This window comes from Ruditapes philippinarum, unplaced genomic scaffold (assembly GCF_026571515.1).
Source record: "Ruditapes philippinarum isolate M1 unplaced genomic scaffold, ASM2657151v2 ctg1315_1_1_1_1, whole genome shotgun sequence".
NCBI lineage: Eukaryota > Metazoa > Mollusca > Bivalvia > Venerida > Veneridae > Ruditapes > Ruditapes philippinarum.
In genome coordinates, this window is record NW_026865692.1 from 1 (window position 1) to 144,179 (window position 144,179).

The 144,179-nt window shown below is 33.8% G+C and overlaps 9 protein-coding genes across 13 annotated transcripts in view; 5 read left to right on the forward strand and 4 right to left on the reverse strand.

Annotated features, from left to right (window-relative positions):
* Window positions 1-2,348: 2,348 nt before the first annotated feature.
* On the forward strand, window positions 2,349-4,510 carry LOC132730013 (uncharacterized). The gene is made up of 3 exons (XM_060715859.1): window positions 2,349-2,467; window positions 3,360-3,556; window positions 4,056-4,510. The coding sequence occupies exons 2-3, from the start codon at window positions 3,401-3,403 to the stop codon at window positions 4,335-4,337; spliced, it is 438 nt and encodes a 145-aa protein (XP_060571842.1). The 5' UTR covers window positions 2,349-2,467; window positions 3,360-3,400; the 3' UTR covers window positions 4,338-4,510.
* Window positions 4,511-9,234: 4,724 nt separating this feature from the next.
* On the forward strand, window positions 9,235-38,278 carry LOC132730011 (fibropellin-3-like). 2 transcript variants are annotated; one of them, XM_060715855.1, is made up of 12 exons: window positions 9,235-9,285; window positions 21,452-21,504; window positions 23,725-23,832; window positions 25,252-25,365; window positions 27,182-27,265; window positions 28,740-28,859; window positions 30,227-30,340; window positions 30,747-30,863; window positions 31,215-31,328; window positions 32,670-32,783; window positions 36,593-36,730; window positions 37,251-38,278. In XM_060715855.1, exons 1-12 carry the CDS (start codon window positions 9,236-9,238, stop codon window positions 37,283-37,285), a joined length of 1,161 nt encoding a protein of 386 aa, XP_060571838.1. In that variant the 5' UTR covers window position 9,235; the 3' UTR covers window positions 37,286-38,278. The 2 variants fall into 2 exon arrangements, with proteins under 2 accessions (XP_060571838.1, XP_060571839.1); XM_060715856.1 differs by lacking the exon at window positions 9,235-9,285 and adding an exon at window positions 21,807-21,896 and having other exon boundaries at window positions 21,459-21,504.
* Window positions 38,279-41,104: 2,826 nt separating this feature from the next.
* On the reverse strand, window positions 41,105-66,425 carry LOC132730004 (ankyrin repeat domain-containing protein 55-like). 4 transcript variants are annotated; one of them, XM_060715846.1, is made up of 14 exons: window positions 66,337-66,397; window positions 64,647-64,702; window positions 60,670-60,694; window positions 57,898-58,023; window positions 52,937-53,067; window positions 49,197-49,306; window positions 48,855-48,915; window positions 47,907-48,035; window positions 47,169-47,347; window positions 46,573-46,709; window positions 45,717-46,069; window positions 44,060-44,243; window positions 42,668-42,764; window positions 41,105-41,602 (listed from the first exon to the last, which is right to left on the reverse strand). In XM_060715846.1, exons 3-14 carry the CDS (start codon window positions 60,686-60,688, stop codon window positions 41,215-41,217), a joined length of 1,914 nt encoding a protein of 637 aa, XP_060571829.1. In that variant the 5' UTR covers window positions 60,689-60,694; window positions 64,647-64,702; window positions 66,337-66,397; the 3' UTR covers window positions 41,105-41,214. The 4 variants fall into 4 exon arrangements, with proteins under 4 accessions (XP_060571829.1, XP_060571827.1, XP_060571828.1 ...); XM_060715844.1 differs by lacking the exon at window positions 60,670-60,694 and having other exon boundaries at window positions 66,337-66,425; XM_060715845.1 differs by lacking the exons at window positions 60,670-60,694; window positions 66,337-66,397 and adding an exon at window positions 63,083-63,179 and having other exon boundaries at window positions 64,647-64,664.
* Window positions 66,426-66,671: 246 nt separating this feature from the next.
* LOC132730005 (C-type lectin domain family 4 member M-like) lies at window positions 66,672-71,057 on the forward strand. Its single transcript, XM_060715848.1, has 5 exons — window positions 66,672-66,822; window positions 67,394-67,482; window positions 68,648-68,741; window positions 69,930-70,131; window positions 70,973-71,057. The coding sequence occupies exons 1-5, from the start codon at window positions 66,771-66,773 to the stop codon at window positions 71,001-71,003; spliced, it is 468 nt and encodes a 155-aa protein (XP_060571831.1). The 5' UTR covers window positions 66,672-66,770; the 3' UTR covers window positions 71,004-71,057.
* Window positions 71,058-71,714: 657 nt separating this feature from the next.
* Window positions 71,715-79,769, forward strand: LOC132730001 (C-type mannose receptor 2-like). Its single transcript, XM_060715841.1, has 9 exons — window positions 71,715-71,813; window positions 72,573-72,661; window positions 73,307-73,400; window positions 73,974-74,184; window positions 74,539-74,558; window positions 75,697-75,753; window positions 78,006-78,094; window positions 78,616-78,709; window positions 79,522-79,769. The coding sequence occupies exons 1-9, from the start codon at window positions 71,762-71,764 to the stop codon at window positions 79,752-79,754; spliced, it is 939 nt and encodes a 312-aa protein (XP_060571824.1). The 5' UTR covers window positions 71,715-71,761; the 3' UTR covers window positions 79,755-79,769.
* A 4,462-nt stretch (window positions 79,770-84,231) lies between these two features.
* Window positions 84,232-87,876, forward strand: LOC132730012 (uncharacterized). Its single transcript, XM_060715858.1, has 5 exons — window positions 84,232-84,349; window positions 85,763-86,164; window positions 86,487-86,784; window positions 87,202-87,385; window positions 87,785-87,876. The coding sequence occupies exons 2-4, from the start codon at window positions 85,771-85,773 to the stop codon at window positions 87,374-87,376; spliced, it is 867 nt and encodes a 288-aa protein (XP_060571841.1). The 5' UTR covers window positions 84,232-84,349; window positions 85,763-85,770; the 3' UTR covers window positions 87,377-87,385; window positions 87,785-87,876.
* A 3,227-nt stretch (window positions 87,877-91,103) lies between these two features.
* Window positions 91,104-99,327, reverse strand: LOC132730003 (tetranectin-like protein). Its single transcript, XM_060715843.1, has 5 exons — window positions 99,271-99,327; window positions 98,321-98,397; window positions 97,606-97,693; window positions 93,405-93,649; window positions 91,104-91,193 (listed from the first exon to the last, which is right to left on the reverse strand). Exons 3-4 carry the CDS (start codon window positions 97,664-97,666, stop codon window positions 93,420-93,422), a joined length of 291 nt encoding a protein of 96 aa, XP_060571826.1. The 5' UTR covers window positions 97,667-97,693; window positions 98,321-98,397; window positions 99,271-99,327; the 3' UTR covers window positions 91,104-91,193; window positions 93,405-93,419.
* A 6,245-nt stretch (window positions 99,328-105,572) lies between these two features.
* LOC132730002 (uncharacterized) lies at window positions 105,573-117,499 on the reverse strand. The gene is made up of 5 exons (XM_060715842.1): window positions 117,402-117,499; window positions 114,106-114,706; window positions 110,570-110,728; window positions 109,799-109,877; window positions 105,573-109,231 (listed from the first exon to the last, which is right to left on the reverse strand). The coding sequence occupies exons 2-5, from the start codon at window positions 114,637-114,639 to the stop codon at window positions 106,596-106,598; spliced, it is 3,408 nt and encodes a 1,135-aa protein (XP_060571825.1). The 5' UTR covers window positions 114,640-114,706; window positions 117,402-117,499; the 3' UTR covers window positions 105,573-106,595.
* Window positions 117,500-120,576: 3,077 nt separating this feature from the next.
* LOC132730014 (telomeric repeat-binding factor 2-like) overlaps window positions 120,577-144,179 on the reverse strand; it is a 25,492-nt gene continuing 1,889 nt past the window's right edge. Inside the window, exons 2-11 of the mRNA XM_060715860.1 lie at window positions 136,756-136,858; window positions 135,782-135,911; window positions 134,834-134,932; window positions 133,329-133,463; window positions 132,597-132,670; window positions 130,774-130,894; window positions 127,896-127,971; window positions 124,717-125,008; window positions 123,063-123,172; window positions 120,577-121,222 (exon numbers count right to left, since the gene is read on the reverse strand). Of these exons, the coding sequence (XP_060571843.1) occupies window positions 120,987-121,222; window positions 123,063-123,172; window positions 124,717-125,008; window positions 127,896-127,971; window positions 130,774-130,894; window positions 132,597-132,670; window positions 133,329-133,463; window positions 134,834-134,932; window positions 135,782-135,911; window positions 136,756-136,858 (1,376 nt within the window). The 3' untranslated portion in view covers window positions 120,577-120,986. The remainder of the gene's footprint in view (window positions 121,223-123,062; window positions 123,173-124,716; window positions 125,009-127,895; window positions 127,972-130,773; window positions 130,895-132,596; window positions 132,671-133,328; window positions 133,464-134,833; window positions 134,933-135,781; window positions 135,912-136,755; window positions 136,859-144,179) is intronic.

Sequence of the window (144,179 nt, forward strand, 5' to 3'; positions counted from 1 at the left end):
CATTCATGTATTCATCTAAAAACTCCAAGAAACAAGGCATTGGTCGTACCGTTTAAAAAAACTCTAAACTTTTAAAAATGCATTTCTTGTCATACCATATGTGTACATTTCAATCACCAATTTGTTAAATTTTCTAAGTTTCATTCATTTTTCTTTTTAAAATCTGGTTAGTCAGAAAGCGCACCTAGATCATTAAGTATATTTTTGGACATTCTCATCTTGGCAACAAGGAAATATTTCCGGCTTACACTATAAATACTATATAAACTGTTTTTATACATTAAAGTTAAAATTTACACTTTTTTGATAATTCATCATAATAATATTTTGTTAACAACCGGACCATGATGAATATCATCTGCCTTGAACAAAAAAATACATAAAACCACGAAAACAAGTATCAAATCTACACTTTGACCTTGATTTATCAACGTCAAGTATGATGATACTTACCAAAAAAATTTCATCTCATTTTATCATCCAATCATTCATGTACTCATCATAACCCCCCCCCTCCCGTCCAGAAAAAAACAACAAAAAAAACAAGGCATTGGTCACTTACTTACAGTTATAAGAAAACTTGATTTTTTTTAAATACATATCTTAACATACCCTACGTGTACATTACAATCCCTGATTTTTTCTAAGTTTCTATTATTTTATTTTTGAAATCTGGCTTGTAAGTTAACCTAAATCATTAAGTATATTTTTGGACATTATCATCTGAGCAACAAAGAAATATTTATGATTTACAATATACATAATATTTAAACTGATTTTTTTATACAAATAATTTTACACATTTTTGATAATTCATCATTATTATGTTATAGCAATAACTTTTTTTCATTTGTATTAACAGTTAAAAAACAATATGGTTATAAATATCATTGATATATAATTATAAGTTTAATTTATAAATTATTTAATGACTATTCACGTGACATGGCTCCGATATTTTAAGGCATAAAGACCCTTTGGCCTGCTGTTATAGGGATGTTGTCGGTTTTGGTTTTTGGCATTTTGGCATTTTGTTTCAAATCTTTCAAAACTTCCCTCTCAACATTGCACATTTGATATTAAGACTTAAAATAGGCATATCAGTAAAATAAATACATCTACAGTTTATTTTACACATTCTCCTTATACTTGCATATACAAATAAAAACAATTTTGGATCACAAAGCATACTGCACTTGTTGTTGTTGTTTTACTACCATTTTAACTCCTCGGGAATATAAATCATCGTAACAAGTAATCGAGATATCAGAGACGCTTTGTCAAAATTATAAACGTATGTCAGGATACAATTCTTAGTGTGTTGATATTATTAAACATTTACCAATTTAATAGTTCTAAAGGCATTTTATGCTTTAATGGTATCATAGTTTGGGGACCTTTCTGTTGAAAATGTGTCAGAGTTAAATCGTTTACATTTATATGCCCATGCGTTAACTGGAATGCAGGTATTAGTTACCCCCACACCAGAGCATGCCCATTGAATGGCTCATTTTTTGTTTGGGTTTTACTTGTAGTGATGACAGAGAAAGGGAAAATGATAGAAATATCATATTCAGGTGTTCGTTCATTGGGGTTTCATATTGTGACAATAGGGAACGTGGTTTTATGTTTGACTATGATACAAAAGAGAATATAGCACGACCTTGCAAACTGATCATAATCTGCACTGTTTGTTATTGTCACTCAGGACATATTTTGAAAACAATATAAATGGTATTGTCTAGATTGAAAAATACAGTCGTGTCCATTTTAGAAATTAAGCGGGGTAATGTTTAAAACTTTTATTCATTATTGTAATAATTAATGTCATTTACCTGCTTCAAAGCAGCTGTCAAATGTGTTTAGAAGCATTTTCGTACAAAATCGTTATTGTTCAAAATACGTAGACTGTTATCATTTCTTTCTTATCTTGATCTGGTATGGGGACATTTGCCTTTCGTCGTCATGGTTAATTGTAAGTAAAATAATGATTAGTTTCAATATTTAATACTTGTAAGGAAAGTGTCTAATGTTAATTTTTTTAGCAATACAAGTGGACATCTAACAGCCTTAAAGGTGTAGAACGCCCAAAGGAAAAGTCTCCCTAGAGTTCCCGATGCTTTCACAAATATAATAGTCTAGGGCAGTATCGTGTGGCAAAACAGAATTGTATGGTACTTGTACCCAACATGATTTTTTAAATTTCTTTATAGTTTCTACAGGAGAACAATGTGTCCGATCAATTTTCATTTAATTATTGAATGTGTCATTGCAAATAAAATGTTTGTAGTGAATTTGATGCATATTTTACTGATAATATATGTAACTGTTACGTACTACTTTATGACAATTTCAACAGGGGCAAACTTTGTAGTGTATAGAGATGGGAAAAACAGCCAAAATTGTCATATAGTGCATGGCGTTAGCAAAGATAGAATAAGGGTTTGGATCGACTCACAGAATTGGGGTAAGAATTATTGTGTGATAGACCGGTTAATTTATTGAACAATGTTTTATATTGCACAGTATGTGGGTTGAAAAATGTATATTTTATCAATGTTTTTATACATGTCGGGTATATTTACGATTCAGAATCAAATCTTGAACACCATTGTTCTCATTATTTTATTGATATTTATCGTTCAGCTTAAATCTAATTATGCAAACATATTAATCATAATACAATTGCGTATACAATCGTAACACAGAACAAATACTTTCACTTTGTCAAGACTTCAATAAGAACACATAATCTTAAATAAATGTAAAAAAACCTTGCTAATTCTGACAGGCACTTCACAATATCATTCCAATGGGTAACTTGATAAAATTTGTGCAAGTTTTGTTGCTTTCTGTTTTTTATCCCGACTCTAACACATTGTTCATATCTCGGAAGTTGATCCATCTAAATTTTCTTAGATACCTTATTACCAATTTCTTCGCAAGTGATCGAGTTTTTATCCCGAATGATTTCTAAATCAACGATGAGAGACAAATGACCATAAGAGTTGATGTCCGAGGGATCGAACCATGCAGCAGCCCCTTGTTTGCTCATCCGATAATCTATGACTTGAGCTAAGCGAACGGACGAGGCTGGACTGAATCGCAGTGAAAGAATACTACGACATTAGCGATGAAATATGTATGTACAGGTACGAATGGCGGTTCTGTACAAGGATTTGCCAGTGAAACTGCTTATTGTTTTGCATGTTACAAAAAATTAAGCTGAAAAACAATAAGGAAATGAAAAATCATTTCATTCTTAACGGTCTCGCATTCAAGTTAAACTGTCACTTACAACATACAAATTCGTTAAATGCTCCTAACTAGTTTGTTGTTTGTTTGATTTTGCTTGAAAGCGTACATATATGCGGGAATCGATGGCTACTCTATTGACTTCATGGCTAATGAAGGATATTTAGAAATGTACGCCTGGAAATCTCTAACAATGAATGAGCAAGAATATTCACAAACCTCACTTGGTCCAAACATTCCTAGCGAGACATTAGAGGTTCCTTACAGAAACATTGTTCAAAATCCACTTACACGTGCATGGGTAAATATTGTTACTTATTAATTGAACAAAATATTATTCACTTTTAAAAATTGCTATTGTTTGGCAAAATTGAAAGAGAGTTCTTAAACAATCTGGGACAAAAACGTTTAATTCTTTGAAATGCTTAAACTGTGATTACTTTTGCAGACGGGGTGATCTAAATACTTTGCTAATTTGATGGATACCCTAATTTTGTCATCATCATTCTTTTAATTATTTTATTTTATTTTATTTTGGTTTTCCAATATAATCAAACCCAAAAGGAATTGTGCATGTTTTGCTTTAGCACAACTTTAGTTATATTTGTCAAAATCGTTTAAAAATCCAACCATGCGATGCATGCATGTTTGTCTATTATTTAACAATGTGTATATCTTGGTATTTTTTGCCTCAATTCTACATATCGGCTCAATAGTTACTTTTTGAGTGACTTTCCCGTTAACTGTGATATAAACAGACATTGCGATCCGATAAACGTACCTCGAATTAAACGTTTCAGGCGCGAAGTAACACGGGACCAAACGCTGGTTTCCTGTTCCAAGGAAGCGGTGCAATGGCCTTCGGAAGGACTGTTACCGACAGCGTTTGTAGCTATGGGGGACTTGTGTATGCCTACAATTTTGTAAACATGCGTTTCTGGAGACCTACAAATGCAACAAATGGAGGGCTGATATGCGTGTCAAATTTCTTTGGTAAAGGAACAAATTCTCAGCGGTCAGTCAATGCAGAAATCATAATGCGTTCCTGGGGAGTTAAATCTGAAAGTAAGTGGATTGTTTAACGGTTTATGTTTTGTTATTTTTGATGATACATATAAGATATGATACTGTCACATTACACGACGTTACGCCAAACTTGAATCTTTATAAAATGTCAAAATGGTTGAAATTATTTAATGAAAATTTCTTTTATACTTAAACGTCTTATTATAATATGTTCAGTTCGTCTATTTGATGCCTCTCTTTTCAGTATAGTAATAACAATCCTTTTATTTTATATACTTGTACACATTTTGAAATTCTCAAAAATACATACAACATAAAGAAAACGGAATGACGTTGATGACGTAAAGCCATTACAATTTGGTTAAATATGTTACATTGTATTTGAACAAATACGATAAGATACATAATAAAAGAATCATTGTAAAGGTATATAAAAAGGATTTTGATTCAGACGTTATTCAGCACCAGACTCACAAACGACGAGGAAAGTGTTCCAGGGTGCGTGAGCGCCTAGCACAGATTGGCGACTTGAAAGACAGACTCTTTGCTCGGCACCATCAGCCTTTTCCAGGGTTATCTCTTTTTCCTCTCTCATTGCCTGTCGTACATTGACTTACTTTTTTCTCAACTTCTATATCTTTGGCCAATACTTCGTTGAAACTACATGGTGGAAAATATGACGCCTTAAAATTAACCTTTAAAGGCATGACTAGTGACATGTCCGAAGACTGTACGCGACAGCGAAAACTTCTTTTCTCTTTAGACGAAAATACCCTCATTAAACATAGAAAAAGAGACATATTTTGATCTATGCCTTACGATCATATAGCTTTTACTAGGGACGGAATTCTTGCGTAGCAGTCAAGAAAAAATCAAACATCGAAAATCTTTTATAATAGACTAACCATGTAAAAACTGCAAAACATAACTATTAAAGTTTCATTTTAGTATCGTATATGAATGTGCATAACGTATCCCTTATCAAAAATAAAATATATAAATGAATAAAGATAAATACATTAATTATTATTATTACCATTATTCTAATTATTGTTATTTTAAATAATGAGGATGTACTTCTTTTTGTATATGGATTATTATAGGAGAACACGAAGATGTTCGAAGGTAGACGACCATTTGATAAATGAAATACCTTATATGAACAATTCATTATTTTTCTAAGCGAATTTTAAACATTAATATTTCAAAGTTGTTTTTTATTACTTTTTGAAATTGCTTCATATAATTTCTATTAAATAGAAATACCGGTATTATTACCAACAGATTACCCTACCATATCATAAATTAAAATCAGATGTCGATTGATGATGTAGAACACTCAAAAACTGTAACTTCAAATATATGTAATTTGCAAAACAGTAACATGTAAAGGTGCAAATTCAATCATAAGACATTTCACGTAATTATTTTACTTTTGATTAACAGTTATGACAAAACAGAAATTACAGTAAATAACAAAATCAAAATCCATATATTACCTATATTTGATGCACTTATCATTCTTTTATGTCCAAATGGTGTTTTCTGTCGACTGTTTTTCATGCAGCTAATTGTCATCACACAAAAATTAAGTGTCAGTCTATAAAAAACCAAAACCCAATGATTATTGAAAAAAGTTATAAATTTACTTTGACAGTATAATTATGTATTGATAGATCCCTACTTTGACCTTTTACACGTAGATCTATTTGAATAACAATAGATTAAATCTCAAATATTGACAGGTGTTCCTTTGTTAACAAATGCGTTGTGGTGAAATACCTATTGTTATTTAGTCTATTAATCTGATAAATCGAATTAGAGAGATTAAGGTCATGTAGGGATCTTGGCTTAAAATGACAACACAAATAAAACAAAAAGTTTGACAGAATTTCATACAATTTATATATCAATTGAATCCCAAAGTACGAGTTAAATGAGGGCGAATCAGACTACATTAATTAACTGGTTTAGAACTGAGATAATTGAATATCATGAAAATATAATTATATTCCTAATGTAACTAATAATTTTTCAGTTATTATACTATGCATGCAGTAAGTTTAATACTAATCTACCTTCAAAAATATCACTTACTTTTCACTATGCGAGTTGTCTTCTATGATGTGTATAATGTCCTTTGTCTTTGTTTGAATTTGAAAACAAATTGTTGTTGTAGCCTCGTTTTGAAATTCATCAAGTTTCCATTATTTTTTTTCAATTTATTTAATTGAAATACTAATATTGTTCCTTTTTATGGTCTAGTATAACAACAGTTTTTTTTTTTAAAAAATGCAATGGATGTGAAAAAAAAAAATAACAAAATTCGAATGATTATATTGACCTGCAATTAGAGCCACCTATCGGGTTTATAAATCAGAACAAAGGGAAGTAACTCAATCAAGACTACTATGTTGGATTACACTGAAATCCGACGTCGTATCGACGTAATTCCAACACGTTGATACGACGTCGCAAATACAACGTTGTTTCAACGTTGTATTTAGGATTTTGACGTCGTGACATAAATCCAACTTAGATCCAACGTTGAAACAACGTCAGGTGTTTGCTGTACATAGAGAGACTGGTTATCTGTAACTTTGTGGATAATTCGACATTACGTATTTTTTTTACACAATACAATCAATGAACTGCTTTAAAGAGTGTGAAGATCATAATTATTTGACTTCTCTTTTTTTGTTGTTTTCATTTTAAAAATCTACAAAAAATGACGGAAAATAGATGTGCACAATTGCAAAATTTAGGCACGTTGATACTTTTTAAAGTTTTTTTCTCAATAAATTTTTTTGCAGTTGTTGAGTTCATTTTAATTTCTAACTAATTAAAAAGAAAAATATTACATAAAAAATGTATGCAATATTGATTAGATTCCATTTGCGCAGATCTAGGGGCCAGTATCAACTTTGAATAGACAAACGTTGTTTGGATAGCCATTAAAAAGTACAGCATAACAGCATATATACGAGATGAAAACTGAATTGGGACAAACATAGTGTATAACATTCCATGTGGATCTTGAAAAAATGTAAAATCTTAATTTTACAGAAAACATATGAGCCGCGTCACGACAAAACCAACGTAATGCGTTTGCGACCAGCAGGTCCAGACCAGCCTGCGCATCCGCGCAGTCTGATCAGGATACATGCTGTTCGCTTACAAACCCTATACTAAGTAGAGAAACTGATAGCGAACAACATGGATCCTGGTCAGACTGCGCGGATGCGCAGGCTGGTCTGGATCCATGCTGGTCGCAAACCAATTATTTTGGTTTTGTCGTGACGCGGCTCATATTTAAAAAAGAACAATGAAAAAGAAGGGTTTTAACTCCAATTGGGAAAATGACAGTTATAAAAACAATACTTATCGCACAACTAAACCATTTATTCATGATATTGCCTAATCCTTTGGATAAATATGTACAACGAATTATTGATACATCATATGCCTTTTTTTGGATTTGAACTTCAAAAATTTGTAAAAATGTGTAAGTTAAGACGTGAGCTTAAGAGTGGTAAACATATTATTTGAGCCGTGTCACGACAAAACCAACATAATGGGTTTGCGACCAGCATGGATCCAGACTGGTATAACCCTTTAACTTTGAAGAGAGAACAATGCCCAACAATTCCAATACACATTAAAGGAAAGGTTAGAAACCAAAAAGGCTCAAACTTCATGATTCACTTATGTCAACTCCAGCAAGCCAGCTAACCTTGATTCGTATGACTTTTCAAAACATGAGCTATATACTCAGTTTCAAGTGTCGTCAATTACACTGATAGAACCGAAGTCGGATGAGTGGTATAATGCATTCAAAATTGACAGATTAATAAAATCAAATATACTCACAATTATTTAAGAGTGAATCCAAAATGTTTAGTACATTGTGATGTAGATATGTCCCTTTAATAAAGACCTCATGAAAACAAACTCGCTTAAACAGGCAATTTTCAGTCCAAACTCTCAACAATGAATTAATTAACGGTACCTTGTCATAAATTAACTCTACAGCTGAGGCCTTTGGGGCTGAAAAATAACTTGTCAAAAATAACTAAAGTTGAGGCTCCTGAAGCTGAAAAGATACCTTGTCACAAATTAACTCTAAAGTTTACGCACTTGAGGCTTACAAATAAATTGTCACATATTAAGTCTTAAATTGAGGCATGTCAGACTGAAAAAAAAAACTTGTAACAAATCATCTCTAAAGTTGGGACACTTGAGGCAGAAAAACAACATTTTACAAAGTAGAGTGTCAGAGCTCGAAACTCGACTCCAGGTAAACGGGTCTCCATAAGATGGATCTGACCAGTTGTCTTGCCATTCTTACGGGTAAGTTTTATACCAGGAAAGAAGTGGCGGATCAACAGATAAGATCGTGCTTGCTGTCGATGCGGCAGTTGGGGCTGAGATAGCCTTTGGCGCCAAACTGTTACATGTACACGGATTAAAACCAATCAAATACTCGTATATGTCTACATTCATAATACAATGGTACATTATTGTAATTTTTAGGCCTAAGCTTCTTATAAAAGAAAGCTAAAGGACTCTGAAAAGTTTAAAGTTGTGTTCCTCAATTAAAACCCTCCGCGTACATTCACCAGACTCATAAGTTAGTCAAAGAGGACCTTGGATAGCAATTGACGTATCATCATCAAAAGCAGTGAGAAGAAATCACTATTATAAATGAGTAGGAAGAAAATATACTATTCCATGAAATAAATAAAAATACAATTTACATTGTCAGAATGCAGTTTGACATACCATTGCAAATGTTGACTGGAAGGCATGTAAAATTTACAGCAATGTTAGAAATTTGGCAGTGATTATCTTCCATAATTTTCCAGTCCGCGATTTTTTTATAGTGCTTATTTTTATATTCATGGTGATAACCATTTTATGAAAAATAGAATACAAAAGTGTCGGAATCCCAAAGATGTCTAAAAATAGTTCAATGCAATCAAAGTGGGCTTCCATACTTGAAAGGTAAGATTTTGAAATTAGCTTAAGTTTTTTTTTTTCATTTATTGATCATGTTTAGAGGACAGAGTTTAAATGTTTGAAGAGTTTTGATTGGTTTTCTATTTCAATCTGCTCCTACATTTCTTGAAAGAAATGAAAGGAATTTCAACATTTTTTTTAAAAATGAATTCCATTAAATGCTCTTTTTGCATAATGTCATGCATGATATACATGATATTGATTTACAGTCATATTTACAGAAATATTTCCCTTTGTGTAGTTTTCGCAAATATGAAATATTGGGGGGAAAGTTAGGTTTTGAGACATAAAACATTTGCATTCTTAAGTCATTCCTAACCAACCACAAAAAATATTCCGAGACTATACAATTGAGCCGCGTCACGACAAAACCAACATAATGGGTTTGCAACCAGCATGGATCCAGACCAGCCTGCGCATCCGCGCAGTCTGATCAGGATCCATGCTGTTCGCTTACCAACCCTATTACAAGTAGAGAAACTGATAGCGAACAGCATGAATCCTGATCAGACTGCGCGGATGCGCAGGCTTGTCTGGATCCATGCTGGTCGCAAAGCCATTATGTTGGTTTTGTCGTGACACGGCTCAATTTATAGGTTCATAACTGCCATTTTCCTCTATCAATTAATGGCACAAATGCCTCAGAAGAGAATGAATCTTTTCTTTTTCTTTAAAAGGCATTTTTTTAACGTTATATAACGGTTTCAATCATGTTAGATGTTGTTATCTGAAAAATTATCGGATTTGTAATTATATGGATAAAGTGCAAAGTGTAAACAAAGTAGTTTTTGACTCCATACACAAAGAAAATACAAAAAAAATCAAAGCATGATTCGATTTTGGCGTGGAAACTACAAATTACACGCAATAAGCTTCTGAGAAAAAAAGGCATTTCATGTCAGATTAATTGATATGGTTCATACAATTTGCAATATTGCTGCTTTACAAGAATGGAATAATTGATGAATTGCGATACAAAACAAGATAATCTTTTCTTATTTCTATTTCTTAGAAAGAGCAATTTTTAATGTTTATATATAACGGTTTCAGAGCATGTTAGATGCTCGTTATCTGAAGAAACTATCGTTCACATAATGTAAACAAAATAGTATTTTGACTTCCATACACAAAACTTAATACAAAAAAGCATGTTTGGCAATTACAAATTGAGTCATTAAGTAGTTATTTTTTAATACTATCCCGTTAAAAAAAACTCTGTGTAAAGATTCAAAACTAAATTAAAACCACAAAGGTATGTCTCAGCATTAATCGATTTACAGAATACAGATTTAAAGTTAGAATATGCTTATTATATTACAATGTTCATATGAAACTTTGTGCCATTCTTTTTTCATTAATATAACTGAATAGGTTAATTAAACCCCGGTTTACATTGAATACAAAGATCTTAAAAAGTATTTTTTTAAACTTAGTCGATTTAACTACTATACGTGTATTCGAAAATAAAATCAATTACACTGAACATGTTCTATTTTTAGATTGGAATTTCCGATCTATTTAAAAGACGTGTATGAGCTAAGCAAAATATTTTACAGTTGAAGAAAGCATAATTATATAAAATCACATCAGTTATATACAAGTTAAATGTTGATGCTGCACATCAAAGACGCCGCCAAATGATGTGAACAGTCAATCAGCATTGAAAATCGTTCTCTATTACAGTTGAATATCCGAAGAACAAATCATTTTTTTTTCTCCATGTTTTTTGGTATGTGCTCGTTGTTTAATAATAAAGTTGCATATTTTTGTGAAAAAGTAGAACCTAATGCATATATAAATTCACAAAATAATGCCAGGTCTGAAATTCTTAAATTTTGTCTGTTGCGACAAAGATTGAAGCGTCTGGTCCAATCAAAATAAATTGGATAACAAATAAAATTGAAATGATTGGTATACTTAAAATATATTCAAGACAATATGTGCCGAGAGTATACCCATTTAAATATTGGTACGAATTACATAATTTTCAAATGATTTTGAGGACAAACTGTTCTGCAGTGATCTCCCCTTTAAGGCCGTAGCGTAACCGGTTTGTTGTACTTTCTTAACGGCCTCTGTGATAGTTGGCGTGGTTTAGGCTTTGTAACTTGTAATTTAATGATTCGACAAGTGATATTGATCAAAGTTGTCCTGGTTCCCTTCTACCACATCAACGGAGACTTAATGCTAGCATATGTAGCATAATATCAAGTTTAATTTGACAATTTAAGGCGGATGAAAACTTCAACAGAGGCGAAGCAAATGAAGTAAGTGACACTGCCTCAGTTGTCACCTCTCTTAACGGTTAAGTTTTAGAAAGATCGACTATAGACTGGCTCATTGGCACGTTATTTATTATGTAGATAAAATTAGATAATGATAAAAAGAATATGATATTCAAACATGGCACTATCACTTCAGTTAGACGTCTATTCTAATCCCTTAAAGCTCTGTGACATGTTGTACATCATAAAAGCTATTTTTATTAGAAAATTAAAAAACAGTGTGATTTTGTTAAAAAAAATTAAAAAGATACACAAATCAAGTCTAAAATTTTCCCCATTGCTGTATGGACAAATGCATATCTACTAACACGCCGCTTGCAAGCAGCGTCTAAGGATAATACAAAGAAATCAAATCAAATTGAATTAAATACATTTATTTAGATGTGTGAAGTTGGCGGCCTGGCGGCCTGGCGGCGTGAAGTTGGCGGCCTGGCGGCCTAGCGTCGTGAAGTTGGCGGCCCAGCGGCCTGGCGGCCTAGCGGCGTGAAGTTGGCGGCCCAGCGGCCTGGCGGCCTAGCGGCGTGAAGTTGGCGGCCCAGCGGCCTGGCGGCCAAAAATTTTAATGTTGTAAAAATGTTTTTTTAACAATAAAACGGCATTTAATGAAGTTTTAAAGATAATTATTGTTATTTAAACGATATATCTAAAGAAAAAATCACTTTCAGAGATTTTTTTAATTTTGTCATTTTTGTGAAGTTGGCGGCCCAGCGGCCTGGCGGCCTAGCAGCCAAAAAATTTTAATGTTGTAAAAATGTTTTTTTTAACAATAAAACGGCATTTAATGAAGTTTTAAAGATAATTATTGTTATTTAAACGATATATCTAAAGAAAAAATCACTTTCAGAGATTTTTTTAAGTTTGTCATTTTTGTGAAGTTGGCGGCCCAGCGGCCTGGCGGCCTAGCAGCCAAAAATTTTAATGTTGTAAAAATGTTTTTTTAACAATAAAACGGCATTTAATGAAGTTTTAAAGATAATTATTGTTATTTAAACGATATATCTAAAGAAAAAATCACTTTCAGAGATTTTTTTTAAGTTTGTCATTTTTGTGAAGTTGGCGGCCCAGCGGCCTGGCGGCCTAGCAGCCAAAAATTTTAATGTTGTAAAAATGTTTTTTTAACAATAAAACGGCATTTAATGAAGTTTTAAAGATAATTATTGTTATTTAAACGATATATCTAAAGAAAAAATCACTTTCAGAGATTTTTTTAAGTTTGTCATTTTTGTGAAGTTGGCGGCCCAGCGGCCTGGCGACCTAGCAGCCAAAAATTTTAATGTTGTAAAAATGTTTTTTTAACAATAAAACGGCATTTAATGAAGTTTTAAAGATAATTATTGTTATTTAAACGATATATCTAAAGATAAAATCACTTTCAGAGATTTTTTTAAGTTTGTCATTTTTGTGAAGTTGGCGGCCCAGCGGCCTGGCGACCTAGCAGCCAAAAATTTTAATGTTGTAAAAATGTTTTTTTAACAATAAAACGGCATTTAATGAAGTTTTAAAGATAATTATTGTTATTTAAACGATATATCTAAAGATAAAATCACTTTCAGAGATTTTTTTAAGTTTGTCATTTTTGTGAAGTTGGCGGCCCAGCTGACTGGCGGCCTAGCAGCCAAAAATTTTAATGTTGTAAAAATGTTTTTTTAACAATAAAACGGCATTTAATGAAGTTTTAAAGATAATTATTGTTATTTAAACGATATATCTAAAGAAAAAATGAATGGAACCAAAGTAGCAATATATAAGTTGGTTATACAAATTATTCAATATATGGAACCAAAGTAGCAATGTATGAAACCAGGTGTCCTTCTATGAAACCAAATTATCAATATATTAAATCATTTTTACAATATATGAAACCATTTTATCAATGTATGGAACCAAAGTAGCAATATATGAGTTGGTTATTACAATATATGATTCTAATAATTCAATATGTGGAACCAAAGTAACAACGTATGGAACAAGGTGTTCTTATATGAAACCAAATTATCAATATATTTATTCATTTTTACAATATATGAAACCATTTTATCAATGTATGGAACCAAAGTATCAATATATGAGTTGGTTATTACAATATATGATACAAATTATTCAATATATGGAACCAAAGTAACAATATATGGAACGAGGTGTCCTTATATGAAACCGAATTATCAATATATTAATTCATTTTTACAATATATGAAACCATTTTATCAATGTATGGAGCCGAAGTATCAATATATAAGTTGATTGTCACATTATATGATACCAGATATTCAATATGCCCTTATATGAAACCGAATTATCATTATATTAAGTCATTTTTACAACATATGGAACCATTTTATTAATGTATCGAACCAAAGTAGCAGCTAGTATATAAGTTGATGTTACATTCTATGATAGCAATTGTCATTATATGGAACCAAAATAGCCTATTTTCAAGTCAACAAGTCAAAGACCGAGGTCACTGGGTTCTGTTATTACAATGCATAAACTTTTTCATGAAATCAATTATTATTTGACAAGTTTTTTTTTAACTTTGTCAGTAGATTAACCTTGATGTGTCCTTCTGGCACTGCCTATTTTTGATCAAAGGTAAAGGTCGAGATGAACTTATTTTTTAAATATGTTTTTGTTAATGGTCAGTACGACTCAATAGCTTAAATTATGACATACAACTCCTACATATATAACGATAAGTTTTGCCTGCCCAGCCCATTTTAAGTGAATGTGACGTTAATTTCAAATATTTCCTTATAGTATGCAGTCAGTATGCAGTCAGTGAAGCACGATGTTCTTTAAACAAGGACTGTAATACCGGTGCAAGGATAGAATACAGCCTGTAAAAAAGTCCCGTCAGTATAATGACATTTTGGTTCAATATATTGCTACTTTGGTATCATATATTGAAGAACTGGTATCATATAATGTGAAAATCAACTTTTATATTGCTACTTCGGTTACATATATTGATAAACTGGTTTCATATATTGTAAAATTGATTTAATATATTGATAATTCGGTTTCATATAATAGCATCTGGTTCCATACATGACTTACTTGGATCCATATATTGAAGATCTGGTATCATATAAAATTACTACTTAAATGGTAAACGATATAATGTTGAAATATTCATAAAAGATGTACAGTATTTGTATGATACATGTATTACTAGTAATATCGACTTATAACAAATAAACCGGTTATTATATGAAACTACCGAATTCCCTCATTGATGCCTCAATGTTGTTGTTTTTTTGGACACGGGTTGATATGCACTTGTGTACAGTTAGACATCATCATAAATGTAACAATATAATGAAGTTAAGTATGTTATATATTGATCCATATATTCAAGTTATAAAATATTTCGTAATCGTAGTGCGTTTAAAATTGTTTGATTTTTAAAATGCTAAATTTAATTAATTAATTAATCACTTGACATGTAGCAGTTTGCTTTAAAACGAGGGGAACAAGAAACAAATAACAAAAAAAAAAATAGAAAAAGAAATTGGGAAGAACAAAATATTTTCAAACGATCATACAAAAGACAAACAAAAGAAAAAAAAAAAAAAAAAAAAAAAATAACATCATCACTATGTCATGTATGAGCGTCGGTTTCGAACCTGTGAGTGCATTTCATAAGAAGTTACAGTGACCCTGATTTACCAATTTAACCACTACGATGGTACACATTTTTATTAGAAATTATACTATAATAGTCGTTGACACTTTCAATCTCCGATAATATGCAGACTTACCCTTTAATTGACTTTCCCAAGTACCGTTAGAACCAAATTATCATCTCGGGATAATAGGTAAAACAGCTTTTTTGAAGAAGAGAATATAATACAAGATAAGAAGTACCATTTAAAACAACTTTATGGCAAATTTGGTAAAGTTGTTGGTATACGATACGACTTAAAATTTTACCACGAGTTCGAGCCTAAGAAATTGTCTAACATTTTTCTTTCCTTATTTTATCAATTTTATGATATATGCAAATGAATTGGGATATCAAGGTAGTTTTGTTACAATATCTAATAATTTTAATACACAGATTATAATATTTTTTATCTTGTGTACATTGAAAACAAAAGAAAAAGTGAAATGAGAAGTAAATAAAAAAAATAACAACAACACAATAAAAATATTCTTCATACAGAAATAATTTTTGCGAATCGAACATGCCTTGCATTGATATTCAAATAGAAATTTAACTAACAGTCTTACCTACTGCGTTAAGTTGACAGTTGGCAAATTAGTAGTTTTTTTATTTATATAGTTGAAAGATGATAAATACAATATGATATCTGTTTTACACCGTTATAGTAGACTTGACCATTATGTTACTAAATAATTATAATTAAAAAATGTTGTTTGAAAATTTTCGTAATATTTGCTGGAAATCACTGACCAGCGAATTGCGTAGCTCATCTACACAAACGTTATCACAGATATATATCTGACTTATATTAAATTTGCCATATTTTCAGACTATTTGTTGCCATAGCAACCAGAATTTTCAACATAGGAAGAAAAGAAAAAGACGTGCATAATCTCCATACTGCCATCTATCCATATATCAAGTTTCATAAAAATATTTTCAGTACTTTTTGCGTTATCGCGGGATCCAGTTTTGTGGACGGTACAACCGGTTTCAAACATATTAGAACAGAAAAGGCCCTATATCGGAAATGATATATGGGGTTTATTTAAGAAATAAAAAATGGCCTTTCGGGGAAAATGCAAGCTTACGGACTGGTTGGTCTGGCCCGAAGCGCAGCTGAGGTCCATATACCTTCCGAAGTCTGACCAACTAGTCCCTAAACTTGCATTTTCCACGAAAAGGCCATGTTTTATTTGTTCTATTATACCGAATCTAAATCCTTTCATCCCCTTGTTTTGTGCTGTCATTTTTACTATTATTTGCTTTCAAATAATAATTTTACTTGTTCAGTGTGTGAAATATCTCAAACCCTAAACGGATTTTGTGTATGCTCTTCTTTTAATATTCCGATTACCGATGATTTAGGAGTTGTGATTCCATTTTTGTTAATGAAATTCAATATTAATTTAATGTTACTAGGCAAAATAACCCGGACTTTAAGAATTTCACAAACAGTATAAATAAAATTTATAACTAAATTAAAAAAAAATCATGACTTTTGATCAACATGTAGTACATTTATGTCTCTGATAAAGAGACAAATCGCCTATCCATTTTGACAGTTATCGTCTGTTTGTGTCGTCGTGAAATTCGCACGTCGTGAAAGCTACGTTTAACCTGCGGTCTGGAGACCGCAGGGTATTGATACGCGTTTAACTTTTGAGGCATGGAGGAGCACGTGACCTGTTTTCGGTACATGGAGGAGCACGGGATATGTAAACCTTACATGATTGGTTAATTGAACTTTCGAAAACCTGGCTGAATACCGTTTGCCGGTTCGTGACGGATTTACCTCTGGGGAATTAGGCAGAATTACATCTAATTAGAACAAAATAACTGTTACGTGATATTTGTAATTTTTGTTTAAATATTTTACCGTTTAAGGTTGAAAAACTTGAATGATGTGTTTGAAAATTATCAATGTTTCTTTAATATAAACAATTTATTGTCTGTAAAATTTGAGATACATACTAATTGAAATATTCGATCGTAGTGGCATATGCCATAATAAATAGGGATATTTTCTGCGTAAACTTGTGTGTTTACTTATTTTTTTGTTCGGAATTATTCATAAAATGGTAGGCCTATTGAATCATTTTCTTAAAAAGAAATAATTGTTTTAATTTATGTTCGACCTTCTCCGGTCATCAACGGTCACCAGTTTCCAATGACCTTCTTCTATATTGATCGACTATATGTTGTCCCCCAAACAATGTTGAAAATAGTTAAATGAAATATCTTATATCATTTAAAATGTTCCCCGCAGGAAACCATTTTACTTGTAAGAATTATGGACCGCCCCCGGTCTGTATGCGGTTTTTGGACCGGATGACGTCATATTGAATATAGAAGACCGTATGCAAATGAGGTATAATATAATTTATTATCTCTCAATAATAGACTCCAAAGAAAATAGAGACTGCAAGTGTCAACTATATATATTTGCTTTGGAATATTGCTCTTGAGGGATCTCCACGATGTCCCATTACAGCCATCACGACACACATATAACGCGAAACAGCGTTAAAACATATTTATGATGGTTAAAAGTCGAAAAAATAAAGAAGAAAAAAATAGAAAAAAAAACAACAAAAACAAATGAAACCACGATGTTGAAAACTCGGCATAATATCGTATCATCGTCATCGTACTTTCGACCTCTCGCCATTTTAGTTCCGTTGTTTCGTGACCTGGTAGCCTTTGTTCATTTAGTGTTTAGTTTCTTGCTCAAGAAATAACGGCTTGCCCCTGTCTTGGTTTGTGCCCACACGGTGAGCGATACATAGTTGACTATTTCGACGCGCTAACCACTCGCCATAACAATACTTTATTTATTATATACATGCATAATTTAGTATTATAACATAATGATATGGTTATAAAGATATTTATTTCGTGTACAAGTTATGTTTTTATTTTTATTTTCAAAAGATTTTAAAGAATAATATGACCGTTATAAAATAAGTTTCTATTCCAAATATTGGCACCATTGTAACAAAATGTATTTTTTTACCATAATTTATGCGATGTTGAGGTATAACAATTATGCGATGCAGATGGAAAATGGGAGCAAAACCTTACAAAGCAAAGGTACTGTATATTTATTCTGGGAATATCCGTATATACAACACCATAAGAATGAAGTGTTAAAGTACAGCAATAGCAAAACGTTATATTGACAAACATGTGATTCAGGATAATAATGTAAACAACTACATACTTTTACAAGCAACATACAACATATACAAATGTTAAAACAAATCAATGTTTAAAAATTACAAGTTAACGTTTTGAACTAACAAAAAATAGCGTTAAAATGACAACATGGAAACATTCAATACATTTTTTACCCGAATAACTTGTGCTAGCAATCAGAATCCCAACCATTCAACTTTTCAGTTTCATCCAATAACAAGGAGGTAATCATTTAGTGTATGACCATAGCCCCATCTGTAATCATGAGTTATTGTTAATAAATGTGTAAGCAAAAGTTATTTTGTAAAGTCAGTAAAGGATGACTTATACTCATGGATTGAACGGGGATAATAAATTGGATGGGACCAGAAAAAATGTTTTAAAACTTCATAAAGGACAATTCAAATTTGTTACAGAAATTGTACACCATATATTAGCCTGCGATCCAGTCTGCCATTCTTATGTCCTGTTCGGCTGATCGATATTATCAAAAACACGAACAAGTATGAAATAACGCGTATGTGTTTTATTGTTAAAAAATCATTTCTACAACATTAAAATTTTTGGCCGCCAGGCCGCTGGGCCGCCAACTTCACAAAAATGACAAAATAAAAAAGTTCTCTGAAAGTGATTTTTCTTAAGATATATCGTTTAAATAACAATAATTATCTTTAAAACTTCATTAAATGCCGTTTTATTGTAAAAAAAACATTTTTACAACATTAAAATTTTTGGCTGCTAGGCCGCCAGGCCGCTGGGCCGCCAACTTCACAAAAATGACAAAATTAAAAAAATCTCTGAAAGTGATTTTTTCTTTAGATATATCGTTTAAATAACAATAATTATCTTTAAAACTTCATTAAATGCCGTTTTATTGTAAAAAAAACATTTTTACAACATTAAAATTTTTGGCTGCTAGGCCGCCAGGCCGCTGGGCCGCCAACTTCACAAAAATGACAAACTTAAAAAAATCTCTGAAAGTGATTTTTTCTTTAGATATATCGTTTAAATAACAATAATTATCTTTAAAACTTCATTAAATGCCGTTTTATTGTTAAAAAAACATTTTTACAACATTAAAATTTTTGGCTGCTAGGCCGCCAGGCCGCTGGGCCGCCAACTTCACAAAAATGACAAACTTAAAAAAATCTCTGAAAGTGATTTTTTCTTTAGATATATCGTTTAAATAACAATAATTATCTTTAAAACTTCATTAAATGCCGTTTTATTGTTAAAAAAACATTTTTACAACATTAAAATTTTTGGCTGCTAGGCCGCCAGGCCGCTGGGCCGCCAACTTCACAAAAATGACAAACTTAAAAAAATCTCTGAAAGTGATTTTTTCTTTAGATATATCGTTTAAATAACAATAATTATCTTTAAAACTTCATTAAATGCCGTTTTATTGTTAAAAAAAACATTTTAACAATATTAAAATTTTTGGCTGCTAGGCCGCCAGGCCGCTGGGCCGCCAACTTCACAAAAATGACAAACTTAAAAAAATCTCTGAAAGTGATTTTTTCTTTAGATATATCGTTTAAATAACAATAATTATCTTTAAAACTTCATTAAATGCCGTTTTATTGTTAAAAAAACATTTTTACAACATTAAAATTTTTGGCTGCTAGGCCGCCAGGCCGCTGGGCCGCCAACTTCACAAAAATGACAAACTTAAAAAAATCTCTGAAAGTGATTTTTTCTTTAGATATATCGTTTAAATAACAATAATTATCTTTAAAACTTCATTAAATGCCGTTTTATTGTTAAAAAAACATTTTTACAACATTACAATTTTTGGCCGCTAGGCCGCCAGGCCGCTGGGCCGCCAACTTCACAAAAATGACAAAATTAAAAAAATCTCTGAAAGTGATTTTTTCTTTAGATATATCGTTTAAATAACAATAATTATCTTTAAAACTTCATTAAATGCCGTTTTATTGTTAAAAAAACATTTCTAGAACATTAAAATTTTTGGCCGCCAGGCCGCTGGGCCGCCAACTTCACGCCGCTAGGCCGCCAGGCCGCTGGGCCGCCAACTTCACGCCGCTAGGCCGCCAGGCCGCCAACTTCACGCCGCCAGGCCGCCAGGCCGCCAACTTCACACATCTCATTTATTTCCCCAATGTAAAAGTTTGAAGACCCCTTATGCCCCAGAAACGCTTTAATTTTTCTTTTCTCAAAGGCTTTTTATTTCGGTTTTTATTCATTTTATTATTTTATTTATTTATTTATTTATTTATTTATTTATTTATTTATTTATTTATTGATTGATTGATTGATTGATTGATTTATTTATTTATTTATTTATTTATTTATTTATTTATTTATTTATTTATTTATTTATTTATTTATTTATTTATTAGGTTTGGTGTTCTGTTACAGTTTTCAAAATGTTACTCGTCGGCAAGTTATGAACCGTCATTCGCATCTGATGCATTTTGGCAATCTATACAGTTATAATGATTTAGTTATTTGTGTGGAAGTCAAAATCAACATTTCGCTACTTTTTTTGACAAATAATTACATATTCAGCGCTATTTATTTAGGAAAATAAACATCTAAAATGTTCATAGATCATTATTTCTATGTAAAAACCTCCAAGTTTTCTCTTTCTAAATCACGAAATATGAGCCGCGTCATGTCAAAACCAACATAGCGCGTTTGCGACAAGCATGGATCCAGACCGGCCTGCGCATCCGCGCAGTCTGATCAGGATCCATGCTGTTCGCTTACAAACCCTATTACAAGTAGAGAAACTGATATAGAACAGCATGGAACCTTTATCAGACTACGCGGATGCGCAGGCCGGTCTGGATCCATGCTTGTCGCAAACCCATTTAATGACTTTTAAACCTGATATACATGGTATATGACTTTGAAATATATCACTTCTCCGAAAAATCTAAATAAGTAGGTATAAACAGAAATTTCTACGATATTCAAATTTAAAGTTAATTATCAAATTTAATAACTACTGTAGTACCAATAATGTATGCACTTTCAGAATGTTGAGTATACCGATGCTTTTACTGCTGTTTGTCAATACTATCCGAGCAGGTAAAAATAATCTTCTTTTACTTAAAAACCATTAGATCTGTGTTTATTTCTTACTTAGTCATTCCACTCAAAGTATGTCTTTAAAAAGAAGCGAGTAAAACATATATGTATATTTTATATTTGGAAATCTTTTTTGTCAAGATTTTGAATCGCTAGAGAATAATATCCATGTTTTATGACACGTTGATTGTGGACCCCAACGTCGTTAACTTCAGATTTAAATAAATATTCTCCTTAACCGTTGGGTCATTGCTGTTAAAACTTAGTAGGGTAATTTCTGGCATTTTCAAAATTCTTTATAGAATTCAATTCTATGCTGAACTCAGGTTGCCATGCCAACAGAAGAAAATAACATAAAAACATCCTCTACTTTAAAAGCACATAGAAATTTGGTAAGTTTGTTCAAATATTGTCCGATAGCCCGGGTAATTATGCGTTTTAGCTACATTGTATACAATCGTATTTTAAGAAATTTGAGAAAAGAAAATAAGCATATGTGCAATTGGAAATGGGTCTGATAATCTGATCGTGGTGATATTTGGAAATGGCCTGAACTTTGACATTAGTTTACCTAGATTTTAAATCAGTTACCTTATTTTGTAAAAAGAACTACAATGTATACTACAAAAATAAATTCGTAATGGCAGAATTGAACTTTGGCCAATACTTTTACCCATTGACCTATTTATTTGTACTGGGAGCTACGGCATGGAATTATGAACTACAACCACAGCTTCAGAGTTTTGATATCAATTTAGCTAGTTTTTGACCTAGTGACCTACATTTTTGTATATACTCGTGTATAGCTACAGCCATGAAATTCGGACTATATACAGATTTGAATTTGAATATCAGTTAACCCTTTTTTGTACCCAGTAGCTCACCTGAGCATTAATGTCTTGTATTTATATAGATAATGTTTCTGAGGTGAGTGTGATAGTGTGCTTTTTGGCTTTATAAAGGCATGTTCCATCTTGATATATGGTCGATGTCTTTCCATACTTATGTTTCAAAATGTCAAGGCATGTCTTAGTAACGACTATACCGTTAACGGAATGCTGACTGTATTGTTTTAATACCCAGCGTATGCTGAAGTTTATATCTCTTTCTGTGACTGTAAGCAAAAATCACGAAAAGTAACTCCTAAAAATTTTAAGAACCTGATATATACAACAAATTTTCAACAGAAAACACAGCAATTATATTTTGGGAGGATGTGGTTATTCCTAGGTAAAGCTAAATAAATTAGAACTTAATTAAAATTGAAGATAAATGCCCAATGGAGTACCCTCGAGAGGTATAATTCGATCCGAAACGTAACATAATATGACAGATATTATCAATATTGTGTGCCCCCCACTTAAGTGGGTTTCGCATGTAGATTTATCCAGTATTTCTAAAGTTATTGCCCTTGAATTAGTAAAAATTTGTAATTTTCAAGTTGGGTCGTGCGTAGGTCAAAAAGTATTTGACCTAGAGTCATGAAACTTTATAGAAATGAATTTTGGTCAGCATGTGTAGTTTTGCACCTGGTGTTTGATTGTGGATTTATTCAGTATTTGTAGAGTTATTGCCCTTGACTTAGTAAAAACCGTTCCATTATGTTGTGTTATGTGTTCCTTGGGTGCTACAGTTAGAATCAACCAACTTAACAGGGATAATGATCAACATCACTGTGCACCTGGGCTTTTGCATGTGAATTTTTTCAGTTTTGTTTGAGGTATTGTCCATGCCTTCATGCATCGCTCAAAAAGTATTTGACCTGTAGGCCTGAAAGTTTACAAGAATGTTAGACAGCAGTGTACTAATGCACCATGAGGTTCGCTTCTGGATTTATTCAGTGTTTAAAAGTTCTTGCCCTTGACTTAGTAAAAGATTTTTAGTTTTTAACATGTAACACGTGCCGTCCAAAAATATTTGACATATAGTCATAAGATTGACGAAACAGTGGAGTCATGGGGCACTCGTGTCCTATGGCCATATTTGAGCCGCGTCACGACAAAACCAACATAATGGGTTTGCGACCAGCATGGATCAGGATCCATGCTGTTCGCTTTCAGTTTCTTTACTTGTTATAGGGTCTGTAAGCGAACAGTATGGATCCTGATCAGACTGCGCGGGTGCGCAGGCTGGTCTGGATCCATGCTGGTCGCAAACACATTATGTTGGTATTGTCGTGACGCGGCCCATTTCTAGTTTAACTTTATCTTAATATTCCAGAAAACTGTTCGGATATTATTTGCCATAATGCTGCAATGTGTTTTGACAAAACTGACGACTTCAAGTGTGAATGCCGACCGGGACATTCGGGTAAAAAATGTGATGCGGGTAAGATATTTTATTTTTTTTATCCTATTCATTTGTCAAAATCATTTATTGGTCAGTCCGTCCCCATTGTGATATCTTTTCTTTTTAAATATGTTGCTAATTCAGGTCAACTTGGCTTCAACTTGACAACAAAAACATACCCATTTTCATAATGACTATGTTTAATCCAGTTGCCATTTAATTCCATCCTGTCAAATAAACGTGTCAATAGCATTCTCAGGAAATGCTAATCAAAATGAAGGGGATGTGCCCCCTTCTGTGGTTTGGGGTTTAAAGGGCGGCAGTCCCCCTTATCGCCAAGAAAATTTTGGACATGTGACATACTAAAAATGGCCTCAAGTCGATTGCAAGGTAACGTGTAATCAACACTGAAAAGCCTTTTATTTATCTCAATCCATTGAGAAGTTGCAGCACTTTGAAATCAGTTTTGATGAAGAAAAAAAACCAATGCAAAATAGTGATTTTTGGTAATTTAGAGACGTTCCATCGTTGATAATGTTACATGAAATATAAGATTGAGCATGCTTTTACAGATGCTATAGTCCAGTCAACATTTGTTCCATGTTTCATCAGTATTGAATAGTAAATCAAAGCACAGAAGGCGCTGAATTTGTTTGGGTCTCAGAATGTCAGAAAGGTGAAGGTTGTGAGATTAAAAACCAATTTGTTTTTGTTTAGTGCCACCAATGCTTTCCAGTGTTTTAACTGTAGTAAATTGGCTATAAGACTAAATGCAACACTGATAGTCAATACAATGTTTATTTGACTTAAAACTGGAAAAAATGAGGTGCCTCAACTCGGATTTGAACTGCAGACCTCTCGATTCATAAGCGAGCGTGCTAACCCCTCGGCCACGGTGAAATTATATTTTAAAAGCCTGAAGAAAACCGTATTATTCTAAATTAGGGTTTGCAACTCTTATTATTTCGACGCTAAACCTGTTGTTTAATACAGATGTAAAGAATCATGGAGCTTACTATAAGCATGAATATCTTTAAAGAATGAAACAATACTAGAAACCTTCGACCATTCGGGAACTACTTTGCTTGGAAATTAATGCGCCTGTCATTTGACAATCTTTATGCATTGATTTCCCCTGAATTTTTCGGCGTTAGTGTACATATAAAGTGGACTACTTTAGGCATTTGCAATTAACAGCATTAGGCTCTGAAATTTCGCTACCATTATTTGTTTGGTCTGACGACCCAAACAAATAAAAACGACGCACAAATAACATAATTCGGCTACGAGTTACTAATAAGTGGTTGATGAAACACATTGGTACAAAACAAATGATTCTATGTCGGTTTTAAATAAAATATTCTTTAACAAAATTGAATGATAGACTAAGTACCTAGAAACAAATGTAATCTAGACTTGACTTTTCTCTTTTTTAGTTATGTTTATTTCGTCTTTTAGAAATAGATGAGTGCTCGACAAACCCGTGTGAAAATGGAGGAACTTGTATAGACGAGTATAACGCCTTCCATTGCAATTGTACTGAAGGGTTTGTTGGCCGTAGGTGCCAAATACGTGAGTTCAATCATTTCAATTCAAAGACTGTTTTTTAATTGTGTGTTGTTTCAATGTCTAATGGAACATCGCCACTTAAAGATCCTGTAACACAAAATTTTTAAGGTTTTATATCATAAATATAATGGTCAAATTAAGATTTATCAATATTGTAAGATCTAAAGAGCATTATTTATAAAGATATTACCGAATTTAACATTTCATGTTAATAAAGGGAGGTTATAAGAAATGTATTTTCTATAAAGTCTAAGTCAGATTTGTCTGTAAGAAATGAATGCATATATTTTAATGATTACTTATAATATTGACAAATATTTGCAGTACATATTTTACATATTCTTCGGTTTTTTGAAAATTGTTTTATAAGCATATTTATATACATATAAAAATTTCACTTATGTGTGGTAACAGCTAGCCCGGATGGCTCATTCGGTTAGAGTGCGAGACTTGTAATCTCGACATTGTGGGTTCGATTCCCGGGCTGGCCAACTAAAATTACTAATCAGTCTTTCGGATGATACTTTAAATCGAGGTCCTGTGTATGTGTGCTTTAACACTTGGCACGCTAAAGAACCAGGAGAAGCTTCTCGAATTGGGGCATCTTTCTGTACCTGTAATTGCACTATCCTCAAAAATCTAAAATGACTAATACTCTTCTGGAGGACTCGCCCATATGGACAACCGGTGGCGAGTATAAATAAACGCAAAGACACACACACGGTTACAACCTCAATCACAACATACAGGAATTTTAATGCCAAGCTTGACTTAAAGCTGGCCTAAATGTCGCAATAACGCTAAATGTCGCAATTGCTATAGCGCTAAATATTGCATAAAAGATCATGACCGTTAACGTCGCAACGATATACGATCCATGTAATTGGTCAACACTATAGTCAAAGAATTATGACCACTTTCAATGATGCGCTATACGAAATCATACAGTAAAACATCATTGGATACGCTACTGGCAAATGTGTAAAAAGCACGTTCTGTTCTAAATCATTGACGACAATTATTATAGTAAAAACCAATTTTATATAGTTCCCAAACGTTGAAAAATGTTTGTCTACATCCCGTTCTGTTGCAAATGTTAGATTCTACATTTCCTATAAATAGCAAATCTTCAGTCCAGAAATTATATCAAACAAGGCCATGAACTTCTTGGCATGTAATGATACATGTACACAGTGACGTTGCGCAGCACTTTGCTGTTCCTTATTTTCATTACTCTGCCTTCAGCTGAAATGTTTCTATTTTGTATATAAAATGTTCAATGTGGCTAACTTACAGAATTTCGTTTTAGTGGTACAGAGTACAAAATAACAAAAACTAAGCAAATTTGACAACAACGAAGAAAAACTGACCAAAAGAATATTTTCACGAGCGGAAAGTGAAAATTTGAGGTTATATCACTTCGAGATTAGATATATTCCATATCTTCAAAAAAAAACCAAAAAAAACAACAAAAAAAATAAAACGCACGAGATACTAGTAACTCGTGGCCACGACATAGTATCTCTTTCCCACGAGATAAATAAAAACACGCACATGTCACCTTTGTACCACCGTACCTGTATTAAAAAAATATGTTTTTTATGTTTATTTAAGAGCGACTGGAACATAATCGAAATTGTTGGTACAGCGTTAAAATACTGCTTAGTTAAGCAGTATTATATTTTGTACGTGAACATTTTTTTGTTTGCGAACACTATTCATGTGAACATCATTTATGTATCAATAAATCGACAATGCCATTTAAATTCATTGCATATAGCTTATCCTTCACTTTAAATGTAATTCTCTCTTTACAAAGCCGTCAAAAGTTTACCGCCGGTGCATGTTGAAGGATGTCCACCGGATGACGAATCTTGCGAAACGGACAGCACTCCAATTATTCGTAGGTTTGACTTCTTTGTAAAAACCAAACGTTATAAACAAAATTTGAGCTGCGTCACGGCAAAACCAACATAGTGGGTTTGCGACCAGCATGGATCCAGACCAGCCTGCGCATCCGCGCAGTCTGATCAGGATTCATGCTGCTCGCTTAGAAACCCTATAACAAGTAGAGAAACTGATAGCGAACAGCATTGACCCATTATGTTGGTTTTGTCATGACGCGGCTCAAATCTTTAATATGTACAAAAAACGACGTTTTATTACAAGAATGGGATTTTATGGCCCATAATGCACAAGGAATGCCTCAAAAACTATTTATTATTGGTGCCCTGTCATAGTTTCCAAATATTTATAAATTGGCCAATAACCTGAACAATATTTTGGCCTTGCTGATTTTATTGCAATTTGCGGTTATACTGATTTGAGCCGTGTCATGACAAAACCAACATAATGGGTTTGCGACCAGCATGGATCCAGACCAGCCTGCGCATCCGCGCAGTCTGATCAGGATCCATGCTGTTCGCTATCAGTTTCTCTACTTGTTATAGGGTTTGCAAGCGAACAGCATGGATCCTGATCAGACTGCGCGGATGCGCAGGCTGGTCTGGATCCATGCTGGTCGCAAACCCATTATGTTGGTTTTGTCATGACGCGGCTCATTTAGTATTTCCTTAACTCATGTTTGGCCTTTGTTAAAAAGGAAACCAATACTCATTTCTGAGGCATCGTGTGCTTTTAAGTAATTGTTATTTTCAACACTTTTTTAAACTTCAGATTATTTGTTTGTCACAGAAAAGAACATAATTATCAAAGTATCTACAAACAATCATAATCTACATCCAAATAAATTATTTGCTGCTGCATCAATACGATCTTCTCTTTTTAAAGCAGCACGCCTCCAGATCTATGCTGATTTTCATGTAAAAAATTTGAAAATTAATTTTAAAGTATAAAATTGTGAAGTAAACCAAAAGTAAGCAATTTACACATACAACCCACGTTAATTGCCAAAAAAGTGGGTCAAAATATTCAAAAAATGCCCTGACTGCGTTAGTAACGCAGTAGAAAAATAGATACAAATACTGAAAAATCTGCCATTTAACCTGGGACGAATCTTTCTGTCCCAGATTAAACGAACATAACATGTAATTATTACATGAAGCTTGAATCGTTTTATTTTCCTAAAATCTTAGTACATTTTTCTCATCTTTGATTTTATTGAAGTATTTTGTCTCAGCTGAAGTCATGCAGCTTTAAGCGAAATGAAATAAATATTTGCGCATTTTTAAGATATAAATGTACTATGTTTCGTATGCATATTTCTTTTTGAATAATTTCTTTTCGATCGATTGATTGATTGACTGATTGATTTTTTTTATTGACAATATCTTAAAAGGTTTAAGCGTGTCTTAGTGAAGGGAATACCGTTCATCTCTATTGTATGATATTATCATTGATTAAATTTCATTTTCAAGATTATGACATATGTGAAATCAACGTACCTTGTCATAATGGAGCGATATGCAGAAGCTGGGATAATGATCGTTATTCCTGCGATTGTCTTTCGGGTTTCACAGGCAGTAATTGCGAAACTGGTAAAATATTAATTTTTTTTTATCTATTTCCTCCTTGTCATTCTATGCCATTATATATTATGTTTTATGACATACTCTAGCGCTACTGACGTCACAGTGGTCTGTAACATTCCAACGCACTTCGGGTCGAACGCGCTGAGTATACTTTTGGCCGTCAACCTTTCGTCGTTATCCACTATAATATAAAATTACTTTAAAATGCAGTAATTCTTTACAGAAATTATACTTTGGTCACTTTCTATAAAGGTCTTATAATTGGTTCCAGTCCGATGGTTTAGTAGGTCATGGGCTAAAAATAGATAGGTCATGTGCTAAAAATAGATTTTTCTTAAGCATTTTTTAGAAATTGACGATGTTAATGGCTTTATTACACTAGAAAACGTATGTTTCATGATTTTTTTTTTCGCCAAATGCCTCATTTTTATGCTCCCCGAAAAAATTCGGGGGAAACATATAGTCGCCAGAGTGTCCGTCCGTCCGTCCGTCCGTCAGTCCGCTCTCACGTGGCTAGAGGGATATTAAGTAACTGTTCTTTTTCTTTGATGCCATTTATTCCGTTTTGCTTTTATATGGCTATTTTCTTTTGTGTGGCTTAAAAGAACAATACAGAGAACAATAGAGTAGCCACATTATTACTGGCCAGTTAGAACGTTCGTCCGTCAGTCCGTCCGTACGTTCCAAATTCGTGTCCGGCCCATAACTTCGTTATTTGAAGTCGGATTTTACAACTATTTCACAGAAGCCACCACCGCAGGCCTTATCTTAAAACATGTGTTTTATTATAAGTCAATCCATTCATCATATCCTGTTACACTCAAAAAAGAAGAAGAGAAGTTAAATAATTTGACCTTCAAGATCAATGTCATTGATGAGTGAAGGTCTAAGTCTGTCAAGTTTACGTGAAGGTCTATCCTAAAAGAGTGTTGTGTTCCAGTTTGAAGATAAACCAATTAAAAAATAACAAACTTGCAGCCACTAATACATGTAGCAAAGATATTAAGAAATCAAGCGTAATTTAGACATTTGACCTTTACGTTTAAGATCATTTATGAATCAAGGTCAAGTTAAGTCTAGTCTCCTCCCGATGGTTGTTGTGGCTAAGTATAAACACAATACACCAAGAACTTAAATAGTTATGATCAAGATTAAAGATTGCGGACGGCAACGGGAACGGGAACGCTGACATGACTGTAACAATACCTTTATTTTTTTTTCTTTGAAAAGAAACTGAGCTTAAATCAGACAATTACTCACCGTCTAATTAAGATACCATCGATGTACATGTATATAATTGTCGTACTGTCGCCATCGCATTTAGTCGATTATACAATGTATTTATATTTTTCTAATGTTTGCATGCAACCCAGACATCGATGAATGTATGTCATCTCCGTGTCAAAATGGCGGCGCCTGCATTGACGAAGTGGATGCATTCTACTGTAAATGTGATAGCGCTTACCCCGGAGATTATTGTGAAATTGGTAAAGGAATGTTAAACGTATAGAAGTTGTATTAAATTATGTTTATCTGAATAAATTATTTTTTGTATAATTTATTTAAAATAAACAAAAACAGAATGGATCCTTTTTATAGTCGTACTTATGCATTACGGATAGACGGCAAAAATAGTCCACTCTGTTTTAACGGGCCAAAGTAACATTGGAAGTGAATTTAATAAAGATTAGCTTAAAAGGAAAAGACTAGAAAGTATGTTACCATATTTATCATTAAGTGCAATTAAAATCATTCGTGCATGTGCACTACACATTTTTAAGGATTACTCCATGAAGGATTGCGGATACAAATTGTTGCATTAACATAACGAAATGACAGCATGCTGCTCTGACGTAAACTATTTGCTAATTTCTTTTTTTAATTGTTTTATAGACTTATACAATAGTTGTGCGGCGTCACCATGTCAAGGCAACGGAACATGTACGCAAGAAGAGAACGGTTATAATTGCACTTGTCCGCCGGGAATCGTCGGATTAAATTGCGAAGCCGGTAAAACAGATAATTCCTGAAGATATTAGATTATTCTTAAAGGTCACCTTTTGGTTGAAAATAATATTTACGGACATGAATGGTGACATGTCCGGGGTCCGTTCTCTGAAAAGGCGGAAGGCCCCTCAATAAGCCTAGTATACATACATACATACATTTAGTACCTTTTAAATGAATGTAATTTACAAAATAAATAAATAAATAAATAAAAATAAATGAATAAATAAATAAATAAAAAAAATAAAAATAAATAGATAAATATCATGAAACGCTCTCATTGAAGAAAATGTAAAATCAACCATTAAAATAACTTCAATTCAGGTCCATTCATGATTATTTTTCAATTCTAAGAACTTGACGAATGCGCATCAGATCCGTGCAAGAATGCTGGTACTTGCGAAGACAGACTAGACGGATACAACTGCACATGTCAAGTTGGTTACACTGGAAAAGATTGCGAAATAGGCAAGTACTTTCATCTATTCATGGGTTCGTTTGCTCGTTTGAACCGGGATTGGGAATTTTGTTATTTCCTTGAAATTATATAGATACATTTATTACACACCCATGTTCGCTTTTGGGACTCCGTATACGGTATTGCACGGCCGTGCATATAATTGACGCGATGGCATTTGCGTTATATAAGCACATCGTTAAAACGCGTTAAATGTTAGCCTTAGACTGTATGAAGATTGTAGTTCATTACTGAATTGTATCATAGTTTGGAGACCTTTTCAGGGTTAAATCGTATACATATACATGCACAGTACGTTAACTGGAGTGCGGGTATTAGTTACCCGCACTCCAGAGCATGCCCATTGATTGGCTCATTTTTGCTGGGGTTTACATATTGTGACGGCAGAGAAAGGGAAAGCGACAGAAATGTCATATTCAGATGTTCGTTCATTGGTTCATTTCTGTGATTTTGTTGCGGATAAAAGTCGCATTAGTGCGCTAATCGACATAATTGTTTTCTGTCTAAATTTCTATGGGGAGACAAAGAAAAAAACGGATATAGAATTCAAGAACACATATACTGTGCTATTTCATAAAATTTGAGCCCTGTTTTCGATGAACAGACAATTGTTTTTAAAATGTGTTCAGTACGATACACCATCTACGCCCTGGTGGTAGAGGGGAAATAGTTAGTTTTCACTCCGGATCACGACAGTAAGCCAAACTGAATTTACCAGAGCACAGTTCAGCCACCACATGTTTCCTGGGCAGGTTGTCAAGCAGTTTACCAGTACTATAGTTGCCTTCACTTTCGCAAGGAACTGATACTTCTGTGCATACAAGAGCAGAGGGACAATGTAATACTTTACATAGTATAAATAGTATAACGAAATACGATGAGCGATCTAAAGTAAAGAGCGTACTCTTCAATGTCTAATAGACACTAGTGCGAGTGCACTCGAAACTTCATTGCTTAATAAGCAAACAAAACAGGAAAAAGAATTCCTGAAGGTATTAGATTATTCTTAAAGGTCACCTTTTGGTTGAAAATAACATTTACGGACATGAATGGTGACATGTCCGGGGTCCGTTCTCTGAAAAGGCGGAAGGACCCTCAATAAGCCTATATAGTATACATACATACATACATTTAGTACCTTTTAAATGAATGTAATATACAAAATAAATAAATAAATAGATAAATAAATAAATAAAAATAAATGAATAAATAAATAAAAATAAAAATAAATAGATAAATATCATGAAACGCTCTCATTGAAGAAAATGTAAAATCAACCATTAAAATAACTTCAATTCAGGTCCATTCATGATTTATTTTTCAATTCTAAGAACTTGACGAATGCGCATCAGATCCGTGCAAGAATGCTGGTACTTGCGAAGACAGACTAGACGGATACAACTGCACATGTCAAGTTGGTTACACTGGAAAAGATTGCGAAATAGGCAAGTACTTTCATCTATTCATGGGTTCGTTTGCTCGTTTGAACCGGGATTGGGAATTTTGTTATTTCCTTGAAATTATATAGATACATTTATTACACACCCATGTTCGCTTTTGGGACTCCGTATACGGTATTGCACGGCCGTGCATATAATTGACGCGATGTCATTTGCGTTATATAAGCACATCGTTAAAACGCGTTAAATGTTAGCCTTAGACTGTATGAAGACTGTAGTTCATTACTGAATTGTATCATAGTTTGGAGACCTTTTCAGGGTTAAATCGTATACATATACATGCACAGTGCGTTAACTGGAGTGCGGGTATTAGTTACCCGCACTCCAGAGCATGCCCATTGATTGGCTCATTTTTGCTGGGGTTTACATATTGTGACGGCAGAGAAAGGGAAAGCGACAGAAATGTCATATTCAGATGTTCGTTCATTGGTTCATTTCTGTGATTTTGTTGCGGATAAAAGTCGCATTAGTGCGCTAATCGACATAATTGTTTTCTGTCTAAATTTCTATGGGGAGACAAAGAAAAAAAACGGATATAGAATTCAAGAACACATATACTGTGCTATTTCATAAAATTTGAGCCCTGTTTCGATGAACAGACAATTGTTTTTAAAATGTGTTCAATACGATACACCATCTACGCCCTGGTGGTAGAGGGGAAATAGTTAGTTTTCACTCCGGATCACGACAGTAAGCCAAACTGAATTTACCAGAGCACAGTTCAGCCACCACATGTTTCCTGGGCAGGTTGTCAAGCAGTTTACCAGTACTATAGTTGCCTTCACTTTCGCAAGGAACTGATACTTCTGTGCATACAAGAGCAGAGGGACAATGTAATACTTTACATAGTATAAATAGTATAACGAAATACGATGAGCGATCTAAAGTAAAGAGCGTACTCTTCAATGACTAATAGACACTAGTGCGAGTGCACTCGAAACTTCATTGCTTAATAAGCAAACAAAACAGGAAAAAGAATTCCTGAAGATATTAGATTATTCTTAAAGGTCACCTTTTGGTTGAAAATTATATTTACGGACATGAATGGTGACATGTCCGGGGTCCGTTCTCTGAAAAGGCGGAAGGCCCCTCAATAAGCCTAGTATACATACATGTACATACATTTAGTACCTTTTAAATGAATGTAATTTACAAAATAAATAAATAAATAAAAAAAAAATAAAAATAAATGAATAAATAAATAAATAAAAAAAAAAAAAAATAAATAGATAAATATCATTTAACGCTCTCATTGAAGAAAATGTAAAATCAACCATTAAAATAACTTCAATTCAGGTCCATTCATGATTATTTTTCAATTCTAAGAACTTGACGAATGCGCATCAGATCCGTGCAAGAATGCTGGTACTTGCGAAGACAGACTAGACGGATACAACTGCACATGTCAAGTTGGTTACGCTGGAAAAGATTGCGAAATAGGCAAGTACTTTCATCTATTAATGGGTTCGTTTGCTCGTTTGAACCGGGATTGGGAATTTTGTTATTTCCTTGAAATTATATAGATACATTTATTACACACCCATGTTCGCTTTTGGGACTCCGTATACGGTATTGCACGGCCGTGCATATAATTGACGCGATGTCATTTGCGTTATATAAGCACATCGTTAAAACGCGTTAAATGTTAGCCTTAGACGACTGTATGAAGACTGTAGTTCATTACTGAATTGTATCATAGTTTGGAGACCTTTTCATGGTTAAATCGTATACATATACATGCACAGTGCGTTAACTGGAGTGCGGGTATTAGTTACCCGCACTCCAGAGCATGCCCATTGATTGGCTCATTTTTGCTGGGGTTTACATATTGTGACGGCAGAGAAAGGGAAAGCGACAGAAATGTCATATTCAGATGTTCGTTCATTGGTTCATTTCTGTGATTTTGTTGCGGATAAAAGTCGCATTAGTGCGCTAATCGACGTAATTGTTTTCTGTCTAAATTTCTAAGGGGAGACAAAGAAAAAAAACGGATATAGAATTCAAGAACACATATACTGTGCTATTTCATAAAATTTGAGCCCTGTTTCGATGAACAGACAATTGTTTTTAAAATGTGTTCAATACGATACACCATCTACGCCCTGGTGGTAGAGGGGAAATAGTTAGTTAGTTTTCACTCCGGATCACGACAGTAAGCCAAATTGAATTTACCAGAGCACAGTTCAGCCACCACCATGTTTCCTGGGCAGGTTGTCAAGCAGTTTACCAGTACTATAGTTGCCTTCACTTTCGCAAGGAACTGATACTTCTGTGCATACAAGAGCAGAGGGACAATGTAATACTTTACATAGTATAAATAGTATAACGAAATACGATGAGCGATCTAAAGTAAAGAGCGTACTCTTCAATGACTAATAGACACTAGTGCGAGTGCACTCGAAACTTCATTGCTTAATAAGCAAACAAAACAGGAAAAAGAATTCCTGAAGATATTAGATTATTCTTAAAGGTCACCTTTTGGTTGAAAATTATATTTACGGACATGAATGGTGACATGTCCGGGGTCCGTTCTCTGAAAAGGCGGAAGGCCCCTCAATAAGCCTAGTATACATACATGTACATACATTTAGTACCTTTTAAATGAATGTAATTTACAAATAAATAAATAAATAAAAAAAAATAAAAATAAATGAATAAATAAATAAATAAAAAAAAAAAAAAAATAAATAGATAAATATCATTTAACGCTCTCATTGAAGAAAATGTAAAATCAACCATTAAAAATAACTTCAATTCAGGTCCATTCATGATTATTTTTTCAATTCTAAGAACTTGACGAATGCGCATCAGATCCGTGCAAGAATGCTGGTACTTGCGAAGACAGACTAGACGGATACAACTGCACATGTCAAGTTGGTTACGCTGGAAAAGATTGCGAAATAGGCAAGTACTTTCATCTATTAATGGGTTCGTTTGCTCGTTTGAACCGGGGATTGGGAATTTTGTTATTTCCTTGAAATTATATAGATACATTTATTACACACCCCATGTTTCGCTTTTGGGACTCCGTATACGGGTATTGCACGCCGTGCATATAATTGACGCGATGTCATTTGCGTATATAAGCACATCGTTAAAACGCGTTAAATGTTAGCCTTAGACTGTATGAAGACTGGTAGTTCATTACTGAATAATGTATCATAGTTTGGAGACCTTTTCAGGTTTAAATCGTATACATATACATGCACAGTGCGTTAACTGGAGTTGCGGGTATTAGTTACCCGCACTCCAGAGCATGCCCATTGATTGGCTCATTTTTGCTGGGGTTTACATATTGTGACGGCAGAGAAAGGGAAAGCGACAGAAATGTCATATTCAGATGTTCGTTCATTGGTTCATTTTTGCCGGGGTTTCATATTGTGACAACAGGGAACGTGCTTTTATGTTTGACTATGATACAAAAGAGAAAGAACACCAAAACATTACTGAATTAATTGAACTCGTGGAATAAAATAATGTGCTTGTCAGAGGTTCAAATAATATAATTTCATTCAACTCGTTCAATAAATTTAGTATTTTAGTAAACTTACACTCATTAAATCATCTCTATGTATATGAATAAACTATAAAACAACTATAGAAGGATAATAACCCAATATTTGATAAAAAAAAAACTGTTAAAATTTGTCATGCTTCAGTCGGAGAAAAATAAATTTTACAAGTCCAGTGTAAGGAACATGGTGATGAATCATTTTCTTAGTTGGATACATAAAAAGGGTATTAAATGAAACTTAATTTCAGCGAAGACGTATTTCTTTTTTTTGAAATTTCAGACCATTGGCCAAAGTTCTTCATATTCATTGCATTTGTAGTAGGCCTATTAATCGTTATATGTGGGCTGCTTTGTAAACGTCGTCGAATGTACATCATGCGTAAACTGTGCAAAATAAAGGAGAGAGGGACAAAGAGAGGTTTGTAAAAAAAATTTTTAAACTCAATTTTTCCGAGGGATAAAAGTTGGGAATGTTTTCAAAAGTGTTACAGCTGTACACGTTACAAATTAATACACATTGGTTTTTAGCACTGCAATCGCCAGTAGACCTCGGCTAGAAACGAAAGGTTGCGGAAACTACCGAATTTTCACGAAATTTTGATAGATGCCGTGATTTAAGTCCAGTTTGTCAATATATGATTGTAAAAAACATATTTCCAAATGATAAGTTGACGGTTATTGAAATCCATATATTGACTTATCGAATCTTATCTTGTATTGTTGTGAAGCCGTCATTACGCATAAATTGTTGGTCCCAATGTATAATATTATTTAACCCCACACATTACATTTTGTTTTAATTCTACGAATTTACCCAAATACAAGTATGTCTTACTAAAAAAAATAAACGGCAGTTATAGTATTTCCATGGCCAAATATATATTCAGCAATCAGAGAACATTTAGGATAATTTCTTTTAACATTTTCTATTCTTACAGATCTGCCGTTGTATTTGAAGATGAAGTTCGGTTAGATGACTTTTTTGACAGTGTTTTAGTCTCAGCCTGGGGGATTTGAAGATGATTCAATCAGCTGGCAAGTCGGGGATCAAACATTCACTGTACAGCAATTGCTTAAGTTAGAATGGTATCAACTCAACACTTACATTCCATTAAAGTTTTAAACATTTCAATATAAGTACAGACATATGCACGTACATTTACAATTGAAATGTAATTGCACATACATGTGATAAAGAAATTATTGCCATGTCAAGAATCCATACTGTTCAACAAGTGAAAAATATGCAAATACATGTACTCTAGAATCGGTTTCGTCACTTTAAGATTTCATCAAAGAAAAGAAATCGTTAATTTTCGTTTAATTTACAAGAAAATAATTAGATCGGATATTATCAAATTTTGATTAAAATAACAATAATAATAACAATAAAAATAACAATAAATAGCAGACTGCTTAAAACGCCGTAGCGTATTCTTTCATTTAGTGGTACATTTTCATGTCTACCCATTTTGTTAGTTAGTCAACTTTTGACAAAAAGACCAAAGCCTTTCAAGAGCAACAATAAAAGCCTTTTAGAATATCATATTGAAAATAACGCTATTAAATGCACCTTCAGCGTTTGCACCCTCGTGATGTTCGAATAGAAATTATTATTGGATCCAATTAATTTAGCCTCATTTTCATTTCTAGAAACTAAAAGCTTTATATCAAGTCAATATCACAATCCACGTTGCCATGTTTTCATTTTAATGTCTAAAAATTGTTATCAAATGCATACTATACACCATCTAACCTAGCTTTTTTTGATAGTTCAATTAGGTTTTTGTAGCTGTGTACATAAACGATTAATTGTACTCAACAATGTATAGTAAAATACTTTTCAGTTGATCATTTATGACATTTATGATGATTGACGAGACGCGTGTTTTACGTCATCTTGTCATTGTTACAGAAAACAATCTTTCAACAGTCGATGAAACGCTTTTAAAATATAATTCTAACACTCACGTGATTTTGCCACTATAGACAAAGCAAAGAAGGAAAAAAACTGGTGTTAAACTGCCAATAAACACCGGTTAGGGGACTAACTTGTATATGCGCTGTTATGTTTTCACCCTCGATTGGTATACTTTTACAAAGCATTTTAAAGCAACAATAAAAAAGCATTTTTATTTATATTTTCAGTTCGTGTTAATGTTTTCTTTTCATACAATACCGAAATAATATCTCACATACACTAACGCCACATATTAGATCCATATCAGTTAATAAATATTTTGACAAAACGGCGCCAATCCGTAAGCAGCGTAATGACGTCATCCTAAGTAAACAACTCATTCATAAACAAGCTAACGTTACTTCATACATACAAGAATGATAAATGGGGCACTGATGTAAACACAATACGACGTAAGTTTTTATTGTTGAAAAACTTTGATAAAATAACGTGTTTTTCTATATTATTTCTTTGTTTGATTATTTCTATATCTTCGCAACAGTAGGGTGCGAAAAATCGAACAGCGTTATATATACGAAAATCGCACCGGAAGTTATTTCCGCTTGAAAAATAACTTTTTTGTGATTTTTATTATTTTATCGTGTTAGAATCGATATAACATCGGTCTGAGAGGTGTATATCGGCTATTTAACACCGGTTTTGTCGTTTTGATGCGACAAAATTAACCACTCAGGCCTACGGCCTTCGTGGTCAATTCCTACGCATCAAAACTCCAAACCGGTGTTAAATAGCCGATATACTCCTCTCAGGCCGATGTTATTTCTTAAATATATGTGTCCGCAACATATTGTGCAATCCTAACATAGCTAAAGCCAGAAATACATGTGTTAAAAGTGATTTCACAATAGTTTCAGTAGTTGCTAAATAAACTTGACCTACTTACATGACTTAGTCAAAAGACTTCAACGCTCTTTTGCTATCTTTCTGATCAAAGAAAACAAAGCATTTGTTTGTTTCTGTTAACTATTAACCCATTCGAACCAAAAGTGATTGGTTTTTGCCACATTTGTGCAGTCTGATCTGGCTTTATACTGGTGGTTGTTCGTTGTTTTGTTTATGATATTGAAATCCCTAAAATTTTGAATGGAGTGTTCTAAATTTAAAGCAAGACAAATCCAATACACATATCATATCACATCATATCACATCATATCTCAAATATGTGATTTTGTTCTGTGTAAATGATAATTATTGTTTATTTTCTTTTTTTTATGTAAATGACTAAAACATTAAGTGAATGTCGATGTTTTTTCACCAATTTTATGTTACAAAAAGTAAAACATATCTTGTGTATACTGGATAGATTTCTTGAATACTATGCTTGTGGCTGGTAATATCCGGTAACTCGGTAATTGTGCGAAAACTTATCGAATCTTTTAGATGTGTGAAGTTGACGGCCCAGCTGCCTAGCAGCGTGAAGTTGGCGGCCTGGCGGCACAGCGGCCAACTCCACACATCTGAATCTTTTGAGTCTTAACAGGGTCGTAAATTTGATTTCTTTCAATGTTAATACATATATATTTATTTGTTGTTTTATTTTTGCGTGTCTGTTTTGTACGCCGATTATTAAAAAATGTTTGGTGCACCTTATTGTCTTTCCTTTTATTACTAACCATGCAGTGATTGTTCCGCAAATGACCGACTGCTAGCCCATATGCTTTTTGAGTCGGCGGTGAGAGACAAACCCTGTTGGTCTCGATGTCCTAGATCAATTGCCACGGAGAAATGTCGCCAACCGTGGAAACACCATTTGAGTGATTTCGTTGCGCATTGGAAATTGTATTAGTTCGATGGTTCTCCATTACGTAATATAAGTCAAAAAGCGCTTGACAAAGAATTATGACTTTCAGATTTCCTCATGGCATGGTCGTTTTTGCACCGGCGATTTGTTCTTTCCCTATATAAAGTGTACTATTATCGTAAAAAACACCATTTTCTGGCGCCAACTGTGGAAACACCATTAAGGTGATTTCGTCGCAAATTATTTGGAAGTTTTATTTTACAGCAATACAAGGCACACAGCTCTAGCCCAAGGAAAATTGATTTGAGATTTCCGCGTGGCATACTAGTAACCGTTTTTTTTTACCAGAAACTTTTTCTTTAACCATATAAAATGTACTCACCGAAGCTAGTGACAAAGCTTTTTATCTTATAACAAAAATATCTAGGCCAGCTTGCTCATCCGTAGCCTGATCTGTGCAGACTCTATCGTGGGTTTGTTTGATTGTATTATTATAATACTGAAATCCCTGACTCTGACAATGAAGTACGAACAAGACATTTACCGAATTCTGAATAGTGTGGGTATGGTGCACATTCTTCAAGTCAACTGGCACCCCTTGATATACATTTATAATACAATTCTTCTTGTACTTCAACGAACTTAGATGGTGATTACCCGAGTTCAACGGTAATTGCCGAAATTTCACGGTAGTTGCCGGAGTAAACAATTATTTATAAGACATAAAAAAAGAGCCTTATCACACATAATTCTGTGGAAAAAGGCAAGAAGCTGGCGTCTACTGTCTTAAATTAAGTTGTTTTTACAAAAGAAATAACGACAGCAAGTCGTGTGACCTGCAAATGAGATATCTTGCAATGGTTATGTTGTGACCGAACGATAATAATCCGTGTGTAATCATACCGGTCAAACAGGAAATTAATTTACTATCCGCCGGAAATAGAAAAACTGTGTATCCTTCCGAATATTTAAATTTGAATGAAATGGTACAGAATGTCTTGCTGAAAATAGCGTGCCCATATTCAAATTTACATAAATACACTCATTTGCATACAGACATCAACTATATCTAGAAAATAGTAATTTATTAAAAGGCACTAATACGATAAAATAACGATAAACTTTGTCAAAATTCATGGAAAAATTCTGAATTAAAGCACATTTTGTGATGATTTGTCAATCAACATCTTGATAAATAACTTAGTTCATTCATTTCTAGACCTGCTAATGCTTTTATAACTTCTTGTTCTGTTTGCCTGTCTTTGTTGGCACTATTACATGTATTATCTACCAGCGTTCCATTGTCCCTAGTGTCGTCTGCTGTCAAGTTTGGCGCGTTTTTCTCCTTGCCTCTATCCTGCGGTCTATAAATGTTAGTTTCGTGTTCAAGCGGCGTTGCTGTAATTACTTCCGGTTCACGCTGCCCCCTCTCTTTCCGATTTTTCTTATGTTTCTTTTTCTTCACGGAAGGGCCTGGGTCCGAATCTATGAGTCCGCCATGTTTGCTGTCCATGTCTAATTCTGCCGATTCGGCGTGAATATTTGGTAAGACTGTCTTGCCGTTTATACTATCAAAAATAAACAAGAACATAGTTGATTAGATAGAGGATATTTGTTTGTTTTGCATGTAAGATTGAAATATAATTTCACTAAGTGAACACCTGATGCAATATTTTCACGAGTGGCGTAGCCACGAGTGAAAATATAATAGCTGGTGTTCACGAATGAAATATATTTCAATCTTATATGTAAAACAAATAAATTTTCTTTTTATTTCATGCGTTTTAAGTGATTTTAAGTAATTTTTACTGATTTTGCCGCGTATCGTCGCGCATTCTCCTTTGTGACGTCATCACATCATGACGTCACATCAACAATTTTGAAATAAAGTTCTGTTAATTTTTTCTAATTTTGTTAGATTTTTAACATAATGTATGGTGACATCGGCTTTCTTTTCCTAAAGAAGCAAAATTTACAAATGATGGCATTTATTTCTGCCTGTTATTCCATTCAGTTATGATTTTCTTTTCATCCGCATTCAGATATAGTCCGGCTACAGTGAAAATTATATTTTATAAATTTCACTAGTGGTTTATCAGAATATAAACATCTGATATATTACAATAAAACACTGGAAAGCATGAAATAATACTTTAAATCTTTAAGTTAATTATATATCTAAAATGATATAAAGAAACAATATTCAGATATTTAAAAATACATAAATTATTTTTATAATCAGACGTCGGTGTAACGATCTAAGGATCGTCTGTTGAGAGGGCTCAAATCTCGCCATGGGCAAGCGGTTGTTTCCTTGGGCAAAAAACTTTCACTCATTGCTCAATACTGGTTAGTTTGAGAATGTGTTTATAAGCTTTTAGCTTACTATACAATCGAGCTAAAATATATTCTGAAAAAAGATAAGAAATCAGACATTGTCATTATATGCATGATCTACCTCGGGCAAAATATTAGAGTCAAGGCTAGAACTAACTAGATATTTCTTCCTGTTGGACATCTTCAAAGGTAGATTTTTTTTTCTTGTTTCATCTGAAGAAAAATATTTATTCTGCTCGTTTAATGTAAAGTAAAAGACACAATCATTGTGTGTATAAAATTCCTATCACACTTACTTGAATTTTATTTGTGTTGTTGGGGTTGATGTAGGGACTCTGTCCTGATCCATCTGTAACGTCGATACTGGTTCTGGCACTGGAAGTTCGAACCTTTCTGAAATAACAACATGGCATTGAAATTGAAATTTCCGATTCACAGAATTTTGTTAACCGATTTCTCTGTTTTGAACTGTCTACATCTTAAAGAGCATTTCAGTACTTGTTTTCACGCTAATGAAATATATGTACGTGAATATAAGGTAATAGTCTTGGATTGAGAAGAATAATTACAACTTACTTAGAGGTCAACATAGAATATTATGCAAAGAGAAAATGCCCGGATGATGATATAATAAATCTCTAAATACTGTTGACGATAAGATAATAACTGCTCGTCAATCTAAGTATTTCAAATCTAAATCTTATAATGATGTCACTTGTTATAAACAATGGAAACTGTATAAAATTTCACATTAAAACTGCAAGCCTTCAGACTCTTCATTATTTCTTTTGACAGTTTTCAAATTTGGTTACTCATTTTGGAGAATGCCCATTTGAAACAAGATGAAATATCAAACAAATAACTCTGTAAATTAGGCAAAATCCATTGCACAAATTGCTTTATAAAGAAATAAGACTAAGTTCATTACAACATTTGGTTCGAAAAGGCGGATAGGTCCAAAATACAAAGGTCAGTATAGAAGGCAAAGACCATTACATAAATTGTTCTATAAAGGAAGATATGTCCATTAAAAAATGTTTCGTACAGGAAGATATATCCATAAAAATGTTTCGTACAGGAAAATGTGTCCATTAAACAATATGTTCTGTTATTGAAGATAAGACGATTAATCAAAAGGAAGATAAGACCATTAAACAAATTGCTCCGTAATGGAAGATAAGACCATTATACAAATTGCTCCCTAATGGAAGATAAGACCATTAAACAAATTACTCCGTAATGGAAGATAAGACCATTAAACAAATTGCTCCGTAATGGAAGATAAGACCATTTAACAAATAGCTCCGTAATGGAAGATAAGACCATTAAACAAATTGCTCCGTAATGGAAGATAAGACCATTAAACAAATGGAAGATAAGTCAATAAAACAATTCGGTGTGTAAAGGAAGATAAGTCAATTAAACAAATTGGTCCGTAAAGAAAGATAAGTCCGATAAAAAAAATTGGTCCGTAATGGAGAATAAGTCCATTAAACAGATTGGTCTGTAAGTCCAGTACACAAATTGGCCCATAAAGAAAGATCAGCTCACTTAAACAAATTGGTCCATGAAGAGGCTATAAGTCCATTATACAAATCGCTCCGTTAAAGGGGATCAGTCCATTAAACACTAAAATGGATGATAATTCCATTATACAAATTGTTTATAAAGCTTAAATGGTATCGTACCTTTCACCATTCTATCAAGACGTAATGGACTGAGTTCTCTTTGTTTCCGTATTCGTGGAGATTCCATTACTCCTGGTGAATTTGCTATTCGAGGCGAAATTGAAGGAGGACGAAGACCACCTAAGGGAGACAAATGTGTTGCCCGAGCATCAGTATTACCTGAAAGGTAGCTAGAGTTGTCGGTCTGAAATAAATCGAAAATGTAAATATAACTTTTGTTGAAGGAGATTGGTATTGTGTATTTCTCAGACTTTTTATTTGTCAAACACAAATAAAACGCTTTTAGTATTTATGTGTATATCAAACACACTTTTAGCTTTGGGCAGTGCATGTGGGCAGCATTTACCAGTCTATAATTATCTGTTTGCATAAATATTATAAAATATATTATTATATGATATAAATATAGCTGCAAAATCATTGCTCCGAACAGAAGTCAACAGAACTATTTATAACATCATATTATTGTCCAACAATATTGACCTTGCACTTCATTAATTTTCTGAAAGGTCATATGAATAAAGATTGACTATTACCTATCGAATATATCGATATTTTTGCTAACTTCACTCGTCAGTGAGGTGTGGTGTATTGGTATTGATGTCGGACTACTGATCTGAAGGTCTCTGGTTCGATACCAACACCACGTTATAATTTTTTTTAAATTTAATTGCAAGAATTAATTTGAAATCGTTTTACTACACCTGGTTTACGAATACCTTTAAAGGGTGTTTTATGCACAATTACGTCTTTTATTTCATTACAGTATCTTTCAACGGTTCTTTTTGTGACATTATGCAATCGTATATGCTTAAGCGCATACATGCTATAAAGGCAGTTATAAAAAATTCTACGTAGATAGTACACACAATAAAAAGATTTCCAATAGTTTAAAGAGAATGGCAATTTCAAAATTAAAATAAAAAATAAATCGCTGAAATAGGATTCGAACCTACCAGTTTACGTGTACATTCTACAAGTGAAAACTCTTTACCAACTGCGCAAAGAGGGCATTTTACTTTACACCATGTTAAAATTCATATCGATTTACAAGTAGATCGTAACGTTTACGGAATATACCGACTACAGGGTCAAATGCAAGAGTGCCAAGTCAATGTTGTTGGACAATAACTGGGTGAAGATCATATTCACTGGCTAATTGGATTTCCCCAATCTAAAAATAGATTATGACTCATATTCAATGACCATACATCGTAAATTGTAAATTACGGGAGCGCATTAAAAATAATTGTTCAATTTTTGTGCGTGTGTTTTTATCTCTGCCTATTCATAAGAATTATTGACTAGTGAGCCATTGAATATGATGTGATATTCACCGGCAGCATATCATATTGACCTCGGCTATCGTCACGGTCAATATGTCATCTGCCGGTGAATATCACATCATATTCAAAGGCTCACTATTCAATAATTGTATAATATTAATGAATAAACATACAAAATACCAAACCTAACATTTGTTGACATATAATGAAAACAATTTTTTTTTTCATGGAAAAGTCTTCTGTCTCAGCTCTAAGAACGTAGTGAAGGTAACGACGGAATGAGATTTTGAATGGTTCATGAAAAAACAGCAACATTTAATACTGAATACTTCATAAAAAATCTTATTATTTCAACACTTAATTCTACGAACCCAAGTAGATAAAGTTTTGATTGTCGCAGGTGTAGAGGCGCCAGCGTCTCTTTTAGCGTTATTCAATCTCTTAGCACCGCCCTCTCTTGGTGTGGTCACGCCCCTCGGACTAGTACTCGCAGAAAGACCGCCTTTCGTGTCATTGTTCTTATTTATCATAGATTCATTCTTAACACCAAACACTTGTGGAAGCTTGGTATCCTTGGATACCGTCTCTTTTCTGTTGTCTGCGTCTTTCTTTCTTGAAAACAGTCCTTTAAAGAATCCGCCTGCACTTTGTTTCTGATCGTTTTGTTTTCGTTTGTTTCCGCTTGGTTTGATGCCAAGTCTGTCTCGTAGCAAAACAATACACTCTAAAAAGAAAAAAGAATTCTAATTTAGGACTGGGGTTAAAGAATTAAAAAACGATTATGAGTAATACAGTATTTACTTGTCTATACGACGTGTTCCTGTTATGATGAAATTACACTCTGCGGTCTAAAGACATGGTTCTGGTAGTTAATTTTACATAGACACGACCATCTTCGGACATGGAAGCATGATTGATCTGTTAACCGTAATAATGTTAACTGACTTATTTGAAAACCAGTCTATACGTTGGTCATTCATTACGTTCTTATAGGCCAGCATAAAGAATTCCGCAGTAGGCAAGGATATAATACCAGTTACAAAAGAACTCGTTAATAACAATGTTTTATTTGCTTATCATAAGATGAATATTTATGAGAGATGTCACTCATTCGATACTTTGGGTCAGTTAATTTCAACACTTAAACAAGAACAGGATTGTAAAATTACTGGATTGTTAATTCTGGATAATCACCTAATCAGTACATGGATGAGGCTTATACCTTACCTCTATGGCCGGCATTAGTCGCATACTCTAATGGTGTCACACCGTCCACGTCGACTGGGTTAGGGGTAACACCCATGTTCAACAGTGCTCGGACACAGCTGGTGTGACCAGTGGCAGCCGCCCAGTGTAATGGAGTTCTGTAATATTCATATATATAGTAAATATAATGCATTATTAAATGCAATAATGTGATTTTACAAATGTCAAAACCATTTATTTACTTAAACTATGTATATAACGTTTATTCGGTTAGTTAACGTCGAGACACCGAGAAGGTCTAAGTCTAAAATTTCATAACATCTTCGTCAAGAAAATATCAAATTTCCTATTTAGAAGACACACTATTAACTTAATGTAGACTTCAGTAACACTTGTTTTACACGACACCATGTGATGTTACAACAAATTGAAACAATTAACAGACACGAATGGTTCTAGAATTGTACATAATTGTAAAGTGAAAATAATGCTGCTTTTATAGCATTCAACATATTCTAAGTAAAAACATATCGGAGAAAAATCTTGAAAAAAAGCAGTGAAGTTCAAAAATAAGTTTATAATTGTAAGCTGCCCTGCTGATAAAGAGGACATATAACCTGTCGTCTTTGTCCCAAGCTTCACAAGTCGACGGTGATATCCGTGCAAGGTCTTGTAGAATCGCCGTATATCCGGCAGCCGCCGCTAGGTGGAGCGCTGTTTTCCCGCAGTTATCTATCGTATTCGCAAGATCTATGTTGTGGTCGGTTAATATCGGACAGCATGACGCACTTCCGTTCTAAATGGATGAAAATATAGATAATAAACTTGGTGATTTATTTATTGTTGTATAGAGAGAAAAATTATAGAAATAAGGTCGCCAGGAAAAGGTCATTTGTAAACCATACACCATGGTTTGTTTTATGATTAAAATATACGTTTATACATTCAGCAAAACCACAAATACGTACTGTACAGTATATAACATTCGTCTATACTGAATGTTTCTCTGAAATATAGGAGAGTGCATACCCTACAACATCAAACGTCACACAGTGATAACCTCCCTTGGTAGACTGATAAGGGGAGATCACTGCGTAGGATATTTTGAGTTCATGTTTAACTATCTGATGTCTTCAATCGGTATGTCCTCGTATTTTATTCATAATAACTTCGTCCTTATCCGAAGTTTGACGGAAAGGGCCGAGAAAATGCGATTGCTGATGTCTTACACAAAGAATCCATAATCACAAGGTTGAAAAGTGTGTACACAAACGTTTAGACCACTGTTACGTGCGACTATTCCATTCATTTTATTTATCATTCATTCAATGATAAGTTTGTACCGCCATGATTACCTGTGCTGCCCAGTGTAACGGTGTCTTTCCGTCAATGTCTACCTGTGTTGGAAGGCCACCTCGTTGTAACAGTTGTTTCACGTGCTCCGGTCGATTATGAAAAGCTGCCCAATGCAACGCCGTCATTCGCTTAATGCAATTATTAAACTATTTTAGTTAAACAGCATAAACAAATTTATTAATGAGAATCGTCATCAAATGAAACAATCTCCTCACTAAAAAACATCCAAAGGATATAAAACATGATCAAACAAAATGATATCACATTAACTTTGAGATATGAATATTCATCAAAATATGCAAAAAAATGTGCATTCGAATGTATTTGAAAACTAAACAATGCATAATTTTTTTCTAAGGTAAAAAAGCTATTTTTATGACCATTGAATGTACTTGTTTTTCACTTGCGCATATCAACCTTAGATTTATGACGTGCATGTATAATTTTATATATGATATATATCAGATCAAAATTTGACATACAACAGAACCAAATTAATTAACAAGTACATCTACTACAAGCTAACATACAACCTCGTATCACATCACGATAGTAAAAATGTTGACTTAATTTAGTCATTTACCATATTTACTTTCAAGAAACCTCTCTGTGTTTTTAAAAGATAAAATGAGCCTTGTCACGACAAAACCAACATGGTGCGTTTGCGACCAGCATGGATCCAGACCCGCCTGCGCATCCGCGCAGTCTGATCAGGATCCATGCTGTTCGCTATCAGTTTCTCTACTTGTAATAGAATTGGTAAGCGAACAGCATGGATCCTGATCAGACTGCGCGGATGCGCAGGCTGGTCTGGATCCATGCTGGTCGCAAACGCACTATGTTGGTTTTGTCATGACGCGGCTCAAATGTTTACTATAGGTCGTCTTTAATGAGATATATCGGCGTTATCTGAGGTTTGCTCTCTCTATAATTAAAGAAAAGCTTACCTCATTATCCCCGATGTTTATTTCTGCCTCAGACAGTCTTTTCATCAACGCCAGTAATGATCTAGTAAATCAACAACAACAACAAATTAGAGAAAAATTGAAGTAAAAGAAGAAAAACTACTACGGTGCTTTATTTATACATATGAGCCGCGTCACGACAACACCAACATAGTGCGTTTGCGACCAGGATGGATCCAGACCAGCCTGCGCATCCGCGCCTCGACCATATATATATATAAAACACCCAGGATAAACTTATTTGAAAAATACTCATAAAAATCTCTCAAAGACCTACGATTTGTCTAACATAAGTTTTCGATCAGGCACGTGTCTATTACTCACCTGTTATCTGTGTCATAGGTAGCCGCATGTAGTGGTGTTCGACCTGACTTGTCCACAATATCTTGCCTCGCACCTTTCCTAAGAAGATACACTACTCCATCGCTCCAGCCCTTCAATATAACATGCCTCAACATTTAAATCGCCGATCATTTCATTATTAATGACATAGTTCGGATAAGAATACTGTAAAATTTTACAACTGTGAAATGCAAATTATGAAAGTTATGTTACAGGAGCGATGATGTGTCTCCCATAACCTGGGAAATTTGACCCGTTTTTTGGGGTATTTATCTCATAAGATACAACATTATTTCATGCTTTCCAGTGTTTTATTGTAATATATTAGATGATTATTTTCTGATAAACCACTAGTGAAATTTATAAAATATAATTTTCACTGTAGCCGGACTATATCTGAATGCGGATGAACAGAAAATCATAACTAAATGGAATAACAGGCAGAAATAAATGCCGTCATACGTAAATTTCGCTTCTTAAGAATAAGAAAGTCAATGTCATCATACATCATGTTAGAAATTTAACAAAATTTGAGAAATTTAACGGAACTAGATTTCAAAACTGATGATGTGACGTCATGATATAATGACGTCACATAGGAGAATGCGCGACGTTACGCGGCAAAATCAGTAAAAAAATAACTTAAAATCACTTAAAAAGCATAAAATAAAAAGAAAATTTATTTGTTTTACATATAAGATTGAAATATATTCCATTCGTGAACACCAGCTATTATATTTTCACTCGTGGCTACGCCACTCGTGAAAATATTGCATCTGATGTTCACTCAGTGAAATTATATTTCAATCTTACATGCAAAACAAACAAATATCCTCTATGTAAATAAACCCAGGACACAGACTCAAAACTGAATAACGATACATAAGTGAATCATCCATGTTCAAACCTGAAACATGGCCAACTTGACCCTCAGGTATTGGAAAACTAGAACTTTTGTAACGACAGAACGTTATATAGAGGAACCAATTGATTACAGATCAATAACTAACAAACATATTAATAATAATATGAATAATTAAGAAAAAACGTTATTTTTTGTTGCACATTTAAAAATAATATTTTCATATATCAGTAACGGTTACCATAATGATATTCGACTTATATGCATTTTAATCGATTTCATCAAATCCCAATGTTTTCTAGAATATCAAGTGGAAGTACACGTAAATCAAGCTCAAAACTCTTATGGTATTACATAATATTGTAATGTGAGCTCATATACAATTCCTGCTTCTTTATTATTTGAACATTTAAACGTGTTTAAAATACCGTTCTGTCCTTTGTGACAGTTAGTAATGTCTTTGTTGAGAAATACAAGGTACGTTGACTGAATGTAAATTTATACTTCCGGGTAGCGAAAACAAATGACAATGTCGGAAATTCAGTCAATAACATATTCCCTAGACTTAACTTTTATTGTGGCAACTAATTAGCATATGCACTTACTGTTAACCAACTTGTTTGTTCGCAAATCCCATATTTATTCAAGTTGCAGGCTAATTCTATTTAGAAACAATGATTCGAACTGTGACGTCATGGTGTTCGTAAAATTACAGTGTTGTGAGAAACATTCAGAGACCCTAAATACTGTATTGTTTGTAATTAAAATTATAAAATGACTTAAAAGTAACGTATAAGATTGACGTATTATTACATATGAGTAACTTTTCATGCCTAAATCAATTCCAACGAGAGATGTTTAAGTTGTATGGCGGATGCACACTTTTCTTCGTGGAAACCCGGGAAGCTTTTTGATTGGACGAGAATGGCAGCGTTCACCAATTGGACGTTCTGATTGGCTGGGACTACCGATTTACCACTATTCGGCCTTCAACCAAAAGTATTATGGCGCGGGGCATTTAAAATAGGAACGCGCGCATAGCCCAACAGCTTTTCTTTAATAAATTCGGCCAAGAACATCTAAATCATTCACCTTTATAAATTTAACGGAAATCTTTAACGGAAACTTTCGGAACTTGATCATTACATTGTATACATCTTGAATAGTATTCCACGGGACAGGAGCAGATTAGGAGGAACTGACCAGCAGTAATGTAAATACATTTTGGTTTATGCCAGGAATCATTCGAACATAATAGACTAGCAATAAGACTCTACTTGAATTTTCATAACATAAATTTAATAACGCATAAATTTGTTCATATAAATTAAAGAGTTAATTTATTTATACATCGTTTATTATACATAGAATCTAATACTAATAAATATCGTTGTTTAAATTCTATATTGTCGTCTGTTTCGAATTTGGCCCATTCCGTCAAATCCACTCACAGGTTTTGTTTAGGAACAGCTCAGCCATCCTCTGCATATAGATCTATATATATTTTTCCTAAATACATCCTGACAGCGCCTACCCGTTACAATATGAATGAAGAATTTTTAAAATTGTAGAAAGCATGTCTGACACAATTGTGTAAATAAGGGGAGGTAATTAGAAATAAATTATTGATAAATGATTTGCCGAAAAAAATCTCAGATATAGAGGATATTGAATGAGTGTAAGTTTCATACTGAATTTATTGCACGAGTTGAATAAAATTATATTATGCGAGCCTCTGGCGAGCATAATATTATCTTATTCAACGAGTGCAATAAATTCAGTACTAAACTTACACGAATTTAATATTCTATTTATCACATACCCAAAATAAAGACCGTTTAAAGTGAAATAAGAGTCATTTTTCATTGACGCGCCTATAGTTAGCGCGTCTTTACACTATGTTTTTATAACGCTAATGACGTCACGTCAAAATATATGCACGGCCGTGCAATACCGTATTTACGGAGTCGCAAAATCGGCACGGGTGTGTGATAAATAGAGGATATTGAATGAGTGTAAGTTCAATACTGAATTTATTGCACGAGTTGAATAAAATTATATTATGCGAGCCTCTGGCGAGCATAATATTATTTTATTCAACGAGTGCAATAAATTCAGTAATGAACTTACACGAATTTAATATTCTATTTATCACATACCAAAAATAAAGACCGTTTAAAGTGAAATAAGAATCATTTTCCGTTGACGCGCCACAGTAGAACGCTAACATAAAGCTCGTCTTTACACTATGTTTGCATAACGCTAATGACGTCACGTCAAAATATATGCACGGCCGTGCAATACCGTACTTACGGAGTCGCAAAATCGGCACGGGTGTGTGATAATTAGTATTAATTTAATGAATTTGTAAGAAAAGTGTCAGATAACAGAATCAATAAGTAACTTATTACAAATTATTTCTTTTTCAATTTTTCTCCCTACCAATTAATCCAGTAGTACCAATTAAATTCAATTCAATATTTATTTAGGTTTTTAGTAAATATACAGATAATAAAGAGCTACTCTTTTCTAACTTTTTTTTCCATTTTGACATGAAACAAGAACATTATACACGTTTTCTTACAAATGTGAGTAGGTAGAAACAGGGTTTGTTTACATACAGTTGAGTTGACAAGTTTCTTTAACATCCATGAAATTTATAAAGTAAGAGGAACAGAGAGAGAGAGTGCAGGATTTATTTATAAAAATAACAAACTATCCACCACTTTTCTCCCATCTTATGCCAACACACATTTTTTTTTTATTTTGACAATGTTTTTGCAAAATAAATGTTTCTACAGTCTTAAGACTTTTTAGTTTATTTCCGTTGTATTTAAATGTTACGTAGGTACGTTCTTACCTGATACGCAGCTATTGCGAGGCACGTGCGTCCTTGGGCGTCCTGTACATTAACGTCTGCTCCCATTTTAACGAGACGCTTTAACGTTTGCACATGTTTGCCTAGGACGGCGTGAGCTAACGGCGTATAACCTGCAATATGATAAACATTAAAGGCACATTAAGCGCTAAAATGAATACAAGTTTTCTTGTTAAGGTTAAAGGCCCATTATGCCTCAGAAATAGAGGATATTGAATGAGTGTAAGTTCAATACTCAATAATTTATTGCACGAGTTGAATAAAATTATATTATGCGAGCCTCTGGCGAGCATAATATTATTTTATTCAACGAGTGCAATAAATTCAGTAGTGAAATTACACGAATTTAATATTCTATTTATCACATACCCAAAATAAAGACCGTTTAAAGTGAAATAAGAGTCATTTTTCATTGACGCGCCTTTAGTATGACGCTAATATTTAGCGCGTCTTTACACTATGTTTGTATAACGCTAATGACGTCACGTCAAAATATATGCACGGCCGTGCAATACCATATTTACGGAGTCGCAAAATCGGCACGGGTGTGTGATAAAGGCCTTTATTTTTATTCGAATCCTCAAAAACTTTTTATTTTAATTGTATTTCTACGAATATGATTTCAGAAAATCTACTGATTTTTCAGTTGCATAAATCATTTTTTTCATCTCAAGATTTTTGGCAATTTGCCAAGTTGTACTGTGATTTAGCATTTTAGGATGGATGGAAGTCAAAAATACTACTTTGTTTACATTTTGCTTATCATAAATAAGTTCACATCAATAGCTTCTTTGTCATGTTACAAGCATCTTACGTTCTCTAAACGATTTTTGTTTTAATTTTCTAAAGCAGTAAGAATGTATTTGTTTCTGAAGTATAATGTGCCTTTAAGAAATGTTTTAGGACTTCTGACAATAAATTTAGAGCGTTTTATCTCTTGTATAAAAATAGCAAAATGTGAACAAATCCGTGATTTGACTTCAATAAAAATACTTAACAAGAGGGCCATGATGGCCCTAAGGTCGCTCACCTGTATATAGCCCCCCCCCCCACCCACCCAAACGTTGCAGGGCCAATTTTAACCCAAGGGCTTTTATTTGCACAAACTTGGTAGACATCCATTAGAACATGTTTCATGCTAAATATCTTAGCTCTAGCTCTTTGCATTCTTTAAAAGAAATTTTTTTCAGTTTTTACTATATGCATATAGGGAAAATCAATGACCCCCTGGGGCGGGGCCAATTTTGACCCCAGGGCTTTTATTTGAACAAACTTGGTAGACACTCACTAGAAGATGTTTCATGCTTAATATCTAAACTCTAGTTATTTGTGTTTTTTCAAAGAAGATTTTTTAAGTTTTTGCTATACACAAATAAGGAAAATCAATGACCCCCGGGGCGGGGCCAATTTAGACCACAGGGCTTTTATTTGAACAAACTTGGTAGACACCCATTAGAACATGTTTCATGCTAAAGATCTTAGCTCTAGCTCTTTGAGTTCTTTAAAAGAAGATTTTTTAAGTTTTTGCTATACACATATAAGGAAAATCAATGACCCCCGGGGCGGTGCCAATTTTGACCCCAGGGCTTTTATTTGAACAAACTTGGTAGACACCTATTAGAACATGTTTGATGCTAAATATCTTAGCCATAGCTCTTTGAGTTCTTTAAAAGAAGATTTTTTAAGTTTTTACTATATGCATATAGGGAAAATCAATGAACCCCCGGGGCGGGGCCAATTTTGACCCCATGGCTTTTATTTGAACAAACTTGGTAGACACTTATTAGAACATGTTTCATGCTAAATATCTTAGCTCTAACTCTTTGGGTTCTTTACTAGAAGATTTTTTAAGTTTTTACTATATGCATATAGGGAAAATCAATGACCCCTGGGGCGGGGCCAATTTTGACCCCAGGGCTTTTATTTGAACAAACTTGGTAGACACCCATTAGAACATGTTTGATGCTCAATATCTTAGCTCTAGCTCTTTGAGTTCTTTAAAAGAAGACATTTTTAAGTTTTTACTATATGCATATAGGGAAAATCAATGACCCCCCGGGGCCGGGCCAATTTTGACCCCAGGGCTTTTATTTGAACAAACTTAGTAGACACCTATTAGAACATGTTTCATGCTAAATATCTTAGCTCTAGCTCTTTGGGTTCTTAAAAAGAAGATTTTTTAAGTTTTTACTATATACATATAAGGAAAATCAATGACCCCCTGGGGCGGGGCCAATTTTGACCCTAGGGCTTTTATTTGAACAACTTTGTAGACACTCACTAGAAGATGTTTCATGCCAAATATCTAAGCTCTAGCTCTTATGGTTTTTTAAAAAAAGATATTTAAAGTTTTTTCTTTCGGTTGCCATGGCAACCAGAGTTCTGCATGGAATTAAATTCTTTGAACAATTTTTAAAGGTGACCACCAAAGGAACATTCCTGTGAAGTTTGGATGAAATTGGCTTAGTGGTTTATGAGGAGATGTCATTTAAAGTAAAAGTTTACGGACGGACGGACGGACGACGGACGGACGCCGGACGAAAAGCGATCACAAAAGCTCAACCTGTCACTTTGTGACAGGTGAGCTAAAAACTCTCAAAGCTAAAGCTGGTAATTCGGTTATACAGTTGGAACACTACATACAAAACGCTTTGAAGAAATGAAAAAACAGCATTTTGGAGTATAGATGTATGCATAATAATGATGTTAATTTCCGTTTTGAAAACATTTTAAAGTTTCTAAATTACTAGTAAAAATTACAGTTCTTACAGTTACAAAATAATTAAAGACCCTAGAATAGAGAATGATGTTTGAAATTCAATACTGGAAACAAGGAAATATTTCGTGACGTAACCATTTAAGTGGCACGCACTGTGTTTTCAAGAAAGATTTTTAGTCGGGGAATCGACGGAGGTGACTTTCACTGTTCATTTTATTCCCTATTATACGTGTCAGCTATGAAATACTTGGCTAGTAGATCTATAATTCAAATCTGTACTTTCATTCAACTAGAGCTATCACTGAAGATGATTAATATCCCCACCAGCAACTTTGACCTTTTGAAAAATAAATAGTCTGAAGAAAAATTTGAACTCAACCTATAGTAATTGAGGCATCAACTGTGTACAAAGAATTATTCCAATTACTTGTAATCCCAACAAGATTCTTCATATAAACTTGCTATACAACAATTAACGATGACCTTGACCTTGATCGGGGGGGGGGGGGGGGTCCAAATGCAAGTACCAACCGGGGTCTCCACATAAGCTTGCTATACACTAAGTTTGATTACAATATCTTATACCTAACTTTAGTTATTGTACAGACCATTTTTTCTATTTTTAGTAACGGTGACATTGACCTTGACCACAGGGGTTCCAAATGCAATACTAACCGGGGTCTCCACGTAAGGTTGCTATATACCAAGTTTGATTACAATACCTCATTCCAAACTCTTGTTATTGTCCGGAAACCATGAAGTGGGCCGACCGACGGACGGACAGACCGACCGACTGACAAGCTGACTCCTATATACCCCCCCCAACTATAATAACTCCTGCACAGGTCACTATGTATCGCGCCCGCCACCCGTGAAACCCCGTGATATACCGGTAACTCGAAAAGATAAGCTGGTTACGCCCTTATACTACTGAAATGGTGAAATAAATTTGACCAGTCTTAAATCTGAAACAGTTCATTAAAAATAAATGGATTTCAACATGAAAATATAAAAATGCTACTTCCGTTTTTAAGGAAATATCGTAATGTAAAAGAAGAAAAAAAATATTTGTCTATTTTGTGATAATGATTTCTGAAAGCGTCTAGACGTACTGCTCCAGTGTAAAAAGGTTTTTAGGGCTACCAACATTAGAGAGCATGGTCAGACTCAAACTCCTCACAGTGATTACTTCCCTTAGAAGAATTGTAATCACTGCCTTCAAAGACGTCACATGATGAAAGTCACATGACGTAACGTCGAAATTCAAATGTGAATATCGACCGTTACATAGAAAATCTAACGTCATTTTTCTCTTTCTGTTTTATTTTTAACTTTTAGTGCCTACGTTCGATATAGTTTATCAAAAAAATATCAAAGGTATACAAAATAACGAAAAATAAATTCGAAAGCTAAAAAAATAAAATATCAAAATATTGTCTCGTAGAAAATATTCTCATAATTTTTAAAATTATTTCTAAATATTCATATTATTTATTTATTTATTCATAAACATTGTTAAATAAATGAGAAACAACTTATCTAATAGATAAAAGCAGTAAATAAAACAATTTTTGAAAAAATATTGTATATCAGAAATTCTGATATATCGGGACCTTGGTGGCAGAGATCAAACTCCTCACACTGATTACCTCCCTTGGCAGAATTGTAATCACTGCATTCACAGACGTCACATGATGATGAAAGTCACATGACGTAACGTCGAAATTCAAATGTAAACATCGACCGTTACATAGAAAATCTTACATCATTTTTCTCTTTCTGTTTTATTTTTACCTTTTTGTACCTACGTCCGTTATATTTTATCAAAAAATTATCAAAAGTATACAAAATAATGAAAAATAAATTAAAAAGCTAAAAAAGATAGATATCCAAATATTGATATTTCAATGTTTGTGATGGCAGAGATCTCTGTACTGATAAGGGGAGATCACTGCGTAGGAGATTGGGCAGAGATCTACGCCGAAAAATTAAGGGGAGATCACTGTGTGGAGATTGGGTCAGACTGCATGGGAGTTAAGGCTAGCCGGGATACGGACAAAAGGCCCCAGCCCGGACAAAAGTCCCCCACCATGTCATTTTAAATGGAGGTGGGGGCTTTTGTCAGAGGAGGGCTTTTGTGCAACACCTAGGCTGGCCTGGCTCTATACTGGTGGTAAAAACCTAATCACTTCCGGTTCCCAGAAGGTTAATAACGTATAGTTACCATCTCTATCTTTCTGCTGGATCACACCAGGATCCTGTTTTATTGCACGTATTACTGACTGTGTATCGCCGCTTGCAGCCGCCCTATGTGCCAACGTGTGCTCATCGTCTCCGTCCGTCTCCAAACCTGAAAATACACCAAAATGTATATATAATCAGTTCATTAAAAACAAACGCTTTTTTAAGCTTTCGATGTTTAGTCTTCTTTATAAAATAACAAATGACATATGACGCAACGTCCGTTTAACTATACGCTAAACAGAACGTGACGTTAACGCGGGAATAAAAAAACTTTGTCAAATAAATACAGACTCTTTCATGAATATAAATACAGCAATATACAATAAATTACACATATAATATGGATCTGCACATGTGATACAAAAATTCTCATAATTAATAATAATAAGAAAACCTTGAAATGAGAAAAAACATACTACATGTATATCTATACCGGCTCAATAATGGCAAATTATATATTGTACAAAACTTTTGCATTCATACTATTAGGAGATAATGTGTTAAGCTTATGAATCGAGTATGATTCTTTTTTTTTTCTTTTTTTTTACCAAAAAGTAAGCAAATATCAATGTAACAACTTAAGCCTTTAAATACATCAATATCTTTCATTTAAAAACAGATATGTAGGATTGGTCAGTTATGTAGAGAAGGGGTGAAGAAACAGTTCTTTGAATATCATTATAACATGATTAATAGTAAAGAAAATTATTCTTTTCATTCTTTCAGCATTTAACTCACACTCCCCACTCCCCATTCAGCCCCACCCCTGCGAAACGATTTTTTGGTAAACCTTTTTTTTCATTCATCTGATAAAAAGGCACAGAAATTGATCTGATGTTTTGATATTTTCACACTTTATACAAATAATATAACTAGCATTATTTTATTCCTGATGAATGTAAACTACACTGAACTCCACTAAGTAACTATCAATGTAATACGAACACTTGCGATTGTTGTTAAATTGTCATGTGTTAAAGGAACTAATTTAATATTTGAGCCGCATTACGACAAAACCAACATAATGGGTTTGCGACCAGCATGGATCCAGACCAGCCTGCGCATCCGCGCAGTCTGATCAGGATCCATGCTGTTCGCTTACCAACTCTATTACAAGTGCAGAAACTGACAGCGAACAGCATTGATCTTGATCAGACTGCGCGGATGCGCAGGCTGGTCTGGATCCATGTTGATCGCAAACGCACTATGTTGGTTTTGTCATGGCACGGCTCATTTCATTATTGGAGATTATTGGACATATACCTGTTGTTTGACCAACGTTCCAGTTCATTAACGTTGAGTTTACAAATGCTATATAGCTTCTGATGCTTCTATATCGGAATATTCTTATAATTGTAACACGTGCTAAAATATATCCACGCCGGGAGATATTTACCCTTTAGTAAACATGTACTAAATTCTTGTATAAGTGAACCAAAACAGTTCATTTGTACATATAGAGAGTCTGTCTATTTGTGTTTTTTTTTCATTCTAAGATATCCTGCCCTGCCTATACCCTGCATAGCCATACCCTACCGTGCCATGCTTAGTATAGCCCAGCTCAGCCCTGCCCTTCCCTTCCGTTACCCGTCATGTCCTAGCACCATATATGCCTTGCGTTTGCCCTGCTTAGTAAAACCAAGCTTAGCCCCGCCCTGTCCTTCCATTTAGTTACCCGCCATGCCCTACCCAGACACGTGCCGTACATTTACCCTGTCAAGTATAGCCAAAATTTAACCAGCCCCGCCCTGCTAAGCCAGGCCTTGTGTCCCCATGTTGGCGTCCGATATACGTGTATAAACCATACACAAGTTATGATATCATAAAACACAGACTATACGGTATTTTAATAAAGCATGTCTTGTATTTCAACCGAGTATCGCATTTTCAACGCACGTCGATTTGATAATTAGTTTGTCTATAGCTTTTGAATACAGAACAATACATTAAACAAATAAACCTGTATGCAAATGTATATGCGGATTAAATATGCAACTTGGGACATATCGGATTCCACCTATATCTCAGATCATAGATATTCTCAACGTGTTAATGTTTGAACACTTAAAACGTGTGTTCAAAATATGAAATACTCTTTTACACGAAATGAATTAATTTAGCGGAAAAAGGGAAATGGACACCGAAAACTGAAATAATAGTACATGTAACATGACATTGATTTCTTTTAAATTTAAATGATTTTTAGAGTTGTTTGAAATATTATATTTAAAAAAGTTTTATATCTACACCCCAGTCCAGATTGTCAGTCTAATGAAATTGTGTCTACAATATAAACATATTAATGAGAATAATTGTTTTGAGCCCAAGTATTGCCAATTAATTAACATTCTAATTTTACTTATCATGAATTTTTTAAAAGCGTTAAATGTTATTTTCGAACTTCTCCAATAAATATCATAGAATCCTCTTAGATATGCATCCATCAACAACTTTAGTTAAATAAGACAAGTTAGAACGTAATGTTTTCTTGACGTTGGCGATGGATATATACTTACATACCTGGGTAACATTATTTATAAGTGACACACTTTGAAAATGTACATAAAATACGAAGAAATAATAAGATAAATATATCAATTAGAAAAAAAGACAAAATCAATCAATCAATCAATTAATCAATCAATCAATCAATCAATCAATGAATGAAGGAAGGAGGGAAGGAAGGAAGGAAGGAAGGAAGGAAGGAAGGAATAACTGAATAAATAAATACAATGTATATACCCCCACAAACCTTTATTAGAATTCTTCATTTATTCCTTCAATAAAATCCATACTGATTATTATTAATATTTCAGTCCTGTATGTGTGCCAATTAGACACGAACAAAACCTCTTTCATGTCACGCTTGCAAACACAGAATGTGATCATTATACATTTTTCTTTTTCTTATCCTTCTGGTTGACCAACTTTATCTTTAATTGCCTAATAGTTTTTCTTTCAATTAGAAATATATAGTCAAGTATCAGTGTAACCCATATTGGAAATGTATATATATATAAGTAAACAAAGTTTTTTTGTGGCGAGGTGTTCTTAAACCCCGGGTTAAAGTACCCATATCGAATATCAAAAGTCTAGCAATTATGACTAATTAAAACTAACAAATTGTCGTGTATATATTTTACAGCACTCTATCTTTATATTATAAACCATGCACTATGGTGTCCTGTCAGGTACTATGAGATTATTATACATTGTTTAGTACAACAGAATTCTATTGGACAAGTACACAGCTGCTGTCAAAACTATATTGGACGAGACGAAAGCCGAGTCTTCATTTGAAAGGTTTTCCAGTTGTGTACAAGTCCAAGAAAAAAAACAAAAACAGTTTTTTTCTCAATCTATATTTTATGGCCTTTTTATTTCACACCATTTTTGACTTTTGAAAGAACTTTGATAATGATTTGATAAGGATGTTAGGATTCTCAGAATGAGAACGAGGCTAGATGGAGTATGATAAACATTTGATAAAGATTTTTGGGACTGTGAAAATGAAAAAGAGGTTTATAAGGTACGATATGGATTTGGTATGAGCTTTTTGGACTCTCTTGAAATGAAAACGAGGGTACATGTTTATGGGGAACGATAAGCTTTTGATATGCGCTTTTTGGACTCTGGAAAAAAGTGAAATAAATTTTGCAAAGTACGATGGCGTAAATATTAAAATTACATGAAAAAGATACAAAAATTATGTTACATTCGACGATGTCCAAGACACGACACCGTAACTGTATTGTGAAGAACCCTATTTAACTTATACCCCCCTTCCACACCTTTAACTATTTATTTTATAAAAATCAATTTCCAAATGTTAATACCATTAAACTGTAAAAATAATATGAATACCAATTTTTATACGATAAATTGATTTATGAGAACATAAAAGTTTAATGTTTATTAAAGTTTTCACAAATTAACTCTGTCATTCGTGACTGTATGATTATGCTGGTTACATGTTTTCAATACATACATGTATATATTAATATTCTGTGTCCGAATATTTATCACAAATACCACTCCACACAAATACTACAGCCTACAAATATGCCTGTCCATATAGAATAGTACTTAGTTTTCTATTGTAAACGATTTCAATAAAAAATCATCAAAAATAGATTTTTTTGGAATTATCCCACTTTTACCATTAAATTATAAATAAAATAATCTATTAAAACGTGTTTATACGTTGACTTGTATATGCTAGTAGCACATATCAAAGGGACGGAATACGTGTTTTTGTAGACAGGGTTGGAAAAAACAACAAAATTACACCAGCAGATATTAAAGACACCCGAGGAATATCATATCACTCTTCAAAGGAAACTCCTGTATTTTTTTTCAAGCATGGTCTTTAAATACCGGTAGACCTTCCGAAACTAGCATGATAGTTTCCACGCATGAAATAACTCTACCATCTGAACAGGGTTTTGATCTCTCTAACAACTAATTATTTATGAGAGTGATACTGTTAATATGTTTGCCCAATAACCGTACAATAATGGAATACAGAAGTGTGAAACTATTAATAATTGAATCAAAACATATCAGTTTCATATAACATACAAAACAAAACAAAACAACAACAATTCAATACTTAAGTTAGAACTTTAAAAAATACGTGGCATTCAAGAAGCGAATTGGATCATCAATTTATTACATGCTTTTCGGTGGTTTATAGAAATATATCAGTGAAATAAAACTGGTAATTTCACTGTTTGAAACAGTGAAATTACCACTTTGGTAATTTCACTGTTTTGAATTTAAGCCCCTAACGTTGTTTCAGTGAAATACCAGCGTGCACAGTACAGGGTACCAACTTAATGACGTGACGTCGTAAATGACGTCACGTTGTATTATTATTTGGCGCGCTTTTCATTCAGTATTAGGTTTAATGTCTTTTTAAAACGTTTCTTTGCATATAATAAAAAGAAAATTTGTTTAGTTTAGTGTAAGATCGAAATATATTTCACCTTGTGAACAACAAAAGTTCATATTTCACTCGTGACTGCGCCACTCGTGAAATACATGTATACCTTTTGGTGCTCACTCGGTGAAATATATTCCGATCTTACACTGAACTAAACAAATATCCTCTATGTATATTAAATATATAAATATTTTGAATGTCAATATTTAGTTCAACATACCCATATCACGGCAAAGGAAATCCGATCCAAAATCCATTTCCTTTATCTGAGACACATATGTTTATTTTCCGTCGTTGCCATGGGGATAGGAATTAGGCTTTAAACCCCAAGCAAAAGAAAACAAATATTTTAATTTTTCATCGCCACTTCAGTTCCCAAAACATTCTTCAGAAAAAAATAAAACGTCAACGTACACTTAACTACAACACGTGACGTAATTATATAATATTTTTGTTAAGAAATAATATGACAAAATTTACATCCAGAATCAAAACAAACAGTCGAGTAAATATTCCACTTTTCCTTAAAAGAGAGTTATTTCTCAATATCTATTTATAATATCACGGCTGATAATCAAGTTGCCCAGTTTCCCATTATCTCATGTTGTCGTCTGCTCACAGAGAAAATCAATAAAACAATACGACAAACATGTCATGTTACAGAGTCATGTTTACAGTAAATGAAAGATAGCACCTGTAGAAATCGGTTGATAATAAATGCTATAGGTGAGTATATACATGTACATATATTGGGTAAATAAATGTCGGTGCTGAGCCGGTATAAACCGGATATTAAGCAACAAGTCTTTTAGTTATGTCAATGACTCAGCATTTAATAATAATTCAATTAATAATTCAATTCCTCTCATAGAAATACAAATGTTTATGGAAATTACCGATGAATTCTTATAAAATTATGGTTTAGTGGCCTTTAAATCATTAATAGCGTTATTAATAGTTTCTTTCATGAACATAATTGCTACCAGCAGAAAATAAAATGGAATTATTGAGAAACTCGTTCTGTTTTGATTTTAATACGCAAAAGCCTTACACATAATTATCTTAATTAAAGACTTTCATCTTAAAAAGCTCACATGCTAAATGATAAGTATTTGATATAATACCAGACCGCCAGCACAAGTAACAACAATAGTTGTACCTAGACGTAACTTTAAATTTGAGCCGCGTCACAACAAAACCAACGTAATGCGTTTCCGTTTGCGACCAGCACGGATCCAGACCAGCCCGCGCATCCGCGCAGTCTGATTCGGATCCATACTGTTCGCTAACAAACCCTATTACAATTAGAGAAACTGATAGCGAACAGCATGGATCCTGATCAGACTGCGCGGATGCGCGGGCTGGTCTGAATCCATGCTGGTCGCAAACCCATTATGTTGGTTTTGTCGTGACACGGCCCATTTAATGTTTTAATGACGCGGCTCATATTTATATTCAATTAATGTAGGACAGGACTTCACATTTTCGGCTCATTCCCTCTCTCAGTGTTTCCAAAATGATCATTTATAGTGCAAACGACCCCAAAATGAAAAGCTTTGTAACGCTTTTCGATCAAAACCGGCTAAGAATTGTACCAAAAATTGATTTCCATTTTAATTCTAAGTATATTTCTATTGTTATCTTTTGATTTTTTTCCCATTTTAAGTGCTTCACTTGACATTTATGTTTTCAGGCATTTGGACCTCTGTGGAGTTCCTTTAATATGTTGAACATTATAACAGTTCTAATCATATAGGCCTAGAATATCGCGTTTATATAGATACCTGAAACAGTTGCACGTTGTTTTCCTCCTCTGGAATGAAGGCACTTCTGCATGTATCTGGAAAGAGGTACAAGGTCTCTGTCAGAACTTTCAGAAAAAAACAAAAAAGAGTAAAAAAAAAACCCAAAAAAACCCAACAAACAAACAATAGCAACGACACAAACAAATAAAAAACTGAGGAAGAAAAACATACAAAAGAATGAAAAAGAGCAAAATCTAGAAATGTGTTCATAGAACAATTCATAGCCCCCCCCATTCCAATGTTTTGTCACAAAAATATGTATTCTTACTGCAAATTATAGTCTACGGACGACAGCGTGACACCAGGACAACGTGACACCAGAACAACGTGAGATCATAACAGCTGGACACCAGGACAACGAGACTCCAGAACAACTTGACATCGACACAGTGTGACACCAGAACAACGTGAGATCATAACAGCTGGACACCAGGACAACGAGACTCCAGAACAGCTTGATATCATAACAGCTGACACCAGAACAGCTTGATACCAGGACAAAGTGACACCAGAACAACGTGAGATCATAACAGCTGGACACCAGGACAACGTGACCCCAGAACAGCTTGACACCAGGATAAAGTGACACCAGGACAACGTGACCCAAGAACAGCTTGACACCAGGACAAAGTGACACCAGAACAACGTGAGATCATAACAGCTTGACACCAGGACAACGTGACTCAAGCACAACGTCTATAAGTATCAAAAATAGGGCAATGTACAAGATACATGTGGTGGCCGGTTGTTTTGATTTCGTCGCATGTGCAGTATGCAACCGAACAGCTACCTCGCTTGATATAATCCAAAGTCACAAGGGTTTTGAAGTCAACGACTTTCATTTCTAAAGAAGGAAAATGTTTGTTTCTTTTATGAAAGAATATAAGACTGACTGTTTTGTTTACATTAAACATAAAGTCTATCAACCATGATGTTGGTCATATATGAATGTTTTGTAAGTCAACGTTAAGTGAAGATGTTTTAGTGTTTGGTGTATCAACAAGTAGATACAAACCATCAACAAAGAGACGTTTATTTGAACTATGACATTTATATAATCAAGGAAAGCAAAGGACTTGTGTTCTGGGGTCACGTTGTCCTGGTGTCAATCACATAAAGGGTTACGAATAACGACTGGTTGTTGTCCTCTTTAAAGATATGCGTGGAACCACAGCAATAATGTTCCATTTATACCAATAGATTATACCAGACACGTTCGGATGTCTTCGAGATGTCACTAAAGACTTTTAAAATGTTAAAACGTGCTGTCAAATCAATAAAGATGTTGTATATTGGCAGTATAACTGTAGTTTTACGGGTTTTTTTATTGATAGTATATGTAAAGGAATTCGGATAACAACTAGACTTTCCCAGTATGCGCTTCTATATATCTTTTATTTTCACACATCAGCATAAAACAAAGCGATTCTCTGAAACAAATGATAAAGTAATTAACTAATACATTCATTTCTATTATGAACTTAACAAATAAATAATAGAATAGGATAATCAAATAATTATTTCTTAATAAACAGAAGTACAGTTAAAATCCATAAAATAAATAATCGTATAAACATTGATTAAAATTAATAAATACTTCATTAGAAAATTATTTTTATCCGTAAACAAATAAATAAATAAATCAAAATAATTTAAGCAGCTATCTTACCGACTATAATGTCTTTAAAAATACAGTTCCAGCTTTCACGTTTAACGCCGCTACATGTAACTGATTCATGACAAACAATTACGTCAAAATGACGCGCTAAACTGTTCAGCGCGTAACGTTAAATAAATTGGCGCCAAACAACGTTTATCGTAAAAATATATTTTAATTAGAATCGGTAATAAACGATTCTAACAGTATAATTGTAAGTATATTTTGCACTGCAATGTCGAACGTACTAGAGATGTATGTTATCGCTTCGTTCTAGCAATGGCAACTTTTCGGGCCTTTTCGTAAGTCTTCGGATTATAGATAATAGCGAGTGTCGTTCTAGAGGCTATTTTTAGATATATTGTCAGTAACTGTTGTCATTAAGATAAGAAAAGCATTAAAATATCAGGTTTAAGAAATAAATTGAAAATCAAGATACTATTAACATGACGATATTATTAGCTATTGTGGCTTTGGTTTTACATAGAGCAGTGCCAGGTATTTTTACGCTTCCACTTCATCTATTTTAAATGTAGTAAGTGAGAATAATTTCACTCTGTATAAGTCATAACGAATAATTACTGAACTAAAATATCTTCGAAACACGAAATAACAATATAAACGAGCATGTATATGCATATATACTTCATTTATAACTGCAGCAAAGGTAGTTTAAGGTTTATGGGATTTCAATGTCAAACTTCACCAAATGAGCCATCGACAGAAAAGAGTCATGCCAGACGGCTGGTCTGGGTAACTTCCGGTTTTAGAAGGTTATGGGTTTCGACAAAGTGACTGAAATTTGTCCGGTCTTATTACTTATAGGTATGGCATACAAGAAGAGACATAGAAATGGGTTATAAGACATTAAAAGTAGAAGATTTATTTTAAAACTTATTTCTTCAGTTTTAAAAAAATCTGAAAGAGAGGGATGATCCAGCGGGTATAATGAAAACAACAATATCATATGAGAGATAATGTAAAATTGCAACATTTAATATGTCCCCTAGCGCCGAATTAATCGGTATTCAATCTCAACTAACATGCCGGAGTCATTTACTATTTTCAGTCTATGGAGAGTGCCCCAATGGGTTTATTAGACATGATGATATGTGCTATCACTTTAGTCATGACACGGAGACGTGGATCGACGCCCTGGTAACTTTTTATTTACAGATTTGTTAATACTACGGTGTCCCGTTAGGACCATCGCGACACACGAACAACATGAAACAACGAAAAACACCAAAATACGATGGTGATAGGTCAAAATAAATAAACGACTGTGATGGATAGTCGGAGATACGATGATAAAATATCGATATAATTTCGTGTTTTTACCATCGTACTTTCGACCTTTCACCATCGTGGTTTCGTTGTTTCGTTATTTCGACTTTTCACTATCGTACTTTCGACTTTCCATCATCATGGTTTCGACATTTAACCGACAAGTTTTATTCAATTTTTCACAGAAATAACAACATGAAAGTACACCTATAATGAGTAATGCGTATATATGCACAATCACTCATTTCATATTTTCTAATCTGTCCAATGATTCAGCTAATATTTAAGCAATCATTTAATTCAACGGTGATAGGAGTATTTTTGCCAGTTTTATTACGTAAGGTCTTACAGACAGTTCTTTGTTTTATGCTTACACATGCATGTATGATAGACTTGATTAAAATATATCTTGATGAGGAACTCAAAACATATATTTGGCACCTGAAATGTAAGTAATGAGCTTCCAGCGTTTGCACCAGTGATCTGCCGATATAAGTCATTCTTTTATCCAATCACACCCGTTAAGCATCGATTTCTTATTTTGAGTCCATAAAATCTATATTGTATTCCATCAAGCCTAGTATTTTTCCGAGTCTCAAAAAGTCATATCAAATTCATATTGTACTCTAAATAAAATTTCCTGTCTTCAATAGTTATTCTTGTTTAATGCAAAACACCTTTGAGTGTAAGTGTTTAATACAAAATACGTTTGAGTGTGAATGTTTAATGCAAAACACCTTTGAGTGTGAGTGTTTAATGCAAAACACTTTTGAATGTGAGTGCTTAATGCAAAACACCTTTGAATGTGAGTGCTTCATATGAAATACCTTTTATTCTTAGTGTTTTATACAAAGAACCGTTGTTTTTCAGTGTTTTCTTCAACTGGAGATATGAAATAAAGAGGTCTTTATATAATGTTGAGTACAATACTAATTAAAGCGACTCGTCCAATAAAGGTTCCACAGCTGTGTAATGTTGTGTAATGAACTTAAAATGTAGGTCGTAGTGTTGTTATTATGATGTTTTCTTGGAACAGGTGACATGTGACAAGTTATTTGGAGCACAGTTAGTGGAAATAGAGACTGCCAAGGAGAATAATTATCTCGTCAATGAGTCATCTGTACTCAAAGGTGAGTCATTATAACATTGTCTGCATACGTTCATCATTCCTCTAATTATAACAGAAATAGTATTCTCTTGAAAGCTGCTTTGAGTTAAGCAGTTCAATCTACATTTGGTACAAAGTAGTTCAATCTAAATTCGGTACAGATGCTGGTAAAGTTCAATATGAATATGGTACAATAAAGTTCAATAAAGATATGGTGGAACCCTTTTGTATCTTAATATAGGTCAAAAGACAAATATATATAAGTATTCCAAGCGTCAAAAAATATAGAGGATATTTGTTTAGTTCAGTGTAAGATCGGAATATATTTCACCGAGTGAGCACCAAAATGTATATTTCACGAGTGGCGCAGCCACGAGTGAAATATGAACTTTTGGTGTTCACAAGGTGAAATATATTTCGATCTTACACTAAACTAAACAAATTTTCTTTTTATTATATGCAAAGAAACGTTTTAAAAAGACATTAAACCTAATACTGAATGATAAGCGCGCCAAATAATAATACAACGTGACGTCATTTACGACGTCACGTCATTAAGTTGGTACCCAGTACTGTGCACGCTGGTATTTCACTGAAACAACGTAAGGGGCTTAAATTCAAAACAGTGAAATTATCAAAGTGGTAATTTCACTGTTTCAAACAGTGAAATTACCAGTTTTAATTCACTGATATATTTCTTTAAACCACCGAAAAGCATGTAATAAATAGAGGATATTTGTTTAGTTCAGTGTAAGATCGGAATATATTTCACCGAGTGAGCACCAAAAGGTATATTTCACGAGTGGCGCAGCCACGAGTGAAATATGAACTTTTGATGTTCACAAGGTGAAATATATTTCGATCTTACACTAAACTAAACAAATTTTCTTTTTATTACATGCAAAGAAACGTTTTAAAAAGACATTAAACCTAATACTGAATGAAAAGCGCGCCAAATAATAATACAACGTGACGTCATTTACGACGTCACGTCATTAAGTTGGTACCCAGTACTGTGCACGCTGGTATTTCACTGAAACAACGTAAGGGGCTTAAATTCAAAACAGTGAAATTATCAAAGTGGTAATTTCACTGTTTCAAACAGTGAAATTACCAATTTTATATCACTGATATATTTCTATAAACCACCGAAAAGCATGTAATAAAAAGCAATATCTATACTTCAATCCTGTCTTGATTTGTCATTTAGCCGAGTTTTGGATTGGCGGAAATGACATTCAAGTTGAAGGGGAGTGGAAATGGGCGACTTCCGGTGATGACGTCACATTTACTGCTTGGGGTGGCCCGCCTAGCAACAGCCATGGTAACGAGAACTGTATAGAGATAAACACGTTAGTCTGGAATGACGATCAATGTGGGAAACAACAACGCTATATTTGTGAAAAGCCCCTGTAAGTTTTTTCGAGCATAAAAGCATTATTCACAATCCTCAAAACATAAATTGTCATAAAATAGGTACAAAGTGGCTTCTGGCGTTTTTAATACATTTAGATCTATATTTCTAAATGCTATTTTTAAACTTATATTTTGCACATCCGAGTGATCCGCCCGCATACTGGTTCTCGTTTCCATTTAAAATAGTGGAACACATACGGAAGTACGTGGGAACTGTTCATAGGATACAATAAACAATTATCAGCATTTTCAAAGAAATATTGGATGTTGCCGATATCAACTTATATCAGATCATGTTGAATACAGATCTGGTCATGGGTTTTGTCATGATGATGATGATGATGATGATTTTGATGATGTTGTTGATGATGGTGGTGATGATGATGATGATTCCAGGTGTCAGCCCTGCAGAAAATCGATTTATTTGGATTCTATTCTATTAAATTAAGCCAATCAAACTTTTTAGTCAGTCATTTGAACGGGAAATAATTGAGAATCAAGTCACGTGGTATTAAATGCTCTATCAGGCGGTGTAAGTCTTTATATTAAAATGATAATTTGTATGTCGCTGCCCTAGGACGCCAATCATTATGGTTGTCATGGTATTTCTCTGTATGTTTTCTCTCGTATTGTCTTTAAATCAACAGAATGCACGGGAGATGTGCGGTACCTGTCTGGGCTTTCCAAATACATTGTACCCGTTCTTTAAAAAATTAGGTGCAAAATGCTTAATGTTAAGCTATGAACATTTGAAATAGCTGATTTTAATTCGTGACAATATAATTAGATTCTAGTAACATAGTTTTCAATGTATTTATTCATTTCCTTTATTTTTAGTAACAATGAGCAAATAGTGGGACGAAAATGAAATGTGACTTTTTGCCATGGGTTTATAAAAACAGAAATAAAATGTTAGATATTATATACATGAGTTTTGTTTAGAATTTCTTTCTTTTACTCTAAATAGAAAAACTTGCACATCTAAAATATAGCACATTAAAATATTGAGTATAGTATAGCTATCTTGAAACACCAAAATACCACCCACCCACCCCCCTCCCCGAAAATAAGAAGAAAATAGATAAAAATATAAAAATAAAATACATTTATGATGAAATTTTGAAGCACTTCGCACCTTTCTTTGCCGCAATTTCGTTGTTGTAGTCGATTATTTATTTCATTTGGTGATTAGATGATTGCAATTTAATGCTGGATTCAATACTGTATAAAGTAACTGATCTGACATATAGAAGAAGTCAGGCTTGTTTGGCACCAAGCCCGCGATTCCGTCTAAAAGGTTTATGGAACTATATAAATGCTCATTCTTTGAGTTAACGGCAAAATATTTATATATATTTATTTAATGTTGCTTTAATGTGTTTAGCGCAACTTGCGATATTTGTTCCGTTGGTTTTGTCATTAAAGCGAAGCAAAATGGAACTTTAGTTCATCGATTGTTATATTACGGTCATATAAATATTTAATAAGTTACATAATTATAATTATGAATTATTTGTCACTTGACCAAGTCCTAATAAATATCGGAGAATCTATTTATAGATAAGTCGTCTTAGAGATAAGAGGCCATGTTATGAAGTAACATTCAATCTTATAGGTATTACAAACATGTCGAGGTTATTAATTCTGATTGTTTTTGTATTAAATTGTGAAGTTACAGGTAAATCTTTAACATTCATTTTCAAATGTAACTAAATATTTACAGATTAAAAACATATACTAGTATGTTTTGTTGGATGTACGTGTTAAAGTATTTTGTCATTGGCCTTTTTTAAATTTAAAGTCAAATTTCAGATTAAACAGTTATTCTCAGTATAACATTAGCGACAAAAGTCTCACTTTGAACTTAGTCACACGTTCGAGAAAAATAGGCACTTTTCGCCAGTTTCCGTGTTTCATACATACAACGATTCAAGGTAGGTCCTCTTCAAAGTCATTTTGCGAATAACTTGGCTGAACGTTCCTATGAAACAAGATAAGTTGTATATGTAAAACATTTTATTCTCATAGACAAATCACATCTACTCAATTAAGAGGTATGTTTAGGGTTCATTTCATATATTGAATATAAGTATATGGGAAAATCAGTAGCGTTCTCAGACCTTCTAGAGAGACATAAACGTGTGGACAGACAATACGGTGTCTCTGTTTTGAACTGAAGCACACGGCCTGATAAGTATTGTATGTAACTGTAACACATACATGTAAGAAAAAAATGACTTTTCTTCACAACCTAATATATATAATATATAATTACTAAATATATATAATATGAAATTGTACGCAGTTTGTTTCGAGAGCATTCGTAACATCTCGGCTATTATCAATAATGGTATCCAAAGACGGACGGAAAGGTCCGAAAAGTAGCGATCGTAACGAGAGGTACTTATTCGTGTTTTTTGTTGTTGTTTTTTTTCAGTATGTGGGGAATGCACTGATGGGTTTATCAGGCACGGGGACTCGTGCTATCACTTCAGTCGTGACACAGAAACCTGGTTTGATGCCCTGGTAACTTTTTACCTTGTCCCTTCACGTTTGATCATAAGTAACCTTCTTTTAAATTTTGTCCTATAATTTCGTTTGACGATTCGCGTTTTTAACGATTAAATGTTCTATGTATTACTTAAATTTTGATGTTTCTGATAGTTTTGGTTTATACAGAATTTATTTTAGTTCGATTGTGTAGGAAGCCAATAGCTTATAGACACACTTTCGAATCCGTTTACTAACCAGGACTGAGCAATGAGTGTAAAGTTTGCTCAATGAAACAACGACTTGCCCCTGACGGGGTTTGAACCCATTCGACTAGCGATTAGTTACTAGGCCGACGCGTTAACCACTCGGCCATGCCGCCACTGATAGTTTTGTTCTTGTAGCGCTCCTCACATAATCATATCGGATCATATTCTAGTGGCTCGTTTAAAGCCCGGCCAACTTCGGTGAACCTCGTCAGTTTCCTTGTATTACGATGTTGAAACCTATGTATATATTGACACGGCTTTCGATTCCGTTAATTTGATATTAAGTTAAAAAAAACACACATCAAAAGTGCCATGCCGATATTTTCCCGACCCGATATGTATCGCATTAAGTTTAAACATAGCATTACCATGCCTAAAATATAATGAATATGAACACCGTTATTTATTTAAGATTTCCTGTGAAAAGATTTACGGTGGCCATCTTGCCGAAATAGCTGACGCGAAGGAGAACATGTTTCTACTCAAAGAGGTTGCAGCCCTTGGAGGTATTTATCCATTTCAGTTTTCTTGTTAAAAATATATCAAACAATATATATCTCAGGGGCCGTGGCCAAGTGGTTAAGGTCGTTGACTGCAAACCACTTGCCCCTAACCGCTGTTGGAATGAATCCCGCCAGGGACTTTGGATCTTTTTATGCGGGTAAGAAATCCAGCTAGCTTACGGAACGTCGTTGGTTCTACTCAGGTGCCCATTCTTGCCTGACATAATACACGGAAGGGCACCTAAGATCTTTCTTCACCAGTAAAACTGGATAGTCGCCATGTGACCTATACTGTATTGATGCGGACGTATTGAATAGAAGAAGAAAGAAGATTCTCCGTTTGAGTTTTGGTCTAACCTCTGAGTGCTGGTTCTATTTCATTCGATTTACTAATTTTTTTTGCACTATATTTAATTTACCATTTGTAGGCATCAGAAAAAAATTGGGATAGTTCATCCGACTTCATTTGTAACGTTGGAGCATACGTTATTACGTCATTTCTAAAAAGAAAGTCAGGGGAATCATTTGGAGCTGTTATCATTTTGGAATAATTTTAAGATTGATTATTTCTTCTAGACCGTTATTGGATAGGCGGTAGTGATCTTCAGGTAGATGGCGAGTGGAAATGGTATACGTCAAATAGTGACATCACGTATAGCACGTGGTATCCTGGAAACCCTAGTGGTGGCACGGAGGACTGCTTGGAAATTGTGCATGGCCCTCACGGAACATCGTGGAATGATCTGACGTGTCATACATTCATAAAATATATATGTGAAAAACCAGTGTGAGTAGGAAAACTTTAAAAAATAGCGCATGTCAATCATACATGTACTGCACTTCATGATGTCAATGAAACAGAGTGTATTAGTACCCTGACAATGTTTACTTATGTATTACATTTATTCATATTTATCTAGATTAAGTCATGTTATTACATTCTTATATATTACCATTCTTTATAGACTAACACAATTATACATTATACACAAACTATACACTACCCATTAAACACTTAAACTTTGAATGAACTATTCCAATCTCAAAGCCAGGCAGGCCCATTGCATAGGTTAAGCAGGTTAATTTCTTCCGCATAGTATCTGTTGTAGTAAACATTTATCAGCGTTTTTACTATTTTCAGAAACGATGAACAGATCGTAGGCTAGTTATGAATAAATTCAGTTGTTTATCAAAACATGTGGTGAATCTAAATAAAATTGTAAACTAAATATGCTCTCTGTTGTTCATATTAAAATCTACATAAATTTAAATATATATTTCTTTTTTTGCTGATTCAACTATTTTAAGATTATTTCTTTTGTCAAATAATTTAGTTTAAACTAATTTTATACTGAATTGTGTTAATTTGGAGATGAAAACAAGCCGGCTTTGTTTATTTTTGATGTATTGTGTCAGAGTAAACACGTGATGTTTTAAGACTTTTGTATCTTTGTTTTGTTTTGGGTTTTACGTCACATCGACAACGTATAGGTCATATCGCGACGTTCCAGCTTTACTACATGGTGGAGGAAGACATCAGGTGCCCTTCCGTGCATTATTTCAGGCACGAACGGGTACCTGAGTAGAACCACCGACGTTCCGTAAGCTAGCTGGATAGCTTCCTCACATGAAAGAATCCAAAGTCCCTGTCAGGATTCGAACCCACAGAGGTGAGGGGCAAGTGGTTTGAAGTCAACGACCTTAACCACTCGGCCATGATTTTTGTATCTGTTAATAAGAACATATTGTCTGGGGTAAGAGTGCAAGCCTATTGGTCTCTATATAGACTTTAAAGAGAGAAGACGTTAAGCTAAGGTAAAATAAAAAATAAGACCTCTTGACTTGGTATAAAACAACGCTCATCTATAGGAATTTCCCTAACAACGGAAGTAACATTTCGCGCAAGCGTAATCTATGAAATGGAGACAGCAAAGTCAATGCAAATAATCAGGGGTTGGTTCCGATGGATGGGGGTTACAATTAATGAAAATTAATATTTATGTACGACTTAATCATGAATTAAAAAAAACACCACACAAACTTATATACATAGTTCATCTCCAAACCCACTAATACGGGCAATACTCTATACGAGTGCTGTAACATTGATTAGTACTAATTTGTTCACCTTTATTAACAAATTACGTCATTCAATTGTGACTTGTTGGAGTGAAAAAAAAATAAGGACCTATAGAACAGACATACATGTATATACACTGACATCTAGTGGTGTTCAACCTTAAACACATCTGATAAGAGATTGTACCATAATTGGAACATATTTATTTTAGTACATAAGTTATGCCTGTGTTACCGGTGTTTATGGCTCTTCTTGCCCTGTGCTGCCACACACCAGGTACTGTCACATACATTTATATCAATTATCAGAAATAGAAACTATATCTCTACTTATATAAAACAATTTTACTACAAATATGTGTTCTGAAATATTGTCGATAACTTTTTGAACTAAATCATATTTCAAAATTCAGCTTAAGAGCACTAATACATGACCTGTCTGATAATAGCTATATGGACATTTATATAAGTATGTTATATATGAATAATTTGTAAAAAATGCGGTCAGTGCCACTCAACTATTATTCATAGTACAAGCTCAATTGGAAATATTTTCGTCAAAGGACGACAACCTGTGGTTAACAAACATTATTTAGGAGAGGTTATTATCATTATACGAGAAAGTTTGTTTGTGATGTTGTATTGTATGTTGTAAAGCTTGTTTAAAACCGACTTTTCTTTACTATATTCACAATAATATCTCAATTTAACATATACAGTAAACTCCGCTTATAACGAACTCATTGGGACATTCAAAATATGTTCCTTATATCCGGAGTTCCTTGTAAGCATATAGCGAATTAGTTCTTTGTATCAAAGTTCGTATAGGGAACAGATTTACATATAACGAACTGATTGTTTACCGTCGTCTGCCATTTGGGAGAGCATTTGATTAAGAAAAAAATAGTCTCTTTTTTTTCATTTTAGACACAATACCCATGAGCGTACTTTTTGCATATTGAAAATTGTTTGCTATTTCAGTTTTAGTTCTACTCCCTTTCTCATAGAATATCATATTTTGTTTCTAAACTCAGTGCTTTTCGATTTCTTTCCATGATTAAGAGTAAACAAGATTTTCGATTTTTCCTTCCTTTTATATTGAAGATCTTCTATTATATTTTAAGGGTGACTTTTACTAATGAAAGATGTAAATTTCTTTTCATTTCAATCAAGCGTACTTTGTAGTTTTCAATGGATTATGCTTGCAAAGGTGCTTGATTATGTTGAAAACCGGCTATAAATTATCATAAGCAAAACTATTAAAGAAAGAAAATAATAGAATAAATGGAATAACCATTTTACCTTGGTGACAAAAACTTATGCTATAAATATCCTAAATAGAAAACTATTACGGACTGCTATACAAATTAATTTTTATAAATATATTGAAGTACAGTACATTCGACCGAATCTTAACCCCTGTCAATGAAAACAAAAGTTAATATTTACAGATAGCCAAAATTTTGGAGTTCGTTATAAAAGAGTAATTTTCGGTACATTTAACTAAATTTGGACTAAGAAATGAGTTCCTTATAAGCGATAATTACTTATAACCGTGTTCGCTATAACCGTATATTTTTATATTAAAGGAATAGGAATGGATGGATTGATGTCTGTCTTATATAAATATTCATCATTTAAAAAGAGGTACCATGACAGTTTTTCTGTTGAAATCAATCCTATAAGTGAGAAATTCGTGTTTAAAGACACTATTTTTTACTTGAGAAATAAGTTCATTGGCGCCGCCATTTTGGCGTTCTATCATTCTCGCGAGACAGACGAGACCGAGATTGTGACGTGTTACACCCACTTCCGGTATAGGTGTACCCGCTGGTACAACTGAAATATATCTTGATGAAGAACTTATTAATCTTATTGCGTACATTATATATTATTTATGAAAACATCATATGAAACTGAATTGCTTTAATTAATTGAAGACGCCGCGACATTAATTATCATTTGTCCGATTTTCAAGCTTGCTGATGATCCCACCACATGATTTAAGCAATGACTGCTAAATTTTCAAAAATAAACCATCAATTTAATTTGGGTACTGTGAGAAACTTCTTCAAATTGACGATATATCCTTTTATTTTGTACTTAATTTTCGCTAGACAAGCTGTCCGAATAGGGTACATCGCCTGTCATGTATCTTTTTTTTTTCAGCGTAAAATATCAACTAAATCCAATATGCAGCGATCTGCTGAGGACGGGGAAAATTCGGGCTAAAATAAATTGTTCCTTATAACAGGAAGTTCGCTATATCCGTGTTCGCTATAAGTGAAGTTTACTGTACCCGTGTCGCTTTTGCAACTCTGTAAAATGGTAGGGCACGGCGATGTATATATATATTTTTTGACGAGATGTAATGTGATAAATAGAATATTATGGTTGTGTAAGAATATTATAGTCGTGTAGGTTCATTACTAAATTTATAACACTCTTTAAAATGAAATAATATCATGCTCGCCAATATATTCAGTATTGAATCTACACTCATTTAATATTCTCGTTATTTTATTTTAGTACTAGGTCAATGTGGTGATGGGTTCATCAAACATGGTGATTCATGTTACCACTTCAGTCATGATACAGAAACATGGCTAGATGCCGAGGTAATCTTATTTTCTTCATCTGTTGTTACTGAATACTATCTGAAGAGAAGTTTTAGATTTTAGTTCGTACCAGAAAGATGCAAATACACCAGAAGATATCCGGTCGTTGCTGAGATACGAACCTTCCGCTTACAAGTAAAAATAACAACGCTCTTGACCACTGAGCTTCCCTTACGCAGTCGTAAGAGGTTGTTGTGATATATACTTATGAAAGTAGGTGGGCACACAACCGTAACAACTTTTATGTACTGTCTGCCAGCCAGGATAGTTGATCATGTTTGACAAGTTATATTAAATTCTAGCCTGTGAGGATACTGCAAACTTAGAAGACTATCAAATACAGTCACCCTAGTGAGCAGAAGCCGACCTTGTGAAATAATAACTTAACCGAATAAAATTACATGACATGATTTGTTAATAAAGATGGCCGCTTAAACACTTAAATTATTGAATATTTAAACTAATTGACTTTTTATGGTGTCGTTGACAGTATCTTTTCATGCTAAGTCACGTGTTTTCAGATTTCCTGTGAAAAACTCTACAGTGCTAATCTTGCCGAAATAACAGACGCCAGTGAAAACAATTTTATCATAAATGAAGTTAACTCCCTTGGTTGTAAGTTCAATTATCATTATAGATTAGACTTCTTTTCTTTTATTCACATCGACAAGTCTTTTTTTCGTTCATTTAAAGATTAAAAGAAAGTTTACTTTCTGGTAAATGAGTTAAAGAATGACATAAATTTTTCAAGCGCTTTATTTTCAGCTAAGAGAACTTTGCCTTTTATATATATTTTATGTTGTTTGTTTAATTTCTTTTAATAACTTTTAAGTTATTGTTAATGACCAATCTCTTACGCAGCGATCTCCCCTAACCAGTAAAGATATCTCTGCCATCACAAACGTTTAAATATCAATATTTTGATATTTTATAATTTTTAGCTTTTTAATTTATTTTTCATTATTTTGTATACTTTTGATAATTTTTTGATAAAATATAACGGACGTAGGTACAAAAAGTTTAAAATAATTAAATAAAACATAACGTGAAAAATGACGTTAGATTTTCTATGTAACGGTCGATATTTACATTTACGTCATGTGACTTTCCAATCTCCACGCTGTGATCTCCCCTTAATTCTTCGGCATAGATAGTTAGTGTACTTATAAAGGGAAGTAACCGCTGCGTGGAGTTTGGTGACTTTCATCATCATGTGACGTCTGTGAAGGCAGTGATTACAATCTGCCAAGGGAAGTAATCACTGTGAGGAGTTTGGTTAATGACGTCTGCCAACAACTGATACACAGTATATACCATTGGATCTCATTTGTAACTTATTGAACTTATATAATCATCTTTGTTTCGTTAAGTATTGCACAAAAAAAAAGAAAAAAAAAAGGAAAAAATGTAACTGTTTGTTTTAACAGTTCCTTACTGGGTTGGTGGAAATGACCTTCAAGTCGAAGGTGAATGGAAATGGTTTACGTCCAATGAAAAGGTCACATACAGCACGTGGCACCCTGGTAACCCAAGCAATAGCGGTGGTAATGAAAATTGCATGGAGATTCTTGACGGCGATGGTTCTGGGCCAAAAAAACCTCTGTGGAATGACAAGGTTTGCCATGCTTTCCAGAGATACATTTGTCAGAAGACAGCGTAAGTTTTTTGTTTTTGTGACTTAAAACCCAAGGTTAGACAACAACAAAATATTTGGTCAATGGTCAGAATTACATAGAAAAATGGTATGAAAGAAAGGTTTCATTATATATATTGGCTAAATATTCGTTTAAAAAGCGTAAAGCTAAATTTCGATCTTTGAACTTTTCCCGATTTCTTTATCGTGACTAGAAAAAGTGCCTAATACGATAAAATTAAGTTTGTATATTGATGGAAAGTGAGCGGAATTTGCGAGCACTAATCGCTGTATATCATGTGTCTACCTATGAGCCTATGAAAGAGATTCATTGGTTTCTCCTTTTACCTTTTTTCCCGGTGTAGAGGTGGTTTGGGATAGGGGAAGAAGACATTTATTGATGAATTGTGGGATTTGAAATTTGTTTGTATATCATCCAAGTAACACATTGTACAGTTGGAAAAAACCGGCACATTTCGAATCTTCCCTCGTTTTACAACGACTAAAAATCTTTAAATTTTATTTAATTTATTAAAGGGAAAAAAATAATACTATCCAAATAATATGTTAGCATAAAAAATGACAGAAGTATGTTTTATTCAAACAAACTTTAATTCGGAAAATTATATTCGATGCTAGTTTGCAAAAAAATGTATGAACATGTACAGTAAATATTAAAATTTGATTTATTTTTTATTTTCTGTTTCAGTTCGGTGAACGAAATTGTTGGATAAATGAAATATATGTTCACTTTTTATGTACAAATGTTGTTTAACATACATTATTTAAAATAAAATGATTATTGTGACGTTAACGTGGTAATAAATGTTTAAACTATAAACTTAAAGTATAAATAAAAAAAATACAGAATGAATATTTATTATATAAATGATTAAAGAAAACAATAACTAGGACGACAGTTTTATGATAAAGAAGGGGATTCCAAAATTTTTACATTACCCCTGGGCCACCATTAACAGTCAGTGCGACATCTGTCAACCACTCGTTAAAATATGACGTCACCGTCATAAGGTTATTTTTACAAAAATATACGAGATAGACTAAGCTAGACAAAACAGTGATTGTCCGCTATATGTATTATATCAAATTTTATAGAATTTATTCTGAACTAAACAGCAATAAATTTTATAAAATTTGATAAAGACCGATAACTTGCTAACAGTTTGTCGCGTACGCATATCGGCAATGTTTTTATGATTGACAATTCTATATAAAAGATGTCTATTGCCTATGCCATATCTGTATGTTCATTTCAAATATGTCTATTGCCTATGCCATAACTGTATGTTCATTTCAAATATCACGCCTGGTAAATGATAGAGCTACCTTTTTTCGGAGGTATACGGTAAATCGCTCTATCGCTACTTCCGAGCTAGTTCATGTCGCTAAAACCAAGTGTCAAGTGTTTGCATTTTTTATATATTTTGTAAACTTTACACCATGCAAATATCAAAATTCGGAGAATGCTATGCCATGTAGATTTGATTAAAGTTTCTAGAAAACATAAAGCTGTTATAATTGTGTTTGAAATGTAGTTGCAGCGGCATTTCCATGCAGTTAGCGAATTCAACGTTGAAATGGACTGTTTTATCATGAAACAGATTATTTTTCCTCCAATTTTCATCTAAACTGAGATTTAGATAAAAAACAAATACGTTTCAAGTAGATATAAGGTCTAGAAATGAAGTAAAATTGAAATCAGATCAAAACAATAGTTAATAAAGAAAATATAGGATATTTGTTCTGCGAGACAGTTTTGTCGTGAAGGAGGTAGTCTGTCGTCAAGGAGATTTTTGTTTGTTTGTTTCATTTTACGCCTTTTCCCAACAGTATTTCAGTCATATAGGCGGGTAGTTTCCTAACCATCGTTCCTGGAGAGTTACACCAGTACTAGACAACTTTCCTCCGCGCTAAACTACCAAAGCATCTCCCGGGGATCGAACCCACGCCAGAGAGGTAACTGGATTAGAAGTCATCGACTCTAACCGCTTGACCACGGAGGCGGTAGCTATATAGTTACGTACAATGCGTACGAGACAAACTATAAGCAATTTGTTGGTCTTTTATCAAATTTTATAAAACTAATTGCTTCCATAAATAAAATATTTACAGGCTCTTTAAATACAAATACAGACGAATTTTAGCACAGACAGTTTCCACAGCCTCCGTTGATCTATAAAACAAATGAGCCGCGTCACGACAAAACCAACGTAATGCGTTTGCGACCAGCATGGATCCTGACCAGCCTGCGCATCCGCGCAGTCTGATCAGGATCCATGCTGTTCGCTTACAAACCCTATTACAAGTATACGGAGAAATTGATAGCGAACAGCATGGATCCTGATCAGACTGCAAGGATGCGCAGGCTGGTCTGGATCCATGCTGGTCGCAAACGCATTGCGTTGGTTTTGTCGTGACGTGGCTCATATTTACTCTGACGTTGACAACTTATTCAGAACCTGTCTGTTTTAGTCTGTTTACAGACATTACTGTGTGTCAACAAATGACTGCTGATGATGGTTTTAGCTAATACACAATCAACAAGAACACAAAATAATGGGTGAACATATTCCCTTACAATCGTTTGTTTTGTTTATCTATATACAGTATAGACATTCATTATAATCAAAGTTTCACTATCATATATTTTACTAATTTTTATTGAGACTCATCAATAAACACATAATACTCGATCATACAAATAATAAAACATGAAATACTAACATGGCCATTATGTTAGAATTATAATTATATGATAATTTTCATAAATACAATATATATTAAACTGTGCATTTAAGCATATATTCATGATAAGAAACAAAATACATTTGTTAATAATTGTCAATAAAATCAATTCTTATAGTAAAGCGAGTTGCTTTAAAAAAAGAGATGTAATAAGTATTGATATTTTTTAAGATATTTTTAACGCGCGTTTCACAGGGCCATGGTGTAATTCATATTACAATGGTAATACTCGTATAAACTGCGTCTGTTAAATTATGGACTGATTTTTATTTTCATAAAAAAAATCGTGCACTATCATATTCAAGTACATGTATTATAAACAAACTTTTAACATGTAATATGGCCTCCTATAAACGGTCAGTTGTTATATAACCCGTGTTTACAACTGATCATTGACCATACTGTCGGTAAATATAACCTGTATAATTAATATAACAATATATTGGGATACAGAACCGAATAGAACTGTTTTTATTTGTACATAGTATATCATCAAATCGTTATAATTTTGAATTGAGAACGTATGCACAAAAAACTTAATTTTGGAGGCCATTTTAAATGCTAACTTGTGCACTATTTAAATAGTTATTAATTATACAGAGTGTTGATGCAGTAATTGTAATAGCACCTTATTGGGACAGGCGATATCTGAGCTTTTCTCGCAAAATTTGTGTCAAATAACAGCAAAAATATTAACTTAATAATTATACTACTTTGGATAAGGCAAAACTTGTAAAATACAGTACAAATCATCTGAAAATACAGCTTTTTACTGGTTGATAAAGCGAATGCAATGTCGTCTGAAATAACCGATTTGTTTTACCTTATTCCATAAATGCCATAATGACATAAAATCGTTTGGAAAATTGAAAAATGATCAAGAGCTAAGAGTTTTCTCATATCCGGCGCATTAACCCTCAGAAATGAAAAATAATCTGTCTTTCCGTAGAAATGGGCAAAGCAAGTGTTTTATCATGTCCTAGCAATGGACTTAGAACATGTAAAATGTTTATCACCTTAAGATAAAAACAATGAATGTGAAATATGTTTTTGGATATGTTAACAATGTGGTATTTTGAGTTTCATGCAAAATATCAAATTACTATATAACTGTACAAACTGCCAAAATACAAAAGAAGCAAAATGCGGTTGGGATTTAATTTGTATCTCCATAGTAACTATAATGGGGCACCAGAAATGAAAAGAAAATCGGGTTTTAGAAGAAGATAAAATATGTTATGTCGAAGAAAAATATAACAAACAAGCCACACGATAAAACGTAACGTAACGTAACAAAACGTCAGCTCTTCGCATTGTGACGTTTTTTAACGTTATCTCAGTCCCTGTGGTCAAGTATACAGGCAGATTTAAACAGAAGGTTAACAAAATATCCGCCATAAATCTTTATAATATTAATGATAATGATTTATTGTTTACTTTTCCATGTTATAAAGTATATCAGTCTAAACGTTTTATTATACCCAAGCTATTGTCAGTAAAGATGTTCATTACATATAGCTTTACCCGTTGTATGACAGATTTACTTTCATTTAACCGAAGTTTTATTGCTGTAAGTGCATGTATACTCATTAAACAGTAAAGTAATTACAGAAAATGTAACATCCTGACGGGTTGTCATATTGCGTAATGCTCGCATGTTTTTACTAGTAAAATAATTACCCGTGAGTCCAGCCTGTCAGACATAATGCACGTTGAACTAGACACAATACATAGAAACATATAGACATAACTGACAGATCATCTAATTAAATTATTGCGCAATAATCAGCTGATTGTGTATATATAGTCAAAGAAAATAAACAACAAACACCACTGTAGTCACTGGACACCACCAGGTAAGGTTTTGTTATATCCTTATATCACAGTTGTCTTATTTATTCTAGTATATTCCGCGTCTTACTACTTTACATATGACTTTTGTTGTTGTTTTGTTGTTGTTGTTTTACTTAAAGATTTTATCATTCAGCTAGATTGCTAACATTTTTTATTAACTGCTGAGATTGAATGTCGACTGTTTATTTACATAATAATACTAATAATACAAACATATTTATATCATTTTACTTTGTACATCTTAAAAATAATAAAAATAATTGGGGTTAAATATGTTAATGTAAGATATGTAAATACCAACTATATAATTTGTTCACCGTGATTTTTTAATGAAAATAATTACTAAATATCTTAAATGATCTGTTTATACAACTTCTTTTCTTCGACTTTTTTAATGCAAATATCTAGGATTCGTTTGTTTATTCTAAGTGTATATATCTACTTCAAGATTTTTCAAACATAATACCAACTTTTTTAGTTGACTGTGATTATTTAATATAAATTCCTAAGTAAATTGTTTACATTTACAATTTTTTTATCATTTTTAAAATTTTTAGCAAAAAAAAAAAGAAAATATTTGTATCTCGTATTCGAATAACAAAATCATTTGTATTTTTGTAACACTGTTTATTTGAAATGGCGCACATAATTTATATGAGCACTAGCTTATTTAATATGTATATAAAGATACGTTTTCCTAAAGTTTTCTTTATTTTCCGACCAAAAAGACAAACTTAAATGTATGTAATGAAAAAGTAGAATAACTTTTTTGTTTTAAAAGACATATAAAAACAGCCACGCGTTAAAATTATATATAAGACTAGTAGCCCTTTACGTTATTTCGAGATTTTCCTGCATTTTGAACAAGTATACTTACATACAATTCTCGTATATACATACCTTACTTTACATCTGTCGCTCTTCTTTTTTGAGGGGATGGGATGGGGGAAGAGGGGGTGGTGGTGTCATTTTAAAAATATCTTGATCTATAACTCTATAACCTGTATTTGTTTGGCTTTCCCGGGGATCACGCAAGGCGGCCTCCTCGCATCTCGAGTCAAATACAAGTTTCATATCAAAATATTCTTATAAATCAGTGCTAGCGAAACGAAAACAACGGTAACAGCAAGCTAAATGCTAAATACAAACCATGTATAGAAATAAATGTGTAAATGTAACATGAAACATGTTGTGTTGATTCTTTAAAGACTGATATGAAATAAAGATTTTAAAATATAGTAAAAGACATGAAGTTCAATAGTTAAAGGACATGTAGGGAAAAAAACTTGTAACCTATGTAAAGAATATCTACTCTATAATTGAATAAAACACGGTATTTTCCTTTTGTCCGTTTTTAGGTATAACCTTGTCGTTTCGTTTGTGTATATATACTTTTCATTTTCCCCCCATTTCAGACAACAACATGATCAAACACTTAGCCCTATTGTTGGTCGGCGCCCTCGCCGTCAACGCATCCTATTACAGCCGTAAGAGCAAAGGATATCCGATTAAAAAAGGATTCGGTGGCGGTTACGGCAGTATAGGTGGCGGTTACGGCGGGAGTATCGGAGGTAGTGGATACGGAGGCGGTCATGGTGGTGGATATGGGAAGAAATATGGTGGTGGATACAGTGGTGGAATGATTAGTGGAGGAATCGGTGGATACAGTCGAGGCTACGGAGGTGGATACGGAAAAGGATACGGAGGAATTAGTAGCGGATACGGTGGTGGATCTGGATATGGTGGAATTGGAGGAAGTTACGGCGGTGGACACGGAAAGTTCGGCGGTGGAATTCGAATTGGAGGAGGTTTTGGAGGTTATTATCAAACTAATATTTTCTTTAGCTTTCGTCTTACACAAAAAGAAAACTTGAAGTTGCCAGCTTTCAAAGAATAAGGGGTAACCTGATATTATGCGTGTTCACGTTTTGAAAATGAATGCTTATTTTTATCAAAAGAGTGAAACAAAAAATTTGGACATGAAACCAAAACTTTAAAAAGTGAAAACTGGAGTCTCGATTTGATTTAGAATATTCATGAGAGGTATCTCTTTCACGCCCCACCGGCTAGCATTGTTAGATAAATATGTATTGCTATTAATATCTAACATTATCAAAACATGTTACATATGTTTTTCAGGATATCAGAGGGGTGGTATTGGAACAGGATATGGCAGTGGATACGGAGGTGGAGCTATCGGAGGTGGTATCGTCGGTGGTATCGGCGGTGGTATCGTCGGTGGTATCGGCGGTGGTATCGTCGGTGGTTACTACGGGGATGATGATGATGATTTTTATGGCAGATACACCATTGGCTATGGAGGTTCCGGTTCAGGTGTGTACGGGGGATACGGTAGAAGAACCGGTGGCTACAGAAAATATCCAAGCATCGGCAAGAAATATGGTGGTTATGGCGGAATCAGCGCTGGAATCGGAGGGTAGGCCTAAATTGATTTTCTTTTTGTCATGCTAAAGTCAATAGCACTAATTATCATTATTATTTTTATTTCTAATTACCTGTGGTACTGAACAAGTTTCCTCTTTTAATTAAAAAAACAATTCGAGGCACAATTTTTGGTAAAATATTGCTCAAGATACGGTGCATGGTGTGCGTCGCGTGATCAGACTAAGAAATACCGCATTTATTATTTTACTGCAAATCTGATTTGTTGCAGACCTTTGTGCTGTCAAAAATCCAGTAACAGGTTTATAATACATGGGTTATTTGATGGAAAAAAACAAGAACAGATTATATATACATTCCTGTTGAAATTAGCCGAGGATTCGAAATAGAATACACACTGATATATAAAGTCTCATCAACATATTCTCATATCAAACATACAAAATTTCAGTTCTGGATATGGTAAAGGGTACGGCGGTGGAGCCGGCGTTTACGGCGGTGGAGCCGGCGTTTACGGCGGTGGAGCCGGCGGGTACGGTCAAAGTGGATTTGTATCAAGTGGAGTCGGTGGCTACAGTCAGGGTTATGGATTTGGAGGTGGAAAGAAATTTGGCGGAGGATATTAATTTCAACTTGTAAGATCTTTTTCTTTTCAAGCATGTTTATACAAAGAGAGGTAACAATAAAGATAACAAATTTCTGTATGTTAGACTTTTAGACACGAATGAATACTACTAGCATACTATCACTGTATCAATATAAATAGAAAATCACATGTCTCTTAATATCACTTGCCGGCCATGACTAGGAGTTTAAATCCCAAAGTGCCCTGTTTTTCATGCAAGATAAATTTGGCTATGCACAACTTCATTTAAGGTACCAGGCACAAAGTCTCTGATTATAAAATTACATATAATCCACGATCTACACCATTCTAATCAGAAATGAAAAAAAATCTCAACATTACACTGACATTTATATGAGTTCAAGGTAATCTGAATTTATAAATAGATGTTCCATATCTTTAATTTCAGAAAGACCGATCTGTCTACCAGGCGTTTGCTGTGTGGTGTTGTTATATTTTCCATAATTCCGTTATTTTAATAAAAAAATGTTTTTATCAAAATATCACTTTTTGTTGTATTTATCTCCATAGATACTGTTGTTTTGTATGTAATTTTTAATATGCGTTTGTTAGTAAAATGAGCAATAACTGGAACTAACGCATTCTTATGGAAGACATGATACATTGATGTATCTAAAAGAAATACCAAGGTTGTAAAGAAAAACTTAAGTAAGTGCTACTGTAATGCTTTCTCGCCATCGGCCAATATCGTAGCTAATCGGGTATTTCCGGAACTTTATCTTTTCAAAGTCTTGGGTATTAAATTATTTACAATCACTCATCTTTTATCGCTATGTACTAACTTCCGATTTTAAACGGTTGAAAATTAATGAATACTGAATATTGTGAAAAATAACGTTCCGGAAATGACCAATTGTTTACGATATTGGTCGATGTTAGAAATTATTTCGCGGAAAAGCATTACAGTAAAACTACCTTAAAATTGTTTATTATATATAAGACTGTTTCATTAAGTTCCAAAAGTGAGCTGCAAGACTAATTCTAGACAAAGATTATGACACTCCATCTGCTGAACTTTTTTCTGAACTCCGCTGGATGACCTTTTCACAGAGGGTTGTTTTTCAAAAAGCTATTATGATGTTTAAAATAATGAATAATCAGGCGCCTTCCTATTTATTGAATAATTTCATTTTATCGTCAGATGTTCATACTCGAATTTTGCGTTCATCATCTGATTTTCAACTTTATACCCCTAGACCAAATTCTGAACAATTTCGTAAGTCTTTTGTTTATTCTGGATCTTGTATTTGGAACGGCCTTCCTGATTATATTAAGTCTGCTACATCTGTTAACCATTTTAAAACCTTATACTTGAGGTTTTATCACGCATTGATGTATACAAATTGATAATCTCCTGTATGTATTTACATTTAGTATTTTAATAGTTTGAATATGTTAAATTATATTGTTCCTTGTTGAGGGCCTCATGGAAGATTGATATGTTTATCCAAATGAGTTCTCTCGTTAAATAAAGTCTTTATTATTATTATTATTATTATTATTATTATTATTATTATTTCATTATATATAAATCTCCATGATTAAAGCAAGCATTTCTACTTGTACGTCACGTAAATCATACAGCATGTCAATAAAATGACATTTTATAATATGAGCCGCGTCATGACAAAACCAACATAATGGGTTTTCGACCAGCATGGATACAGACCAGCCTGCCCATCCGCGCAGTCTGATCAGGATCCATGCTGTTCGCTATCAGTTTCTCTACTTGTAATAGACTTGGTAAGCGAACAGCATGGATCCTGATCATACTGCGCGGATGCACAGGCTGGTCTGGATCCATGCTGGTGGCAGACTCATTACGTTGGTTTTGTCTCGACGCGGCTCATATTATAAAATGTCATAACTCTTTCAAGAGGACAATTTCTTCACATATAGATATACAATGCACTTCTTCTATACATCGACTAAGCTCTGACAACGAGTTTCATACCTAAGCTTCAGGTGGTTTTAAGAGAAATAGGACTTTATCAATCGCAACTTTTCGGCCCTTTCCGTAAGTCTCCGTTATTATAGATAATAGTCGAGGATGTTCCGATTGGACTATATTATCACTAATGGCCCTTCTGAGAGCAGCAATATCAGCATCAAATAATGACGTCAGGGAAAACCAGCCCCGCACATGACAAAAATGTACTCATTATTGGAATTACAAAAACAGTCGAAAGAAAGCGTATATGCGACGTCTGTCGATTTCTTCTGCATAATATAAGGATCTGCTGAACTACCAAAAATAACTATGGTAATAATACTAAGTATCATATGTGATAAGTCGCCATGTTATAATTATAATATGGACGTTGTCGGTGTGAGATACAGAATCTACAAAATTAATAGCAGACAATGTTTGAGCCGCGTCACGACAAAACCAACATAGTGCGTTAGCGACCAGCATGGATCAAGACCAGCCTGCGCATCCGCGCAGTCTGATCAGGATCCATGCTGTTCGCTATCAGTTTCTCTACTTGTAATAGGGTTTGTAAGCGAACAACATGGATCCTGATCAGACTGCGCAGGCTGGTCTGGATCCATGCTGGTCGCAAACCCACTATGTTGGTTTTGTCGTGACCCAGCTCACTTAATCGTTCAATAATAAAAATATTAGTATTCATCATATTAATGTTAATACTAAACCACTTAGAACTCTTTCAACACTTTTTTCAAGAAGTATTTTATATGAATATTTAAATGATTTCCATTGTTTTTATCAATATTTGAAATGTCTAGGTTCTATAAATAGTATGCCTATTTTAGGCCAATTCACTTACACTGATTGAGTAGTAGTGGCTAAGATAGTTTTCCAGAAAATGTCCTTGCAGTCTGAAAGACTATTTTTGATGATTGCTGTGGATCGTAGTATTTGCATAATGAAATGTATTGCTTATACTTCTATCAAATTCCAATTCACAGCAAGCCAATTACAAAATATGAGCCGCGTCATGACAAAACCAACATAATGGGTTTGCGACCAGCATGGATCCAGACCAGCCTGCGCATCCGCGCAGTCTGATCAGGGATCCATGCTGTTCGCTATCAGTTTCTCTACTTGTAATAGGGTTTGTAAGCGAACAGCATGGATCCTGATCAGACTGCGCGGATGCGCAGGCTGGTCTGGATCCATGCTGGTTGCAAACCCATTATGTTGGTTTTGACATGACGCGGCTCATATCTAGAATTGATGTTTATTCATTGATTGTTAGATTGCGGACTCGTATGGACAAATAAATGGTAGAGTAGATAGATATACCTGTGTTGCTATCATTTATATTATTTATATTGCCCAATTCAACATAATGAAATTACAGTTCCGGGGGGGGGGGTCACCGTTTATGCGTAAATAGGTCAAGGTCATTTAGCAATGGTGGCTGATTTGTACGGGGTGCCGGACGAAAATACGACAAAGTTAACGTTTCTGATATACTTTAAGTCAACATTTTGTTGTACTTTCGCGTCGCGGGGCGCAAATGCGAAAACACGAAAATACGACACTCGCCACTTATATATTTTCGTGTTTTGGTCGGCGTCCCCGCGGAGCCGAAGTATGTCAAGGCATAAATCAGCCACCGTATCATTGTGTTCTAATAAACTCAGCTCACATACATCTATAAATTATACATGTATAGATTTAAATCTGACTCTATCTTTTTGGAGAAATAAGACGCAAGTAACACACAATTTTGATTCGATATTTTTTTATTACCTATAATTGTTATAATTTCTTTCATTTGATGTAATATGTTTCATTTTCTTTGGCCATACGCCATCGCTCTATCGCACTGAAAAATAAAAATACAACATTGTGTATGTATAAGTGTGTGTTCTTCAAGGGATGATTTCAAATAAATTAACTAAATTTATAAATGTACCATCTAAACGTGATATAAGTTTAACCGTTCTTAATTTATAAAGTTATTGCTTCAAGATTGTAAAATGAACATTCATATTCATAATATTATTAGAATCAAAGTTCAGAAGTGACTGATGGAACGATTTAAATATTTAAATAAGAGACATTAATATGAATACAACCTTGCAGGTTAAGTTCGTCTTTTTCTATACAGAAAAATGATGATTTTGAGAAATCATATATAAAAAATATGCGTTTAGATAATCATGAAGCTAAATTATCATTTAACTAAAGATTTTAATACTTCATAGAACCTTTTTTTCTTCGTGTAAAATGTGTAAATACTAAATTGGTTTTGCTATATTACGATCAGCATAAGTTAAGCTTAGCATAAATTTAGATCAGCATAAGTTAAGCTTAGCATAAATTAAGATCAGCATAAGTTAAGTTCGACATAAATAAAAATCAGCATTATGTAAGTTTAACATAAATTAAGATCAGCATAAGTTTATCTTATCATTTATTAAGATCAGCATAATGTTAGCTTATCATTAATTAAGATCAGCATAATGTTAGCTTATCATTAATTAAGATCAGCATAAGTTAAGCTTAGCACGAATTAAGATCAGCATAAGTTAAGTTCAGCATTAGCTACGTTTAGATCTGGAACATGTCTAGCTAGTGTCGTTTTATTGAAGATTATCAAATCAATTTTTGACGACATAGTTTTGTAAAGTACCAGTATGTAAAGCTGAGTGACATGTTCACCGACACAAACTGAAACGTTGTAGATGTTCCGATCACAAAATACATGTATAACTTTTATATTACATTAATGTTTGGAAACGGGCATAAAAACATACCTATATAAACTTTAATATGACATTAATTTTTTTGGAAACGGGCATGAAAACATACCTTAAAATTTTCCACTATATAAACTTTTATATGACATTAATTTTTGGAAACGGGCATAAAAACATACCTTTAAATTTTCCACTATATAAACTTTAATATGACATTATTTTTTTGGAAACGGGCATAAAAACATACCTTTCAATTTTCCACTATATAAACTTTTATATGACATTATTTTTTTGGAAACGGGCATAAGAACATACCTTTAAATTTTCCACTATATAAATTTTTATATGACATTACTTTTTTGGAAAAGGGCATAAAAACATACCTTTAAATTTTTCACTATATAAACTTTTATATGACATTAATGTTTGGAAACGGGCATAAAAACATACCTTTAAATTTTCCACTATATAAACTTTAATATGACATTAATTTTTTGGAAAAGGGCACAAGAACATACCTTTAAATTTTGCACTATATAAACTTTTATATGACATTAATTTTTAGGAAAAGGGCATAAGAACATACCTTTAAATTTTCAACTATATAAACTTTTATATGACATTATTTTTTTGGGAAAAGGGCATAAAAACATACCTTTAAATTTTCCACTATATAAACTTTTATATGACATTTATATGTTGGAAAAGGGCATAAAAACATACCTTTCAATTTTCCACTATATAAACTTTTATATGACAATAATTTTTTGGAAAAGGGCATAAAAACATACCTTTAAATTTTCCACTATATAAACTTTTATATGACATTAATTTTTTGGAAAAGGGCGTAAAACATACCTTTCAATTTTCCACTATATAAACTTTTATATGACATTAATTTTTTGGAAAAGGGCGTAAAACATACCTTTCAATTTTCGACTATATAAACTTTTATATGACATTAATTTTTTGGAAAAGGGCATAAAAACATACCTTTCAATTTTCCACTATATAAACTTTAATATGACATTAATTTGTTGGAAAAGGGCATAAAAACATACCTTTCAATTTTCCACTATATTAACTTTTATATGGCATTATTTTTTTTGGAAAAGGGCATAAAAACATACCTTTCAATTTTCCACTATATAAACTTTTATATGACATTAATTTTTTGGAAAAGGGCATAAAAACATTCCATTAAATTTTCCACTATATAAACTTTTATATGACATTAAATTTTTGGAAAAGGGCATAAAAACATTCCATTAAATTTTCCACTATATAAACTTTTATATGACATTAACTTTTTGGAAAAGGGCATAAAAACATACCTTTCAATTTTCCACTTAGGTGCTTTCGTCACCACAGTCACAAATGAAGTTATTCGAACTTGTGCAACTGACGTCTTCCATCTTCCAGGTACTAACACTCTGCATTCTAATACAGTTGTTGGAAGTACTTCCGGTCGGTTTACCACTCTGCCAATCTAAGTCAGTGAAAAGTTCCCCAGTGGGCGCTTCAATAAACTGACCCTCCTCCAGTGTATCCATGACACCAAAAGCTACATTACTTTGCACTGTAAATAGAGGAAAATTTGTTTTAAAAAGGTCTCGCAAACTTTTGATCTTGTTTAGTGATCGTGACCACTGTTTTTATTACCTGCAAAAATGTGACAGGAGTTACAAAATTTTACTCGTTAACAGGTGAAACAATAATGATGGTAAAAAGTATTTCATTTCCTTTTTCTTATTTATACATGTATATAAGCCGCGTCAGGACAAAACCAACATAATGGGTTTGCGACCAGCATGGATCCAGACCAGCCTGCGCATCTGCGCAGTCTGATCAGGATCCATGCTGTTCGCTTACCAACTCTATTACAAGTAGAAAAAAACTGATAGCAAACAGCATGGGTCCTGATCAGACTGCGCGGATGCGCATGCTGGTCTGAATCCATGTTGGTCACAAACGCACTATGTTGATTTTGTCATGACGCGACTCATATCTATTATTGCTTTCGATCGGTCTGCAAGCATCAGAAGTCATTATCAAAAACAGTACCCGTGAAAAGAGGTAATGCTTCACCTGGCCTTTATTTTGACGTCAAGTATTTTTTTTTATAAATCTCCTATGTTATCAGTACAATCTGCCAAGGGAGGTAATCACTTTGAGGAGTTTGATGTTATTAGAACAATCTGCCAAGGGAGGTAATCATTGTGAGTAGAACAAAGACGCGTTGTGTAAAAGTGGTTCATTTTACTCTGTTAACAGCACAGGCACGAGTATCGGACCTGGGAAGAAAAAATATGACCAGATTGATAAAAAAAAACCGTGCTCATCTTAAAAGTGTAAAAAAAATGTAAATAATGACCCCCTTTAAAAATATACTGTAAGTTATGAGAAGGCCGGAAACTCCAGATTCGAGCCTACGGGCAAGGGATTCATTTCTCGGGCCGTTGTGAAAACAATTGGCCAGACAATTAAAAAAAACTATTATCACTATTTCACGTTTATATTAAGCTTCAGAATGAGACCAACCCAAAGTCTCTAGCCCTTCCCGTTCATGAAATATCTATCAGGAAACGAGCGACTTCGTGCTGAAAATCCTTGGTAGACTGAATTTCGGCACAACAATTCGGTACGTAAACATAGACTAATACATGTATGTCAGCTGACTACGGATCAAAATTACTTGAATTTACTAAATAATATTACTAAATACATTAAGATGAACAACTCACAGCCGTCAGCAGCATCTAATACACGCGAGATTCGAGTTTCAAACATTTACACGGTCTTTCAATCGCTTTCTACGCCATTAGGCATCTTGTGTGAAACGTTGCGGTTTTCGTTGCTATTGGCCAATCAGAAGACTCGTTACAAAATATCGAACAGCTGATTGACAATGGCGTAGAAAGTAATCTAAAGACCGTGGAAAGGTTTGAAATTCGAATTTTGCGTGCATCAGATGCTACTGACGGTTGTGAGTGGTCCAACTTTATGTATTTAGTAATATTATTTAGTAAATTCAAGTGATTTTGACCCATACTCAGCTGACATACATGTATTAGTCTATGTTTACGTATCGAATTGCTGTGCCGCAATTCTGTCTACCACGGATTTTAAGCACGAAGTCGCTCGTTTCCTAGATATTTCATGAACGGCTAGAAGCTTGATGTTGGTCTCATTTTGAAGCTTAATATAAACGTGAAATAGTGATAAAACTTTTTTTTAATTGTCTGGACAATTGTTTTCACAACGGCCCGGGAAATGAATCCCTTGCACTTACGAACTTTCGCTTTACGTATATGCAGTATTTCGATAGAGTGGAAGTCAGTGCGCGAACATGCGCTTTGCCATATCTCGTTCAGTTACCGCTCACGTTTTAAACTCGGTTGCTATGAAGCGACACTAAGTGTACATGGCTTTTTCAACTAAAATATCAGACAGACACATTAAAACAATACACATAAACTACACATTGCATTTGAAATTGATAATCAAACAAATATCTCAATATTCTTACCGATTTAATGTATTGTTTACATGTGATGACAGCAACGCTGTGTGTTAGATTACTTTCGGTTCAGAAAATTCATTTGTTTACCATCAAAACTGATATGTTTACCATAGGAACCATATATAGATAGAAAGCAAATTAAACAAAGGTAAAGAAAAAATTGTCCGTTTCTGAACAAAAAATCGAATAAATAAATACAAAGTCTTTTTAACATGTCCCTTCTTTGAGTTCATTTGAAAGGGGAATAATTTGGTGGAATTAGACAGGGAAACAGGGAGTTATCTTACATGGCTAGGGAATATGGCCGACTGAAATCATGCAAGCAAGTTTGTAAGTGCCTTGCTCGTAGGCTCGAGTTTCCGGCCTTCTCTTAACTTCTAGTATATTTTTAAAGGGGGTCATTATTTAGATTTTTTTGTTTTTGTTTTTTTGACACTTTTAAGATGAACACGTTTTTTTTTTTATCAATCTGGTCATATTTTTTCTTCCCAGGTCCGATACTCGTGCCTGTGGTTAACAGTTCTTACTTTGTGAATGTTATAAATAGTGTATTATATTCGTGTAGGTTCATTACTTTATGTATTGAACTCGTTGAATAAAATAACATTATGCTTCATAAAGGCTGGCATGACATTATTTTACTAATCTAATTCAATAAATTCAGTACTGAACATAATGGGGGACAGTAGTGGATTATCTTCCCTTGATAAAAACCGAGGTTAACCAAAATGTAAATAGGTCAAAATATTTGGAATCCTTTGCTTTTATCGTTGAGTTTTATATAAGACAGGTTGACATATCTTAATCAATTATTTACATATGCATCAACAAATATGTAAACCTTAAGGAAAAATGTTTCATTTATGTCAGATTCTACATCTTATCGCAATATCTAATCTGAATATTACAAATGATCATAATTAGCCCTAATTAATTTAGTTTGCTGCAAAGAAATAGGCGATAAAGTCCGAGAGTCCAATCTATTTATAGGGAGTACTCAGGGGAGGTTATTCACTACTGTCCCTCATTATACTTATTTAATATTATTGATAATAAGAATATTGTCACTGTCAAAGTTAAAGAAAGGTACAACTTTAGCTTAAACCTTTTCATGTGTTTTGGTCAGAAGTTTTACCGTTATATATTGCAGTGCAGGTGTTCGGTAGGTAACAATTAACTTAGCTGTTTCCATTTCATAATTTTTTAATGAAGTAGCAATAGATGTCTTGACTTTTTCGACAGATACATTACTTTTATGATGACGATTTTTGCAGACTTCACAATTTATTTAACAAATTACAGGGCAGTCTGAATTTGTTACATACAATTACATATTGTAACAAATACGACGTACATTAATAATTGTTGGATTTTAGAAAAATAGATCCAAATAAAACAATAATAAATATGGACTTATAATAACGAATTGAAAATAGACTTAATTGAGCAACAAAATATAAAATGATATTCTGACTCTATCATATTTTTATAACATAGGTGACACAATCTTGTACATTTGTATCTCTTTCTACATTACTAAATCTTTCTGGTTATGACTCTACACACTGTGAACATAATCGTAAACTGGTTAATCGTTACCTTTACTTCTCATTTGATACAAATATTTTCCAAATTAAAAATCAGTTTTACAAAGAACTGATATCATTACTCTATACCTCTACAATAAGAACTGATCTACGTAATGTTAGGCTAGATTTTTTTTCTCTAAAAAATTCGGAAAACCGAGATGAATAGAATTTAAACAGAATTTATTTCACTAGCATTAACATTGTTCAAGATATTATTGGGCCAGTGCTATATACTAATCTTTCATGAATTTAAAGTTGAATAACTCTATCCTTATCAATTAAAAATAATCCATAAATACATTTCTACATTATTTTCATCAAATCACAGTCGTAAGAAAACAAAACACGCTATCGATGTTATAAAACAAATCCTGTTATGTAATTGGTAATATTTTAATGGAGGGGGTGAATATTATTACATACCGCCAGTCTGAGATGCGAAACCTTGAATTTGTGTTTTTAAGGCCGCACTAGGCACAGCCATCTTGCAGCCGAGCGCAATGCAATAATTCTGAAATAAAAAAAAAACGCACACTGTCATCTAATGCATTAACACCTTAAAATATATCAAATACATTATTTTTATTTATTTTTGCAATTTTCGTGTACAATTTAAAATAGGCCTATTTCCCGAAAAGCTTTGAAGATATATTTGTTGTAAATCATAGTTTCAAGAAAGTGTAGACATTTTATGCAAATTTTGCCAATTTAATGGAGAAACAAGTATTGCGTAATTAAAGCGTGACTTCATTTTAATTAATGACAATGATATTGAGGATTTGAGTGCAACATGTACTCCCTATGTAAGTACAACTTAAGAAAAACAACAACTACGTAACTTTGCGGCTAATTCGGCTCAAACATCCGGAGAAGAATTACCCATAATAAAGTTATCTTCTAACCGACACCTAATATACATGTATGTCAACCTAATATACATGTATGTCACTCGCTCTTTGCGCCTGCGTGAACAACAGATATATCTCACTTGACAATAATAAGTAAAATGGTAAAAATAAAAAATATCACCTCCCGGAAAGTACATCGCCTCACTCGTCCCTCAACCTCCATCCCCACCCCTCAAATAAATGCTGATGAAAACAGAAGAGACATTATATATCTGGATAATAATACTTACGTATGCATGCGTAAATTTCACTGTACTTTTTCCTGCAACGAAACACCGACCAGAAAATGCTGTGGAACCACTTGGGCCTAAAATGTCAATAAATATGTTTCAAAAAGAATGTTACGGGAACTGTTTGTGTTTTTTTACCGACCTAGAACATGAATATTTATAAATCGAGACATAACATCACCGTAAAAAATATGACGCAAACTAATTTGAAGCAGCATCACTCCAGACTCCAGAGTCATTCTAATTTTCATGACAAGTTTTAAAATGTATTTATTAAAATGTCAGATATTGTCGAGTGAACAAAGAAAGTAATTAACACATTAAAGCACGGACTAAAAAAATCTACGAAAATTACCAAAAAAAGCTTAAATATGCAAAAATAGCCCACACTGCGTAAGTAACAGTAGAAAAATCAACAGTTAACTGATGGGACAAGGGAATGTGGTTTTGACTACTAATTTAATGGATCTTGACCATTTATTGAAGAAAAATTTGGCTATTGATTGAAGGGGATTTTGACCATTGATTAGGAAACTTTTAACCTTTGGTTAAGGACATTTGTGCTACTGATTTAGGGGATTTTGACCATTAATTCGGGGAGATTTTGACCATTGATTTAGGGGATTTTGACCATTGATTAAGGAGATTTTAGCCATTGATCGTGGAGATTTGACCATTGAATGAGAGGATTTTTACCATTTATTATGGAGAGTTTTACTATTTATTGATAAGATTTTGACTACTTATCGAGGACAATTTTACCATTGATAAAGGGGATGTTGACAATTAACTGAGGGCCCTTTGACCAAATGAATTAGGAGATTTTGATTATTTTATTAAGGCTTAGAACAATATGCGACTGTTCCACTAATTTTATTCTTTTTTTTTTGGGACAAAATCTTGCATACAAACACGAACAATAGTAATAAAAACAGTCAAAGTCAACTTACAAGATGAAAATATCTCTCTGGTACAAAGCAGTACGACAAACACGGAACTTATAATACCTGAAAATAAATAAATAAATAAATAGATAAATAAATAAATAAATAAATAAATAAATATAAAAAAATAAATAAATAAATAAATAAATAAATAAAAATAAATAAATAAATAAAAATAAAAATAAATAAATATTAATCATTTCGTTATCACTCGGTTTGCACATATCATTTCGTTATCACTTGGTTCGCACTTAATAAACCCATTTTTTCAGAGTGTGAAGCAACATCTTAAGAAATAATTTTGTATACAATTTTGTGTTATATTAATAACTTTCATATCAACATTGTTTTATATGTTTTCCGTCATTTATTATTAAATGGCCATTTCCCAAGTTTGTGTTACATTGATAACTATCATTTCAACATTGTACGACCATTTTAATTTCAAAAGTGTAGGTGTTATTCTTGAAAATCAAATAGAGAAAATCTCATTAGGCAAAATTACAACAAATTGAAAATTGAGCCGCGCCATAACGAAACCAACATAATCCGTTTGAGACCAGCATTGAACCAGACCAACCCGCGCATCCGCGCAGTCTGGTCAGGATCCCTGCTGTTCGCTATCAGTTTCTCTACTTGTTATAGAGTTCGTTAGAGAACAGCATGGATCCTGATCAGACAGCGCGGATGCGTAGGCTGGTCTGGATCCATGCTGGTCGCAAATGCACTATGCTGGTTTTGTCATGACGCAGCTCATTAATGTTGACATTAATAATTTTATAGATTTGTTAACAGTGGTATTATTTTTGTATTTATTAATGATTGATTTGTTTGTTTGTTTATTTATTTATTTATTTATTTATTTATTCATTCATACTTTTATCCATCATTCAGTCGTCCGTTCGTTCTTTCCTTCCTTCCTTCCTTCATTAATTCATACATACATACATTCATTCATTCATTAAATTCATTTCTTGTATGTAAGCATAGAAATTTTCGGAACAAAATATATTGTTGCTATTTTAAGAACGGTTTCGACAATTTAGTTATGATTTTGTGTATGTGCCATTTGCTCTAAAATAAATTTATAGACGATTTTCAAGTTTTCTTCTCAATACGTAGGAATAATTTTCATCAAGTGGTATGAAAATTTATATTTCAAGAGTGGCGGTAGCCACAAGTGAATTATGATAATTTTCATACACTTAATTTAAAATTTATATGTAAAACAAGGCCGCACGGAACCCTGTATAAAGCCACGTACTGCTCTATTATTGGTTATATTGTAGCTCTCTTTGTTTAGGTCTGAAAGTCGAAAAGTTGTTATGAGCGATGAGTACAATGGGCGAACATGTACTAAAATGTGTTGTTTTCAGTAAAAGAAACGCATTTTGAGTTAAATAGCAATGATATCTTGTGCACAAGTGCAAGTTTGCATTTCCATCTTTTGTAAAGTTGCATAACGAATTAGTGCACCTTTAAAAAAAACGAGTACAATGGTCAAACCAAAAATGTGTACAAATGCCCCAAAGATTTTATTGCCTGTCCTATTTCGTCATTTTTTTCATTTAATTATGCCTGTTTCTCGCTTCCGTCTTTGAAATCATACAAATATAATACTTGAAAGTAGGAAGAATTCTTAAATTAAATGAATTCAGTTTTCTTGCTATACATTCTCATCTTAATTGTATTCTGCTTTGATATCACAATTATTTTGGAAATAAAGTCAGCCGTTCTTATTTCTTTGTAGTTCAGACGCAGAAAAAGGTGTTCCTTTAAATGAAAAATATGTTTACGTATATCTATTGAATTTATACATGTATTGTATATTTTAAATTTTAATATTGCGCTTATATTATCGTTAAATACGTCATTACACCATATTAAGTAATTCAATATATTTACATGAATCGAAAATTCTTATGTGTTTATTTGCCGGCATTACTGTCAATTATTAATTTTACATATATCAAAATATGAAAAAAAGTCTGCCAAAAGTATTGAGCCTAGTCAGACCGCGTGGATGTGCACGCTGGTTTGGTTTTATACTGGTGACATAGTCTGATCACTTCCGGTTCCGACAGGGTAAAAACTTAATTATTCATAAACAAATATGGTGACATAATTTATTTTCAAAAAAAAAAAAAAAAAAAAAAAAAAAAATAGAAGATTCGTCGTAAAGACTGCACGTACTTTAGAAAAAGAAATGAATACACAATTATATACGAATAAATGCATACCTTTTATGTAAAAGATTATGATAAAATTATTTGCTTTTAAAATTAACAGAAAAAAACCTTACCTTTCATAGTTAAATTTTCCTTCTATTATAAAAATATCTCTGAAATATTGTTGATTTTCATGTATATAGTAAAACACACTAGCTTCGACTGACCAGTTGTCATTTTTTTTACAATAAAAAATAATTGAATCAACCCGAGGCTATGCTTTTCAATTAGATACACTAATTAAATGTTAAATGATAAAATCAAAAGTCTATATTATTCGTGTTCATCTTACAACGCTTAGATTTTATCATCAGAATGACATAAACAACAATGAAGTTCGTCAATAAATGATTTTAAAAGATCGTTGCAATAATTTGTTTATGTTTATCAATTAATTAACATACAAACACGTTCTTAAACTAGCGAAGCTGATTCAATTCAATTCAAATAGTTTATTTTCGTCATCATCACAACAAATCCTTACAATTAAAATGAATAAAACTGATAAAAGTACAGAATAACATAAAACGTATAAGCAAAGTAAATGTATTTCAAAACAGATGAACATTTGAAAACGTAGCAATTTATAAACTGCACACAATTCTCTATGTTTTGCAATATACATGTATATAATGGTGCGTGTAAAATAGAGAAAAATCGAAATCCCTAAAGAACTCCAAAACAAAAAATTGAAAATGTTGCTATCATAAAAATTATGAATAGTTAACATATAGAAAAAAGAGTTACTTCGGGTAATTTCGAAACTTTTTTTAAAAATTTGTTCATAAAAGTTTAGGTGTCGATGTGACAAGGCCATATTTTAACGTATTTTAATGTGAAATATATTTTTTTATTATTTTTGTTACATGGTTATATAAACAAGGTATGCAGCATATGAGTACGAAACTTGTGGGTATGTCCATTCTCGGTGTCAAATTCCACCGGGTGGTAATACCGTCGGATTTTCGCATGGAATCAATTCAATATATATTTTTCTATCAAAACTGACTATGAACAGATCTTTATTTACATGTAAATAACCACTGCAAAGTCCGAAAGTAAGAATCCAACCAGGTCCGAAAGATGAGACCGTCATGACATGTACATTGTAGCCTGATATGTATGCTTTTTAAATGCATCAACAAAGAGATCAGATGAGTCACAGGAACTTGAAATTCTATCACTATTAACGATAATATGCAAAATATACCCCCTATACGAGGGTTGTCCCAAAAGTCCGTGACAAATTTTATAGCCGGTTCATTTTTAACGCCAATAGAAAATAATTCACACATATAACAGTTAAGTTTATTATTTAACATTACAACAAATCATTTACAAAAAATTTACTCTAGTTCCTTAGAAATTTTCAGTATTAACGACATTGGTTCGAGTTACCGGCGCACGTCAAATAATTTACATTTTGTTATGAATAGGCTGAAATTAATTACGTATATTTCAAATATCTGATAATGTGTCTGCACAATGTCACGTTGACTTAATTAGCTGCTATGTTAAAATAATCTCTGAAAATTTTAGTTAAATAACTTAAGAAACGAAAAAGATAGGAATAAATGAAAATATCTCATATAAAATAGGAAAGTTAAAATGGCGCGGTTCGAAGAATTTGCGGCGCAGGAAACAGGTCACTCAGGTTTCATGACTATTTCGAGATGACACATGTTACGATTTTCATCAAATATACCAAATAAGACAGTTTAGCAACATATCCTGAGCACTTGTGTACAAAAGGCATGAACGGAACCAGAGTTTTGCGCTACAAAAAGCGAAAATAAGGAAAACACGGATAGGAAGACCGATCTTCGCCGCCTATTTCCTATAGCTAAAAACAGGTGTAACGAGACCGGAAGTTCGCGTATAGCAAAAATTAATGTATGCCATCCAAACATTCAACAGACATTAACAACCACATGATCTAAGTCAGAAAGTCAGAAATTGGTACCATTATTGCTTTGAAAGCCATTGAGAGTATTTGAGAAAGGCGCCTTATATAGATTTAACACGGTCTTTGACGTTGGACGTGCGCCGCAATTCAGTTAATTGCCATGGTGTTTATGGCATATTTTTGTTGTATGTTGATATTTTTCTATGAAAATTTGTGAAAATGTTTAAATTATATGGGTTTATAACATATTAAAATATCAAATTCGTACCTGTTTTATTTAGCTTTTAAACAATCTTGTCACAGAATATTGGGACAACCCTCGTATACTATAAAAAAATAGTATATAGGGGGTATATTTGGATATTATAATTAATATTGGTTATTTGATAGAATTTCAAGTTCCTGTGGATGAGTCGAAAATACATGCAATTAAACAACTGGATTTTACAAACTTTTTAATGGTCTTATGCTCCACGAGTGGCACTAAGTCCTATGTGCTTGTATTTAAAGAAATATTCCACATGTAGAGGTAATTCCTACCGGAAGTGTTCCGCGGCTTCCGTTTTACATTCATAGACATAGAGTGAAACGGGGAGCCACGCACATGTTGCGGGAGAACACTTCCGATTTAGGAATTACCTTCTATTGTTGCTTAAGATACAGGCACCCAACGATATTACCATCCGGTGGAAAATTTTGACACCGAGAACGAACATATCCACAATTTTCGTACTCGAGATGAAGTACTCGTCTTTTTCTGATCTTTCGTATTCAAGTATTGTATACAGATTATACAAGTTCTAGTAAGAACCATTGACCAATGTACATGTATATCTGTAACACAAGAAGTAAGGCTAACTACATATATTTCATTTTGAAAGATACTATATATATTTGCGTCGTGATTCTTGGAAAATCTTGAAACATTTAGTACTCTCGTGATCATCTGCTGTAAAACATTTAAACGTTATCAACGCATGTATTAAAATGATAAATATCTTTGCAAATTATAGATAAGAATTTAGAATATGGCAAGACCAGAGTATTATTGAGTATCATTATCGTGGACATTTATGCCTGAATCATCTTATTCCAACGCTACATTGTTTCTTCAGTTTGCCTGATAACAACAAGTACGCTTATGTTGACACAATTTAACAATTTAAAAACTATAAGTCAGTAAATATATTAAAGACACTTCCAGTTTACCTGTATCGAAACATCTGAAAGGCCTGTTGTAAACATTATCTTCTCTTGAACTTTGCCGTCCATTATGTCAAAGAGAACATTTGTCTCGTTTGGGTTACATACTTATACTTTCATTTTTTCTCCATAGATTGTGTGTTATCTGGATCGGATTCAATAACGGAAGTTAAATACATCCGGTAAAATCTAAACACATCCGAATAAAACAAGAATTTGTAACAGAGTTACCAACGTCCCCCGCCTCGGGAAGTTTTATACGAAGCATAAAATTGTACTAGTTCAAAAGATTGAGGTATGGATCTCAGGACATTCAGTCCAACTAGATCTGCAAATGCAACAATAAATTTGTACACAAAATCAAAATGAAACACGAAATTTAAAAATCTATCATGTTAACCTTTAACCTCTAAGTGTGACCTTTACCTTGGAGGGTGTTGTGCATGACATAACGTCTTATCATTGAGACTATTTGTGCCAAGTATTTTCAAAATCCCTTGAACTATGAAAAAGTTATAGATTGGACACAAAGTATACCCTATAACAGACTATGTAAATCTTTGACCTTTAAGTGTGACCTTGACCTTGGAGGTAGGGACATTGATGTTACGCATGACATATCATCTAATCATTGTGACTTTTTGTGCCAAGTATTTTCAAAATCCCTTAATCTATGAAGAAGTAATGGACAATACACAAAATATACCAAATAACAGACTGTGTTTAGCTTTGACCTTTATGTGTGACCTTGACCTTGGAGGTAGGGGTACAGGTGTTGTACTTGACATATCGTCTTATTATTGTGACTATTTGTGCCAAGTTATTTCAAAATCCTTTCATAAATGACAAAGTTATGGACCGGACACGAAAGTGTGACGGACGGACGGACAGAGCCTATTTCTATATCCCCCTTTTTTCTTCGAAAAGGCGGGGGACAATAACGATCGTGATCGTTCCCCGCTTAAAACAAAACTATGGAACGCCTCAGCTGTCATTACTACATAATTTCAATCAGTGACCACCTTAATTATTTTTTGTTTCACAGGTCTTCCATTATGAACCAATTCAACTTAATTACCATAAAAATGGTGATTTTCATGCTACCCAGTGAGAGACAACTCGGCAAAATCTGCCATTAAAGAGAAAAATTGTGTAAAATGTTACAAATTTTTATTCATCTTCTTCACTGAACACAACAAAATTAATCTCGTTCAAACTTTATGCCACGAATAACATGAGATATTGCCAAGATAACATTTAGGTCTGTAACCTTATAACACAACCCTAATATACATGTATGACATCATATTTCGTGTAACAGACTTACGACATTACATTAAATCATATATTACATTTTTGACAAATACTTCATCGAATTTTGCGGAAAAGACGTTGAATATTACATTTTATCTCGTTCATTATATTTATGGCAAAACATCCTAAATTTCACATTTACAACATTGAACATTTTGTGGACAAGACGCCGACTTTACTTTTTATTAGTGCATTACATTCACGGCAAATACTACCTAAATTACATTTACTATAGTACCTCAAACATGACACAAAATATGTCCGATATTACATTTCACTCGTACCTTACATTTCACTTGTTCGTTACATTTAACTTCATTCCATTTCACTTGTTCGTTACATTTAACTTAATTCCATTTCACGTGTTCGTTACATTTAACTTCATTCCATTTTAAATGTTAATTACATTTAACTTCGATACATTTCACTTGTTCATTACATTCAACTCGTTCATTGCATTTAACTTCGTTACATTTCACTTGTTTGTTTCATTTAACTTTATTACATTTAACTCGTTCATTGCATTTAACTTCGTTACATTTCACGTGTTTGTTTCATTTAACTTTATTACATTTCACTTGTTCATTTCATTTAACTTCATTACTTTTAAATTCATTACATTTAACTCGTTCATTACATTTAAGACAAAACGTCCTGAATTTCACATTTACAATAAAGTGTCACTTCTGAAGTATTGTTCGAAATGCAAATGCATCATCATGACCTGAACATCTCAGGTTTGAAATAACTGTAAACTTTCCCGTAGAGAGCTCTATCATTTGTCTAAGGTCTTCAAAGCTGACACTTCCATCACCGGTTCCTTGCTTAACATCACACGATGCGATCTCCATAGTTACACAATGTTTGTATGTTCCTAGCTCGTCGATCAGTTTCTTCAGTGCCCGACTTTCCAGCGAAATTTCAATAAGTCGTATATGTTTAACAGTGCGCCGTGTTGTTAAAGTCAACTCTTTGTCTCGAAGGTCCATTCCTTTTAATTGTAGGTGACAGAGATTGTATAAACGAGGCAATGTGTCTAGAATCTGATCAACTGTATCTTTCGAGTTAATAAACTCGACTACAAAGGTGTGTAGATTTGCCGCTGAGGTGATATAACTTGTTAAGAAAGAAGACAAAATAGGTTCATTATGGTCTGCCCAGAATTCCTCTAAAGCTGACGAGTTGACCTTCACCCCTGAAGCAAACATGTCCCCAAGCCCGATGATCTTGAGGTTCTTGTGCCCTGAAAGATCAAACACGAACTGCCCGGACATACAGTCATCATCAACGTGGTCAGCGCATTTGACACGCGCAATTTTAATCTGAGTCATCTCTTTATTCTGTTCCAACCAGTTGAAAAGCTTTGTAATTAGGTCGTGCTTCAAAGTAATACAAAACATGTCAATACATCTAATATTCCTCAATGATTGTAACATATTCAAACTTGTTTCAGAAATTTCAATGTACTTTTCATCATTATTCATTCCTCCATGAATAAGTAAACATTTCAGGGTTTTCAGAGATGCCGCTAGAAGGACCTCAACATCTTCTTTACTCGGATGACCCCACAGTTCTAGTTTTTGTAGCGAATTCATATCACGCATTTCAAGGTATTCCACTAATTCATGTACTTTTGCTTGTGCTAGCTTTCCTCCGAATTTTACAGACTTAACATTTTTGGTTTCTGTCAGGTCACATAATGCATTGACATATTTATTTTCCACATCGTTATCGAAATTCAGCAAAACATCTTCCAGCTGATAATGAGGCTCAAAGCCATTGTCACGACATTCATTCACGCAGGCAACCATCATATTCTGAAAGTTTTCTTTCAATTCACATATCTCCCAGTAGTCAACAAACGAGTACGTGTTGTTCCGTAGCCTCTCCGTCAGGGCGTCGTTTGAAAGTGTGGCAACTATACTGTTCAAAACTTTACTGCTCACAGTAGGGTTAAGTCCACAGAGGAATACAAGGAAATTTGAATTGGGTAACACAGAATTCAAATCTGGGCATCCTTTAACCACGACGTCAGCCGCATCATCTTGCTCCGTATGTGCTAGGTGTACAGCAGCGAAAAACTCGTGAAACGTTTTATGAATAAAGAACACACGAGTGTCACGAGCTGTGAGGCTTCTTTGACCTTTGACTTGCGTCAGGATCCCTGCTTTCAACCAAAACTCTAAGCACTCCGCCGACATTGCTTTCTTTGTCAGCTTTTCAGAAAAAACAAACTTATTTTCGATATCTTGGTTGAAGAGCGTAATGAAAGCTAAGTGAGATATGTCTTCTATAAAAGGTGCATATCTACAGCAATACTCGTTGTCTTTGAAACATTCCGGCAGTTGTTTTATCGTGTTTCGTGACGCTGGTATCGGCTGCTTGGTCAGAAATTTCTGCAGCAAAAGTTCTACTATGTTACAATATAAACCACATCGGGAATCACCCATAGGTTTCTCGTCCAACCATAGGCACATCAAGTACAACAGCAACATTGGACTATTCTCAAAGCCAGTGATGTTTCTTTTATTCACCGCCTCGTCAAAACCTTTCAGCTGTAACTCAGATTCACTTTCAGCTTCTTCACCAAAACTGGCTTTCAATAAATTAGACATCAGCTTTTGTTTACCAGCAAAGTCGATCCCTTTCATTTCTAGTTGCTGGTCTATTTTGCTTTGCCGTATCCTTGCAACAGTGAATTTCCAAGGCCGAGTTGTAGTGAAAAATGCGCAGTTTTGTCTTGGTTTTCTAAATGGAATATGTTCCTTTGGGTGTGACCATTCATCGAGGCCATCCAACACAATGAGGCAATTCTCTTGTGTTAACACTTTCTCTATAAATTCTCTTCTGTAGCTAGAAGCACGTGCAAGGTTTCTAATAATCTGTTGTTGTACAATATCATCAACGTCAAGAAGTACAGGGTCCGCTTCTTTCAGGGAAATGTAAAACACAAAATCAAACTCTTTCATAATGTCCTCCTCGTCCTGAGTAAAGTGACATTCCTTTTGCTCCGTTTCGTTTGCTTGGCACCATATTAAAGCCAGACGTTTTCCAAACACGGTTTTCCCAAGGCCAGCGTCCGCACACAGGTAAATCTCGCGATAACGTTCATTTTGTCCATAAAATATGTCCTTAGCTGACGGTAAAGAAGAAGCGCCTTGGTCAGAATTTCCTTTTTTGTCACCAGATTTCGCGATGGTTACTGTGGGTGGAACATAGAATTCTAGCAATGGACTGTCAATCTCCTCAAGCACTGGAGAGATAGATGTTGTGCCGTGTTGATCTTTGATATACTGGATGATGTCATGTTTTAGATCTTAAAATAGATTACAATGCAAATTTAAACTCAGCATCTCGTTAGTCTGTCAATCAATAAATATTGGATTTCATGAGGTTAAAACTGTGGTTACTGTTAACAAATAATCTTTTTAAAATTAAGTGTTTTTAATGACAGCACTTGATGGTGTTTGATGATGTATATTTCTCTTTTATCAAAGGCAATAGATATGGTCTTTACAAATACACTTCTTCCGATAAAATTATGCGCATATTCTCAATTACAGTGTTCAAAATTACCAACAGCCGGCAACCAAACTTTTGTTTGTTTGTTTGTTTCATTTTACGCCTTTTCCCAACAGTATTTCAGTCATATAGGCGGGTAGTTTCCTAACCGTCGTTCCTGGAGAGTTACACCAGTACTAGACTACCTTCCTCCGTGCTAAACTACCAAAGCATCTCCCGGGGATCGAACCCACGCCAGAGAGGTAACTGGATTAGAAGTCATCGACTCTAACCCCTCCACCACGGAGGCGGTTGCCAACCAAACTAAGACTCTTTCTTGTGTATTTGACTTATGTATTTTGTATAATTTTAAATATCTCACCTTTCACTAAAGCATTATATTGATTTTGCAGACACTGGTTGACATCTCCCTCTGTGATAGTGATGGAATCATCCTTCAACTATAAAAGAATTACGTCTATGTTTAACAAATATTAGTAGAACTGTCGATCTTTCTAGGATCCAACAATCGCATCTTCTCGGTTATTTCCGTCAATTTTCCGCATACCGCATACCAGAGATTTTTGATCGACATAAACAGAACCAATCGGAACATCGGCTATTATTCCTTTAAAGCTGCACGCCTCCAAATGAGCAAATATCAAGTGCGAGATATTTCAATTCATTATTTTCATAATTCATGTTTTTTTCTATGAGTGAGTTTCAATGAAAACCATACTTTTATTCAAATAATATGGCGGCTTTAATGGCCATAAAATACCTAAGATTCTTATATCATTTTGGAAACGTGTCATTTCCTTAGTAGAACTGTCGATCTTTCTAGGATCAAACAATCGCAATTTCTCGGTTATTTCCGTCAATTTTCAGATAAGAATTATTATTAGTAATAGCCGAGATGTTCCGATTGGTGATCCAACTGACTTGGAGCGGTTCGAACAAACAGCGGCGAGGGTCAAAAGATTCAGTCAATGACCGTTACCGCTCTGCCAAGGAGTCATACTGTTTTGTATAGATACATATGTATGTAACTTACTGTGATTATTTTCTGGAAAAATTGCGTTAAAAATTGCGACGGCAAATGCCGATTAATTTTATGTTTTTTTTTTTCCAGAAGTAAGGAAATGCCACTAACCATGTCTAATTTCAATCGAGCGTCCAACGACTGAGAACTGTTTTTGAAATCTTGGCTGCATTGTAGAAGTTGTTGTAGTGCGCAGACGACATCTTCTAGTTGCTGGTCGGTTAGAGATAGCTCGCCATTATGTCTCACACTATTTACAGTACTTCGTGCCTGTAACATACATGTACAAATATTTTTTTTCAAGTAAATTTTGAGAAATTTTATTTTGAAAATCATAAATAGACGTTTGTTATAGGTGATACATTGAGAAATGGGTAGGCTGACTTTGGCTGTGTGTTTAACTTGTTGGGATGTAAAACACAAAATTGAAACGAGACAACATACAATCTGACGCCATTTTGATTTAAAATTCTTATTCTTAGATTAGAATTACTGATATAACAGTTTTCAAAATGAAATAATTTACAATCCCCTATCATTATCAACTAAACATAGCTATCTATAATACTAAATTGGTGATGAGATTTGATTGTTTGATTCACGCATACCGGAACTAGCATACGGATTTGACATATGAGTCGCGTCACGACAAAACCAACATAGTGCGTTTGCGACCAGCATGGATCCAGACCAGCCTGCGCATCCGCGCAGTCTGATCAGGATCCATGCTGTGCGCTTACAAACCCTATAACAAGTGAAACTGATAGCGAACAGCATGGATCCTGATCTCGTGTTTTCGCCCCGCGACCTCGCCAAGCGAAAAGTCGAGAATTAACAAGTTTAAATGGCGGGGTCGCGGATCGAAAACACGCTAATTAGCATAAATGAAACTTTTGCCTATATAATACAATATATTTACAATTTAATATTTAACAAATAAAACTTCGCCCCGCGAGGGCGCGGAGCGATAATTTAGAAATAAAACGGAGGGGGCGCGGGGCGAAATTTAATGAAATAAAACTTCGCCCCGCGCCCCCGCTAATTAGCGTGTTTCGTCCCGCGATCCCGCCAAGCGAAAAGTCGAGAATTACCAAATTAAAATGGCGGGGGCGCGGGGTGAAAACACGAATGGCACAAATCAGCCACCATAGCACAGTGGGTAACATAGTTAATTTAAACTTCTCATCCGAATGCGTGACGTGATAACCTTAAACTTATTTTCCCACCCGGAACGGTTGCGTTAAGAAATTTTATTTCTATGCTTACTCATTCATGCTAAGATAATAACTATCTAACATCATATATGCAGAATATAACTTCAATACGACGGTATGTCCTGTTTTGACAATGCATTCATGCATACTTAACATGAATTACTTAACATGAATTCAAATGATAAGTGCCTTTCAGAAGTTTGGGCAAGTAATATGATTTTATGCCACTTGCCCCTCACCTCTGTTAGTTCAAATCCCGCCGAGGACTTTAGAGTCTTTCATGTGCGGAAGCTATCCATATAGCTTACGGAACATCAGAAGTTCTACACAGGTGCCCGCTCGTGCCTGAAATAATGCACGGAGGGGCACCTAAGGTCTTCCTTCATCAGTAAAGCTGGAAAGTCGCCATGTGACCGCTGCTGTGTTAAACCAAACAAAAAAGTTGATTTCATATGCAATTTACCATTAAAAGATTAGGTTCATATTTCCCTAAATAATCAGCTCATGCAATTATTTGGGATCTGTGTGAAAACAGTAACTTGTGTAATAACAGTTATCTGTGTAATAATAGTAATAATGTGTAATAACAGTAATATGTGCAATGACAGTAATTTGTGTAATAACAGTAATCTTTGTAATAACAGTAATCTGTGTAATAACAGTAATTTGTGTAATAACAGTAATATGTGTAATTTGTGTAATAACAGTCATATGTGCACTTACATTAATTTGTGTAATAACAGCAATCTGTGTAATAACAGTTATCTGTGGAATAACAGTTATCTGTGTAATATTTATAACAGTAATAATGTGTAATAACAGTTATCTGTGTAAAAACAGTAATATGTGTAATAACAGTTATCTGTGTAATAACAGTCATCTGTGTAATAACAGTTATCTGTGTAATATTTATAACCGTAATAATGTGTAATAACAGTTATCTCTGTAATTACAGTTATATGTGTAATAACAGTAATTTGTGTTATAACAATAATCTGTGTAATAACACTTACAGTAATCTGAGTAATAACAGTAATTTGTTGAATAACAGTTATCTGTGTAATAACAGTAATCTGTGTAATAACAGTAATATGTGCAATTACAGTAATTTGTTTAATAACAGTAATCTGTATAATAACAGTAATCTGTGTAATAACAGTAATCTGTGTAATAACAGTAATCTGAGTAATAACAGTAATTTGTGCAATTACAGTAATCTGTGTGCTGATAGTAATCTGTGTTATAACAGAAATCTGAGTAATAACAGTAATTTGTGCAAAAATAGTTATAATGAGTAATAACAGTAATAAAGTGTAATAAAAGTAATCTGTGTAATAACATAATTACAGTTATTATGTGGAAAGTAAGTATGCGACCAAAGTTTGTGTGATACCACACCATGTTTTCATGAAATTTTGCACAGACATTATAAAGCTATGTTTCAAATCTTATGACATTGAACCGTCATGAAGCGATGCAATTTTTGCACGTCATCTATATAAGACAAAGATACATGTATGACTCAAACAACTTAATGTATAGTAAATCAAGAGATGTATGGTGAAAATGGTATTTATCCAAAACATATATGGTTCGAAATCATGTAACTTTCAGCAAATTTTATTATGGATACTGTATGTCAACACAATGAGATAAATGTTTGATTCCAGTATCATGAAAATGGCTGACAAGCAGTTCAAGAGATATTTGACGAACAGGAAATTCATCCAAAAATAATCTCTCCGAAAACGTGCAACTTTAGGGCAATTTAAATTCCAGTGTCTCTAAGAAAAAAAAAAAAAAAAAAAAAAAAAAAAAAAAAGTAATTTTATTATGTTTTGCACTGATGAAGGCATATAGCCGAAACGTTTGCAATTAAATTAAATTACTAAATGTTCGTGTTTGTGTGGCGTGTCTGATTATTTTAGTGTCTCTAAGAGAAGATCAGTTTACGTATTTTTATCTATTTGACTCCAGTACATGTGTAATGACACTAACGCGCACGTGATACACACTGCAAACATGGCCTTTATTCAAAAACATGTATTATAAATACACTATACAAATCGTACTAACTTTCAGGCAGTATCTCAGTTTGTTTTTTTTTAAACTAGAACTCTGCTAGTCGGATGTGTCGCCTTGTGAACAATAAAGTTTAAGAGAAATGGCCAGGACAAAAATGGAATATGAAAATTAACAAAGGGCAATAACTCAAAAATTAAGAAATGCAGAGTACCGGTTCTTGTGCACTGCACTTCGGGTCATTACAAGAAGCATGCATACCAAGTTTGAAGTCAATCCGACTTATAATGACTGACTTATGCTCCGGACAAGCTTAGGGGAACGCTGACAACGACGCCGACGACAAAAGTAACCCCTAAATGTCGCCTTTTTCAAGGCGACACAAAATTGTGACCATAATGAATTACTTACATTTTCACAGACGCAGATGTCTACGTCTCTCTTAAAATCCAAATGATTCATCAATATGTTGACGACGCCATTAAAATCGGTGTCATCAAACGATTTCTTGTCAAGATAACCGTCAGGTGGCATAAAGCATTTAGCATATTCCCAGTACGAGTTACACCAATATTCTGCATGTGTATTCTTCCATGACGGTTTTCTATATACATGACTGTCGCATATTTTCTGTCTGATCTGATCACAGATTCCGCTTCGACATGGGCGTGGCTGGTATTGTTTATGGAATGGACAAGTCTTAGAGACGTAATTACAGGACAATCTCGAGCACGGGACAACGCTCAATGTAACACAGCCGAAACAGTATATATTATTGCGCTTTTGTTCTTCTGACCGAACCTCATCTAAAACTGTACGGTGAATGGTTTCCAGCTTATTGCAGACGACATCTTGCATTCCCGCTTTAGTGACAGATATCGCGAGGCTAGCTTTGATCCAGTTACAGAATCCCTTATCACCAAGTTTAGATTTATAGTCAGACATGATCGATCATTTAAAGTCGGCTTCATCAGTCAAATTTGAGTTATTTCCCCTTTTTTCTTCTCAAACTCTAGAAAATAAGATAACATAAAATTAAGATAGCTGGAACATTTTGTTAATGCAACTTATCCTTTAAAATTGAAATTGAATTTCATAACTTATCAACACAGTATATAGAAGAATATCGAAAATCTCCAAAAGAGTTGCAACAGTATATATTCTTATTCATTCTCTACTACTTTGCAAATTAATCCTAGAGCACTTCAAGACCTTAATTACATTTGTTATTTCCAGAAACTTCCTTGCTCACATAGTCATTGTTTCTATATACGATGGAAGAAAATAAGCAAAACTATCCAACCATGCGGTACAAAAAAAATAACTGATTATCTCCGACATCGTTCGTTTGTTTGTACGTTAACAAACCTGCCATTGAAAACCTTAGACAAAGTCTCAATGACACTGTATCATATTAAAACAATGACTCTTTACCAATAAACAATGACTTTCACCAATAAAACAATGAGTTTTCCCAATAAACACTGATTTAACCCCCCAAAAAACACACGAAAATCTACTTTAGAGTAAATTTATACACTGACAACTCTTTTTAAAGCATACGGAAATGGGAGTGCATGTATTACATGAGTCAGTGTTATAAATGACGATTACATGCATGAGATCATTACATAAAAAAACTTTTATCACGAGGAAATGAAATGGGTGAGTAAATAAAATCCTTTAAATAAGCACTATGATAAATTATGTAAATTCATTTTTTCTTCTTTTTTTCATGTCATGGGCACGTAAAGATTATATCTTAATATTATATAATTTTCATCCTAAAAAATGTAATGCAACCGTTTTCAAATGTGTATTTGTATGTACATGTATTTATGTTTCCCGCTATTGGAGAACTTGTGAATTTTGTAATAAATTATCTGAAATATCATCTATTTAAGTGGTTGTCCCTTAAAAACAACCTTCCGTCAAAGAATAATACCGCCGTCCAATTAAAACCGACTGTCAGTCACAGAATCCCGCAGCCCAATTAAAACCGACAGTCCGCCAGCGTCGTGCGTTTGATTCCCTTACTTAACTGAAACACTATGAAATCATTTGGTTCATAAACCTTATATGAAATTTCTATTGATATAAAATTACTATAATTGTCTGATTTACTTACAAACAACGTGGTTGTATGAATAAAATAGAACTTACTACAGCACACTTCGAAACAAGGAAATATTTTCATTAATGAATTCAAATGTCAAATTGAAAAATGTATACATGTGTAAGTAAAATGGTACTCGAGGATTTGACAAATCGGGTTTTTGCTACAGTTAAATTGAGACAGAGGTCATGATTGTCTTTACTATAACAGCATGGTATCAACCAGATATGATCAGTACCACACTGCTATGTTTTGCTTTACTATCACCGTTAAACAAAATTCAATTATATTTATTTTAAAAAAAATCCAAAGAAACAAAACATTTAAAACATTTTTAGCAGACATACGCGAATGACTTGTGAGAATCAAAGTCAAAAGTATGTATTTTTGATCTGAAATATCAGGCTGTAAGAAACTTTACAAACAAATAAATTAAAGCTACTATGATTCTGTTTGTTATATGTATTAATGTAAAGAACGAAGAACGAAGAAATCTGTACTGTATGTTAAAATAGTAAACTAAGTGTAAAGTAGACGTAGATACTATATGTATAAACATAGAAGAATTTCTTGTGCTCACAATTTATATAGAAAACACCCAGGAGAAATGAGCTTTCATTAAGTTTATTTTTGGCAACTTATAAGTACTTCTTCGTGGTCTACTTTTATGAAATAGTTCTCCTTCCTTCCGGTACGTGCGCGTTCGTTGATAGACACAGGACATCAGCAGTTCTAAGATAATAATCAGCAGAAGATTATTAGAACTTCGAACAGTGAAAGAGAAAAACCGAAACATTGTATCTTAAAATTGCCAAAATTGAAGCCAAGGGGTGACCCTACCACTAACCGCAGATCAACAGCCTCAGGTTCCATAATGTGCAAGATGAAAAATGGCCATTAATTACACCGACTCGAGATTATAAATTAACGGTCCTGGGAGACTTGTGTAACAATTTAGAAGGATTTGTATCCCATCTTAGCACAATAACAGTGTCCGCATTTCTTAAGTTAGCAGACATAAAACAAGAACAACAGGTATGTTTGAAAAACAGGGTGTTACAATGAAACAATCGCAAAAAGGTAAAATTTATTAATTGAAAGAGTATTATAAATTACACTATTAACTATTCATTAATTTCTATTCTACCTTAACATATCCACATTATATAAGCAGCTGTGTCATTCATGCAAACCGAGATTTATATATTTATGTTATTGTATCCACTGGGACAGAAAGATACATTTATGGTCCCAGATATCTAGAAATCTGCTATTTTGTGTATATCTAGCTTTGGGACGACGAAATATTTCGACTAACAACAAATCTAGCTCCGTGTCATCACGGACTTTAATTACTTCCCCAGCCTTTTAAATGCTAATAGCATTTTTAACTACTGCATCTTACTGCGGTACTAACTTTTTGAACTCCCCTTGAGCAAGCTGCTTTAACGGTACTGCTGCGGATCGATAACGCATGCCATTTAAATAACATAGCTGTCTTTGTATGAATACTAATTTAAACAAAAGAAACGTATTTAAGCAGACGAATGCAAAAGAAAGTAAACGTTAAAGATATGTAAACAAAGCTAACCTGCATAGTTTGTGTTCCTCGCTATAAATCTTTACATGTAGTGATTATGTACATCACAATCTCAACATTTCGGTCTTTTCCCGTCTAACTTCGGTAATAATCGGAAAGCGGAAAAGGGGATATTGGGGCGGATCAAGTTTGTTCAGGCGAGGGGTGGCAAAACAAGCGTAGTTTCTCTTTTTTCACCTTGGTCATATAAAAAAATCAGAACTATTTTATATTTGAATTTTTAAACGTGGCACATTTTAATATGGAGAAGGTTTAAAACCATCATTCATCTAAGCTTAGGATTTTTTACCAGTCTTCATAAATTTGCAATGCTTATAATACAATGTAATAGATGATAAATTTTCTGATATTTAAAGAAAGTATACATTGATGTTAATAAAATATGTTAATCTTATTTCATGAAGACATGAAAAAAGAAATGTTAGTTCTTTTTTCATTAATATTGTAAATGTGTCTGTGTATATAAATCTTTAAATATCTTATAATTCAACTATTGAATGGCAATGTACAAATATTTTACAGATTATGTATTATTACGTTTTGTTTGTTTGTTTGTGACATCCATTGTGTACATTGATAGGCTATGATAAAGATAGGCTATGATAAAATTCAGATATTATAATTACTGCACAAATCCTTCAACTGCTTTGAAAAACGCTAAAGAACGAGATATAACACAAATGATGCCAGTTCATGCTGACTGTTGATAAACTGAATCTTATAAAATCCTAATTTGACAAGGCTGGTGGAGTCATCAAAATAAGCTCTGTTGAAGAAATATCTCATGCAAAAGCCTACTGATTTGAGACGGTTTAGCAAAAAGTTTTATTGTCTGCTCTCAGACAAAAAGATCATAACCAGACATACAGATCACAGACAGACATACAAACCGCAGACAGACACAGATTTCTGACAGACATACAAATTACAGATAGACATACAGATCGTTACCAGACATACAAATTTCAGACATACATACATATCACAGGCAGACATACATACAAATCACAGACAGACATACAGATCACAGAAGACATACACATTACAGACAGACATATAGACCACAGACAGACACAGATAGCTGACAGACATACAAATTACAGACAGACATACAGATCACAGAAGACATACACATTACAGACAGACATATAGACCACAGACAGACACAGATAGCTGACAGACATACAAATTACAGACAGACATACAGATAGACAGACATACAGATCACAGACAGACATGCAGAGCACAATCAGACATACAAATCGCAATCAGACAAACAGATCACAGACAGACATACAGACTGCAGGATGACATAAATATTGCAGGCACATAATTATAAACAGATCTTAAAAAAAATCTATATTTTATCTACTAGATAAACAACAACAACAACATGTTTATTTAACCCTTCTTTTTGGGATCTAACTTTATTTCAATAATTATATAGTAATAATAAACAAACATGAATCATCAATATAATATGTCAGTAAGCAAGATAATAAACATGGAATTCAATTTAGAAAGAAGCATGTACCTGTCTTACAATATTTCAAATAAAGACAGACACACACTTCAATATTACCATTTTACTCCACTGAGGTGTAAGGACTTGAAATTTGTTATCATTTTTTTTTTGTAACATAATTATGATGTAGGTTTGGATCAGTAATTAGTATGTACTACTTCCAATCACTCCAATATGACCGATTTTGTTGTTACACATTATTACTTTCAAGAGTTTCGATGCTTTTGACTTAATACAAGGGAAACATCACAAACCATTTCTTAACAATTAAATTTTTAATCTTTTGTATGTTTTTTTTTCATCTTAAAATGTATAAAGCTATATATCTGATACAAAAATTAGTGATTGAATCTTAAAAAATGCATACTTCCAAAATGTTTGTATGAAATGAATTTAGTAATTTATTGCCTTAAAGTTAAGGGCGCATGCACAAAATCACTGCTAAACGGATAAAACCCTACTTAGTAGCAAAATAATATTTTGTATGGGAACATTTTATTCTGAGGTCCTGAATGTCATAGATATACATGTACATTAACCTGAGTTCCTTAAAGGAAATCCACTGAGGACAAGAATGTCATAAAATATACATTCAAGGAGCTCCAGCTAGATAATCTGAGGCACATGAAATAGGAAAATATGCAAAAGATAAGGGTATACTTACAATATTATTTAAAAATCTATTTTTGTGCATTTTTAGCATGTTTGATCTGAAGTTTTATACACAAGTTACAAGTTAAGACTTCTTAATTTTCCAAAAAAGTATTTACAGTCCCTTGATGCCAAAAAGACTCAGTGGATCTCCTTAAATGTATATTTATGACATTCATGACCAATGTGGAGCTCCTTTAATGTATATCTATGACATTCAGGACCTCAGTTTAATGTATATTTATGACATTTATATTGTCATATTTCCACTTGATATCTAATAGCACCTATATAATTGCATTTCCCACTAACTACAGACATGTGAAATTTTAGTGCTACTTTAAAAAATGACTCGGATTGTTTCAAACATAAAGAAACTCCTGTTTAAGTGAGTGAATGAATTGCCACACATCTGTCTCTCAACAGAAAATAAACAACAAAAATTCGCCCAAAAATACAATGTTTGGTGATTAACGTCTAGTCATGTTCTTCCATGTCCTAAATTTCCCAATATTGCATCAACCCAATAATCTCACAACCAAATTATTTACCTTAACTAATAGTTTCTATGTAATATATATACAGTTTAGGAGTACTGTTACTATTAACATTGTTATAAATAAAAAAAAAGATAACAAGAGCACCACATGCAGTGTTATCGCCCGTAGTTAAAAAAAACAACATAACTCCAAAAATATTGTCATCTTTTGAATAATGGGCCATATAAAAGTTTTTTGAGTGACGTTGACCACAACTTCAAAGACCACACAGCAATCATAATATCTGAACAGACAAGCTAATAAAACATGTTACAAAAACATTTGAGCCGCGTCATGACAAAGCCAACATAGTGCGTTTGTGACCAGCATGGATCCATACCAGCCTGCGCATCTGCGCAGTCTGATCAGGATCCATGCTGTTTGCTATCAGTTTCTCTACTTGAAATAGAGTTGGTAAGCCAACAGCATGGATCCTGATCAGACTGCGCAGGCTGGTCTGGATCCATGCTGGTCGCAAACCCATTATGTTGGTTTTGTTGTGACGCGGCTCATTTGCTTGATAATTATACACCGAAATCCTGGCCCATAAAACACCCGTACCTTCCACATCAAAAATAGATCACTTTGAACACAATATAGAATAATCTGAGCAAATTCTTTCCAATATGGCATATTGCCTTCTGTTCATCAAAGCACACTACTGCGAGTATAATTCCCTCCAATATGGGACTTTGCCCACATTATAATTTGAGTAAAACTCCCTCAAAAGTGGTACGCTGTCCACACTAAAACATAATAATCTGAGCAAAAATCCCTCGAATATGGCACATTAATACCAATGTTATAAAACACCACAAAAAATTGAACAATTACAGAACTGGTTTGAAGAAGTCAACCTATTCATTTCTTTTTCTGCCTTTTCTTCTGTATTCTTTCAACATCTCCTGACTTTATCATATTTCTCCATTTGTCCTTCAGCATCACCCCTGTCCTTGTCGTATTTAAATATTCTTTTATCTGTGCCCATCTACCGACCCCCATAGTGTTTACGGCATCGTAAAACTCGTACATTTCTTCATCGGTCCATTTTCTCTTCTTGGTGCCTCCATACATAGATGACAGGTCAGATACAACCGCTGCAGATATATGTAACAAACATATAATACATATATTAAAACTTAGCTTCACATGGTTATACCCAGATGCCTATTTTATTTATGATTGAAAAACACTTAGAAACTTTATCCACTGGTAAAAAGTAATTAGCAAAGTACTGTTATAAAAAAATACAAATAATGTTAATTCTAAGCTTAAATTTCAGACTTTTAAACATAGACATTCAAATCAGTGTGAATTACCTCATATGAAACAATTATATCATGTTTTAGGAAATACTTTTTTTGCTCTTCTTTTTGCATAAAGTGAAGCAAAAACTTATACATGTCAATAAAACATTTGGTAAAGACAAGGGGGGATAATGCGAGCTTTTATAAATTAATAAGGACTGTATTTAATGGCATAAAAGCATATCACTCATATGACAGGCTGAAAATAAATTTATCTGCAACTTTAATTCCTAGATGAATCAGTTTCAACTTTCTATAAACTTTTGTAGTATGCTTAAAAGTCTAGATGTATGTTTAAGTCTTCGAAATAATTGCATGGAAACCCGACTTATAGGTGAGTAAATGCATGGAAACCCAACTTATAGGTGAGTAAATACATGGAAACCCACTTATAGGTGAGTAAATACATGGAAACCAGACTTATAGGTGAGTAAATACATGGAAACCCAACTTATAGGTGAGTAAATACATGGAAACCCACTTATAGGTGAGTAAATACATGGAAACCCACTTATAGGTGAGTAAATACATGGAAACCAGACTTATAGGTGAGTAAATACATGGAAACCCAACTTATAGGTGAGTAAATACATGGAAACCAGACTTATAGGTGAGTAAATACATGGAAACCAGACTTATAGGTGAGTAAATACATGGAAACCCGACTTATAGGTGAGTAAATACATGGAAACCCGACTTATAGGTGAGTAAATACATGGAAACCCAACTTATAGGTGAGTAAATACATGGAAACCCAACTTATAGGTGAGTAAATACATGGAAACCCGACTTATAGGTGAGTAAATACATGGAAACCCGACTTATAGGTGAGTAAATACATGGAAACCCGACTTATAGGTGAGTAAATACATGGAAACCCACTTATAGGTGAGTAAATACATGGAAACCAGACTTATATGTGAGTAAATACATGGAAACCAGACTTATAGGTGAGTAAATACATGGAAACCTGACTTATAGGTGAGTAAATACATGGAAACCAGACTTATAGGTGAGTAATTACATGGAAACCCAACTTATAGGTGAGTAAATACATGGAAACCAGACTTATAGGTGAGTAAATACATGGAAACCAGACTTATAGGTGAGTAAATACATGGAAACCAGACTTATAGGTGAGTAAATACATGGAAACCCGACTTATAGGTGAGTAAATACATGGAAACCCAACTTATAGGTGAGTAAATACATGGAAACCCGACTTATAGGTGAGTAAATACATGGAAACCCAACTTATAGGTGAGTAAATACATGGAAACCAGACTTATAGGTGAGTAAATACATGGAAACCCAACTTATAGGTGAGTAAATACATGGAAACCCGACTTATAGGTGAGTAAATACATGGAAACCCAACTTATAGGTGAGTAAATACATGGAAACCCGACTTATAGGTGAGTAAATACATGGAAACCCAACTTATAGGTGAGTAAATACATGGAAACCCGACTTATAGGTGAGTAAATACATGGAAACCCAACTTATAGGTGAGTAAATACATGGAAACCCAACTTAAAGGTGAGTCAATACATGGAAACCCGACTTATAGGTGAGTAAATACATGGAAAACTGACTTATAGGTAAGTAAAGATGTTATATAAAATCTTACAACGATTGTCATCTGCCACATTTTTTCTTGAAGAGGATATAACCGGTTCGTGTCTGTCAGCACGACCTTTATTTTTCCTGTATTGAAAGTCTGGACTTTCTTCTCCAGATCTACAATAAAATATAGCCAATAATTTATTATATTATAATTAAACAAATTAAGCTGACCATTTTCATACTGGTTAGGCTCAGGCGAAATTAATAAGGTCCATTATGCCTCAGAAATGCTATCAATTTTATTTATCAAAAACTTCTGATTTTTGGTATCTTAGTACAGTATCCAAAAAATAGGTTGTGATAAGTAGTTGCTGAGAAAACTATTTCGAAAATTTCCTACCATTAATGTAGAAAATTAAACTAAGTCGGTAAACAGGAAGTGGATAAGCGACAGACCTGAAATTGAGCCTGTGGAACACGGCCAAAAATTAATCATTTGTTAGACGATGAACTATTTCTTGCTTCTTTCTCTGTTTGCAATTGGTATAATTATAGTGAATTATTATTTTGTATATAAGTCAAAATACTACTGTTTAAATTTTGTTGCCTTTATGACACATTACTGCATGTTCAGTGCTACATTCTTAAGTTGTTAAACATCTAATTTTTTTTAGTTTAGTTTAGCTCTAAATCCATTATTAAAACATGTTTCACATTGCTAAATTTTTAAAAAAATATGGATTTCTAAGACATAATGTGCCTTAAAGTAGAGAGATTTTCCATTGATAAAGTAACCACTACTTTGTTATAAGCATTAAGGGATACTGAGGCAAATTAATGACAAATACTAAAATGATCGTATGTACTCAAAATATGTTAAAATGACATTTTGTAAACAAATTCTCATTTTGAGGACATTTACAGAATAATGAATGAAAAATTCAAAACGAAGAAATGAAAATTTTGCCTGAATCTCCCTTTAATGCGCAACATCAACGCACAGGATCATTGTTTATAAGTTATATCTGTGAAAAATATTACTAAATTAAGTATTCCCTCAGTCGACTGACTCTACCCATTGATTCACATCATAATGTGCACTGTTAACTATTCAGTTCATATTTTGTAATTTTCTCCAAAAATGATTACTGAGCCGCGCCATGACAAAACCAACATAATGTGTTTGCGACCAGCATGGATCAAGACCAGCCTGCCCATCACTCAGTCTGATCAGGATCCATGCTGTTCGCTATCAGTTTCTCTACTTGTAATAGGGTTTGTAAGCGAACAGCATGGATCCTGATCAGACTGCGTGGATGTGCAGGCTGGTCTGGATCCATGCTGGTCGCACACGCACTATGTTGGTTTTGTCATGGCGCGGCTCAAATGTTTTTTGTCCATATTGAATGATGGACTTATCCATTTATGAAGCAGGGTATCAAACTCACATAACCTAGATTTAGACACAGTATGTAAAACTTGCTATAAAATGTATGTATCTTTTGTAATTACAGTAGAACCCGTGATTAAGACATCTCCAAATGAAGATCACATACAGTCGCAACCAGATAACCAGACAAATAAGGGTCACCATTCTGTTGCCTTGTTTGTAGTTTTACAATACACTAAATATGCCACCACTCCCCTCCCCCTGTTTATTTAACTATATCCTATGTGAGAAATGATCCAAAAAACATAGAATATATTGAAATACAAACCTGTCTGATGTAGACACTCTCTGTACAGGAGATACTGTAGATATTGGACTAGTTAACCTGCCAGATTCTTTTGTTGAAGTTGGTCGTTTGAAAGGAGATTTAGCCGCTGAATGCCCAGCTTTCGGAGTGGACGTCCTGGAGCTAGATGGATCTGTAGTTGAAGGTTTCCTTGCAGGTACTTTGAACAATGAGGTCCCATTCTTTTGTGGAGTTGATGTCTTTGATAAGGGACTGTGTGACGCTGACCTATCTTTTCTAGGTGTCTTTGATGAACTGGATTGTTTTGGATTGACTGTTAACAAAAATGAATCAAAATGTTAAAGATGTTATCAATGATGTAATATTCTTTTCTCTTCATTTCAAAGTACACATACTCATTATGTAACTTCCTGTTAAATTTTCAGGGTATTTTCTTTTCAAAATTTGAAACAAATATGCCATTAAAAACTAGAACTATCGCTGAATGCGATTCATACCCCCACCAATGTCCTTGACAGAAGACGACTTGGAAAGGTGGTTAAGGGAATAACTAAAGTGGCGCAAATACATAAAAAGAAATTATCTCTGGTGAAAAAAAGACTAATTGTACAGGTAAAAGTATAAATATTCATTATCAAATCATGTTCGAAACAGTTACAAATAACCTTTCATTTTCCCAATATTAAACTTTTTATAAGTCAATTTTTGACCTTAAAGTGTGGCCTTGACTTTCAGCTGGCACAAGGGTAAGATGGATTCTGCACATCGCCCAGTTGGGGTGAACATTTGAGTAAAGTTTGAAGAAAATCCTTCCATTAGTAAAGAATTTATAGAGCGGACACAACATATTGTCTAGTATTAATTGTATGTAAATTTAAAGACTTAAAAAGGGGCTTAACTTTGTCAAAATGCAATACAGAGTTATTGAAACTTGACCTGCATATCGTAATTGTGACACCACATATATCTTTTAAGTTTCAAGCAAATACCTGTGCTAGTTTCAGAAATATTCAAGTACGTGTTAAAATTTAACATTTTCTAAGTCAATTTTTGACCTTCAAGTGTGACCTTGACCTTTAGCTGGCACAAAGGTGACATGGATTCTGCACATAACCTTGTTGAGGTGAACATTTGAGTAAAGTTTGAAGAAAATTCTTCTTTTAGTGTAGGATTTATAGAGCAGAAACAACATATTGCCTAATATTTGATTGTATGTAAATTTGAAGACTCAAAAAAGGGGCATAACTTTGTTAAAATGCAATACAGAGTTATGAAACTTGACCAGCATATCTTCATTGTGACCTTTCATATATATTTTAAGTTTCAAGCAAATACCTTTTCTAGATTCAGAAATATTCATATAAATGTTAAAATTTAAGAATATTTTCTAAGTCAATTTTTGACCTTCAAGTGTGACCTTGACCTTAAGCCGGCAAAAGGGTGACATGGGTTCTGCACATTTCCTTGTTGAGGTGAACATTTGAGCCAAGATTGAAGAAAATCTTTCAATTAGTGTAGGACTTACAGAGCGGACATGACATATTGTGTAATATTTGATTGTTTGATATTTGACCTTCAATTGTGACCTTGACCTTGAGCTGACACATTGGCAACATAGGTTCTGCACATCCCCTTGTTGAGGTGAATATTTGAGCCAAGTTTGAAGTAAATCCTTCAATTGGTATAGGAGTTATAGAGCGGACACGAAAATGGAGACGGACCGACCGACTTTCAATAAGTGTAGGAGTTACAGAGCGGACACGACATACTGTCTAATATTTGATTGTTTGATATTTGACCGACAATTGTGACCTTGACCTTGAGCCTACACATAGACAACATGGGTTCTGCACATCCCCTTGTTGAGGTGAACATTTGAGCCAAGTTTGAAGAAAATCCTTTAATTATTGTAGGACTTACAGAGCGGACACGACATACTGTCTAATATTTGATTGTGTTTGATATTTGACCTTCAATTGTGACCTTGACCTTGAGCTGACACATGGGCAACATGGGTTCTGCACATCCCCTTGTTGAGGTGAACATTTGAGCCAAGTTTGAAGAAAATCCTTCAATTGGTATAGGAGTTATAGAGCGGACACGAAAATGGAGACGGACCGACCGACTTTCAATAAGTGTAGGAGTTACAGAGCGGACACGACATACTGTCTAATATTTGATTGTTTGATATTTGACCGACAATTGTGACCTTGACCTTGAGCTGACACATAGACAACATGGGTTCTGCACATCCTCTTGTTGAGGTGAACATTTGAGCCAAGTTTAAAGAAAATCCTTCAATTGGTATAGGAGTTATAGAGCGGACACGAAAATGGAGACGGACCGACCGACGGGACAAAGCGAATCCATTATAGCCCCCCCCACATTTTGTGGTGGGGGTATAATAAAAGGTTAACTGAGAGGGAGACACAGGCAAAATTTTCATTTCTTTCTTTCATTATTCTGTAAATATCATCAAATGATTACACTAGGCAGTCACAGGGACAGGACTTTTCTCCTTAAGAATAGAATGGTGGTTTCCTAAATTGACCCACGTGGGTCAGGTTAGAGCGTTAAATTTTCACAATAGTTGTCACAGTGAACTCTTGGCTGGGCCAATATTGACCTCAGGGATTTTGTTTGAACAAACTTGGTAGACACTGACTAGGCGATGTTTCATGCCATATATTTATGCTCTAGCTCTTTTGGTTCTTTTAAAAGAAGATTTTTAAGTTTTTTTTTATTTCAGTTGCCATGGCAACCAGAGTTCTATATGGAATTAAATTCTTTGAACAATTTCTAAAGTTGACTACTAAAGGAGTATTCCTGTGAAGTTTGGATGAAATTGGCTTAGGGGTTATCGTCACAGACGTCAACGTATCAAAGCGCCATTTACATACAAAGTAGCGCGGGAAAGTATAATGTAAATCTACGACAGGGGTTTATGAGGAGATGTCGTTTAAAGTAAAAGTTTATGGATGGAAGACGGACGGAGGCTGGACAGCGATCACAAAAGCTCACCATGTCACTTTATGATATATGAGATAATTATAGACCATTACTAAGAGTGATCCTTGCTTCCTGAAATACCAACGTTTTTAAAGATTTGGCAATTTTATCCAGCTATAATTTTAAACCGTTCTGCTATTTTATTTTATGCGTCGGTGAGTAGCTTTAAGACAGTTTTATAATTTATTTACCAAACAAGACATCAGAACTTTCCTCAGTTTCTTCTGTATGAGGGGGGCTTTCATCTCCAAACATCTCTTTTACATTCTGTAATAGATTGACATATCAGCATCACAACTCACCACGAGAAATCATAAACATAAATGAGCCGCGTCACGACAAAACCAACATAATGGGTTTGCGACCAGCATGGATCCAGACCAGCCTGGGCATCCGCGCAGTCTGATCAGGATCCATGCTGTTCGCTATCATATTCTCTACTTGTTATAGGGTTTGTAAGCGAACAGCATGGATCCTGATCAGACTGCGCAGATGCGCAGGCTGGTCTGGATCAATGCTGGTCGCAAACCCATTATGTTGGTTTTGTTGTGACGCGGCTCAAATCATGAACAAGAATTTATGATAGCAACTTAAACAGCTTTGAAAACACACAAGTAAATAAAAAATCTGCGTTTTTTGAATTTACTAATATTTATTTTTAAGTGACAGGTTAGGTTTGGTAAGGTCAACAATGTAAAGCCTAAAGTTCATATAAGATTTTCCAGCCTTACTAATACTTGCGAATGAAAAATTGAAAAGGCCGCTCTGTGCATTATTTCGGACATGTAGAACTACTGACCATAGTTAATTTAGGACATTTCAATTTAAAGAAGTTTAAATTGATCAACAACCATGTCCTGAATAACTGAGAATGCAATGAAATGCACATTGGCCTGGCTCCTTACGAAATGCACATTGGCCTGGCTCCTTACGAAATGCACATTGGCCTGGCTCCTTACGAAATGCACATTGGCCTGGCTCCTTACGAAATGCACGAAATGGCCTGGTTCCTTACTTTATAATAGCCATAGATTTTGGTTATTGGTGCTAGTGTTATGTAAGACAAGATCTGTTGCACATGTTGTGAGATATGGTGAGTCAACCTTTTGCCAAGTATATTTTTACACCGTACATGTACTTTAAACATCATTTGCATATCTTATATTTTTATCTTTGGCAGTTTGACTATAAATACGGGAAATATTTAAGTTTTCAAAATGGAAAACAGGGCCCATATATTCCCTCAAAAATACACAGTAGACAGGGTTTCTACTAGAAATTTTTATTTAAGAGTCCCAGGGACTCGTGCTCATAAAATATGAGGGTCCCAGAGAAAAATATGAGGGTCCTAATCATTTATTACTTTAAAGTAAGGTATTACTTATATATATTGTCTAGGTTTAATTCTTTACATTTATATACATTGTTCAACTACATATGCATTTTTATTGACCTTGTTAAATAAAATAAAAAATATAACTATTTATTATTTATTGTTAGATCTACTTTTTATTTTTTTATTTCTGTCATTTGGCTGAATGTTTGTGCAACTTGCATAAAGTCAAGATCTTTCACATCTCATTCTGGTCCGATTAATTTTATCAATTGTTTAACTGCATATACGTCATGATGACGGACAAATGTATCTACTATTTTGTAAGTTCAAAAATCCATTTTCCGAGGCAAATGGATTACATTTTTAGTTGAGACGCAATGGCTGCATTTCATATCCGTGGTCGTTTCGTTTTGGACGAGCCACGGGTAAGTTAACTTAGCCACTTTTCATTAAAATTGGGGGAGCAGCCGACATGTTTTACGATTAATTTTATAACAAAAAACGCATAGACTGGGACGCTTTTTTAAGGTCAACTAATTTCTAGTGTGCGCCGTTTTATTCCGTATTAAACTGTAATCAATTGAAAGAAAGATAACTCTGCTGTATTCAATATTAGAACCCGTCTACCAAATTACGTCATTTCCTTTAAAGAAGCGGAAGGAATTTCCAAATGATATTTACGGAGGAAAATTTAATTTGCGTCCCCATGGACGCACACTTAGAGTAATTGAGGGTCCTAGTTTACTATTTTTGCGTCAAGGACGCATGAAATGTGCGTCAATAGAAACCCTGAGTAGACAAACTATTACCATGATACTAGTGAAATAAAATCAGTTCTTACAATTTCTTTCTCATTAAGGCTAATTCACTGCCCATTCTATAACTAGAAATGTGTCCATAGGACACGGATGTCCCCACACGCCACTGTTCTGTCAATCTTATGACTCTAGGTCAAATATTTTTTGGACTACATGTGCCACAAGTTGAAAACTAAAAATCAACAAAGGGCCATAATTCTGTTAAATTTGGTCGCAGCAAAAATTCCTTCCTTTACTACCATCTACACATTAAGGTTATTCATCCCTGGAAGTTTAAGCAAAATCTGCCATCCAGTTTAAGAGGAGTTGCATTCACAAAATTTCTACATAGTATATAATGAAAAAATCAACAAAGGGCCATAATTCTGTAAAATTTGGTTGCAGCAAAAATTCCTTCCTTTACTGCCATCTACACATTAAGGTTGTTCATCCCTGGAAGTTTAAGCAAAATCTGCCATCCGGTTTAAACGGAGTTGCATTCACAAAATTTCTACATAGTATATAGTGAAAAAATCAACAAAGGGCCATAATTCTGTTAAATTTGGTCGCAGCGAAAATTCCTTCCTTTACTACCATCTACACCTTAAGGTTGTTCATCCCTGTAAGTTTAAGCAAAATCTGCCCACCGGTTTAAGAGGAGTTGCGTTCACAAAATTTCTACATAGTATATAGTGAAAAAATCAACAAAGGGCCATAATTCTGTTAAATTTGGTCGCAGCAAAAATTCCTTCCTTTACTACCATCTACACATTAAGGTTGTTCATCCCTGTAAGTTTAAGCAAAATCTGCCATCCGGTTTAAGAGGAGTTGCGTTCACAAGATTTCGGGACGTACGGACGGACGGACAAGTGCAACGCTATATGCTCCCGCATTGTGGGGGCATAACAAGCTTACTGCAATCATGACAAAACTTACCTGGTCCCACAGTTTACGCAGTCTCTGTTTATCACTTTTTGGTGACAGACGCTCATTGTTATTGTTGTTGTTGCTTTTATCTTTGTTTCCAATCTCATCTAAAACCTCTTTTGCTGGTATTCTAAAAAATTACAAACATTTGTAAGTTTTCCCTTGGCTCTTAGTCTTACTTTAAATCCACAGTTTGTTTAAATCAAATTACAGATTAACATTATTATTCTTTCAACTGCTCTAATTTCCACACCTACATACAACTTTAAACCTTACCACAATAAATATCTTAAATGAACATATCTTTTATTACAAACAAACCAATCGCAATTTCTAGAAAAATTTATCTGTAATGACAGAATTTTTAGGGGGGTTTACGTCACATCGACACAGTATAGGTCATATCGCGACGTTCCAGCTTTACTGGTGGAGGAAGACCTCAGGTGCCCTTCCGTGCATTATTTCAGGCAAGAATGGGCACCTGAGTAGAACCACCGACGTTACGTAAGCTAGCTGAATAGCTTCCTCACATGAAAGAATCAAAAGTCCCCGTCGGGATTCTAACCCACAGCGGTGTGGGGCAAGTGGTTTGAAGTCAACGACCTTAACCACTCGGCCATGGACGCCCCTACTGACAGAATAGCAGACTATGATCAGGCAGAACCAATACTGGTCTACAATGGTCACATGGAGAGATTCAATTGTCTACAGGCTTAGGGTTAATATATACTCATTAAAAGTTTCATGACTACACTTTTGTATTTTCTACTTTTTCTGTGGTCTAAATACATGTATATTTGTGGGCAATAAATGAAATAATGCCTGCTTAAGTTTCTGCATATGAATTTATTGTCTCAAATGGTTTCAACTTTTTTTTTTTGCTTGTGCTTTATGTTGCAAAATCACTATAAAGGAATATGAGCCGCGTCACGACAAAACAAACATAGTGCGTTTGCAACTGATGCGTTTGGATCTGATCAGGATCCATGCTGTTCGCTATCAGTTTCTCTACTTGTAATAGGGTTGGTAAGCGAACAGCATGGATCCTGATCAGACTGCGTGGATGAGCATGCTGGTCTGGATCCACGCTGGTCGCAAACGCATTACTTTGGTTTTGTCGTGACGCGGCTCATATGGTGATTTTCCAGCTTTACTTCTGGAGGAAGACTGCCCTTCTGTGCATTATTTAAGGCAAGAACCACTAACCACTTGTAAGCTAACTTACTCACATGAAATAATACAAACTTCCAGGCATGATTTGAACCCACAGGGGTGAAGGGTATGTGATTTGAAGTGAATGACCTTAATCATGTAGCCACAGGTGTCATTTACATGTATCTAAACAATAAGAATCAGTGACTTTCATTGCATGATAATCCCTATTGGTAAATATTTACTATTTTTGTTTCTAACGAGAAAAACAGAGATATATATGGTTCTTTACAGCACTGTTTCAATGCCATCAATACTGTCACTTACAATACCTAATTTGTGGAAGAGATATATCAAGGGAGTTAACTTAAATCAAAACAAAGGCTTATGTACAAAATAAAATGAGCCGCATCATGAAAAATCCAACATAATGGGTTTGCGACCAGCATAGATCCGGACCAGCCTGCGCATCCGCGCAGTCTGATCAGAATCAATGCTGTTCGCTTACAGACCCTATAACAAGTAAAGAAACTGCTAGTGAACAGCATGGATCCTGATCAGACTGTGCGTATGCGCAGGCTGGTCTGGATCCATGCTGGTCGCAAACGCATTACGTTGGTTTTGTCATGACGCGGCTCAAATATCATACATGTACAAGCAGCTCTACAAATATCACATACCTGGAAAGAGATTCACTATTTTTGTTTGTATCTTTATGTCTGCATGACTTCCTAATCAGCAACTTTTTGGCAGCCTGAATTTAACAATAAAAATTTTAATGCATATTTTTTATTAAAATGTTAGAAGGGAAATAGACATTAAATTTTTTTGCATTAATGAATAAGTATGCAAGGTTTATCGTTCAAATGCTTTGTAATTTATCACTCAGGCATATTAGCCTTCGTGATTATATTCCTACGCATTTGAACTCGCATGGTGCATTATCCTACAGCAAATCACTAAAAAGAGGGCCAAGATTGCTCTAGATCGCTCACCTGATCCATCGAACTCATCCAAACAATATCTTAGACAAGCATCTCGACCAAGTTTGACGACAGAGGACGTATGACAGACATTCAACAAGCCTAAAAGCTCACCCTGAGCAAGCTCAGGTGAGCTAAAAATTGATAACCATTTCCTTAACAACACACTAAAAGACAATATGCAGTATATTTCCAAGTAAAACATATTTGAGCCGCGTCACGACAAAACAAACATAGTGGGTTTGCGACCAGCATGGATCCAGACCAGCCTGCGCATCAGGATCATTTTGTTCGCTTACAAACCCTATAACAAGTAGAGAAACTGATAGCGTACAGCATGGATCCTGATCCGAATGCGCAGGCTGATCTGGATCCATGCTGGTCGCAAACCCATTATGTTTGTTTTGTCGTGACGCGGCTCATATTTACAGCTATGATTGTGGGCTCCTCAAAACTGTCAGCAATAAGTTGCAGATAATCTGTCATGTCTGAAACAAAGTCATCATAACTAAGGGAAGTCTCTGTATCTTTATTCTTCATCAAAGATTGCAGCTCCTTTATCATCTACAAAATAAAACACATACACAGTCAATATTCATAAATAAAAGAGCATTGAATGCTGCACCAATGCTCGTCTGTAGAAATGAATCGTTGATATTTTTCTGTCGATCAATAATCGATACACATTTAAAAAAATCGATACTTTTGACTTTTAAATTAAATGTCTAGAAATTATGAAAATTCACCCAAAACATATACAGAAGCAGTTATTTATATCTAACATTATGCTTTTGTTATATAGTGGAAATATTTCATAGCAATGATGACAAAAAATATTGTTTGGAAAAATCATGCAGTGGACCAAACACTGTGCAGAACATGTTTTAAATGAAATCATTTAAACAGGTATGAAAGTGAATGACAGACAAGTGATTATAGGATATTATTAATATATCGGTGTATCTGTGATTTTTGTCACCCGATATCGATATATCGTTGATATGCTTTGCACTGAATCAATGACAGCTCTACTTGTCTGTTTTTAATGTCCAAAAGCCTCAAACATGGAATTTGAATTTCTTACATAGGTCTGACAGCAGGGGCACTTAAGGACGTTTTTCGGAGTTTCCATATAGACATAATTATATGCAAAATTAAAACTGTTGGGGGTTACCGTCCAAGAAGAAAATATTTCTTTTATCGTATTTTAACATCGTGTCATGTTTTAAAAAATTCTATTGAACAGTTCTAATTTTACCTATATGTCTATAGATATGAAAACTCGCGAAAACGCCTAATTTGAAAATTATTTTCGGTCCTGACATGCCAAAAAACTAGGTCGCTTTAAAGGTTACCTTGAGAAATTAAATTCACAATTGTTAGTGTTAGGGGCTGTTCGGCATTAAACTTCTCAATAAGTAGAAAAACTTAAGGATTGTAAATGTTCAAGAAAGATATAACAACAAAAGTTAAATTTTATTTCATGTGATAAAGGGGCCTAACTCTAGAAATACTAAACACTTTTTGTTTGTAACTCATATTCTATAATAATAATATTAACTGACAGCACATTTATTGCTATTTTGAAGAATTTACAATGGAAGTTTTGTGTATTGGTTTTTCATTTCAGAAAGTCTCAAGGAAAAATGTAAGTCTGCTTTTTTTTAAAATAGAGCACCACTTGCAGCATCAATGCTCGTCTGTTAAAAATTCTAAGTTAAAAAGTGGCATAAAATTTTAGAATTATGCTCTTTGTCTAACAACTAAAGCTTGTAAAGATAAGCCATTGTAAATCCAAATTTCATTTTGACAACTTTTAAAATGTTGAATAATGGGCTACAATAAAGGTAATGAATGGTGGCTATTATTTAATTATGAGCTCTATACTTGTAAAATATGCCTGGATATTTTAACTCAAAGAAAGTTAGCCTTACATTAACATATGGTTTATCCTTTATTTCCTTCAGTTTTAGTCGCTCAAACACATCTTTGGCTTTCTCAAAATCGCCAGCTCTACAACATGCCCTCACAGCCTGCAATCATTTTAAGATAAAACAGTCTTAATTAGCAACCAATAATTATAAATAATATTAACATTTCAGTTGTTTACAGATCAGGTTTTTTTTGGCTTATTTTATAGCCGATATTCGGTCATATTCCCAATTAAAAATAGTATATTATTTTCTCAATTCACAGGAAAAAATTTCCAATTGAGAGTTACAAAGTAAAAATATCGAATAACAAATTCTAAAATCTTTGAAAATAAGGATTAATTCACTGTTATGGTGCTTAAATGTTTGAAGATGCCATCCTAGACAGTAATTCTTTCCATTTATTTAATCACTGCAAAAACTAAGTCATGCCTTTTTCCCCAATTTTTAACAAAACATCGTTGAAATTCACTATTCCATGGGTATGGGTCATGTTCCCAAAAGCCTGGAAAAAAACCTACAGAGCTCTTTTTTTCTAAAGCTCTTATCCTGTTGACAGCTGAAAAAAGGACACTGAGAAGCGTTTGCCACCAGTATAAAACCTGGCCAGTGAACTGACACATTCCTGCAGTCTGATCATGCAGCTGTTCATTATTCTGTCAGAACATTATTTTGATCTTGTTATTACTAAAGTTTACAGAGGGGTACACTGTAGAGGTTACACTGTAATATCAATAAAGGTGTCTGCCTCTCTACCAAGGGATCAAGGGTTCAAGCCCTAATTGGGTCACAACCATGTTTCTTCATATGTCAGACACCAGCACTGGTTGGTTCCAGGAAGCGGACTCAAAAGTGATTAATATAAGACGCAAGATCTTGTTTCGCAATCGAGCTTTAAATAAATATGTTTAATCCAATATGAATATAGTTCACAGTTTGGTTTGTTCTTACCTCACACCTGACAACGTTATACAGTTGTTCCCCCTCCTCCAATAACTTCTGGTCTATTTGCAGATTGACTAGATTCATAAAATGTGGAACAAGGTCTTCTAATGGGGTGTCATCACAGTTTTCATAATACCTGGTTACACAAAATAATAAACGATTATTATGTTAACTTTTTAAAATGTATGGGTAAATTGCATTCTCAGTTGTTGGAATTTGATTTTCCCCTTTACTGATTTATCACTCTATATTTTCCCCTTCAGAAAGCCACAGATTGTTTTGAAAATTGAAAAAAAAATCACTGGCTTTGAAGTGGAACAAACACTGTATTGATGATATGTTGACTTTCCAGCTTTATTGGTGGAGGAAGACCTCAGGTGCCCCTCCATGTATGATTTCAGGCACAAACAACTAGAACAACACTCCATAACAGTCCTGTCATTATTTTTATGCTACCTCTACTATATTGAATTAACATTAAGGTAATACTCTGGGTATCTTTGTTTCTTTGTAATAATGGAGTGATGTTGTTCTGGAAAATTTTGTCAAAAATCCATCCATTTATCCATCCCTCCCACGCTCCCTCTTCCATTTATTATGTCAAACATGACTCGAGACTTCAGAGACAGCTATGAGATACAAGGGAATCTATGAGATACAAGGGAATCTGAGATCCAGTTCCTAGCTCTTATTGAATAGACCCTTTGGTTCTTTTACATGTCCAGTGTATAGCACTGATACATGCGAGGATTTCCTGGATTTCTTACCAGTAGACCTATAGGTAGGTGGGAAAAACTGAAAGTGTCTCTGAGAAATCTCAAGGATGTTACCCAGGATTGAATCAGGGACCTCAGGAGTGAGTCAATGGTCTAACCAACTGAGTTATCGCGCCACCTACAAATGTACAAGCATAGGAAAAGCATGAACGGAAAATGTGACCCTATTTCACCCTCAAAACAAAACTAGAAACACTGGCTTACCTCATATTTATATCAGAACCATCTTTAAGACGTGACAATATTGTCAGAAACAGTTTCTTGTCATTCCGAAGTTCATCTCCTTGCCATGTCTTACCTAAAATTCCTACAAAATATAAATCATAACTCAGTACAAATTGTATATAACTACTCAAATAATTTTCCATGCTATGTTAGTGAATAATTGTACTATAATTTATAAATAAAATACAAAGGCTACAAAATTCTAAGCAAGTACTTTAGATCTTGACCGATATCAATGCAATTAAAACCTTAAATTGTTGTAAAATAAGCATCTCAAGACAAGTAGTACCTGCAAAGTATGTTCATAACACAAACTATAGCTGGCCAGGGGTTGACTTAAAGCAGTGTTTTTTTCTCTTTTATTTGGGAAGAGGCCTATGCCTATTGATTTTGGGCAAAATTATCGCTAAAATTGCTAATTTAGGATGCAAAAAAAATCTTATGAACATGTAAGTTCAGATTATTTTGGAAAAACTGCATGATTTAAAACATACATTCATCGTGAAGAAGTCTTTTATATGCCTCTGTAAATAAAATAAGGTGAAAAGCCACTGCTTTAATAGATTCAATTACAGTAAAAACTCTGAAAACTGACCAAAAGTCCGGTTTTCAGAGGATTCCGGTTTTCAGAGGTTTTATAAATTTATTGATAATTATGATGTGTTTGAACTATGACTTAGTTAAAACATTTTGTATTTACTTTTTAACATTTTTTCTAAGTCATATTTTAATTTCTTTTAGCAATAAATGTCTTAAGTAATTTTATTATGCAAATCCATGAGCATAATTCAGAAAATCAAAAATTTAAACAACAAATTGTCTGAAATATATCTTTTTAGATGGCTTTTGAAATATGTAACTAATGGTATTTAGTATTACTATTTTTGCATATAATAAATATCCAAACAAAGATCAAAATTTTTAGCAAAACCGGAATCATTTTACAAAAGTTTCTAATTCTTATAGACATTTTAAATTTAAAGAAGAAAAAAACACACACAACAAATTAAAAACATTTAGAAAACAAGGGTGCCATAGTCACAAAATACGCCCGTTTACGAAAAAGCTTTAGATGGAGATGGGGGCATTATGGATAAGTGTTATCTAGCAAGCAAGTTTTTATTCTTGGCACTGTGTTGTTAAATGAACCTTAAAACAAATCAATAGGGAAGATATGCACAGAATGTGTGACCTTGACCTTGGTCGCAGGGACCTGAATTTTATGCACGGCACTCAGTCTCACAATGATGAACATTTGTGCCAAATTATATTGAAATCCCTCTATGCATGTAGAAGTTTTGCTCCAGACAAGTGTTTTTCTATGAGCTCTGTGACCTTCACCTTTGACCTAGAGACTTGGTTTATGTGCAGGGCACTACGTCTCATGGTGGTGAACAATTCTATAAAAGTAACATTAAAATTCCTCCATGCATGTAGAAAATATGCTCCGGACAACATCTGGATATTTAATCATCTCCAGTGACCTTGACCTTGCAAATATTAACCTAAATTAAATGTGTAACACCTGTAGTCATGATAGTTACCATTTGTGCTACAATCCATCAATAAATGATGACTAAAAGGTCCCTATAACCATCTTCATATTTTTATCTGAACTTTGACCTCTATGTGTAACCTTGACTTTGGTCGCAGGGATCTGAATTTTGCATACGACACTCAGCCTCACAATGGTGAACATTTGTGCCAAGTTATATTGAAAACCCCCTATGAATGTAGAAGTTTTGCTCCGGAAAAGCGTTTTTCAATGAGCTCTAAGTGTGACCTTGACCTTTGACCTGAGACCTGGATCATGCATGGAGCAATACATATCATGGGTGGTGAACATTTCCATAAAGTATTATAAAAATTCTTCCATACATGTAGGAGATATGCTCCAGACAAAATCTGGATATTTCACCATCTTTAGTGACCTTGACCTTGCATATATTGACCTAAAGTACATGTGTCACAGCCGTAGTCATTATAATGACCATTTGTGTTACAATCCCTCAATAAATGATGATTAAATTGTCCCTATACACATCTTCATATTTTTATCTTTTTTAAACGGGCGTATAAAAAGTACATGTAATTTAATAACTAAAAAATTCTGATTTAAGATTTTATTCTAGGGAAATACATTTAATTACAATTCTTAATCTTTGAATGAGCTGAACTGATATTTACTTGAAAATTAAAATATAATTAAATTTCTATGAGAAAGTATTTACATTTGATAAGGTAATTACTGTATGATCTTTATGAACAAATACCAAGTCTACAGAACACCATAGTTATCACAGTTAAGAATCTTGACCAATGAATGAAACATGTGTAAATAAATGTTACATTCTTTAGAACATATTCAAGTCCAAGAAAGAGGATTATTTCATGCCCTTTGATTAAATGCTATTTTTAGAATTGAAAGTGAAAATAGAATCAAGGGGAGTAATTGTGTAAGTCATTTATGAACAAAGTAATAACTTTGTTGTCTCCCTTTGATTAAATTCTATTTACAAAATCTGGATATTTCATCATCTTTAGTGACCTTGACCTTGTATATATTGACCCTAAATTATATGTATCACAGCCATAGTCTTGATAATGACCATTTGTGTTACAATCCCTCAATAAATGATGACTAAATGGTCCATATACACATCTTCATATTTTTATCTGAACTTTGACCTCTATGTGTGACCTTGACCTTGGCCGCAAGGACCTGAATCTTGCACGCGACACTCCGCCTCACAATGGTGAACATTTGTGCCAAGTAACATTGAAATCCCTCTATACATGTGGAAGTTTTTGCTCCGGACAAGCATTTTTCAATGAGCTCTAAGTGTGACCTTGACCTTTGACCTAGAGACCTGGTTCATGTGCGCGACACTGCTCCTCATAGTGGTGAACATTTATATGAAGTTTCATTAAAATCCCTCCATACATGTAGGAGATATGCTCCGGACAAAATTGGACGCCGCCCGCCCGCCCGCCAGGGGCGTTCCCATAATACGTCCCGTTTTTCAAACGGGCGTATAAAAATCATACCTATACAGGGAAAGGCACAATTATAATGAAAGAGCTATGATTTAATTGCCAATAAGAAATTAACACACACTTACAAGTGTTTTCACACCTGCATAGATAAAACTTGTAATTGAACATGTCACCTGTTTTAATATACTTTAAAATACACAGAAAGTTGACACTTAAAATTGCTGTCCGTTTTTCAGAGGATTTTTAATGCATGTTTAGCATAAGAAGCCACAGAAAAGCGTCCGGTTTTCGGAATTCAGAGGTTCCGGTATTCAGAGGAATTTTTCAATGAACATAATTATAAGGAGAAAATACGGGACTTTTGAAATGGTCCGGTTTTCAGAGGATTCCGGTTTTCAGAGGGTCCGGTTTTCAGAGTTTTTACTGTATATGTTTCCCACAATTTACATTAAATTCAAGATCTTATGTATATATGTATTACATTTACAATGTATTCATTTTCACTTAATAATGTTTAATTTTATCAAAATAATGTCCATAATTAAAGACATTTTGCTATTTATTTATGCAACATATTGATTTCTTCTTTTTTTTCTTGATATGTTTTCACATGTGACATGAAATCTTAAAATCTATTTATGTAACATCTGTCACCTATTACTTTAATGAGGTTTTGTCAGCTGTTCTATGTGTTACATGCAGTTTCATTTACTTTTCAATTAATCAATATAATTCTATAGTTTTCTATAGTTTTACACTGAGAAAAAAATGTATATAGCATCCAAGATCTTATGACAGTTGAATTAAATTGAGTGTTAAAGCCCCACTCCTCCAGATAAGCCAAAATAGTTCAAGAAAATCAATATTGAGAAAATGCACTAAACTTTTAAGAAAGATAAAAACATTCAAGATCCAAGTTATATTTTACATGTTATGTGCGGGTTAAGACTGATTTTGCAGTATTTTATCCCTATATTTCTACTGCGTTACTTAAACGCAGTAAGAGTTTTTTTTTGCATATGTTGACCACTTTTTGTTAATTTTCTTGGATTGTAAGTGCCGACTATATATAAAATACTTTATTTGTTCACCTTATAGTTACAATATTTTACTTTTAAATACATTTCCAAAATTTTAATGAAAATTAACATGAATCTGGAGGCTTGAACTGTTTAATGTGACTTAATCACTAAGCTTCCATAATTTATGTAAAGGTTACATGTATGTTACACATTATAATTATTTTTTTGTAAAATAAAATTGGAAAAAATTTAATGTTATAGATAGATTTGATGATCACTTCTCCCTAAATTTAAAAACATCTTCCTATTTTTCCTGAAAAAGTTCTCCCTAAATTTTCAGTCCAAAGTACAATTTAGTACCTGAAAATTATTATTGAGTAAGTCACTAAGTAGTAAGTGTCAGGAACACCAAATATATAATAACTATTATGCTGAACCATGACTTTCACTTCAATAAAAACCCTGCCTGAACGAATTACAGTCAACCAGGGCCCAAACTGAAAAGGTTGAAGCTGAAAATGTTACAATTTAAGTAAAACTTTATATTAAGTCGATATAAACAAGAGCCATGTCAACATGGCCATCCCCCGCCGAATGTGTTTGCTCATTGGAAGAATGTATATGTAGTAGAGCAGAATAATTCCATTTTAAGAGGTCTTTTGGTAATGAAAACTGATGGCTATAGTGATTACAGATTTGAAACCTATGTGAATACTGATGGCTGAAAATAACAAAGGGCAATAACTGAAAAATAATGCAGGGTAGGTTATCATTCTTGTGTGCTGCATCCCTCCTCAGTAAAATCTATCCACCTATGAAGTTTCAAGTTGATACCTCAAATAGTTTTTGAGAAAAAAATTGAATTGAAAAATTAAGTATGAAAAATAACAAAGGGCAATAACTCAAAAAATATAAAAGGTACAGTTATCATTCTTGTGCAGTGCACACCTCCTGAGTGAGATCTATGCACCTATGAAGTTTCATTTTGATATCTCAAAGGCTTTTGAGTTATGCTCTGGACAAAAATTAATTTTGAAAAATAACAAAGGGCAATAACTCAAAAATAATGCAGAGCAGAGTTATCATTCTTTAGCACTGCACTCCTCCTCAATGAGATCCATCCACCTATGAAGTTTCAAGTTGATACCTCAAATACTTTTTGAGATAAGCTCTGGACAAAATAGCATGAAAAAACAACAAAGGGCAATAACTCAAAAATTGTATAGGGAAGAGTTATCATTCTTGCGCACAACATTCCTCCTCAATAAGATCTATCCTTCTATGACATTTCATGTTGATCTCAAACACTTTTTGAGTTATGCTCCACTCAGGTGAAAAATTAGGTATGAAAAATAACAAAGGGCAATAACTCAAAAATTATGAAAGGAAGAGTTATCATTCTTGTGCACTGCACACCTCCTGAGTGAGATCTATGCACCTATGAAGTTTCATGTTAATATCTCATAGGCTTTTGGAGTTATGCTCTGGACAAAAATCAATTTTGAAAAATAACAAAGGGCAATAACTCAAAAATCATGCAAGGTAGAGTTATCATTCTTGTGCACTGCACTCCTCCTCAATGAGGTCTATCCACCTATGAAGTTTCAAGTTGATAACTCAAATACTTTTAGAGATATGCTCCGGACAAAAATTTCGGACGGAAGGACGGACGGACGGAGACTATTTCTATATCCTCCGCCGAAAATTTTCGGCGGGGGATAATTATGCACACCTATAACATTGTGCTCTGAACTTTTGTTTCACACTTTCGAAAATGTTAAAATAAATCTCAATTTTTAAAAATTAACCTACTTTTAGCAAGTTTTTAACCTGAGTAATTCTAACCCTAAGTCTAAATTTAAAATGAGGAGGTTTCAGTGTAGTTCTGGCTTCCAAAACTTTATTAAGTTGCATTTTTTTCATCTAATGCAGCATTTATTTTTTTCCCCATTTTCTAGAAACAAAATATTTGAAATTCATAAAAAATATGCAGCTTTGCCGTGTGCAAAATGCGTTGCGCTTTGAAGATTGGAACCAGTCGGCTATGAACGAAGCCATCCGATTATATGTTGGTTCCCAAACTTTAAAGCGGAGCGTATTTATACACGGCAAAGCTGAGGCCACGTTTGAATTTATCAAAAGATTTTGTAAATGCAGAAGTAAAACGGCGATACTCTTGATGCTTATTTCGGCTGTTGCGTTGTTTATATTACCGTTGTTAAAATTGACCATCATCAAGAAGAATTATATCTTCTGTGTCGTTGGACCAAAGAATTATGTGAAAATATTGGAAATGGAATAAAATACATGGTGATATTGACGGTAGATGTGCGGATTTTTTGCGGCGAACATTTTTATATTTTGTATATTATTGTAGACGTTGAAATATGAATTTTTTTAAAACGGCTTATATTTAGTTTTTTTGATATATATGATCAGTACATGTGCTGGGATTGACAAATATATATTTTATTTGGATTTTAAAGACGTTTTAAGCTCCACAACCCAAGTGTCTGTGAATATAAAGTGATAGGAAGTGGCTAGCCCTACGGGCCATTACGGCTAGCCAAAAGTTCTAGCCGTACGTGAGTCACGAACGACTAGCAAGGACACACTGTATTGGCTAGCCGTAATGGCCCGTAGGGTATCGTAAATGCATATGTTATTTTATAACTTTAAACGAGGATTTTAACGTAGAAACAGCAATTGTCTTCGTACATGTATGTTTACTTTTAAGAAATTTATCGCCTTGTTGGCTACAGTAAAACAAGAGCTGTCCGTAAGACAGCGCGCTCGACTTTTTTATTGCTTGCCAATAAAAAAAGTTTTTGCAGTAAAAGGCAATACAAGAATCTCTGTATTTTTAAAGTGAACAATGGCCATGAGCATTAAGATATTTAGTGAAGAATTATTTTACTGAATTGTGTGATACCCTTGAACACTGCAGCAAAGTTTGAAATGTTTAAGTCAAAAGAGGGCTGGTAAGAAAGAAAAAAAAACTGAGTTGAGCCTTAAATAAATTTAATAGTATTAAACCCACTTTGAGAGAATAAGGTATTTTTACGTCACTCAGAACACCTTGGTAAATGACATAGGAATGAATTTTTTTAGATTTTTTTAAGTTTTTAGTGCTTGCCTATAATACAAAACATTGACAGTTAAGGGCCATAATTCAAATAAAATCTTTGACAGAATTACCTTCTCCTGGACATGTTTGGGAATCATGATTGTAAACAAGTATTCCAACTTTCAAATTAATATCTCAAACAGTTCAGTCAAAAAGTGGACTGGTACTAAAAACTTAACCAAGATTCTAAGTCGATAAAAGGCCTTAATTTTTAAAACAAATCCTTGACAGAGTTACCTTCTCTTGCGTACAGATGG

Coding starts and splice junctions, on each gene's coding strand:
- LOC132730013 (XM_060715859.1), top strand. CDS start 3,401: ATGGCTAATGAAGGATATTTAGAAATGTACGCCTGGAAATCTCTAACA. Junction 3,557..4,055: donor ATCCACTTACACGTGCATGG/GTAAATATTGTT, acceptor TAAACGTTTCAG/GCGCGAAGTAACACGGGACC.
- LOC132730011 (XM_060715855.1), top strand. CDS start 9,236: ATGTCTAAAAATAGTTCAATGCAATCAAAGTGGGCTTCCATACTTGAA. Junction 23,833..25,251: donor GGGTAAAAAATGTGATGCGG/GTAAGATATTTT, acceptor TTCGTCTTTTAG/AAATAGATGAGTGCTCGACA. Junction 30,341..30,746: donor CGGAGATTATTGTGAAATTG/GTAAAGGAATGT, acceptor ATTGTTTTATAG/ACTTATACAATAGTTGTGCG.
- LOC132730004 (XM_060715844.1), bottom strand. CDS start 64,698: ATGCAGAAGTGCCTTCATTCCAGAGGAGGAAAACAACGTGCAACTGTT. Junction 44,244..45,716: donor TCAAAACTTTATCTACTTGG/GTTCGTAGAATT, acceptor GATTTATTTCAG/ACCGACAACTCTAGCTACCT. Junction 41,603..42,667: donor ACAACACAAATAAAATTCAA/GTAAGTGTGATA, acceptor TATTTTTGATAG/TATAAACGGCAAGACAGTCT.
- LOC132730005 (XM_060715848.1), top strand. CDS start 66,771: ATGACGATATTATTAGCTATTGTGGCTTTGGTTTTACATAGAGCAGTG. Junction 67,483..68,647: donor AGACGTGGATCGACGCCCTG/GTAACTTTTTAT, acceptor TTCTTGGAACAG/GTGACATGTGACAAGTTATT. Junction 70,132..70,972: donor TATATTTGTGAAAAGCCCCT/GTAAGTTTTTTC, acceptor CTTTATTTTTAG/TAACAATGAGCAAATAGTGG.
- LOC132730001 (XM_060715841.1), top strand. CDS start 71,762: ATGTCGAGGTTATTAATTCTGATTGTTTTTGTATTAAATTGTGAAGTT. Junction 78,095..78,615: donor AAACATGGCTAGATGCCGAG/GTAATCTTATTT, acceptor ACGTGTTTTCAG/ATTTCCTGTGAAAAACTCTA. Junction 78,710..79,521: donor TGAAGTTAACTCCCTTGGTT/GTAAGTTCAATT, acceptor TTGTTTTAACAG/TTCCTTACTGGGTTGGTGGA.
- LOC132730012 (XM_060715858.1), top strand. CDS start 85,771: ATGATCAAACACTTAGCCCTATTGTTGGTCGGCGCCCTCGCCGTCAAC. Junction 86,165..86,486: donor AATTGGAGGAGGTTTTGGAG/GTTATTATCAAA, acceptor TATGTTTTTCAG/GATATCAGAGGGGTGGTATT. Junction 86,785..87,201: donor ATCAGCGCTGGAATCGGAGG/GTAGGCCTAAAT, acceptor ACAAAATTTCAG/TTCTGGATATGGTAAAGGGT.
- LOC132730003 (XM_060715843.1), bottom strand. CDS start 97,666: ATGGCTGTGCCTAGTGCGGCCTTAAAAACACAAATTCAAGGTTTCGCA. Junction 93,650..97,605: donor TTTCGCATCTCAGACTGGCG/GTATGTAATAAT, acceptor CTCTATTTACAG/TGCAAAGTAATGTAGCTTTT.
- LOC132730002 (XM_060715842.1), bottom strand. CDS start 114,639: ATGTCTGACTATAAATCTAAACTTGGTGATAAGGGATTCTGTAACTGG. Junction 110,729..114,105: donor ACATCTGCGTCTGTGAAAAT/GTAAGTAATTCA, acceptor TGTATGTTACAG/GCACGAAGTACTGTAAATAG. Junction 109,878..110,569: donor CTCGATTGAAATTAGACATG/GTTAGTGGCATT, acceptor ATTCTTTTATAG/TTGAAGGATGATTCCATCAC.